The 144,179-nt window shown below is 45.1% G+C and overlaps 3 protein-coding genes and 1 long non-coding RNA gene across 9 annotated transcripts; 1 reads left to right on the plus strand and 3 right to left on the minus strand.

The window, feature by feature from the left end:
* Positions 1 to 2,902: 2,902 nt before the first annotated feature.
* Positions 2,903 to 35,714, minus strand: SPAG9 (sperm associated antigen 9). 6 transcript variants are annotated; one of them, XM_040434842.1, is made up of 30 exons: positions 35,201 to 35,714; positions 23,053 to 23,173; positions 19,546 to 19,616; positions 19,241 to 19,335; positions 12,920 to 13,067; positions 12,170 to 12,362; positions 11,013 to 11,109; positions 10,808 to 10,929; positions 10,505 to 10,562; positions 10,275 to 10,427; positions 10,096 to 10,147; positions 9,871 to 10,001; positions 9,316 to 9,372; positions 9,055 to 9,228; positions 8,727 to 8,868; positions 8,552 to 8,644; positions 8,284 to 8,451; positions 7,888 to 8,059; positions 7,548 to 7,769; positions 7,197 to 7,377; positions 6,992 to 7,114; positions 6,508 to 6,588; positions 6,353 to 6,420; positions 6,042 to 6,190; positions 5,772 to 5,943; positions 5,486 to 5,599; positions 4,974 to 5,012; positions 3,734 to 3,910; positions 3,507 to 3,653; positions 2,903 to 3,384 (listed from the first exon to the last, which is right to left on the minus strand). In XM_040434842.1, the coding sequence occupies exons 1-30, from the start codon at positions 35,507 to 35,509 to the stop codon at positions 3,269 to 3,271; spliced, it is 3,945 nt and encodes a 1,314-aa protein (XP_040290776.1). In that variant the 5' UTR covers positions 35,510 to 35,714; the 3' UTR covers positions 2,903 to 3,268. The 6 variants fall into 6 exon arrangements, with proteins under 6 accessions (XP_040290776.1, XP_040290775.1, XP_040290777.1 ...); XM_040434841.1 differs by having other exon boundaries at positions 6,992 to 7,117; positions 35,201 to 35,713; XM_040434843.1 differs by lacking the exon at positions 4,974 to 5,012 and having other exon boundaries at positions 6,992 to 7,117; positions 35,201 to 35,713.
* A 2,309-nt stretch (positions 35,715 to 38,023) lies between these two features.
* LOC121005825 (E3 ubiquitin/ISG15 ligase TRIM25-like) lies at positions 38,024 to 73,194 on the minus strand. The gene is made up of 3 exons (XM_040438587.1): positions 71,634 to 73,194; positions 38,258 to 44,082; positions 38,024 to 38,189 (listed from the first exon to the last, which is right to left on the minus strand). The coding sequence occupies exons 1-2, from the start codon at positions 73,190 to 73,192 to the stop codon at positions 42,468 to 42,470; spliced, it is 3,174 nt and encodes a 1,057-aa protein (XP_040294521.1). The 5' UTR covers positions 73,193 to 73,194; the 3' UTR covers positions 38,024 to 38,189; positions 38,258 to 42,467.
* Positions 73,195 to 93,491: 20,297 nt separating this feature from the next.
* Positions 93,492 to 102,045, plus strand: LOC121006127. Its single transcript, XR_005780024.1, has 3 exons — positions 93,492 to 94,145; positions 101,039 to 101,041; positions 102,035 to 102,045. It is a non-coding gene; the product is annotated as an uncharacterized LOC121006127 (long non-coding RNA).
* On the minus strand, positions 94,306 to 96,290 carry LOC121006126 (E3 ubiquitin/ISG15 ligase TRIM25-like). The gene has a single exon (XM_040439067.1). The coding sequence runs from the start codon at positions 96,206 to 96,208 to the stop codon at positions 94,757 to 94,759; it is 1,452 nt and encodes a 483-aa protein (XP_040295001.1). The 5' UTR covers positions 96,209 to 96,290; the 3' UTR covers positions 94,306 to 94,756.
* Positions 102,046 to 144,179: the final 42,134 nt, after the last annotated feature.

Here is a 144,179-nt window from a genome sequence, read left to right on the forward strand (position 1 = left end):
CCAACGAGGAGGAAACGCAATATAAAAGTTAGAAAACACGTAAATGATCTGCTTGCGTCGATACGTAATAATACATTACAATGTAAAGTGCTAGATACAGTCATACGAGACGTCTGATCGGAGCGTCCGAGGATTTTCTATCATGCACAAGACTGTCCACAATCTGCGGATATCAGCCATCTGCATGCCGCCATCTTATTTCTCCCTTCTGCAAAAACAGACAAGAATAGGACACGAATAGACCACGTGCCACCGAAATGAATAGGCCAGAAAATAAGAATTTTTAAAAAAAAAAGTCATGTGCATGAGGCCTTATTGTGCAGTTTTCATTATAAGGCTACATGCACACGAACATTGTTTATTTGCGTTTTTTTTGGCGGATAGGATGCGGACCCATTCATTTCCGCATCAGTATGTCCGCTCCGTAGCCCCGCAAAAAAAAATAGAACATGTCCTATTCTTGTCTGTTTTAGGCATTGTTACAATGGATCTGAAAAAAAAAAAAAAAAAACGGATGGCATATTCAAAACACATACGGTCGTGTGCGTGTAGCCTAAGAATGATGAGTGTGAGCTTATATGCCTCCTGGCGTTCAGACCTGCGATACAGTCTCCCACGTGCCACAGGTGATCGGGGAAGCTTGGTCCATTTTTTTTTTTTTAATGATCCAGTCAAGGTAAGGCAGCCCCTTCCGGTTCAAGAAACTTCCAGAACGCTTACCTGGTGCCCTCCTCCGTCAATGTCCGGGCTCCTCTTCTGCCGTTTCTCAAGACTGCCTGGTGCATATGGTGCCTTCGGTAGGCCGAGGCCCTTCCTGCTGCCCTTGGATTGGCCAGCATAGCTCACATGAGCAGTCTTGGCCAATCCAAGAGCAGGCCGCAACTAAAACCGGAAAAAGGAGGTCACCAGGAAAGCGTTCTGTTTATTTGCCAGTTAGGCTACATGCACGTGACCGTGTGCCCCACGTGGCCATACAGCGGGTCCGCAATACACTTTGGGTCCACGATGCGGAATGCACTTCACTTCAATGGGTCCGCAATCACGGAGATACGGAACGAAAGCTTCTGTGGTGTTTCTGGCCGTGCCATTGCACTACTTTTTTGCGGTGTGGACAGTCTGATGCAGATCGCGGACTGCAATTTGCAGCATGGAGCCCGAATGTTCCTGTGCATGTAGCCTTAATGTGATTTATTTTTTCTTTTACCGGAGGGTCGCTTTAAAACCTTGGCATGAGCGGTGCATTGTGGGATAAAGGATATGCAGATTCTCTCTCTACTGCCATCTAGAGGAGGCAGGGCACTACAGCTTTCCTCCACTTAGACGGGAGCTAATCTGCAGCTCTCCGCTGATTCACTTAAAACTTTAAAAAAAACTTAATAAAATAATGAATTTTAGGTGTAAAAATAAAATTTAAAAAATCAGCGGAAGGGACTATCGAACAGAAAATAAAACTAATGGTCAGGGAAGACATAATGAGAAGATGCGACTAAATTTCTCGGTTCCGCTAACAGGAATAATAATGGCGCTATCAGATACATGGCAAGAACAAGAAAAGGCAAACTCGTCCATGAGCCTCGCCGGGAAGAAGATGGAGGGAGCAGCCCACTGAGAACTGTGTAACACCAAGCCTCTCCTGTGGGGGCACTGCAGGCTTGTCACCTTACTCCACAGATTACAGCAGGACCCACCCCATGATCACTTTATTAAAGGGGGTTTTCCAAGTGTTTAACATTGATGGCCTGTGACGTCATGTTCATCGGTCACATGGTCTTGGCACGCCTCAGTTCCATTCAAGTGAATGAGCCAGGGCTGCTGTGCTCGGCAGTCGGACCCCCACCCCTCAGATACTGAAGACCTATCCTCAATATTAAACACCCAGAAAACCCCTTCAGGGGAAAGGTCTAACAACCAACTTAACGGCAAAGAAATAAGCCTTAAAGGGGGTTTCTGGTATTTCGATATGGGTGGGGGTCTCACACCGGCACTCCCACGGAGCAGCTATTTCAGGCTGGTGCTGAAATCCCTACAGCGGATGTAAGGCTCCGTCCAGCGCAGGCGTACTGTAGCTTAGCTCCCTTTCACTTGAATGAGAGCAGAGCTTCAGTATCCTGACATGGTCGCCTCCTCCATCCACTGTATAGCCTAGCCGACCCTAGGCTATCAATATCTAACTACCAGAAAACACATTTAAAGTCAATCTCCAGCTTTTATCATCAGGTCATTTTAGGTCCAGATTATTTTTACACTATATCGTTACAGTTGTGGAGCTCCCTTTTATTCTGATCCAAATCCCCGGCACAGACGCAGTAGATGATGATGATAATAAAACTCCACTGTCACCACTAGAGGGAGCTCTTGAGTTCAATGTCTAATCAGTGTGCAGTGAGCTCCCTCTAGTGGTGACTGTAGGCAGCTGGATTTTATCATCTACTATGTTTAAGTAGGAACCTGGAGCACTGCATCAGAAAAATGGAACTCTGGGCAATGTAAAGATATAGGACAGAGACCTCGCTGACGATCGTCCCCCTTGGAGTCTACACGCCCTTGGCCCCCCCCTTTTTTCCCCCCATTACATGAATGGTTAACCACAGGGAAATCCTTCAGTAATTTAGTTTTTTTCTGATCCATAATTCCCAAAATTATCACAAACACCTTGGATCCTGGTTGTCAGCTTAAAAATCACAAAAAAAGCTGATTCTTGATCTCCAGGCAAACTGGTAAATTTGGGAGTGGAACTGACATCAGTGCGTCAATTTGACTGGTACCAGTAAGGTCCCTGTGGCAGTGCCACAAGAACGGGTCCGGTTCTTCTGGATCTCCATGACGAGTAGATCAAGTCCAGCCAAAGGAATGGCAGACGTGGGTTAAAAAAAAAATAATAATAATGTTTTTAAAAAAAAAATATGAAAAATTGATTTCACAGTCCATCACTAAAATTGAAGCCACTGTGTACGAGTTGAGGCAGCGTTTCCGTATTTCACCACGGAGGATGTTCAGAACATGGAGAGTGGCTTTAATGGATGCGGGCCGTACGTGTAGAAGTTACACTGCAGTGCAAACTGAAAGCAGACCACGTAGTGTTTGGAGAGAACCGCGTAGTGTCTGGCTCGATGCGTTTCGTTACGCAGCGAGGATTGCGGTTTTTATGCAGTGGTTGAAGTGTTAAAATGTCAGATAAAAGTATACGAAGTGGAAAAAATATATATATAGATATATATAACAGTGGCGGTAAATATCTACACCATGCACACGGTTGGCGGCCTCGGCTTCAGTCGCTGCTGTTACACATCACTTGCCAGACTATGAGGTGACTCCTCTCCACCTTGGCCATGGAGGGATCGAACTGTAACTCGTCTACACCTTCAGATTCGCAGCAGTCGTCACCTGCAAAGAGCAAACGGAGGTGTTGAAGTCCGAGGAAGCTCACTCTGGATCTGAGGTCGATGAGGCGCTCACCCCACGGGCAGTTAGATTACCACCCGTTCTGCGGCACTTCCTCCCCTTACCCATTCGGAAGTCGATGTAACCCTCTCCACCGCTCATCACCAGCATGAACTTCTGGTTCGGACCACTGTCTGCTTCCTGCTGAGAGACTGCACCTTTGTCTCCGGCCACATCCGGAGCGCTCCCTGCCGAAGGGGGGATCACCTGACCTGGAAGATGAGACGTCACCATCGTCAGCCAAGATCTACGTCATTAACCCCCTGCGCCCCCATCTACAAAGATTAAGTACCTGGCACCGCCACAAAGAATTTCACTGCATCCCGATGGCCGTGGAAACACAGCTGAGCGTGAGCCATAGAGCAGTACGGTATGAAGGTTCCTGGCGTGACTTTGTCGCTGTTCTCGTCGCCGTAGACTCGGATGACGCTTCCTGGGCGATTGCCGGGACCGGACAGAGCTTTATTGGCTTAAGGATTAACAAAAATAATCAAAGGCTAATGTTACCCTTGGTGGTGGGTGGGAGGAGGTCACTTATTTACGACTACTCATGACACCGTCCTCTAAAAGCACAGCTAGAAGGGAAAGAGTCAGCGTTTAGTATTTCAAGGCGCGGCTTGAAATCGTGAGAAAAGCATGCTCAGATCTGGAGACAGAGGTCATGGAATGTGTTTGTTATTCATCTAGCACTAGTCTAGAACCCTTCAGGTTACCTAGAACACATCAACTCATGTGATGGCCTTATGGACGGTCCAGCAGACAGACACCTGAGCTCGGGATCCCATTTTTCTGTGTTCAGAGAGGAGCACCAGTCTGAGATGGGATGTGAGGGTGGGAATGTTAAAAGGGACATTACTTGAGGAACCCCTCAATCTCCCTATTAGTCTAAGCTTAAAATTCCACCACCGTGATCATCAGATATTCAGTAATTCTTGGCTGAAACTACTAGCTCTATCTCCCTCCGTCAACCACCTGCCAACAATTTGTAGAAAACCCGTCATACCATATCTGGCCTACTTGGACATTATGGTCTAGTGGTTTATATGGCTCGATTAGTATCACAGGCAAGGCTGTCTCAGGAGGTCCCTCAAGTTTTCAGTCAGACCCTGGTGGATAAACGAGCCAACCAGGTCCTTGTCGTCCACCTGTAATCCACCCACTAGTGACCTGCACCGTGAATGACTTTACTGACTGAAGACATGCTAGATTGACAAGACACATCCATCAGAATGAGGAAACCATGAGAGGTGAGAAGATTGTAGAGGAGAGCAATGTGAAGAAGGGATGAGAAGCTCCAGAGCAGATGACTATGATGTGACCGGTGCACAGACAGCGACTACGAGATTAGCTGCGACACGAGGACGCCCAGCCATTTAGTAAAACGAAAGACTGCTGCCAATTAAAGGGAAGGGGGGGGGGGGGGGAGGTAGACTTCCAGGAGAAGATGCGCAGGAACATACAAGGAGAGCGAATCTACACAGCCAGTGGCTACTCGTGAAGCCTGAGGGAAGGGTCTTGGTGCGATCACTTACCCCTTAACCCAAGTAACCGTCCCTGGTGCAGTATTACGGCTATAGTGAGACAGTAAGGGGAGGGGGTAATGGACGGGAGAATCGTGAGAACCTGACTGTCTAGATTCACATGTAAGACTCTGCTGGGGGCTCTGACCTCTACGTGGGGCACCTCATGTATAGGGAAGGGGGGCTAGCGTTCTCAGTGCCTTCATACACCTGACGTGCAGCAAAAAGAGCACCCACCACCGAGCTAGAACATGAGGAAGAGCAAAGCCGGGCGTCTCACCTGCCCCTCACCCAATCTTCTGCCATGTTCCTCTACCGGCTGCATAAAGCTCAACCCCCATATGATGAAGACGTCTCCAACTTCTAACAGACATTGTTTACCACTTTCAAAATCTCTGCTTGCAGTCAGTGAATGGAACCGCTCACAGTTCCCATCCAGAGGCCGACAGCCTGCAGGGACCTAATACTACAAGGGTGTGTGATGTGCATGAGAGCCGTGAACACGCCCGCGGGGGGGCACTTACTTTCAGTCAGGGGTATGGAAATAATGACGCCGTTGCCGGTGCCTACCCAGAGGCGGTTACTGGACACCATCAAGGCGGTTATTCTGACGAAAGAGAAGCCGAGTTTTCCGGTGCCTGGGGACAGAGAAAATACTCAGCATAAGCTAATGGTCGCCGCTGCAGGGGGTTCATGCCCAGCGTTCTCTGGTCAGTACAGAGAGAAAACTCCCATATCTGCCACCGTACCAGTCTTCACTGCATATCTGGCATTCTATTCCCCAGCCTAGGAAAAACAGTGACAACTTACCGAGCATTTTGCTAACATACGGCTCGATGTCCACGTCCTGTAGGTGCTGATAGGTGTGTGCGTGGTAAAGCCGTAATGTGGAGTCAAGCCGGATGGAGACCCAGACGCCATCGCCGACCCAGGCCAGCTGTCTGACTTGGCTCTCCTTCCTTGGATGAGCGTCAAAAGATTTCTGTGAAGAAAAAAATAAATAAAAATCATTAAAACATTGGCCACCCAGTGAGCGATAATCAGTCACCCCTCCCCCGCAGGTGTGGGGGCGCCTCGCACCTCTATTTTCATGGTCTTGGGGTGCACAATGTAGATCTTGTTGCGGTATCCGCACCAGACCTTCTCATGTACCACCGTCATACAGCGGATGGAATGGTGCGGGCGGCCGAAGTCGAGGAGGTGGTAGTTTGACAAATCCCACTGACCATCTGCAGGTCAAAATAATAAAAAAGTCAGTAAAACATACAAAAAGTGACCCCATGTTCTTCTCATCAGCTCCTGGGGGGGGCGCTGTTACAGGGAGATAATACAGCAATCTTCACATACATGCGGCCTGGTCACATACATGCCACCAAGCAGATCATACCCACCGACGCCTCGATGGAATATTGCCAGTGTCCCATCCGCTAAGGCGACCAGCACAATGCCCTTCACGTGTCTGGAAAACGGAAGAACAGGTAGAAGGCGTGAGCACGACGTGCGTGTATAGACCGCGTGCCATGGGCATACACTGCCCTGTACTCACACAATGCTCAGGATGGAGTCCTTCAGCTTGATCTGCAGGAGACACTTCTTCCATTGGGTGACAGAGGAATGTACATAGAGGCTGCAGACGAGAGGACAGTGTAAACGACCACGTACCATGGACCATACCCGCTCCTCAGAAAGCCATTCACTCGTCCTCCGTAAATTAACTGGAGCAGCTAAAAAGAGCTTCCGGAGGACCCGGCGACAGATGAGAGGTGTAATGCCTCATCTGTCCTGTGGTGGCACTGCAGGGAGATTGTACACCAGTGATCGCCGGGCAATGATCAGCTGATCTCTGACGGACCCTTACGCCAATAACAAGATTGCACAAACCCATTTAAACCATGGAGGACTGGGCCAATATGAAAAAAAAATTCCCTACTTTAATTTCAGGGATCATCACTTTTTACATTTTTTGTGACCGAGGCTGAACTCCCCCCCAATAGTCATACAGGTAAGTGACTGGCTGCAGTGGTACTTACTGTCCGTTCTGTGCCCCCAGCCACATGGTGGGTAAGAGGCTGTTCATCTTCTGCGCCTCCTCTCTCATCAGGTCCTGCTCGGTGGGCAGCGTGGCCACGCCATCTTTGTACAGGTCAGACTCGCTGCTGGGAAGGACACATGAACCACAGGTCATTATCCCACGCTCATCGTCCTACCAGAATACTGGACTTGTCTAACCCTAACCTGGCGTCGTCGGCCGTGCTCTGGACACCCAGCGGGTCAGTGAACACGTGTTCCGTGTAGATTCCCGCCTGCGTGATGTCGGCAACATCGTCTGTAGGACTGTCGCCTGCTTCAGTGGCCTCGGTGGCCTCCTCCGCTGTGGGGACGTTGTCATCCGGGTCAGGACTGGTGGAGTCTGGATCTGTCAACGCAAACATGGAGGATAATGGAGAAGCCAATGGAGGAGACACGTCTACCCTGAGGATTCCTCCAAGGAGAGTGGACCACCATCCCTGGATTATATGGCAGTCCACGTCCCACACTGCGCACCACCTCCTCCCTTACCGCCATATTGAATTCCCCATCCCCTACCTGGATTACTGTCTCCCTCTGGAGAGATAACACTTGGGGTATGGCATACAACAGGCTCCACATCTTCAGCGGAGGCGGCGGTGACTCTGACGCCAGCGGTGCCCTGGTCGCCCGAGGAGCTGCTGCTCACCAGGCTCTCCGATAAAGACAACTTGTCCGCCTGAACCGAGTCCAAGTCCAGCTTCGAGGAATCTCCTGTCGGGTAGTCCGTTTCCATTACTCCTATTTAAAAAAAAAAGGAAGCCGTTAATTCCTGTTCGTGAACATAGTCCTGCTTGCGCAGCTGAGGGTTTGTTACAATTCAGTGTTCTTGCAGGAGCTGCCCGTGTGCCCTGCTCACCTGGCACGCTGGCGATGCACAGCACGTGGGAGTTGCAGACAATGAAGCTGTCCAGCATGTTCCCGGGGTTGTTGGCATCCACAATAATGACCTTGGTGGAGGAGTGGGTACTGGTGCAGATCCACACCAGGCTGGACAACTCGTCTTGATGTCTGAGCTCCTTCTGCTGCACCTGCACAATTACAAAGAATGTTCCTTTAAGACAGGCACCCTCAAACTGCGGTCCTCCAGCTGCCCGAACAGCCTACAGCAGGGCATTGTGGGAGTTGTAGTTTTAGCGCAGTTTGAGGATGCCTGCTTTAAGATGTCTCCCCCTCATCAATGCATTAAAAGTACGGCGCCTCCGGTGGTTGGTCAGAGAACTGTCCCTCGTCTCACATAGGAGATGCTCTGTACCTTTAACTCTTGCTCCAGTTTCTCGAGGCTGCTCTGGGATTCGCTCCTGGGCTTCTGCTCCTCTAGCTCGGAGCCTTGGACATCGCTGTAGAAGACGCTTGCTCCGATAATGGAGCCTCCATCCCTGGTCTTTCCTCCAGAGAGATTCACGCCGACGGCGCACCAGAGCTGTGAATAATAAGGTCAATATAAACGCAGCTTTGGATGTGACATGAGTAGAAAACACAGATCGGGATCCATCAAGAACTGAAGCGCGGGGCGTAGTCACCTTCATAGAAGAGTCCTTCTCATCCAGGGGACGCAGGTACACGGGGACCGGTAAATTCTTCATTTTGCCGTCACTCTGGCTGCCGTTTGTTGCCTGCCAGTGAACATGAAACCCACATGAGGAGGACGCATGCGCAGGATTGCAGTCTATAATTAACATATGGGTCAGCCATTACCGGTTTATATTTCTGAGGAAGACTCCAGCCGAAGGCCTGCACGCGGCCGTCGTCCTTCTGGACGTGTGCCTTCATCTGCCTGTACTGCTCTCGCTTCTGCTCCCGTCTGGAGGTCAGAGAGGCTTCACTGCCACCGGACAGACTGACGAAGAGGAGGCAAAATGCAGATGTTATGTGAGATCTGCTGGTTGTTACTGGAAACCGTCAGCAAGCTTGTGCTCCGGCAGCTTAGAACGCTGGACGGTCCGGGGCCCGATGTAAAGACAACACTGAACCAGCAGGGAATGCTGGGAGATTAGATAGAAGGCTACACATTAGGGTTACTCACTCGTCGCTGAGGAAGTCGAAGGCTTTGGATTTGTCGCTGGGTAGTTTGGCCAGGGCGCTGCTCTTCTTTTTGATGGAGGGGGTGATGTGCGAGGTTGGCGCGTTGTACTTGACATTCACGGGAAGCTCTGGTTTCCTGGAAGCCGTGCCGGAGGAGCTGAAGAGGCGGCTGAAGCTGAGAAGAGACCGTGAAGCGCGTCAGCGGACAAAACGCTACTACAGGTGGGCCCTGTATGTGGTACGGCCGTCACCCAATACTCACAACTGCCAGATGCTCGACCGTTTCTTCTCCTGCATGGCAGGATTTTCTCTCGAAGCCCTAGAAAAAGAAGATCCCAGTTATGTGCCTTGTGCTGCTGGTTTTCAGTAAGGGCGTGTTCACACAGCGTTGACAGAGCGGCAGGGAAATCGGTCATTCAATCCGCCTCCAGAATTGGCGCTTTTTCCACGTCGATTCTGGACGCGGACTGCGGTTTGACATATGCGCAGCGCATGCTTCCCATTCATTTTCAATGAGAGCAGAGTCCGCCCCAAGAGGGGGCATGAAAGGACTCCGTGTGAACATACCCCAAGGGGTGAAAATAATCTGCCATGGAAGCCCCAGCAGCTATTAAAAGGGGATGATCTGCGTGCGGACCGCCTTCAAATCCGTGACCGCAACACGGGTTCCCATTAACAACAACGAGACCAGGATCTTTATTGGTTTTCAAGTGGATTTAGTCACAAAATATGCGCCAAAATTAATGTGAAATTTAAGCCATATGAACGTAACTGAAAACCTACCCCCCCCCGGGGGTCACTAGAGGGTATTCTGTACCTGATCATTTCCGTCCACCTCACCGCCTCCTGCAGCTCCATCAGCCGCTCCTTGTACTGGTTCCGCTCCATCAGCACCCGTGCCATCTCCACCCGCGTGAACCGCTTTCTCTGAGCCGTGGGAACGTCGCTCTGTAACCAGGGATAAAGCAGCGACCAGGAATTACAAAAATGAACTCCGCTTCTTCCAACCACAATTACGAGGCCGGGAACGGCGCGCGCTTACATCTTCGTCGTCTTTGGATTTCTGTCTCGCTTCCTCGGTTTCTGCTCGAGCCCTGAAGGATGAAGCAAGATGGAGAATTAAATCCTGGTAATGCAGAGATCATTGCTTCCACGGCCCCACTGTCAGCCATATTGGATCCTTCTAGACTGATAGTCATGTAATGAGGGGGGGGCACATACTTCTTCAGCTCCTCCTCCAGCTCCTTGTTCTTCTCCTCCAGCTTCTGCTTGGCTTGTTTGATGGCGTCCAGCTCGCCCTGCAGCACGTCCTTCTCACACATCAGCTCGTCCACCTTGGCGATCAGGTCGTTCTTCACCACGTTCAGGGCGTTCCTACGTTTGCCACAAGAAAAGCGGGTCACATGGGGGTCAAAAGGAGTAAATACGTCCTCGTCATAAGTGGCACGTACTTGGTTTCCAGGAGCTGCGTGTTCTCCAGGATAAGGTTTTCCACCTCACGCCCCATCCCTACAACAGACAAGAATTGAAGGTCTAGAACCTGAAATGAAAGGGTTAAGCGGTTGTCGTACCACCAGCCGGCCGGACGACCGCCCACATGCAGAGTGCAGTATGTCCCTAAGACAACACTTCCTGCCCCTGCGCTGTATCCTACAGAATCGATCATTCTTCTGGCAAGGGTAAGAAAATAGTAGAGGTCTACAACTAGCCCAGTGCAAAAGTTTAAGCGCCCTCTGACTGTGCGCGCTCATTACCCAGGAGGTCGGCCCCTTCATCGACGTCTCCAATGAGGTCCGTTCCAGCGGAGGACAGCTCCTCGAATAACGACTCCGTGTTGCGGTCAAACGCTTTGTTCTCGATGCCCTTGGATGGCGTGCTGCGGGGGAGACGGAAGACATTGTAGCACGTTGCGGCAGCTCCCCCTAGTGTCACCTAGCGGGTGGTGCACCAGCGTCTCACCTGGTCATCTGATACGCCCGCTCCTTGTCCATGTCCAGCTCCGGGGTGGACTCGATGATGGACTGGACCTCAGATTTCTCCTCGTTATCATTGGTATCTAGAGGAAGGAACATGATAAAGGAGAGACCCTTTAAGGGGGGGGGTTAACATTTTTGGTAAAGCCCCTATCAGGCCATTTAGAGATAAAATAAAAGGGCATGGAAGGGGGTGTGGCCTCTCAAAGGGGGCGGGATTTATGTAAAGTGGACAGGTCTAGCAGCTACAACTCCCAATATCCCAATCGGCGCCACTCTCGTCTTGCAGGACCGGAGCTTGCGCCCCCTCCCCCGTCCTCGCTGCTGCGGTGGCGTCTCTCCTGCAGACGCAATCGATACTGTACGATCCATTAAAAGCACAGGGCATGAATAAATGATATGGTGGATGCATTAAGGACGACACGGAAGTGCGCGACCTTTATAACGGGACCGTGACCTTGAGCCAGTCAATAGGCACGCCTTTCGAATAATATGGGGGGGACCCTCAATCATATTTATTCTTCAGATTAAAAGAGGGGTCTGCCACCAAGACTGGTATCCTTTAAATCACAGGAGGGAGTCCCCTTCACATTTCCTTAAAAATCTGTTTGCTGTCAGTGAATGGACACGTTTGTATCATGTAGTCAAGAGCCATCCGCCTAGAGCGGCCTGTGCCGACACACTGGCTCGCTGCACCCTCCTGACACTGGGTAGCTGCGGTCACCCGATGCGTCTCCCTCACCTCCGGGGGGCGGCACTAATCCGGCAGATGGGACTGATCAGAATACCGATGAGGGTTCACAAAGGACAGCGACAACATTGTACCAGTGACCTCAGAGGCCCCAGTACATTCCAGAGATTTATACTGGGAGAGCCGAACGCTGCACTGAAGTCAGGAACGGCACTCTCCTGCTCACATCTGATGGGCTGCTACAATGTATCACAAGAGCGATCAGCTGGGAGACAGACAGGGATTTGTGGGTGTGCGACGTCTGCACCGATACACTGTCACAAACCACAGCCATGAGAAATGCAGGGTAGGTCAGGATGGATTTTCAGCCTCTGGATGCAAATAATGAATGCCCTTCTATTCACTGACAGTAAGCAGATACTAAAGGTCTCCGTGAAGTGATCAGGACCTACCTGTGGAGGCTGTGGGGGTCTCCTGGTTGACCTGGACGTCTTCATTTTTCTTGTTCTTCTGGACGTTGTTGTTCTTTAGATTCGCCTTCATGATGACCTCGTCTTTCTGCTCCTTGGAAGAAGCGTGCACCATGTTGTCAGTGTCAGCGCTGGCGGTCCTGACCCCCGAATGGCTGAGACTGAACAACTCGTCCTGTGAGACAAAGCAAAAGGAAACATCACTGGCGCTGCACCGAGGGCGACTGGCCCTTTAAGAATTACATCTGAGGGCACATTGTGAGTAATTACTTAAAGAATCATGATACAACAGGCAGGGTTCTAAATAATCACCTTTAGACTGGTGTTGCAGCGGGAAGGGTTCTAGGTAATCACCTTTAGACTGATGTTGCAGCGGGCAGGGTTCTAGATAATCACCTTTAGACTGCTGTTGCAGCGGGCAGGGTTCTAGGTAATTACCTTTAGACTGCTGTTGCAGCGGGCAGGGATCTAGGTAATCACATTTAGACTGCTGTTGCAGCGGGCAGGGTTCTAGGTAATTACCTTTAGACTGCTGTTGCAGCGGGCAGGGTTCTAGGTAATTACCTTTAGACTGCTGTTGCAGCGGGCAGGGTTCTAGGTAATTACCTTTAGACTGCTGTTGCAGCGGGCAGGGTTCTAGGTAATTACCTTTAGACTGGTGTTGCAGCGGGCAGGGTTCTAGGTTATTTCCTTAATACTGGTGTTGCAGCGGGCAGGGTTCTAGGTAATTACCTTTAGACTGCTGTTGCAGCGGGCAGGGTTTTGCTCTTGCAGTTTCCAGGGTCCATTTCCAGGCGTCTCTGCCCCGCGAGTCTCTGGCAGGACCAGGGAGTCTCCAGGAGACAGCGGGAAGATCCCCAGAGAGATGGGCCGCTCCTTCCTGTACAGGACAAACACAGGAAACGTGTAACCAATAAATGTGGACAATGTGGGGGGGTTTGTTACAATGTATCAGTGCAGTCAACCTCTGCAGGGCGAGATCTCGGCTGTAGTGCGAGCATGAACTGATAAACTGTAACAAACCCTCAGGCAAACAATGAATATTTCACTTTACTGACAGCAAGCAGAGATAAGGAAGGGATTTCTGCAAGAATTAATTTTTTTCAAAGATCTTGCTATTCTCTTACTGTTCAAAATCTAAGCTTGCTGTCATTGAATGGGAACATTTTGCTTACATTCAGAGGCTGCAAACCTGAGCAGAGGGGTTGGTACAGCTGCATCCATGCTCACCGCATCAGCAGCAGGAACCCTAGCTGCACTGACACATTGTAACAAACCGTCAGGACAGGGGAAAGTGGTGTACTTCTGATGTGTTCAGCTTGGAAGAAACTGTAACAAATCCTCAGCTGTATGAGCAGGATTAGGTCAGGACACTTATCCAGGCTCTAAAGCTACAATGTTGCCATTCACTGACAGTAAGCAGAGAGCTTGAAAACACTGCAGAATTTGCAGAGCTTTTCCTACGGGGAGTGAATGGCTCCTGTGTACTTGGAGGAGACGCCAGACGCCTCCAGTGCTGATCCGTCGGGAGGTGTTCGCACAGTCACAGAACGTCTGCCATGTCTGAACTGTCAGTGTATGAAAGCATCTATGCGCCGGACAGCGCGGCGTCTCCAGCTTAATGACCGTTTATCCTACTTGTGCCTCCTCTGCTCCACGTGGATCCAGAAGAAGACAAGACCAAAGCAAGGCGCAGTGTCGGCCCACTCTGTCAGGTCCATAAAAATTCCCCTACGCATTTCAGTTCAGATAAGATCAAACCTGGAACAGCTGGATGACAACACGGCAACCACACTCCCTCCAGAGCTGCATTCTTAATTCTGCCAGTCGTTACTTGGGATCTGTCAGCAGCGTACAGACAGACACACCTCCAGAGCTGGATTCTTAATTCTGCCAGTCGTTACTTGGGATCTGTCAGCAGCGTACAGACAGACACACCTCCAGAGCTGGATTCTTAATTCTGCCAGTCGTTACTTGGAATCTGTCAGCAGCGTGCAGACACACACACACCTCCAGAGCTGCATTCTTAATTCTGCCAGTCATTACTTGGAATCTGTCAGCAGCGTGCAGACACACACACCTCCAGAGCTGGATTCTTAATTCTGCCAGTCATTACTTGGGATCTGTCAGCAGCGTGCAGACAGACACACCTCCAGAGCTGCATTCTTAATTCTGCCAGTCGTTACTTAGAATCTGTCAGCAGCGTGCAGACAGACACACCTCCAGAGCTGGATTCTTAATTCTGCCAGCCATTACTTGGGATCTGTCAGCAGCGTGCAGACAGATACACCTCCAGAGCTGGATTCTTAATTCTGTCAGTCATTACTTGGGATCTGTCAGCAGCGTGCAGACAGATACACCTCCAGAGCTGGATTCTTAATTCTGTCAGTCATTACTTGGGATCTGTCAGCAGCGTGCAGACACACACACCTCCAGAGCTGGATTCTTAATTCTGCCAGCCATTACTTGGGATCTGTCAGCAGCGTGCAGACAGACACACCTCCCCCCACCCCCCACCACACAGGGGTCATCGCACAATAATCACAAGTTCTACGGTTGTCACTGCAAAGGACCCTTGGATAATAAATGGACGCCCCAAATCAGGATACCAACCACAAGACCCTCCTCCTACCGCCACATGAAGCAGACTGGCCCTTTAAGACATAAGGACTCAGAACTAATGAGTGATTGCCCACATGACACAAACTATTAAAACCATATCTAAAAAGTTAGTGCCCCCCCGGCGTCCCAACACCTGTGTCCCCGGATACACTGCGTACAGACCACGGCAGACAAACAGCCACAGATCCCGAGCGTCACCTCAACCCACCCAAATCTGAGGAGCTAAAACACTACAAAAGAAACAACTGCCCAAAAACATCACAAAAACAAAATGAAAACCCCAGACGACAGCACAAGGCCGGCTTCCAGAATACACCGGGGGCGCGCGGCGGTGGGGGAGCGCGGCGGTGAGGGCTAAATATGAAAGGAGCCGGGTGTAAAACACACAAAACCTGAAAGAATCAATGGCAGGAATACAGCGACCGGCATAACAACAACGTGACAAAAGTATAAAATCCCGTTCCACACAACAGAAATGTCCTCCCGTCATCACAGCACCAGTCCAGGCTGGGAGTCGCAGGGTTAAGAGCAGGCGCAGCGAGGCCGAGTACCTGAGGATCCTTGGCAGGGTCTCCGTCACGGAGAAGGAGAAGTGCACCAGCAGCAGCACGGACAGGGACACCAGGATGGCCGAATTAATGACCACCGCCCCGCCAACAAAGCCAAACACAAAGAGAAGCATGCATCTGGGGCTCATGGTGCTGCCCTGGCATGGTGGCACGTCGGGATCAAGGGAGCTGCCCGGCAGACGAGGGTGGTCGTGGGCTCTGCCGAGGCGCTGTCATTCAGCTGATACCACAATAGCAATGCCATGGACAGCGCGGTGCGTGCGCCTCTGCAGCAGCCCCACACCGATGACATCATCCCTCAATAATAAGGGGAGGGGGGAGGGGGAGCCCAGGCTGCAGCCAATCAGTGAACACCTGCTGCCAGGGGACATCACAGGGGGAGGGAAAGCCAAAGACACTGCATACACCGACGAGATACACACTGCATACACCGACGAGATACACACTGCATACACCGACGAGATACACACTGCATACACCGACGAGATACACACTGCATACACCGACGAGATACACACTGCATACACCGACGAGATACACACTGCATACACCGACGAGATACACACTGCATACACCGACGAGATACACACTGCATACACCGACGAGATACACACTGCATACACCGACGAGATACACACTGCATACACCGACGAGATACACACTGCATACACCGACGAGATACACACTGCATACACCGACGAGATACACACTGCATACACCGACGAGATACACTGCATACACCGACGAGATACACTGCATACACCGACGAGATACACACTGTATACACCAGCCAGATACACTGCATACACCGACGAGATACACACTCTATACACCGACGAGATACACACTCTATACACCGACGAGATACACACTGTATACACCGACGAGATACACACTGTATACACCGACGAGATACACACTCTATACACCAGCCAGATACACTGCATACACCGACGAGATACACACTGTATACACCAGCCAGATACACACTCTATACACCGACGAGATACACTGCATACACCGACGAGATACACTGCATACACCGACGAGATACACACTGTATACACCGACCAAATACACTGCATACACCGACGAGATACACACTGTACACACCAGCCAGATACACTGCATACACCGACGAGATACACACTGTATACACCGACGAGATACACTGCATACACCGACGAGATACACACTGTATACACCGACGAGATACACACTGTATACACCGACGAGATACACTGCATACACCGACGAGATACACTGCATACACCGACGAGATACACTGCATACACCGACGAGATACACTGCATACACCGACGAGATACACTGCATACACCGACGAGATACACTGCATACACCGACGAGATACACTGCATACACCGACGAGATACACTGCATACACCGACGAGATACACACTGTATACACCAGCCAGATACACTGCATACACCAGCCAGATACACTGCATACACCGACGAGATACACACTGTATACACCGACGAGATACACACTGTATACACCGACGAGATACACTGCATACACCGACGAGATACACTGCATACACCGACGAGATACACTGCATACACCGACGAGATACACTGCATACACCGACGAGATACACTGCATACACCGACGAGATACACACTGTATACACCAGCCAGATACACTGCATACACCGACGAGATACACACTGTATACACCGATGAGATACACACTGTATACACCGATGAGATACACACTGTATACACCCTCTATACACCAACCAGATACACACTGCATACACCGACGAGATACACACTGTATACACCCTCTATACACCAACCAGATACACACTGCATACACCGACGAGATACACACTGCATACACCAACCAGATACACTGCATACACCGACGAGATACACACTGTATACACCAACCAGATACACTGCATACACCGACGAGATACACACTGTATACACCGACGAGATACACACTGTATACACCGACGAGATACACACTGTATACACCAGCCAGATACACTGCATACACCGACGAGATACACACTGTATACACCAGCCAGATACACTGCATACACCGACGAGATACACACTGTATACACCAGCCAGATACACTGACGAGATACACACTGTATACACCAGCCAGATACACTGTATACACCGACGAGATACACTGCATACACCAACCAGATACACACTGCATACACCGACGAGATACACACTGTATACACCGACGAGATACACACTGTATACACCGACGAGATACACACTGTATACACCAACCCCACAGGCTGCATACACCGACGAGATACACACTGTATACACCAACCCCACAGGCTGCATACACCGACGAGATACACACTGTATACACCAACCAGATACACACTGCATACACCGACGAGATACACACTGTATACACCGACGAGATACACTGCACACACCAACCCCACAGGCTGCATACACCGACCAGATACACACATACGGACCCCACAGGCTATATACATGAGCACATACATAGCATATACACACGGACCAGACAAACACACCGCACACACTGACCCCACAGGCTGTATACACCAATGAGATGCACACTGTATACACCAACCCCACAGGCTGTATACACCGACGAGATACACACTATATACACACACACACCCCGACTGGATAGACGCCGTATACACCGACCGGATACATGCTGTATACACCGACCGGATACATGCTGTATACACCGACCGGATACATGCTGTATACACCGACCGGATACAGTGGCTTGGGTATTCACACCCCTTGAGCTTTTCCACATTTTTTTCACGCTGCACCAAACCCGAACAGCTGGAGTTGTATTGAGAATAAACCACACACAGGTGGGCTCTATGTACTAATTAGGTGACGTCTGGAGGCAATTGGTCGGACTGGATTTTATTTAGGGGTATCAGAGTACAGGGGGCTGGATACAAATGCAGATTTTTATTTATTAAAAATGTTGAAAACCAAGTATCGCTTTCTTTTCACGTCACACATACTCGCTACTTTGCGTTGATCTGTCACATAAAATCCCAATAAAGTTTGTGGGCGTAACGTGAAATAATGTGGAAAAGTTCAAGGCACTGTACACCCCGACCACACCCTGTATACATAGATATACTCCCGTATCACGCAGATTCAATATACACAAACTCGCCACTCCCACTGGTACGGAATACAGTTTACAGTCCGCGCTGCACCCCCACCCGCGGCCTCCATGCTGTAAGGGTTAAAGCTGCCCGTACACCTTCAATCGCTCTCTCCCGACTTTCCGACACACATGCATGCTCGGTCGGGGCCCCTGTACATGTTCACAGTGAGGAGGCCCAAGCCCATTTGACGTCTATGGCGGCACACCTTCCTGCGGATCTACATAAAAGATGGCTGGTGCACTGTACAGAACCGGCTCCTCCGCCTCCCGTGTCCCCCGAGGCACAGAGTAACAAAAAACATACAAAACACACCCAAACAGAGAAATGCAGGAAAACAGCAATATTTTATATCAATATTAAACTCCTCACAAAAGATCCCATGAGGGGCAGAAGTGGAGGGGGGCGGAGCATGACACAGATTCACCCTCCACCAGAGAGACTTCCTGTGTCATGCTCCGCCCCCTCAGTGACTACATTTATAACACACCAGCAGGGAGTCAGGGCGCCCGGCCGGCCATTCTGCACACTTCAGCCCATCCTCCGCTGCTGCATTCCGATCGATCATCCGGCTTTTCTGCATCAGCCCGAGCATTGTTCCAGGATTTAAAAAGACAATGGCGCCATTCTCTCCGAAAGACAAAAGCAGCTCCGGGGGCCCGGCCTCCCCACCCCCGACACACAGATCTTACCGAATTTTACTGTGAATAGTAGATTCCAGCTGCTCGGACCCTATCAGCTGCTGCAGCTTGGTACGTTCCAAGTGTTCCATATAATTGTGAATGATCTGTGGGAAGATTGGGAATAATCCCCTGAGATTTAGGATAATCTGCAAAAAACACGACTTTCATAAAAATCAGTCACTGCGCTAAACGGACAGAATAAAAATAAGTGACGTGCCCCCACCCACCCCCCACCCCCCACGTCGTGTACAAAGCAAATGTAGACCGCAGCCCCGGAGAAGTCCAGGCCCCGGCAGCGTCCCCCGGCTCCGTACCTCGGAATGTCGCTGGTGAAGCGCGTTGTATTCCTTTTTCAGCTCCGCTTCTCTCTCCTCCAAGCGACTGACTGAAAGAGGGAAATGCACAGGATTGGGGACTCCAGTAATATCAGCCACATAGAAGAAACACGTAAACGCGCTATTCCCGTGTACGGCCCTGTACAGTATGAGCAGGTCCTGGGGTTGGAGCTGTGGGACCTCTGTATAGGGATCGATGCTGAGGGGTAGGACGGCCGTGACTATAACCAGAAGGCACGGAGCTCTGCTCTGCGGGGGCGATATTACATTGTACAATAACCGCGACAGGTCCCAACATAGCGCCAATGTATGCAGACATCTATACGCCATTTGTACTGAGGCGGTGGCGATACGTGGACGACGTCCTCCTCGTCTGGTGGGGAGCTGTGGACGCTTGTCACCAATTCCATCCTCTTTAAAGGGGTTTTTCTGAGATTTTGATACTGATGACCGATCCTCAGCATCTGATCGGCGGGGGCCGACATCCGGAACCCCCGCCGATCAGCCGTTTGAGAATGCACTGGAGCTCATTGAAGTGAATGGGGCTGAGCTGCAATACCAAGCGCAGCCACTATACAATGTGCAGCGCTGTGCTCGGTGAGCTGAAAGTAATCATGGGCGCTCACAGGAGGGCCCCGACCCCCACCAATCAGATACTGAGGACCTATCCCTGTGATGGCTAACCTCCAGCTGTGGTAAAACTACAACTCCCAAGATGCACACTTGCTTGGCTGTTTTCAGAACTCCATAGAAATTAATGAAGCATGCTGGGAGTCGTAGTTTCACCACAGCTGGAGAGCCAGTATCAGAATCTCAGAAAACCACTCTAATGCGTTATATGGCTCTTCCTCTAGGGGGCGTCTACGGCGTAACCCTTGGCCCGCATGGCGCCTGATGTCCAGCCTTCTGGATCCCTACTGGTGATTCATTCTATGTTCACCCTCCAGCTATTGGAGACCACTTTCTTGTGTCTGAGCCCATTTCTGGTGGACGGTTCCTTCCATTGCATTGGTGGTAACGGCTGTTCTGGCGCAGTATGTCTGGAGAGGCGCGGAGCTACAGGTGGACCCCCGCCCCCCACAGAGACCGCTCTAAATATGCTTCAGTATTGTTCAGAGATGTAATAACTGATCTATTAAAGGTGAGGAGCAGATTCTGCACGTAGAAGCCTGAAGAAAAGGTGCAACACACTGTGGTTGGGGGGGGGGGGATTCTGACTTCTGGGACCCCCACTTATCTCCCACCTGGGATGGGGGGGGGGGGGTCTGACTTCTGGGACCCCCACTTACTTATCTCCCACCTGGGATGGGGGGGGGGGGGGTCTGACTTCTGGGACCCCCACTTATCTCCCACCTGGGATGGGGGGGGGGGGGTCTGACTTCTGGGACCCCCACTTATCTCCCACCTGGGGGGGGGGGTCTGACTTCTGGGACCTCCACTTACTTATCTCCCACCTGGGGGAAGGTCTGAATTCTGGGACCCCCACTTATCTCCCACCTGGGGGGGGGGGGGGGGGGGTCTGACTTCTGGGACCCCCACTTACTTATCTCCCACCTGGGGGGGGGGGGGGAAGGCATGTCTGAATTCTGGGACCTCCACTTACTTATCTCCCACCTGGGGGGGGGAAGGGATGTCTGAATTCTGGGACCTCCACTTACTTATCTCCCACCTGGGGGGGGGGGGGGGGGGGGGGGGGGGTCTGAATTCTGGGACCTCCACTTATCTCCCACCTGGGGGGGGGGGGGTCTGACTTCTGGGACCCCCACTTACTTATCTCCCACCTGGGGGGGGAAGGGATGTCTGAATTCTGGGACCTCCACTTATCTCCCACCTGGGGGAAGGTCTGAATTCTGGTACCTCCACTTACTTATCTCCCACCTGGGGGGGGGGGGGGGGGGGGGGGGTCTGAATTCTGGTACCTCCACTTACTTATCTCCCACCTGGGGGGGGGGGGGGGGGGGGGTCTGAATTCTGGGACCTCCACTTATCTCCCACCTGGGGGGGGGGGGGTCTGACTTCTGGGACCCCCACTTACTTATCTCCCACCTGGGGGGGGAAGGGATGTCTGAATTCTGGGACCTCCACTTATCTCCCACCTGGGGGGGGGGGGGGTCTGACTTCTGGGACCCCCACTTACTTATCTCCCACCTGGGGGAAGGTCTGAATTCTGGGACCTCCACTTACTTATCTCCCACCTGGGGGGGGGGGACGGTCTGACTTCTGGGACCTCCACTTACTTATCTCCCACCTGGGATGGGGGGGGGGGGTCTGACTTCTGGGACCCCCACTTACTTATCTCCCACCTGGGGGGGGGGGGTCTGACTTCTGGGACCCCCACTTATCTCCCACCTGGGGGAAGGTCTGAATTCTGGGACCCCCACTTACTTATCTCCCACCTGGGGGGGGGGGGGGTGGGGTCTGACTTCTGGGACCCCCACTTACTTATCTCCCACCTGGGGGGGGGAGGGATGTCTGAATTCTGGGACCTCCACTTACTTATCTCCCACCTGGGATGGGGGGGGGGGGGGGGGTCTGACTTCTGGGACCCCCACTTACTTATCTCCCACCTGGGATGGGGGGGGGGGGGGTCTGAATTCTGGGACCCCCACTTATCTCCCACCTGGGGGAAGGTCTGAATTCTGGGACCCCCACTTATCTCCCACCTGGGGGAAGGTCTGAATTCTGGGGCCCCCACTTATCTCCCACCTGGGGGGGGGGGGGGGGGGGTCTGACTTCTGGGACCCCCACTTACTTATCTCCCACCTGGGAGGGGGGGGGTCTGAATTCTGGGACCTCCACTTACTTATCTCCCACCTGGGAGGGGGGGGGGTCTGAATTCTGGGACCCCCACTTATCTCCCACCTGGGGGGGAGGGGGGGTCTGAATTCTGGGACCCCCACTTACTTATCTCCCGCCTGCATGCAGTGCAGGAGGCTGTAACACGGCTTCATTCACGAGAATGTGGAACCTGCGGAGCGGATGTAGAGGAACCTCACTGGTGCTGTGGCTCCTCCAGGTCAGGAGGCAAGGATTTCCTACATCCCCAGGATCAGTGGGGGTCCCAGCAGTCCCCCGGTCAGGAGGCAATGACTTCCGATAGCCCAGGATCAGTGGGGGTCCCTGCAGTCCCCAGGTCAGGAGGCAAGGATTTCCTATATCCCCAGGATCAGTGGGGGTCCCTGCAGTCCCCCGGTCAGGAGGCAATGATTTCCTATATCCCCAGGATCAGTGGGGGTCCCTGCAGTCCCCCGGTCAGGAGGCAATGATTTCCTATATCCCCAGGATCAGTGGGGGTCCCTGCAGTCCCCCGGTCAGGAGGCAATGATTTCCTATATCCCCAGGATCAGTGGGGGTCCCTGCAGTCCCCCGGTCAGGAGGCAATGACTCCCGATAGCCCAGGATTAGTGGGGGTCCCGGCAGTCCCCCGGTCAGGAGGCAGTAATGTCCTACACATCCCCAGGATCAGCATTGAGGCAGGACCCTTACTCTGATCGGCGTAGTTCTTCGCCTTCAGCTCGAGCTGTCTGGTTTGCGATTCCAGAAATTCCACCCGAACCTGCAAATCCTTCTTGTCCTGCTCCTGTAAGTCTTCAAATTCAATGAATTTCTGAAAAAAAAAAAAAAAGAAGAGAGATATATATAATCACATATGCAGTGATAATAACTCCTTCCAGACATGGCGGTCCGCCGCCCCCCCCCCCCCCCCCCTCCCAGTCTGATTGGGTCGTGTGCCGTTCTGCACATGTACACCAGGGGGCGCACTGCTCCTTATATACCATCCTGGTGGAGACTCACGGCACAAACCCTTCTTGGTTAACCCCTTCATCCCAACAGGGTCATTACTGGTCACTGTCAGCTTCCATCAAATGGTTAAACAATCTCAGCCGGCGATTAGACACACCACTGCAGGAAAGCCACCCGACAACCTCCCCGGCCACCATTACAGCTCCCTTAGGAGTTTTTCAGCCATGTTTCCCTGACAAGTCCAGCCTAGCAGCGATGGAGGGAGGCAGTGGGGGAATGGATAATGGCCGCCATACTGGTTGTCACCCAGCTTTCCCATCTCTACGGGGCAGATCAGATGACATCGTCTCTCCTGATCGTCTCTCCTCGTGTCGGGACTAGACCATCACAAGACGCAGACCTCCTGACCATCACATCGTACCGCGGTCACATGACCCATCAGATGAATTTTATGTAACACACAAAGAAAAAAGAAAAAAAAAACATGCAAAAAAATAAAATACGTAAAAATGTCTGTGATCAGGCAGGAAGTTCAGGCGGACGCCCTGCAATGTGATGCAATATTAATACCGGAGAATCGCCATCAGACCCTACACGCCCCCTACAGCCGGCTCCAGGCTACCAGACTGGTGAATGCAGCTCTGGAGGTGAATGGAGCTATGCCGCAATGTGTTATGTAAAATGCGATGGTCCCAGAAAATTCCCTGAATGCCGCGGGGTCACTGCTGACAATAAACCTGCGATGACCCCTCTAGAAAGCGCCAGACCAGCAATCCCGGGGCCCGAGCTGATCCATCCCCTTTGTGACATGAACTGACTGAGCCGTCCGCGCCCCATACCCTCGCTGTCACTTTAAGGGCTCGTCCCTCTGTTTTCTCTGCGGCCGCCGCCATTAACCCCCTGCGCGGTCATTACAAGAAAAGAAGCCATTGTGACCGTCTGACTAAACCGCGAGGACCTGGCGGCGAGGAAGCGAGGCCGACGGAGCTCAGACAGGTGCAGGTGAGGGGTTGGGGGGGGGGGGGGGGGGAGAAGATTACTGCACGCCCGTAGAGCCGTTATAGTTGTCAAGGGGAAGAAAAAGCCGAAAAAATAATTAAACAAAAACAAAGTAACAAAAAACTGAGAAATGTTGCAAATAGTGTAAAAAATAAAATAAAAAAGTTACTTTTTTTAATGGTATTTTTTTAAGCTCTCTGCCGATGATGTCACTTTAAAGTGGGGGGGGGGGGAATTTCATAATAATAAATCTCAGCCGGGGAAGAGGAAGCGACTCACACGTCACCGCTTCACAGTCTGCAAAACGGGACAAGAACCCGCAGGACTGATAGGGGCTCGTTCACACAGCTGGATTTTGGCTTTTTTTCCGGCGTCCTATAGCGACGCCTACTCCCCGGATCGCGCTGTAATAGCACAAAGCGCGTCGCACACAATGTTTTAGATTCCGCTGCAGACTTTATAGTTATTGTACTATTAGTCACTCAGCCGGGGGAGGGGCCTGGATTTTACCGGTACGCATCTGACTGTGTTCACACTTGGCAGATTACCCATTGCGGTTTTGGTGCAGGGTCCGGGGCTTGTGTTACATGTGGATTTTGTTATGGATTTGATCACGGCAAAAAAAGAGAATCCACAGACTTTCCCCGTTCCGATTATCGGATCAGATCCGCCACGTGGAAGCAGTCTAAGGGCATGTTCACACCTCAGCAGATCTCCATCGCCTGCGAGTAGAGAACGCGAGACCCGCGGCCAGAGCGACAATGGGACGTCCTGGTGCGGATTCGTGGCATCAGCAGCAATCGCAACGTCTGCACACAAGATCGAAACCCATCAAGTGAACGCAGCCTTAGGGAGCGGAAGCCGAGCATCAACACCGCGATTCCTTTTCTTCCGAGACGCAAAGTCCACGTGCAAAGAAAATGCGCGGTGTGAACGGCGCCTGTGGTGAGTCTGTGGGGTTTACGTGGATTTCAGCTCAGACCAACGTTAAAAAAGAAAAGGAGTGTGAACATGCCCTCAGCCCGGGAACACACAAAGTTTTTCGAGCCGAAACCTCCAGTGAATTCATTGTGTGCTCCAGAGCATCCATCCCATAAACTGACTGGGAGACGAGACACTGTGGAGGCACCAAGGGCCACATGCCTCACCGCCGCAGGGGCCGCAGTTTCCGGGGGGGAGTTGAGGATCTCCATGGTGGGAAATGGAGGGGATTCTGAAATATTCAGCTGCTGGGCCCCACGAGGAAGACCCTGCTGATAGCACTCGCGGACCCTGCTGATAGCACTCGCGGCGCCCCACCCAGGACTACTACCCCAGCCGGACACAGAACGTGTCTGCCATCATGGTTCTATCACAGACATTTTGTTATTTCCAATGCATCGGACATAAAAGAAATGAAACAACTTTGCAAATAACCTTGGACACAGGCGCACCCACCGTTTGAGGTTCACAGCTCCTCTGCAATCCTATGCCTGCTCTTCTACTGTCTGTAGTTCAATGAGAAGACTAAAGATCGGAGTCACATGTGGCTGCTGCAGCGGTCTGTAACCACGGAGACATCGCTCTGCAGAGGAGCTGCATACAGAAAGCAGCAGGAGCTTTTTATTTAGGATCCTTTGCAAAGCTGAACATGAAGCTTGGAGGAGCGGGTGGACAGATCCCACCACCCAGGGGAGGTCCAACCGTAGAAGATCTGGAGAAGCAGAAAGTCGTGGAGAGATCCTACCACACAGGGGAGGTCCAGACGTAGAAGATCTGGAGAAGCGGAAAGTCGTGGAGAGATCCCACCACACAGGGGAGGTCAACCCATAGAAGATCTGGAGAAGCGGAGCGTCATGGAGAGATCCCACCACACAGGGGAGGTCCAACCGTAGAAGATCTGGAGAAGCAGAGCATCGTGGAGAGATCCTACCACACAGGGGAGGTCCACTCGTAGAAGATCTTGAGAAGCGGAAAGTCGTGGAGAGATCCCACCACACAGGGGAGGTCCACCCGTAAAACATCTGGAGAAGTGTCGTGAAGAGATCCTACCACACAGGGGAGGTCCACCCTTAGAAGATCTGGAGAAGCAGAGCGTCATGGAGAGATCTCACCACACAGGGGAGGTCCACCCGTAGAAGATCTGGAGAAGCAGAGCGTCGTGGAGAGATCCCACCACACAGGGGAGGTCCACCCGTAGAAGATCTGGAGAAGCAGAGCGTCGTGGAGAGATCCCACCACACAGGGGAGGTCCACCCGTAGAAGCGGAGAGCCTTCAGCAGGTGACAGATTATATGTGGAGAGATCCAACCACACAAGGGGGAACGTATTTAGACAAGCACACGACCAAGGCCATAATGATCAGTCCAAGTGACCAGAGGGACAACCAATGTCCCCCATGCCCTGGGATGAGCGGCCAGAGGATCTGCTGAGCTCTCCAAGACGCCTGGAGCGACTTACCTACAACAGGGAAGGCCGACTGTACGGAACGCAGGCAGCCAGGAATGCAAAGCATCAGCGAGGAAAGGGTTAACTCCAGGACCTCCCGGAGGAGCAATGCTGAGAAGTCATGAGACAGATGGTTGTCAGGCTGACACTTGGGACAGATGTTGTGTCAGAGCGTAACAGGCCACATTATTACACATCACAGCAACACCCGAGGCGACCCTGCACTTCCATGACTCCAGAGATCATGTGTAAGGGGCCGACACACCACAGGGGGGCGCTCACCTCCACGTTACATAGAGAATTAATGTACAGACAGGATAAGGCCTCTTTCACACTTGCGTTGTCCGGATCCGGCGTGTACTCCATTTGCCGGAGGTGCCCGCCGGATCCGTAACACCGCAAGTGAACTGAAAGCATTTGAAGACGGATCCGTCTTCAAAATGCGTTCAGTGTTACTATGGCAGCCAGGACGCTATTAAAGTCCTGGTTGCCATAGTAGGAGCGGGGAGCGGGGGAGCGGTATACTTACAGTCCGTGCGGCTCCCGGGGCGCTCCAGAATGACGTCAGAGCGCCCCATGCGCATGGATGACGTGATCCATGCGATCACGTCATCCATGCGCTTGGGGCGCCCTGACGTCACTCTGAAGCGCCCCGGGAGCCGCACGGACGGTAAGTATACTGCTCCCCCGCTCCCCGCTACACTTTACCATGGCAAACAGGACTTTAGCGTCCCGGGAGCCATGGTAACCATTCAGAAAAAGCTAAACGTCGGATCCGGTAATGCGCCGAAACGACGTTTAGCTTAAGCCTTTCAATGGGCATTAATTCCGGATCCGGCCTTGCGGCAAGTGTTCAGGATTTTTGGCCGGAGCAAAAAGCGCAGCATGCTGCGGTATGTTCTCCGGCCAAAAAACGTTCCGGTCCGGAACTGAAGACATCCTGATGCATCCTGAACGGATTTCTCTCCATTCAGAATGCATTAGGATAAAACTGATCAGGATTCTTCCGGCATAGAGCCCTGACGAAGGAACTCTATGCCGGAAGAAAAGAACGCAAGTGTGAAAGAGCCCTAAGTAATGTATGTACACAGTGACTGCACCAACAGAATAGAGAGTGCAGCTCTGGAGTATAATACAGGATGTAACCCAGGATCAGTACAGGATAAGTAATGTATGTACACAGTGACTGCACCAACAGAATAGAGAGTGCAGCTCTGGAGTATAATACAGGATGTAACCCAGGATCAGTACAGGATAAGTAATGTATGTACACAGTGACTGCACCAACAGAATAGAGAGTGCAGCTCTGGAGTATAATACAGGATGTAACCCAGGATCAGTACAGGATAAGTAATGTATGTACACAGTGACTGCACCAACAGAATAGAGAGTGCAGCTCTGGAGTATAATACAGGATGTAGCTCAGGATCAGTACAGGATAAGTAATGTATGTACACAGTGACTGCACCAACAGAATAGAGAGTGCAGCTCTGGAGTATAATGCAGGATGTAACCCAGGATCAGTACAGGATAAGTAATGTATGTACACAGTGACTGCACCAACAGAATAGAGAGTGCAGCTCTGGAGTATAATACAGGATGTAACTCAGGATCAGTACAGGATAAGTAATGTATGTGCACAGTGACTGCACCAGCAGAATAGTGAGTGCAGCTCTGGAGTATAATGCAGGATGTAACCCAGGATCAGTACAGGATAAGTAATGTATGTACACAGTGACCGCACCAGCAGAATAGTGAGTGCAGCTCTGCAGTATAATACAGGATGTAACTCAGGATCAGTACAGGATAAGTAATGTAATGTACACAGTGACTGCACCAGCAGAATAGTGAGTGCAGCTCTAGAGTATAATACAGGATGTAACTCAGGATCAGTACAGGATAAGTAATGTATGTACACAGTGACTGCACCAACAGAATAGAGAGTGCAGCTCTGGAGTATAATGCAGGATGTAACCCAGGATCAGTACAGGATAAGTAATGTATGTACACAGTGACTGCACCAACAGAATAGAGAGTGCAGCTCTGGAGTATAATACAGGATGTAACCCAGGATCAGTACAGGATAAGTAATGTATGTACACAGTGACTGCACCAACAGAATAGAGAGTGCAGCTCTGGAGTATAATACAGGATGTAACCCAGGATCAGTACAGGATAAGTAATGTATGTACACAGTGACTGCACCAACAGAATAGAGAGTGCAGCTCTGGAGTATAATACAGGATGTAACCCAGGATCAGTACAGGATAAGTAATGTATGTACACAGTGACTGCACCAACAGAATAGAGAGTGCAGCTCTGGAGTATAATACAGGATGTAACCCAGGATCAGTACAGGATAAGTAATGTATGTACACAGTGACTGCACCAACAGAATAGAGAGTGCAGCTCTGGAGTATAATACAGGATGTAGCTCAGGATCAGTACAGGATAAGTAATGTATGTACACAGTGACTGCACCAACAGAATAGAGAGTGCAGCTCTGGAGTATAATGCAGGATGTAACCCAGGATCAGTACAGGATAAGTAATGTATGTACACAGTGACTGCACCAACAGAATAGTGAGTGCAGCTCTGGAGTATAATACAGGATGTAACTCAGGATCAGTACAGGATAAAAGTAATGTATGTACACAGTGACTGCACCAACAGAATAGAGAGTGCAGCTCTGGAATATAATACAGGATGTAACTCAGGATCAGTACAGGATAAGTAATGTATGTACACAGTGACTGCACCAGCAGAATAGTGAGTGCAGCTCTGGAGAATAATACAGGATGTAACTCAGGATCAGTACAGGGAGTGCAGAATTATTAGGCAAATGAGTATTTTGACCACATCATCCTCTTTATGCATGTTGTCTTACTCCAAGCTGTATAGGCTCGAAAGCCTACTACCAATTAAGCATATTAGGTGATGTGCATCTCTGTAATGAGAAGGGGTGTGGTCTAATGACATCAACACCCTATATCAGGTGTGCATAATTATTAGGCAACTTCCTTTCCTTTGGCAAAAAGGGGTCAAAAGAAGGACTTGACAGGCTCAGAAAAGTCAAAAATAGTGAGATATCTTGCAGAGGGATGCAGCACTCTTAAAATTGCAAAGCTTCTGAAGCGTGATCATCGAACAATCAAGCGTTTCATTCAAAATAGTCAACAGGGTCGCAAGAAGCGTGTGGAAAAACCAAGGCGCAAAATAACTGCCCATGAACTGAGAAAAGTCAAGCGTGCAGCTGCCAAGATGCCACTTGCCACCAGTTTGGCCATATTTCAGAGCTGCAACATCACTGGAGTGCCCAAAAGCACAAGGTGTGCAATACTCAGAGACATGGCCAAGGTAAGAAAGGCTGAAAGACGACCACCACTGAACAAGACACACAAGCTGAAACGTCAAGACTGGGCCAAGAAATATCTCAAGACTGATTTTTCTAAGGTTTTATGGACTGATGAAATGAGAGTGAGTCTTGATGGGCCAGATGGATGGGCCCGTGGCTGGATTGGTAAAGGGCAGAGAGCTCCAGTCCGACTCAGACGCCAGCAAGGTGGAGGTGGAGTACTGGTTTGGGCTGGTATCATCAAAGATGAGCTTGTGGGGCCTTTTCGGGTTGAGGATGGAGTCAAGCTCAACTCCCAGTCCTACTGCCAGTTTCTGGAAGACACCTTCTTCAAGCAGTGGTACAGGAAGAAGTCTGCATCCTTCAAGAAAAACATGATTTTCATGCAGGACAATGCTCCATCACACGCGTCCAAGTACTCCACAGCGTGGCTGGCAAGAAAGGGTATAAAAGAAGAAAATCTAATGACATGGCCTCCTTGTTCACCTGATCTGAACCCCATTGAGAACCTGTGGTCCATCATCAAATGTGAGATTTACAAGGAGGGAAAACAGTACACCTCTCTGAACAGTGTCTGGGAGGCTGTGGTTGCTGCTGCACGCAATGTTGATGGTGAACAGATCAAAACACTGACAGAATCCATGGATGGCAGGCTTTTGAGTGTCCTTGCAAAGAAAGGTGGCTATATTGGTCACTGATTTGTTTTTGTTTTGTTTTTGAATGTCAGAAATGTATATTTGTGAATGTTGAGATGTTATATTGGTTTCACTGGTAAAAATAAATAATTGAAATGGGTATATATTTGTTTTTTGTTAAGTTGCCTAATAATTATGCACAGTAATAGTCACCTGCACACACAGATATCCCCCTAAAATAGCTAAAACTAAAAACAAACTAAAAACTACTTCCAAAAATATTCAGCTTTGATATTAATGAGTTTTTTGGGTTCATTGAGAACATGGTTGTTGTTCAAAAATAAAATTAATCCTCAAAAATACAACTTGCCTAATAATTCTGCACTCCCTGTATGTACACAGTGACTGCACCAGCAGAATAGTGAGTGCAGCTCTGGAGTATAATACAGGATGTAACTCAGGATCAGTACAGGATAAGTAATGTATGTACACAGTGACTGCACCAGCAGAATAGTGAGTGCAGCTCTGGGGTATAATACAGGATGTAACTCAGGATCAGTACAGGATATGTAATGTATGTACACAGTGACTGCACCAGCAGAATAGTGAGTGCAGCTCTGGGGTATAATACAGGATGTAACTCAGGATCAGTACAGGATAAGTAATGTATGTACACAGTGACTGCACCAGCAGAATAGTGAGTGCAGCTCTGGGGTATAATACAGGATGTAACTCAGGATCAGTACAGGATAAGTAATGTATGTACACAGTGACTGCACCAGCAGAATAGTGAGTGCAGCTCTGGAGTATAATACAGGATAAGTAATGTATGTACACAGTGACTGCACCAGCAGAATAGTGAGTGCAGCTCTGGAGTATAATACAGGATGTAACTCAGGATCAGTACAGGATAAGTAATGTAATGTACACAGTGACTGCACCAGCAGAATAGTGAGTGCAGCTCTGGAGTATAATACAGGATGTAACTCAGGATCAGTACAGGATAAGTAATGTATATGCACAGTGACTGCACCAGCAGAATAGTGAGTGCAGCTCTGGAGTATAATACAGGATGTACAGAGAACATGGCCACAGGCTGGTTCTGTGACCTAAACAGAATGCAGCAACTTGAGCAGAACTCTGACAGACGTGAATGTGCAGAGCTGTACATCTTCTGTGGTTGTTTTTGTACAATATATTGACATAAAGGGGAATTCCGGAGAACATTATCCTAGAAATCATAGTGGGGACGTTGTTTTTGAGCTTCTCTCCCTTTATAACTGCCTGATAATCTGGCATCAAGTGCTCACTGGTACGGAAATGTCCCATGTTGTCATCTTCCCTTCATACCAGTTCCTATTTACATGGGACTTCTCCCCCCTCCACTACATGCGGCTCTCCCAGTCCTGAGCCACATGAGGGCAGACAGATCACGTGCGGGGCCCATACACGGCCAGGAGCCGGAGAAGTAGGGTGAGGCGTCTGGGTGGGGTCAGGGTGACGGCCACCGCTCTATAAATACGCGTCTGGTCAGCGGCGGTCACATGACTCACACAACAACGGCGAGGAGCGTAATAACCCTGGGATATAATCGCACAGTAAGAGGAAATTACAGCTCACTTAAAGGGCCGGCGTCCTGACTAATGCAAAGTTCTCAGACACTTCGAGTAGCTGCTTGCTGTCATTGAGTGGGAACACTCTTGTTTACATCCATCAGCTGAATGTCCTCACAGACCTAATTCTTCTCACAGCTGAGGGTTTGTTACAACAGTATCCAGTCCAGACAATCCCCAGGGTTGTGCTGCCGATGCATGTACCACACAGAGCATTGTCTACACTGGACATGACTGTACCGAACCCTCAGCTGTGAGACAGCAGGCAGACATCTTCTAAATGGTGAGGCGCTGGCGGACACTGAGGTCTATCGCTCTCCGTTATCAGCCCCGGCTCTGAGGCACGCGAGGTGCGGACCCTGGAATGTGGAGAGCTTTGGGATTTCCTTAGGAAGTCCTTCGGTGGGATGGTGGGGGTTGTGTTTCCTGCAGAGACTCTTCAATATCAAGCCTGCTCCAGTAAATCCCCCCATACAGCCCGATACCTGCAGAGCGCCCCCATGTGACACCAAAAAGAAAAAAAAATTCTGACATTCCAGTGACTAACAGCCATTGTTCTGCCCCACAGCAGCACAGAGGACATTGCTCACTGAGGGGGAGTCACCAAGAGAGAAACATCCACACACCCAGGACAAGCGTGTGACATCCTGACCCTGGAAAGAAGTACTGAGGACCACCCAAACGTCCCCGGAGGGACCACTACAATTCAAGGTTCAGCACCGGACCTCAGCCGCCATCTGAGCAACAGGGAGGAGCTACAGAGTAGTCACCGACCAACTGCACCTGCTGTTGCTAAGCAACATACTGTATATCACCTGTGCTAGAAACGCATGTGTCAGGCCCCCCCCCGCTCAAACATTGGTTATTTGGGGGTACACACAGTAATGACCAATGGTGGAGAATTGGGGGACAAGCTATAAGGGTGAAGTGTGGGGGCGTCAGGTCTTGGGAACATTGACAAGTTGTGGGATGCAAAATGGGTGCGACGGGCTGACATAGGGTGGAGGGTGACAGAGGGTGACAGGCAGACATAGGGTGGAGGGTGACGGGCTCTGGACATGCGCCATGGAGTAACAGTCTTGGGGTGATGGGCTCTGCAGATAGATGGTGACAGACTTGGGTGCAGTGTGGAAGCTCTTGAGGAGCAGCAGGTGACTGACTGGAGGGGTGCAGCAGTATCAGGGGTGACAGGTTCTGGGGACATTTGGGGTGACAGTCTTGAGGTGCCGCAGTACTGGGGGAGACAGGCTCTTTTTGGGGGTGAGTCTGGGGGGTTACAGACTTGGGGTGTCGCAGTTGAGGGTGAGTCTAGAAGGGGGTGACAGTCTCAGGGTGCATCAGTACTGGGGGGGGTGGTTACAGACTAGGAGTGCAGCAGGTTTGAGGGTGCCTTTCTCTCTGGGGGCAACAGGTTGGGGAAGGTCCGGGGGATGACGACGAAGGTCTGGGGGGGGGGGGGGGTGCAGCAGTCGGGGGACGAAGGTCTGGGGGGGGTGCAGCAGTCGGGGGACGAAGGTCGGGGTGGGTGCAGCAGTCGGGGGACGAAGGTCTGGGGGGGGGTGCAGCAGTCGGGGGACGAAGGTCTGGGGGGGGGTGCAGCAGTCGGGGGACGAAGGTCTGGGGGGGGGTGCAGCAGTCGGGGGACGAAGGTCTGGGGGGGGGTGCAGCAGTCGGGGGACGAAGGTCTGGGGGGGGGTGCAGCAGTCGGGGGACGAAGGTCTGGGGGGGGTGCAGCAGTCGGGGGACGAAGGTCTGGGGGGGGGTGCAGCAGTCGGGGGGCGGAGGTCTGGGGGGGGTGCAGCAGTCGGGGGACGAAGGTCTGGGGGGGTGCAGCAGTCGGGGGACGAAGGTCTGGGGGGGTGCAGCAGTCGGGGGACGAAGGTCTGGGGGGGGTGCAGCAGTCGGGGGACGAAGGTCTGGGGGGGGTGCAGCAGTCGGGGGACGAAGGTCTGGGGGGGTGCAGCAGTCGGGGGACGAAGGTCTGGGGGGGTGCAGCAGTCGGGGGACGAAGGGCTGGGGGGGGGCAGCAGTCGGGGGACGAAGGTCTGGGGTGGGTGCAGCAGTCGGGGGACAAAGGTCTGGGGGGGGTGCAGCAGTCGGGGGACGAAGGTCTGGGGGGGGTGCAGCAGTCGGGGGACGAAGGTCTGGGGGGATGCAGCAGTCGGGGGACGAAGGTCTGGGGGGATGCAGCAGTCGGGGGACGAAGGTCTGGGGGGATGCAGCAGTCGGGGGACGAAGGTCTGGGGGGGTGCAGCAGTCGGGGGACGAAGGTCTGGGGGGGTGCAGCAGTCGGGGGACGAAGGCCTGGGGGGGTGCAGCAGTCGGGGGACGGAGGTCTGGGGGGGTGCAGCAGTCGGGGGACGAAGGTCTGGGGGGGTGCAGCAGTCGGGGGACGAAGGTCTGGGGGGATGCAGCAGTCGGGGGACGAAGGTCTGGGGGGGGGGTGCAGCAGTCGGGGGACGAAGGTCTGGGGGGGTGCAGCAGTCGGGGGACGAAGGGCTGGGGGGGTGCAGCAGTCGGGGGACGAAGGTCTGGGGGGGTGCAGCAGTCGGGGGACGAAGGTCTGGGGGGGTGCAGCAGTCGGGGGACGAAGGTCTGGGGGGGTGCAGCAGTCGGGGGACGAAGGTCTGGGGGGGGGGGGGTGCAGCAGTTGGGGGACGAAGATCTGGGGGGGGGGTGCAGCAGTTGGGGGACGAAGGTCTGGAGGGGGGGTGCAGCAGTTGGGGGACGAAGGTCGGAGGGGGGTGCAGCAGTTGGGGGACGAAGGTCTGGGGGGGTGCAGCAGTTGGGGGGTAGGTCAGTCGGGGGGTGGGAGGAGGTCAGTCTGGGGGCCAGTCTGGGGACAGCCCGGGGCCCCTCACCTCCTCGGCGTGCTTCCTCAGCGCCTTCTCCCGCTCGTACTGGGTGAGCAGCTGCTCGTTGTCCTCCCGCAGCAGCTCCAGCTCCACCTCATGCTCCTGGTTCTCGGCGCACACGGCTTCCAGGTTCTCCAGCACGGCCACCACCAGCGGCATCAGCTGCTTCACCGCGTCCTCCTCATAGCGGCCGATCAGCCGCTCCAGCTCCCGGTAGATAGAGGCGGCCAGGCCGGACACCCGATCCGACATGACGGCCCCGGCCGTGCCGCCCGCCTCCTCCTGGTACACCAGGCCGCCCTCCTCCAGCTCCATGGCCGCGGCCTGACTGCTGCCCGGGCCCCGGAGCCGACACCGCCGCTACTGGGACACAGACCTGACGTAAGCGCTGGGCGGAGCCCGTAGTGGGACCGCCCCTTCTCCAGCGGCACCTCACATGGCCACGCCCCCTTCTAATCCTTCCCAGAGTCGTAATATATTTCCTTCCTCACACATGGACATCTGCATCTCCTTCCTGCGCTGTCCTCCCACGTAACCATCTCCACCCTGGACTGGGCCTTCCCTCTCCTGGACTGGTCCTTCCCCCCTCTTGGACAGGTCCTTCCCTCTCCTCGACAGGTCCTTCCCTCTCCTGGACTGGTCCTCCCCCTTCTGGGCTGGTCCTTCCCCTCTCCTGGACTGGTCCTTCCCCTCTCCTGGACTGGTCCTTCCTCCTCTTGGACTGGTCCTTCCCCTCTCCTGGACTGGTCCTTCCCCTCTCCTGGACAGGTCCTTCCTCCTCTTGGACTGGTCCTTCCCCCTCTTGGACTGGTCCTTCCTCTCCTGGACTGGTCCTTCCTCCTCTTGGACTGGTCCTTCCCCCTCTCCTGGACTGGTCCTTCCTCCTCTTGGACTGGTCCTTCCTCCTCTTGGACTGGTCCTTCCTCTCCTGGACTGGTCCTTCCCCTCTCCTGGACTGGTCCTTCCTCCTCTTGGACTGGTCCTTCCCCTCTCCTGGACTGGTCCTTCCCCCCTCCTGGACTGGTCCCTCCTCCTCTTGGACTGGTCCTTCCCCCTCCTCATTCATGGACATCTCCATCTCCTAATTGTCTTCTCGTCCATAGATGACTGTTTCTGCATTTCCCTGTCACCCCTCCTTCTGAAGTTGTTCTCCTCCAGAACATATCCTGCTTCCATAGTAGGCAGATTGCCGCCTTCCTCCTGGTCTTCTCCGTCTCTCCCATGGTCCTCCCTTCCCCTCCCTACCTACATGTTTATCTCCTGCTCTCCGCTGCCTCTTTTCTTATAGCCACCACCCCTTTCTCCTCCCCATTCCTTATACATCCAGGTCTTCTCCTCCTTCCTCCCTCCTTCCACTTACCCAGTGACCACCTCCAGAACCTCCTCCGTCATAGAGGCTCTTCCTTCTGCCAGATCTTAGGAGAATCTTTATAAAGCCTGCTGACTCTCCCCGCTCCCCACCCGCCAGCGTCTGCTGTTATAGGGAAAGCTAGAACCAACTCCTGAGAAGTTTACCCTGAAGGCCATGTTATCTCCATTGACGTAACTTGCTGGTCCTTTCAGCTGCTGTTCCATCTCAGTGTCAGGCAGGGGCATGTGACAAAGTCTCGTGGTCCTCATGTCCCACCATCTTCTTTTAAAGACTGTTGGGTTGATTCCTTAGTCTTGGAGACTAGATCCCTGCTCAGGGAGATGAGACCAACATGGGTGGTGTAGTTTGTTGAATAGCATTGAGTTGCTTTATGGGATGCTGCATCATTGATCCAGGCCAACTTCACCATAATGTCCTATGTAGGACAACCTAGAAGAGGAGACCAGTTATCTCAGACAGATTACAGCATGGCAGAGGCTGCAGCGGGAAATTACTATGCTGCCCAGCATGACTAATCAAAACAAGGATACCAATAAAGTTGCATGAAGGTGGCAGCTCCTGACTAATAGAAACGAGCACACAAATAAAGTTTCATGAAGGTGTCAGTTTCAGATTAATGCAATCAAGGAAATGAATAAGGTTGCATAAAGGTCTCAGCTCCAGACTAATAGTGACCAGGACTCTAATAATGATGGCATCTCCTGAGTAATGAAAAAAGGAAACAAATAAAGTTGCATGAAGGTGGCAGAAACAAGGAACCTTAATAAGTTGATGATGACAGCTCCTGGCTAATAGAAACAAGGACATTAATAATGTTGCATGAAGGTGGCAGTTCCTGACTAATGGAAACAAGGATATTAATAATGTTGCATGATGGTGGCAAGTTCATGACTAATGAAAGAAAAGAAACTAATAAAGTTGCATGAAGGCGGCAGGTCATTTTAAAGAGAGGAATGTGGACCTCAGACACAGCCTGGTAAACTATCCCTTAAAGGGCTCCCCTACAGCAAAAAGGGGACCGAAAATTCCCATGATGAGCCCAGGGCGGGTGGCTGTATTTCATGTGTCTGGAGCCACCTGCTCAGGGTACACATTAAAACAATATGTTATGACGCTACAGAACGTTATCACGTGTAGCCCACAGAGAAGAGAGGTGAAATCGTCCTGGAAGATTTAGGGATTTCTCCATGATTCCAGGGACTACGGCTGGACAACCTTCTCTGCTTGTTCCTTCCATGGATCAGAAGAGCTCCCTGATGCCATAGCCGAGCGATTTCCATCACTTATAACAGTCCAAAAGACCCCTTTTAAAAATGGTCAGAGCAATGTATGCTGTGACCAGCGTCTGCCAGCAGCACAGAGTGTTTCAGGAGATGTTTTTACAGCAATGCTTTGGTGTCATATTTAGTGTCAACTTTTCACAAATAAAATGCAGGAAAAGACGAGACAGGGTACAATTTATATCATGAGTTTAATCACACGATCATTTCTACGAGACTTCACCATATACAAAAAGCTCAGCAGCAAAATTTGACAAACAAGCTGGTGACCAGGAGACCATGTTCTCTCAGAAGGTGCACAGATGACTGGGAGACCATGTTCTCTCAGAAAGTGCACAGATGACTGGGAGACCATGTTCTCTCAGAAAGTGCACAGATGACTGGGAGACCATGTTCTCTCAGAAAGTGCACAGATGACCGGGAGACCACGTTATCTCAGAAAGTGCACAAGCTAAATACCAGGAGACCATGTTATCTCAGAAAGAGCACAAGGTGATTACCAGGAGACCATGTTCTCTCAGAAAGTGCACAGATGACCGGGAGACCATGTTCTCTCAGAAAGTGCACAGATGACCAGGAGACCATGTTCTCTCAGAAAGTGCACAGATGACCGGGAGACCACGTTATCTCAGAAAGTGCACAAGATAATGACCAGGAGACCATGTTCTCTCAGAACGTGCACAGATGACCGGGAGACCATGTTCTCTCAGAAAGTGCACAGATGACCGGGAGACCATGTTCTCTCAGAAAGTGCACAGATGACTGGGAGACCACGTTATCTCAGAAAGTGCACAAGCTAAATACCAGGAGACCATGTTATCTCAGAAAGAGCACAAAGTGATTACCAGGAGACCATGTTCTCTCATAAAGTGCACAAGATGATGACCAGGAGACCATGTTCTCTCAGAAAGTGCACAAGCTAAATACCAGGAGACCATGTTCTCTCAGAAAGTGCACAAGGTGATTACCAGGAGACCATGTTCTCTCAGAAAGTGCACAGATGACCGGGAGATAACGTTTTCTCAGAAAGTGCACACGATGAGGACCAGGAGACCATGTTATCTCAGGAAGTGCACAAAGTGATTACCAGGAGACCATGTTCTCTCAGAAAGTGCACAAGATGATGACCAGGAGACCATGTTCTCTCAGAAAGTGCACAAGCTAAATACCAGGAGACCATGTTCTCTCAGAAAGTGCACAAGGTGATTACCAGGAGACCATGTTCTCTCAGAAAGTGCACAGATGACCGGGAGATAACGTTTTCTCAGAAAGTGCACACGATGAGGACCAGGAGACCATGTTATCTCAGAAAGAGCACAAAGTGATTACCAGGAGACCATGTTCTCTCAGAAAGTGCACAAGATGATGACCAGGAGACCATGTTCTCTCAGAAAGTGCACAAGCTAAATACCAGGAGACCATGTTCTCTCAGAAAGTGCACAAGGTAATTACCAGGAGACCATGGTCTCTCAGAAAGTGCACAGATGACCGGGAGATAACGTTTTCTCAGAAAGTGCACACAATGAGGACCAGGAGACCATGTTATCTCAGAAAGTGCACAAGATGATGACCAGGAGACCATGTTCTCTCAGAAAGTTCACAAAATGATGACCAGGAGACCATGTTCTCTCAGAAAGTGCACAAGCTGATTACCAGGAGACCATGTTCTCTCAGAAAGTGCACAGAAGACCGGGAGACCATGTTCTCTCAGAAAGTGCACAGATGACCGGGAGACCACATTTTCTCAGAAAGTGCTCAAGATGATGACCAGGAGACCATGTGTTATTTCAGAAAGTGCATAAGCTAAATACCAGGAGACCATGTTATCTCAGAAAGTGCACAAGGTGATTACCAGGAGACCATGTTCTCTCAGAAAGTGCACAGATGACCAGGAGACCACATTTTCTCAGAAAGTGCAAAAGATGATGACCAGGAGACCATGTTATTTCAGAAAGTGCACAAGCTAAATACCAGGAGACCATGTTATCTCAGAAAGAGCACAAGGTGATTACCAGGAGACCATGTTCTCTCGGAAAGTGCACAAGTTGATGACCAGGAGACCATGTTCTCTCAGAAAGTGCACAAGATGATGACCAGGAGACCATGTTCTCTCAGAAAGTGCACAAGATGATGACCAGGAGACCATGTTCTCTCAGAAAGTGCACAAGATGATGACCAGGAGACCATGTTCTCTCAGAAAGTGCACAAGCTGATTACCACCGGAGCATGTTCTCTCACAAAGTTCACAAGATGATGACTGGGAGACCATGTTTTCTCAGGAAGTACAGAAACTGATGACTGGGAGACAATGTTCTAAGAAAGTACTCAAGCTGATGACCGGGAGACCATGGTCCCTCAGAAGGTGGAAGTCTCCCCTTACACTAAAACCTGCCTGGTTCTTATAATTCAGTAGTCCCATTGGGTGTAATGTCTAAAATTGGTGACCATGGCTGATTTCTTATACAAACAGCAGCTCCTCCAGTTCAACAGAGCAGAGCTGCAATTCCAGACACAACCCATGGACAGGCGTGGCGCTGTTTGTTCCAGAATTTTATTTTTTTCAGTCCTGGAAATCCTTATAACACGGCACAGTGAAGGTATAGTTAACGTCCACTAGACTGAAGTGAATGGTGATAAATAAAATATATAAAGATGAAGGCGTAGAAGCCAGATGTGCAGCCAAAATGTTATTAAAAGTCAGTGATATCCCCAGTCTATGCAATATACAGGAGGGGGGGGGGTTGAGAGCTGAAGAGCACAACGCACAATACAGCGGGAGGAACTGGAATTATACAGAAGTGTGTCTAATATGTCTACTGGAGGCGCAAGCAGAAATCATGGAGGACTGGAGGGTGGATACAGCTGAAGATCCCTATACACATTAGATTATCGTCATCAGAAGGTATCAATTTTGTTGGGGCCCACCCGCTATCTTATGTGTATGGGGATCTCCATGCAGATCGAGTGTATTGCATTTTAGTGCTTTTTGTTCTACTGGGACAGGGATGGCCAACCTGATGCTCTCCAGCTGTTGCAAAACTACAACTCCCAGCATGCCCAGACTGCCTACAGCAGGGCATGGTGGGAGTTGAAGTTTTACAACAGCTGGAGAGCTGCAGGTTGGCCATGCCTGTCCTGGGAGATAAAGCCGCCCCAGGAGAGTCGGACAGCGACTTTCTGCTCTCTTGCCATTGAAAACACGTATGTGCATCAGCCAAGCATGCATATGTATGAGGGGGGTCAGACAATATAGCTTTCGGCTAATAGTATGGGCAACTTAAAGCGGTGATCCATTCGAATTTTTTAAAACTCACCTATCCGCTGCCATTACTATTGTTAACAGTGCCCGATCGACACTGTGCTCCACTTCCTGAATGGCATTGGCTGAATGGCATTCACATCCATTTCCTGCCATATCGGGACCAGAGCAGAAAGTGGAGCACTGCAGGGACCATGTCAGAACAACAGTAGTGGAAGATGGAAAAGGTGAGCATAACCATCTGCAGCTGAATGAATGAGAATGATCGACTGGTAAGTCAATTAGAATATTCTGCACCAGCAACCAAGCTCAGTCACTGGTGTCTTCAAAGCCTCACAACTGACCCTCAGCTATCTGGTGGTGGCTCCAAGTGATGGAACCGATCCATACTTCCCCTCCTATATCAATGTAGAAGGTCACATTGGCCAGCTGCTATTCTATCTGGTGGCAGCATCAGATTATGAAACCAATCCATCTTTCACCTCCTATACCGATGTAGAAGGCCACATTGGCCAGTTGCTACTCTATCTAGTGATGGCTTCAATCCATCTTCTCCTATATTGATGCAGGTGGCCATATTGGCTTGTGCTAGGCTATCTGGTGGTGGCTCCAAGTGATGAAACTAATCCATCCTTCCTCTCCTATGACAGTGTAGGAGGCCATATTGGCCAGCTGCTATTCTACCTAGTGGTGACTCCAAATAATGGAACCAATCCATCCTCTCCTTAATTGATGTAGGAGGCCATATTAGCCAGGCGATATGCTATCTGGTGGTGGTTCCAAATTATGGAACTAATCCATCCTTCCTCTCCTATAGCATTCTAGGAGGCCATATTTGCTAGACGCAAGGCTATCTGGTGGTGGCTCCAAGTGATGGAAACAATCCATCCTTCTTTCCTATATTGATGTAGGAGGCCATACTGGCAAGGTGCTTTGCTATCTGGTGGTGGCTCCAAGTAATTGACCTAATCAATCCTTCATCTCCTATATGAAAGCAGGAGGTCATATTGGTCGGGTACTATTCTATCTGGTGGTGGCTCTGAGTGATGGAACCAATCCATCCTCTCCTATATCGATGTAAGGAGGCCATATTAACCAGGCACTATGCTCCAAATAATGAAACCAATCCATCCTTCCTCTCCTATATCAATGTAGGAGGCCATATTGGCCAGGAGCTATGATATCTGTTGATAAAACTAATCTACCGTCTTCTAGGTCAACACAAGAGGCCTTATTTGGCAAATATTCAACTTCTCTTATGTTTTGCCTTAGTTTTCATAAATAACTATACATAATTTTCAGAAATCTCACACTTGACATATATAGGATATACAGGACCATATGGAGCCACCAGTAAATACTCTAGCTCTTAACTCTTACCCAGTCACCCCAAACATAAAACACAGCATGGAGGGGTTCAGTGAAGATAGCAGAGAAGGTGTGCAGGTGTCGAATGGGTCCTTGTAACTCGTAAAAGGATAACTGTCCAGCCTCATAATCCAGATATATCCTGAAACTCTGGGAGGAGACGTAGTGAGATATCTGGCTGACGTCGCTGGAATGTATGGCCGAATACTCATTATTAAATTTACATAAACCCCAGGACTTGTTGTTGTTTCCAATATAGGACTGGACGCCTTTCCTGTCTATACTGGGGTAACACACCCCGATCATCCAGTCTCCTGACTCGCTGGTCTCCACCTCCCAGTAATGTCGCCCTGAGGAAAAGTTCCGGGTGCTTAATACCTGACAATACTGAAATCTCTCTGGGGTTTCGAGACGACATTGATTTAGATCTGACCAGGACACACTTTTCAGATCTCCTGACACCATGACATAATTACCAGCCGTGTTTAGATCTAGTAAAATATCCAGAGACTCGGACACATAAATCCCTCTCTTCACACCCGTCATAATGTCAGCCAATCCAGCATGTAAGGCCGCTGAAATTAGACATTCATCTAGATCTCCTGCCTCGTGGACCTTCTTATCTTCTCTCTCTCTGTCTTCATCATCTCCTTCCTGACGGTCATAAAAGTCATCTCTTAAGGACCCTTTTCCTTGTAATACAGTGACGGGATCGCTCATGTGACACAGCTCTTCAACGTCAAACATCTTTCTGGACAGCTCGTCCTTCTTTACCTCCAGCTGCAGGATCAGGTTAGAGACTGTGTGTGACACCTGTTCTTCCCAGTTGGAGATTTCACTGAGGACTCTTTTCTCCAGAAGATCCAGCTGTTCTCGAATTTCCCTAAACAGGACATTGACCTGCTTTGTCACCCCAGCTGCTTTTTCTTGCACATCTGTCCTTCGTTTTTGCAAGTTCTTGACTCGTTTCTCTGTTTTCTTCTTCTTTGTGGTCAGCTTTTCCAAAACATGTATTAGTTTGTCTCTCTTCTTTTCAAAAGCGGCATTGATGGGCTCCACATAGTGTCCTTTATGTTCTCCAAAAGCAATGCAGGATACGCAGATGCAAACAGCGTCCTTGGAACAGTAGTATTCAAGGATCTTCTTGTGTGTGGAACATTTCCTCTTTCCAAAAGAAGTGGTGGGTTCCGATAAGAGGTGTTCAGGGGATTTGCTGTGGACCTTCAGATGACTGTCACATAGAGAAGCTTCACACAGTAGGCAGGATTTAATAGCAGGTACTGGAGAATGAATGCAATAAGTGCAGAATATCCCTGATGCCTCATGGTCTTCATGGCACGTGGATGAACATTCTGCTGTGTGGCACAGAGTCATGTTCTTCTGCAACACTGGCCTCTGGTGAAACCTCTTCCTGCATTCAGGACAGGTGTAAACTCCAGATTCCTGCTGAGTGTCCAGCTCACGATCAATGCACCCCTGGCAGAAGCTGTGCCCACACCTCAGGATGACGGGATCCGTGTAGATGTTCAGGCAGATGGAGCAGTTCTGGCCGTACTTGAAGTCAGCAGATGCCATAATCACAATCAGGAAGTGACTCTTGATCTGGTAAATTCAGTTTCTGTAGCTGGAATTGCTGCGCTCACCGGGGAAAGTCGTAATTCTTCTTCTGCTGGAACTTTTTGCGGTGAATCAGATGTTTTTGGAGTGACACAGCATGTTTTTCCCCGCGGTTATGCCCTCGATGATTCGACGTACCTTTTTTTTTTCCTGTGTCTCTTTCTCTGTGAGAACGGAACACCAGACCGTCAGCTGTGTTGAAAATTACGCTGTTGCCAGCAGAGTTCGCCATCTTGTGGAAAAAAAGCAGAAGACACCGAAATTTGTTCGATTTTAGGCTACATGACCGTATGTGTTTTGCGGTCCGCCATACGCCGTATGCCATCCGTTGTTTTTTTTTGCGGATCCATTGTCCTAAAACGTACAAGAATAGGACAAGTTCTGTTTTTTTTTGCGGGGCTACGGAACGGATATACTGATGCTGACCCATTGAAATGAATGGGTCCGCATTCTATCCGCAAAAAAACGGAACGGACACGGAAACAAACAACGTTCGTGTGCATGTAGCCTAATGAATACATGGTAGCTAGAACCAAGGAAGTCCACCGCTATAAGGGACCGCACGTGGCGTGGGTTCAGTGCAGAATCAAATCACAATATTCAACAGAGAACACGTTATTTTTACATCTTGGTAGATGCCCCTTACCTGGAGTGTGAATTACGTTCAGCTCATTGGCTTTAGCAGCCACCTACTGACTCTTCCCATACTATAATATACATGCATGTGTAAGAGGGTCGAATGCAGCCTTGCTTCTGACTGACCTATTCCGTTACACAGGACTTGTCAATGGATCATACCATTCTGCTGTGCAGACAGGGGCCACTGCCCTAGTGTAAGAAAGGTTAAGTGTGCCATATAAGAAAGCCCATGTAAGAAAAGCCATGTTGTGATGCTATGTCCAGCGAGGTAACCAATTATATGTGCATTTGCAGTACCCCAGTACAGGGGGTATCTGCAAATGTTATGTATGGTAATGTAATGTTATGTACACCCAGCATGTCCTGGTATGGTTGGCAGGGACAGGGTTAATCACCCTGTTACTCCCCTCTTAGAAGGATTGGGCTGGTCCTACCTGCTGTCTAGAGGGGGAGGGGAGTTTTAGTCTAGAGAGAGAGGAGGGAGGAAGCCAGTCCATGTTGCTCCTTCTCCCAAGGCCTCAGGATCCAGAGACTAACCGATCTCTGTGAAAGTGACTGCTTCTGCTACAGCAATAAAGAAGAACTTAGAATCTGCAAGGTAACCTGCAACTACAGCTATACAGACTTTGCTGCGCGTGATAAAGACGTTTCAGCCATTCTAGAGACCCTGGTTCAAAACTGTATTTTGTGCCCAACGAGAAGATGGCGACTGGCCGCCTGCCAAGTTGCATGACTTGCTCAAAGTGTAGAAGTTAGTGGTCTTATGTTAGAATAAGCTGTGCTCGTGTTGGCAGTTGACCAATTAGCCATAATGAATTATGTCAAGTACGGCTTCAGTATTAACCCTTAGGATACCGGAGGTTTTTTCTTTTTTTTGCGTTTTCATTTTTCTTCCCTATCTTCCTTGAGCCATAACTTTTTTATATTTCCGTTCACATAGCTGTGTGAGGGCTTCTTTTTTGCGGGACAAGTTGTACTTTCTAATTGCACCATTAATTATGGCATACAATGTAGTGAAAAGCGGTGAAAAAATTCCAAATGGGGTGGAAAAAAAAGCAATTCCTCCACTGTTTTATGGGTTTTGTTCCTACAGCGTTCCATGTGTGGGAAAACTGACTCATGTCCTTCATTCTTTGGGTCAGTACAATTACAATGATATCCCATATGTATCTATGTCTATGTATTATGTCTAAATAGTGTAAAAATAAATGTAAACTTTGAAAAAATTAAAAAAATTTACATCACCATATTCTTTGTGGGACAATCTGTAGTTTTTATTGGAGTGTGTGACTTTTTGATCACATTTTATTACATTTGTTTGGGTAAGAGAGGCTGTGAAAAAATGGCATATTGGCCATTTTTGCCCTTTTTTCATTACGCCATTCGCCGTATTTGAAAAATATTTTTATATTTTAATATTATTATGTTTTCAGTCATGGTGATACCCATGATGTTTATTTTTTTTATTATTTAGGTATTTATTTTTTTATTATACGGAATGGGGGATGAATTAAACTTTTATATTTTTAAAAAAATTTATATATTTTTTTACAGGTTTTATTTTTTTACTTTTTTGTAATTATTTTGAAGCTCGTATTTGAGTGTACAAAATCCATTTTTTTTATTTTGAACAATCATGGACTTTTAACCCCTTAGGGACCCATGACGTATCGGTACGGCATGGTTCCCGAGTCCTTAAGGACCCATGACATACCGGTACGTCATGTGTTGTTCCGAACACCGCCGCCCGTTTCATGTAAAAATAAACAAAAACGTCATTTTCCCCAAATAAAGTTAAAAAAAAATTGGTAAAAAATAGGGGGGAAAAAAAAGTATACATATTAGGTATCGCCGCGTCCGTATAAACCGGCTCTATAAACATATCACATGACCTAACCCCTCAGATGAACACCGTAAAAAATAAAAACTGTGCTAAATAAACAATTTTTTTGTCACCTTACATCACAAAAAGTACAACAGCAAGCGATCAAAAAGGCATTTACCCACCAAAATAGTACCAATCTAACCGTCACCTCATCCCGCAAAAAATGAGCCCCTACCTGAGACAATCGCCCAAAAAATAAAAAAACTATGGCTCAGAATATGGAGACACTAAAACATCATTTTTTTTGTTTTAAAAAAGCTGTTATTGTGTAAAACTTACATAAATAAAAAAAAAGTATACATATTTGGTATCGCCGCGTTCGTATCGACCGGCTCTATAAAATATCACATGACCTAACCCCTCAGATGAACACCGTAAAAAATAAAAAATAAAAACTGTGCTAAATAAACAATTTTTTGTCACCTTACATCACAAAAAGTGTAATAGCAAGCGATCAAAAAGTCACACGCACCCCAAAATAGTGGCAATAAAACCGTCATCTCATCCCGCAAAAATCATACCCTACTCAAGGTAATCACCCAAAAACTGAAAAAATTATGGCTCTCAGACTATGGAAACACTAAAACATGATTTTTGTTGCTTCAAAAAAGAAATCATTGTGTAAAACTTACATAAATAAAAAAAAAGTATACATATTAGGTATCGCCGCATCCGTGACAACCTGGTCTATAAAAATATCACATGATCTAACCTGTCAGATGAATGTTGTAAATAAAAAATAAAAACGGTGCCAAAACAGCTATTTCTTGTTACCTTGCCTCACAAAAAGTGTAATATAGAGCAACCAAAAATCATATGTACCCTAAACTAGTACCAACAATACTGCCACCCTATCCCGCAGTTTCTAAAATGGGGTCACTTTTTTGGAGTTTCTACTCTAGGGGTGCATCAGGGGGGCTTCAAATTGGACATGGTGTAAAAAAAAACAGTCCAGCAAAATCTGCCTTCCAAAACCATATGGCATTCCTTTCCTTCTGCGCCCTGCCGTGTGCCCGTACAGCGGTTTACGACCACATATGGGGTGTTTCTGTAAACTACAGAATCAGGGCCATAAATATTGAGTTTGGTTTGGCTGTTAACCCTTGCTTTGTAACTGGAAAAAAAATATTAAATGGAAAATCTGCCCAAAAAGTGAAATTTTGAAATTGTATCTCTATTTTCCATTAATTCTTGTGGAACACCTAAAGGGTTAACGACGTTTGTAAAATCTGTTTTGAATACCTTGAGGGGTGTAGTTTCTATTATGTAAGCCTCGCAAAGTGACTTCAGACCTGAACTGGTCCCTAAAAATTGGTTTTTTGAAAATTTCTGAAAAATTTCAAGATTTGCTTCTAAACTTCTAAGCCTTGTAACATCCCCAAAAAATAAAATGTCATTCCCAAAATGATCCAAACATGAAGTAGACATATGGGGAATGTAAAGTAATAACTATTTTTGGAGGTATTACTATGTATTATAGAAGTAGAGAAATTGAAACTTGGAAATTTGAATTTTTTTTACAAATTTTGGGTAAATTTGGTATTTTTTTTATAAATAAAAATGATTTTTTTTTTACTTCATTTTACCAGTGTCATGAAGTACAATATGTGACGAAAAAACATTCTCAGAATGGCCTGGATAAGTCAAAGCGTTTTAAAGTTATCAGCACTCAAAGTGACACTGGTCAGATTTGCAAAAAATGGCCAAGTCCTAAGGTGAAATAGGGCCGAGTCCTTAAGGGGTTAAAATGCAGTTATTACTGATAGGGATGGGCGAATCGACTTTGGATGAAACATCCGAAGTTGAGTTGCTCATCCCTAATTACTGACAATTGCTCATTTCTTATGTTGGCCTGCCACCTGGTGGCCAAAATAAAAATTGAGTTAAAGCTGAGTGCATTTAAATCAATAACCGGCATCCTCATTGGCCACAGAGGATGCCGGTAACAAGCCCGGAAGCGCGAGCTTCTGGGTTTTTGACAGTTTAGTGACATCACGGCATCTAAAGGCTTTAATTACCACGATCGTCATTTTTGACGGTCGCGGTAATTAGACGTGGGTCTCTGCTGTTTGAAACAGCAGAGACCTGCCGGCCATGACGCGGCCTGCACATGCGAGCGGGCGCCATGTTTGCCTATTGCTCCTATTGCTCTATTGCTACGGCACGGGTAGCAAAAGAGTTAATCAATTATGAGTGTTATTTGGATGTGTGTTAACCAATTCTGATGATACTTTGATAAGTTACACCCGTCACACCCCGAGTTCTACACCTGTCTGCTGAACTCCGTTATTCCACCGCCGCGTCATTCACCTGTAACACGTGGCTCGATCCCCTATGTGACGGACCATTGTGTTAGACACAACATTTTCAGGTGGAGAATGCGGGTACCTCAACAGCCGCCCTAGCCGCAGACCCTGATACGGAGACCAGGAAGACCGCGGTAAGGAACCCATTGTGTCTCTTGAGCTCTGGTCGCTGTGGTGTGTGATGTGGTGCCTGACCCGTGTTCTGGTGTGTTAATGCATGAATGTGTGAGTGGCTGACATAGGCTAAACCTAGGAGGGGTCTGACCCTGCCCCTGAGCCAAGCAGAAAGTCCGGAGCTTATGGACCGCCTTGTCCGATCCCTGTCTCTGGAGGCCTCTAGCTCTGGTGGAGAAAGGTTGATGGACCTATTCTGAGGGAGGATGTGAGAAGTGGCAGTGTATAAAGCTGTCCTGTAAGATTGGATAGGGACCCTGCAGTTACTCGTTGGTACCTGAAAAAGCCTCCAGAGGTCAGGGATTGTTCGATGCTGATATTAGAAAATATGCAGAGGTTTTGTGTCTAGTCACAAAACGGAACGCTGCCGGAACAGAAGACGTCCTGATGCATCCTGAATGGATCTCTTTCCATTCTGAATGGACGAGGACTAAACGGAAGCATTTTTTTTCCGGGATTGAGATTCTCATCTAAGTCCGACCAAAGGGGGTGGACTTAGATGACAATGAGGGGAGGGAGCAGCTAGCCTTCTGCTCCCTGTTCTATTGCAGAGTGTGGATGATTGTTTATGTTGTGTCATGTTAAGTCGAGGACACACTATGTGCCTTTTTAGGTCTTATGTAGTATTGTCACCTCTGGATCCATTATGCTTCCAGCCCGTTGTTTGCATATTTCAGGTGGGACCATTTAAATATTATTCCAGAGGCAATAGATGCCCTTTTATACTTTTTATACTTGCACTAGCACTAGTTAGAATCCTCATCCAAGGCCATGGAGGCAGGCAGAGACTGTTGAGGTATTACTCAGTAGGTCTGAACCCTGTAATCATGAGATCCCCCTTATGTGTGTGTCACGGCCTAGGTGCGTGCCGCGACATTTTCGCCGCACATGCTGGTTGCCGGTGGCAACTTGTTTTTATGCATGTGTGTGCGCTTTCCCTTTTAGGATGTTTCCTTTCCCTGCTTTGGTGTGCACGGGGTTAAGGTGTGCTTGGTAGGTGTGGTGGGTGTGACCTCAGGCCTCCTATATGTTGGTGTGGTGGAGCCTGAGTGTCAGTTTGGTTGTTTGTCAGCTTGGTGTGGAGCTCTGCTCCTGGGCTGAATGATACTGTCTGTGTGAGCTATCCTTATTTGTTATTTTGTATATCTTGCTTTGTCTGTTGTCCCCTCCGGTGTGTTTTTGTCATTCCTCCCCCCACCTGGTGTATGTAGTTATGGTTCGGGTTTTGCTTGGAGGTTTGATTGTTGTATGAGGCTTGAGGTTTGATTGTTGTATGAGGCTCCGAAAGGGGCGTGCTTTCCCAGAGGGGTTAAGCGAAGACTCGCCTGTGGGCTTTTCCAGCTTGGAGCCACCTTTCATCATGGCTACGGCAGGTAAGTGAGGATTGCATAGTTATGTTACTGTGTAACTTACCTGCCGTACTGTTTAGCCCATGGCCTTCTATCTTGCTTGCCACTGGGCCGTTTGAGACACCATTCATCCATGGTGTTGGATGAATGGGTCGTCTCTGCCCTGTCATTAGGCCTAGGGCTTTGTAGGGATAGTAGGGTCAAAGGTTGGTGAGCATGGGCCCCCTTACCTTCTGAGGCGGCTCATGCGGTAGGAGTCTAAGGTGAGTTCAGGGTTGCACTAGGTGGTGACCTGCTCCCTAGCAGTCTCTGCCTTTGCACGGTGGGGGGTTTTCCCCACTCCCCGCCGTGACAGTGTGTGAGCGACTACAGCTGAACCTGTTAAAAAGACTAAAGATATAGTTCTTGGCGACCTTCTGGTGCTGACAAGTGCCCCACGCTTATAGCAAGCCCAAACCAGCCACCTGACCATGGCTCACCTAATATGAGGTTTCACCTCTCCCTCCCAGTCTAGTTATGAAGTGTTGCAATGTTCTTAGTCCAGCCACCTTGCCGGTGGTGGATTCAGAAAACGGTGGAGGGCCTGGAGAAAGAGCGGGGAACAAGCTGTAATCCAGCCTCACTGCAGCGTCTGATCTGGGTAAGGAAGAAAAGGTGAACATCCATGCGGACTCGAGGTATGCGTTTGGTGTAGCACATACGGTAACTTTGGAGCCGCAGTTTCTTGAGCTCTGCAGGTAGGCCTATAAAGTATGCTGAGGCTATACAACCTAAAAGGACAGCCGGGGTGAAGGTGTCAGCACACACCAAAGAGCAGACCCCTCAAGCTCTGGGGAATACAGTGTCAGATCAGGCGGACAGAAAGGCAGCATTACTCCCCTTGATGGCAGCCATGCCTGCAGTAGACATAGAACTACTACGGACCCTCCAGGAACCAGACATCCACTCACAAGTAAAATGTATGGATGGAGAGAGGTGCCATACAGGGAGAAGGAGGGTCTTGGCATATACACACTCGGGTCTGCCTGCCCCGTTACTTGTTTTCCATGAAGGCTGCCCTTTCCTAGTCAGTGGTCCATAACTTAAATGGCCATAGGTTTACTGAACTGGTTTGCTCCAGGGTTTCAGAATGACGTTGTGAAATTTGTGCAAGGCATAACCCTGGTAAGCCTACCCGAGTACCCAGGAAGTGCACCCCGGGACCAGAGAGTATAGGTGGAATACATACACCTACCCAAGGTGGGCACTAGGAGTATGTCTTTGTAGCCAATTAATGTATTCCCAGGTTGGCCGAAAGCCTGGTTAGTGACTACCAAGCTAAGAAAATATTATCAGAAATAATCTGTAGATATATCAGAAGTGATAGAATCAGATAAGAGGTACCCATTTTCCGGGGGGAAGGGGGGGGGGGGAATAATGGGACCTTAGGGATCACACAAGAAGTACCTGGACAGACATACTTCTATGAAGTGGGTAGAAGCCTTTCCCGATAGTACTATATGCCATCTGTACTACATCTACTAGATGAGAAAAGCTTAGTCTGTTTGAAATTTTATTTTGCTCTGCACCAAGGACAGGGTTACATTTCCCACAACAGCTACAAGGAGATTACTCCATCTTGACCTCCTATCTGGTAGAGTTACATGAACACCTGTCAAAAGTGTATTCACATGTTTTCTCTTCTATACCAGATCCTAATTCTCTTGAAGGTACATACTCTCTTGTTCCTGGAGATTGGGCAGTTCTGAAGAGACATGTGAGGAAGACCTTGGAACCAAGATTCAATGGTCCATATCAGGTGTAACTGACAACACCCACCGTTGTCAAGTTGGAAGGAAAACCAGTCTGAGTTCACGCCAATTACTGTAAGATTGTCAATCACCTCCACTGCTAGCTGACTATACACAGGAATCTGCAGTGCCTTTCAGCTCAAACTGCAATTCCACAAGGCTCTACCCGCACTTCTATACAGTATATCCCCTTCAGGGAACAAGCTAGCTTGGACAGGGATGTCAGTGTCATCACCCTACCACTGACTGCTGATTCAGCCCATACAGTGTGTTTCTTACTGTAAACCTAGAGGTTCACTAGTAATCAGTCCTTCTTCATGGGATCCTCAACACCCTGCCCAAGGTACAAGACCCCACCGAGGTGTCAGGGCACTTTCACAGCCTGCCTGTAAGGTCACCACTATATATTCCTTGGCCCCAATACATACAGAGTGCTACATCCACAGTAATGTGCAGAGAGGCCGTGAGGAACCGGAGCAGGGGATGGGAGTGGTAGTGGCTCTGACCATAGGATGTGCCACAGTGGTTTGCCTCAGGCCATTGCTTACTATGGCCGGTGCAGTGAGCGGAAGACGCACTCTGTCTTCACTAAGGGCACTACCTGTAGTTGATGCTCCTGCCTGAGTGCAAATCCTTTTCCCAGATGAGAAGTATGGAGGCTGGCACAGTGGTAAATAACTGCACTTGTGGTATGCTAGCTTGTTAAAGTCCCTCTCTCTTGACCCGAAATTGACGCCGAACAAGAACCCCATTGAAGTCAATGGGGACCCGAACTTTGGGGCACTAAAATGGCTGTAAAAAAGTCATAGAAAGGGCTAGAGGATAGGGAAATGACATAAAATACATAAAAATAAAAATAACAATCTTGAACCAAGAGGCGGAGGTCCAAGTGGAGTAGGAAGTTGAGGAGGCTGTGGACGTGGCGGTGGAAGAGGCAGAGATGCTGGAGGAAGAAGCCAACACTCTTTTTTTTATTTTTTTTTTGTGTGTCTGTCAATCTCTTGTGTGACCTTTAGCCATTTTTGGGGGTTTGGCCAGTATATTTCTCTCCTCTGCCAATATAAGACATAATAATCTTGAGCCAGGAGGTGGAGGTCCAAGTAGAGGAGGAGGCAGACATGGAGGTGTAGGTGGAAGAGGCGGCGGGGGAGGAAACCAACACTATTTTATTTTTACTTTTTTACATGTGTCCGTCACTCCAGTGTCAGGTTGCTAAGGGCCACAGGGTGAGTTTGGTGCTTGTGTGTCCTGGGTTAAAACTGGGTAAAAAAAATTCACCTCAGTTATAGATCTCACACATCCCCTGGGGACTATATATTAAAATAATTTTTCTCCTACTATAGTAAGACAGATGCCAAAGGGGTGTTCTAAATTTTTTTAAAAATTGCCAGGGTGTCACAGACACACTCCACAGAAGAATTTACTCTCCCACATTATTTCGATGGATGCAAAATGGGTCGTCTTATTACAATTCTTCAATTTTTTTTGCGGGGGGTTGGTAACTGTCGACCACCAAACATTGGGAGATGGCAAAGAGAACGCACAAACTGCGCTGGAGTACAACAATGGATGGGTGTGCCTGATAAACTTCTCTACTCTGGCCATGGTACGGACAAGTCCTGTGGGGTTCATGCCTGGTTCCTTTTAATGAATGTGAGCTTACCCACGTTGGCTGTCCATGGGACAGTGTGGAGATGCTTGGTGACGATGGTGGACGTGATGGTTGTTGCTGCCACATCCTATGTTTGTGGGGTGGCAGGTGCCACTGTCGCTCCAGAGGGGGAGGAAGAGGCCGAGACCGCAGCAGAAGAGGGAGCAGGAGGAGCCTCTGATGTTTTGTGGTTCTACTCCACTGCAGCTCGAGCTTTACGGTTAGATGCCGGATCATGTAGGTGGTGCTCAGGTTGAGAACATTTACACCGCGCTTCAGGCTCCGACTGCACAGCGTGCAAGCCACCCATGTCCTGTCATCAGCACACTGCCTGAAGAACTGCCACGCCAGGGAACTCCTTTGTGCCAGCTTTGGTGTGCTATGCGCGTTGGGCAGTAGTAGGCGTACTGGCTGGGGGCCAACCGCTATGCTTTTGCACCCTGCTCCACCTTTTGCTGCGCAGCTGGCGCTGTGTGACCCCCACCTCTTCCCCCGAACTGCACACGTCACTCTGATGACCTGGATGCCATGTGAGGTCTACGACCTCATCATCCTCCATATCATGTTCCACCCACTCCTCACCCCTGCCCTCCTGGCCGGCCTGCACACTGCAGAAAGTCCCAGCAGTTGGCACCTGTGTTTTGTCATCAGAGACGTGCTGCGGTGGTCCTCCCATGTCCTGATCCTGAAACATAAGTGGTTGGGCATCGGTGCACTCAATCTCTGTCACTTCTGGGGCAGGGCTAGGTGGATGGTCCACGAAAACACTGCCAGCAGACTCACCAAAAAGCATAAGTGACTGCTGCTGATGTTCAAGGGGTTGAGTTGGAAGACGGATGCCAGTGGACCGCCAGTGCCAACTCTGTGCTTTCAGCAGTGGACCGGGTGGAAGACAATGTGAAGGAACTGGAGGTGCTCTCAGCCATCCAATCTACTAACGCCTCTACTTATTCTAGCCTCACCATTCGTAGAGCGGTATTCGGGCCAACAAAATGTCGCAGACCGTCCTGTTACCTGCGTGCACCAGAGGAAGGTGTTTAATTTGGGCGCGTAGCTGGCTCATCCTCTTCCTGCAGCAGGAGCTCCACCACAACCAACACCAGCAGCATCACGACCATGGCCACATCCCTTAGTTGATGCTCTCTTCATTTTCTTACGGTAACCCACAAAATTGGCAGACAGACAAATAATTGTACATCTGTGTCACGGATGTAAAAGAGGTGTGTAGGACAAAAAAGAAATAGGTCACACCGGCCCAATAACAGAGTGATTAACTATTATATATCCCTGTCACTGGTGCAAAGGAGTAGGATTGCACTGAACAAAAATGCCAACAGGTCCCCCTCCAACTGAACAGCACGATTAAGTATGGTATTTCTGTGTCACTGGTGCCAAGGAGTAGGATTGCACCATCAATAATGCCTACAGGTCACCAGCACACTTTTTCCAAATAATAAAAGCCTAACACTGTCCCTGCCTGCAGCAGCGTCCTGTCCCCACACTAGTCAGAGCAGAATGGCAGCACACCATGTCAACCAGCATTTATTCCTCCATGGTCACATGGTGCACCGGCCAATCCCAGCCATGCTAATACTAGGCATTACAGTGAAGACTTCCAAGTGCCCACAGCTTAAAGGGGTTATCCAGTATCTACAACTTCCCCCAAGTGCCGGGCGTCACCTGCGATGCTAAGGAGGCTCGTCCCCGTCCCCGCCTGCTATTGGCTGTCCCCCCCCCCCCCCGACACCGGCAGTGCGGGGACCATGAGCGGCACAGGGAGCGGCGACCCTGGTAAGTATATTCCCATGGAGGGGCCTGGCTGTTGTAGATACTGGATAACCCATTCAAACTCTTGTTGATTGACTGCACTGCAGCCTTTCAGCAACCTTTATTTAAACTACGAACAACAAACTCGAATATGGACTTTGGTGCCAAAATCCATGTTCGGGTTCCGTACCCGGACACCAAAATGTCCGGTATGATCCCACACGTGGCGGTCCGGGTTCACTAGATAACACACAACCGAATAACAGTCATAATTGGTTAATACTGAAGCCGTACTTGACATAATTCATTATGGCTAAATGGTCTATTCTAACATAAGACCACTTTGAGCAAGTCATTCAACTTGGAAGGCGGCCAGTCGCCATCTTCTCTTTGCGCACAAAATACAGTTTCGAACCAGGGTCTCTAGAATGGCTGCCAGAGGAAAGCTGAAAACATCATTTTCCCTCCTCTTGTGTCAATGTCTGAGGAGCTATCCCGCATTCTAAGAACATGAGGGAGACTTGGTTTCATTCCGCCTGATTCCATGTTCTTATGGTGAAACTTTCTGCATCTCCTTCCCCTCAGTTTGCTCCTTCAATCCTTCGGCAGTAGTCAAGTTCAAATGTCTCTGCTCATGATTGGTTGTCTTCAGAACCTTTTTACCAGGGGCGGACACAGACAGCAGAGGGCCCCTGTGCAAAGAATGTGACCAGACCCCCATGACGATTTCTTCCAGCCATCTCTTCTCTCTGCAGGGTTTGACAGACAGGTATCTTAGTTTCCTACTTTTCCATCATCCTCCCACCTTCTGAACATCCCATCCTGCCACCTCTAATATTGTGCCCGCTGTGCTCCCTATACAGGTTACACACGGATAGTTCCCCTTAAATAATTACTGGCACACAGTGTCCTAAAAAATAACTGCGCCCAGGAAACAGTGTCCCTGACACTAATAGTGTAAACATGATGTTCCCCAAAAATAATTGTGCTAAGCTGATACCGTGCCAGGGTGCCCCCCACAGTAACAGTGCTCCCTAAAATCCCACCAATAGAAATAATTATCTACCAGACAACACGTAGTAGTAATAGTGCCCCTACAGTAATAATGTCCCCACTGTGTCCCAGAAGTAATAATGCTCCCATAGTGCTCATACTACATTCAAGTTCCTAATAAAGCCCACCATAATGCCCCCAGTAGTAATAATTCTCTTTAAAATGTGTAACAGTAGAAAAATTCCCCCTTATAATGTGCGCCAGTACATAAAAGTGCCCTGTTGTGTGTCAGTATAAAAAATACCTCCTCTTAGTGCCCCCTGTAGGGTCAATGTCCCCATAGTACCCTCATAATGTGTGCCAATACCCCTTACTGTTTGCCCAAAAAACCCTCTTAGTGCCTCCAGTTGAGCCAAGGTCTCCATAGTGCCCTATAATTTGTGCCAGTATAAAATACTCCTATATCGTGCGCCTCCCCTTGTCCCCATGGTGCCTGACAATGTGCCAGTATAAAATGCCCCCATAATGTGTGCCAGTATATAAGATAGGGTCACCAGTAGATGCCCCCATAGTGCTCCCCTTTCTCCATAGTGCCCATGTGTGCTAGCATACAAGATAGGGACCCCATAGTGCTCCTCCCCTTCCATAGTGCCCCCATGTCTGCCAATATATAAGATAGAGAGCCCCAGAAGATGCCTCCATAGTGCTCCTCTCCCCCCTTCTCCATAGTGCTCCCCATGTGTGCCAGTATATGATAGGGTCCCAATAGGGCTCCTCCCCCTCCATAGTACCCCCCATGTGCGCCAGTAACTAAGATAGGGCCCCCATAGTGGTCCTCCCCCTCCATAGTACCCCCCATGTGTGCCAGTAACTAAGATAGGGCCCCCTCCATAGTGCTTCCCATGTGTGCCACTATATAAAATAGGGCCCCAATAGTACTCCCCCCCCCCCCACAATGGAAGCGCTCATCTCCCCCTGCTGCCAGGAAGAAGGGGCCCCCTCCTGCCCTGGGCCCCTGTGCAGCCGCACCGGCTGCACATGTGGTATGTCCCCCCCTGCTAGGTATAAAGATGCATCACCCCAGGGCCTAGACAGGGCAAAGACTCAGGTTGGACAGCTAGGGGTAGTCAGAAGCCATCTAGCCCTCGCATCCTGAGAGCAGCCGAAACCTGTATAACAATAGGCCTGTGATCTTGACCAGAAAGCCTGCAATCAGTGCTGCGTCAGAGACTCTATGTGCGTGTCACCAAGAACAAAACGTTGTAAGGGACAGTATATATTTTGTGTGGTGTTTGTGAGGCAGGAGATACCGCAACCAGGGAGCATTTGCTGGATACTGTCCACGTGGAGGCAATATTGGGATGCCAACTACAGCTTAGCCATATTCACCACTCCCAGAGTGTTAACTCTCAGGAGAGTTGGGTATACAAAAAAACAAGGGAAAGGGTAGAAACTGTTGTCATTTAAAGAGACAGTACAACAATTACATCTGATGCCACTGTTATAGAGTGTGCCCACACAGAAAGACTGTAACCATCAAGCTTGTTGCCCAGTCCAGTATTCTTGTTACAAGTTCCATCTGTGTCCACCCGATTCCTTCCACCATTCTACAGTGGGGAGCCACACACACCTCTCTAGAACCAAAATAAGATCCTCAGTAGGGAGGACTCCTTACATATTTGTAGACTTGGTCCTGGCTGTCAATAGTGTTGAGGAGGAGTGATTACCGGTTCTTCAGTATGGCCTATATATAAATGTATGGTCTATATATAACTTTAAGCCTCCTCATGTCGATTAAGGTTCTGGTTCTTCAGTAAGGTTTCTTTCAGAAGAGTGATGTAAAACTCATCTGTGTGATGTCCGCTAAAAACTGACGAATTTCTGTAGTGTCCCACTAGGTAGGCGTGGGCACTACACAAGGGTCAATTGGTTCACGTGTTACTTCTACTCCTAAGAGACAGTAATATTATATTTGACCATGTATGTTAATGTATTTTCTATGTGTTTTTACACGCAATGTTTCCCCTGTGACATGTACAGCAGGCCTATTAGGGTGTAGTTAGGCATCCTAGACACTAGAGGGAGATAGGGAGCCCCTAGTATAAATGTCCAGGCCCAGACAGGGAGGAGTCAGTCTGTAGTCAGGAGTCTGTGGAGACAGAAGTGAGAAGGCACCAGCCCGAGATATGCTGAGGGCCTCCTCCTGACATACAGATGGATAGTCCAGGCTGCTAGCTACTACCAGGAGGCTAGTGAAGGACTCTAGCCTGCCTGTAGATAAAGTGAGCCTCAGTTAGCTCAGAAGACACCCCAGTAGTAGGAGATGAACCTCCTGGGAGCAACCTGCAGCTTCCCTCACAACAGGAACAGTACAACCAGCTCAGATAAGTAACCTGATGGGCAGAGGTACTATAAGATAAAAGCAAGGGTCAATACGGGAGGAAGATTTATTACCAAGGATTAAAGCCAGCATTTAGGCATCCGGGCCTTGGGATCCAGCCAGCCAGAATAGCTGTAGGGATAGAGCAGCCTGGTCTGTGAAGCATTAACTGTTTACCCTCCAAGTATCTTGCATGATTAATACCTGCCATTATTGAAAGTAAACCTGCTGTTGACATCTGTGATATAAGGGACTGCATAATCATCATCTCTGTACAAAGTTGGACTGTTCAAAGTAAAGCAACGTTTGGTTCACTATACCCCCTGTGTACCTCACTTATTGCTCCTACAAACCGGTGTGTCACCGTTACAGGCACTGGCGTCACGATCCTTAAAGGCACTCAAAACACCTGCAACATCCAGGGCACCTCATCCACCATCAGGTCTGGTCCCTACATCCAGAGTGTGCCCCAGATGAACTTGTGTCTACCTCTCCTTCACTGCCGCATGCCTGCCCAGGGTTCTCCTCCAAAAAGTGAGTAACCCTCGATTGCCCATAACCGTGACCTCACTATTGCTATACCCTGCAGGTCTGGCGTGCTGCATAAATTGGCGTCACGAACAGGATACAATCATATCCGCGCCATTGTTGGATTACAAAACTGTGTGCCATTATCCACCTAAAAAGTGACTAAGCCCTATTGTTTATTGAAAAATTGCTGGGCCAAAGAACTGTACTAATTTGCGGTGTGAAACTGTGCTTTTTATGGACTGTTTTGCTGTTGTAAAGCCACCGCTTGCTGTCAGTGAATAGACAGCGTTTTGCTCAAAGATGGCCGCTTAGCTTGACTGGATTTATTGCTGCGTCATCTTCATACTTTGCTGGTGGGAAAAATTGGCGCCTTCTGCTGAAAGTGCGGGAAAGGCTGTATGTCCGCGCCACCGCCCTGTCTACAAATTAGCATGTCTGCTATAATGGACCCGCCTCCCCTATGCTGGAGTACCTGGGGGGCGGCCTCCCAGAGGAATGGGAGGATCTGTCTGCAATTATTGGCGCCACCCTGTCGCTCTCCAGAGAAGGATCGAGCATGTTGACCAGTGAAGACTGCTCTGCAGGGATGTCGGCGCCTGACATTGTGAAAATGGACTTTACTGGTGTAGAGCAAGAGGACGCTCCACCGGCCTACTCTCCGGGACCGGAGAGACCCACCTGCCCGCCACCGAGGACGCAACCGGAGACCTATTATGGCTCCTGGAGAGACTTTTTCCAAACCTCATTTAAATGGTCGGCGCTGATGGCGGAGATACGGGAGGCCACAATAAAGAAAACAACCAAGACTAAAATCTACTACAAGGAACTGGCAAAGACCGTTCATGAGCGCCACAATGACACCCAACCCTGCCTGGAAAGGAGAATGGGGTTGGTTGTGGCATTCGACAAGTACCGAGGCTTCGGTTTTATTCAAGACTACACTACCGGCAGAGACTTGTATGTCAATCGGAGGTCGGTCAAGCAGAGCTACCTCCCGGAGCACCTGCATAACCTCCGCCAGGGAGAGGAAGTGGAGTTCACCCCTGCCGAGGGGCTGCGAGGCCCCTACGCCACTGCTGTGACCCGTCCAAGAAAGAAAGCGGAGGACTGGGAAACTGATGAGGACTACACTGGCTGCGAGCGTGAACCAGCGCGCTCTCCAGAACCGGCCCATCATACCTTTCAAGAGCGGGGCTCCTTCATTGGCCCGAACTTCTTTTGGCAACCAACAGTGGTGGAAAAGTGGGTGAGCCCGTATCCGTCCCCTGAGCTGCCCCGCCGGGAAAAGACCATAAAATAATTAGAAAACTTGGAGCGATTCCATGCTACCCTGGATAACATCCGAAAAGGTAAAAGACCGGACGTGCCACCTGAACCGGCAGTGGCTGCGCAGGATGCAACTTCCCTACCTGTACCAGCGGTGACTCAAGAAGACAGTGACACAGAACCCGAGAGCCTGGATGACCAAATCGTCCGCCTGGAGGAACAGCTGCGTGGACTGCGCCAGATTGCTGCCGCTAGGATGCGGACTCCACCTAGAGAAGAAGAGGTTCGACTCCAATACTCGGACATCGCTGGGTCAGAGGTAAGGGTACCTGTCCCTGCCGTTCGGCCACCTATAGTGTCTGCAGCTGCATTAAGGCCCCCAAGGAGGCCCTCTTATACCGTATTCCGCCGCGTAGAGTCGGTCATCCCCGAACCTACAGAACCGCTTGCAGCGGCGGTGCCCAGACCAGTGCAGCAGCCCACAATTGTGATGCCAGGACCAGTGCGGTCAGCCACCGTGATTACCCCTAGGCCTATGGGGCCAATACCAATTAGGGGTCCTTTTATGCTTCAGTTGCCCCCCAATACTGTGTTGTGGGCACATCCGCCTGTTGACGCTCACTACAGGCCCAATCTACAAATGGAGCCAGGGAGCACCACTGTGATGCCAAGTGGATTTGACATGCCCCTGTGAATTGGCCTGCTAGGCATTTGATTACCTTTTTTTTGCTAAGGGACCCCATTAAAGAGGATTAACCCTTTCCAGGACAGGAGTCCTTTGTTTTGGTCCTCTGTTGCTGCTGCCAGTTACTCACGGCTCAGTGGAGGCGGCAAACCACTGAAAATACCACATGCATCAAGGCCATATTGTTTACAGGACCTCCTGCCTGCTTTTTCTCAGAGCTAAAAAATCCAGTTGTGCCTATTTTTGTTGTTTGCACCTTAAACCCTTTAACCCCCTTTTCAGGTTGATTAAAGGATATTGCAGCACTTATTTTATATGCCATTTTAAATAATGTGGATTACTTTTATGTGCTGTGACTTTTATTATGCAACTTAAATTCCAAGGAAATGCACCCAGGGATAGACTCTAATGCACATGAGCCTCTGAGATTTTTGCTATTTTAAAGAAATGTGCCCAGAGATGGACTCCATTGTATGTAAGCCTCTGTGATCTTATTTCTCCGCCCTTGCTTCATATGCGGCTATACTTAACACTTGCAGTGAACAAATTACAAGAAGGAAACTACTATTGTTTTATTATTGACAATTTGCACTTAAAATATTATTATGGACTATCCTGGTATCACTGATACACTGCACCAGGTCAGCGCCCCTGTTCCCTTACAATTATCCTGAGAGAAGAGAAAGACGCCCCTTTTCACCGAACTTGCTCCTTAGCCAGTGGAACTGCCTGATATGTATATGTACTTGCAAATGTAGATGTATTTTCCTGCTTTGCACTATTTTTCTCTTTCAGTTGCAGTATCCAGCTGGGCAGGACCCCTTCATGTTGCGCCGAGGACGGGCAACATTGTAGCATGGGGGTATGTAGTGTCCCACTAGGTAGGCGTGGGCACTACACAAGGGTCAATTGGTTCACGTGTTACTTCTACTCCTAAGGGACAGTAATATTATATTTAACTATGTACTTTAATGTATTTTCTATGTGTTTTTATATGCAATGTTTCCCCCTGTGTCATGCATAGCAGGGCTATGAGGGTGTAGTTAGGCATCCTAGACACTAGAGGGAGATAGGGAGCCCCTAGTATAAATGTTCAGGCCCAGACGGGGAGGAGTCAGTCTGTAGTCAGGAGTCTGTGGACACAGAAGTGAGAAGGCATCTTAGCCAGAGATATGCTGAGGGCCTCCTGACATGCAGCTGGATAGTCCAGGCTGCTAGATGCTTCCAGGAGGCTAGTGAAGAACTCTAGCCTGCCTGTAGATAAAGTGAGCCTCAGTTAGCTCAGAAGATTACCCCAAGAGAAGAGATGTGCCTCCTGGGAGAAACCTGCAGCTTCCCTCACAACAGGAACAATACAACCAGCTCAGATAAGTAACCTGATGGGCAGAGGTATCATAACATAAAAGCAAGGGTCAATACGGAAGGAAGATTTATTACCAAGGATTAAAGCCAGCATTTAGGCATCCGGGCCTTGGGATCCAGCCAGCCAGAATAGCTGTAGGCAGGGCCGGCCTTAGGTGTCCAGGCGCCCTGTGCGAGCTAACCTTGTGGCGCCCCCCCCCCCCAAAAAAAAAAAAAACACTGCTTGTTGCTGGCATCATGGCATAGGCTGGCTGACTATCCAACCAAGTAGTTACCAGCCCACACACCCCAAAGGCCGGTGTAATGTTATACTTCCCTACTTCGTGAGATTTCCCTACCTTCGTCACTTCCAGTCGCACCGGACATGACGTGAGGAGGTGTGCAGCGCCGCGCAGGCGCACAACGACAGGTTAGGGAAGTTTCACAGCAGAGTGCGCATGCGCCAGGAGCCTCACCAGCGGTTAGGGAAGGGAAAAATTACGTACGGGCCAGTGCTTTTTCCCTACCCTAACCGCTGGTGAGGCTCCCAGCGCATGCGCAGTGTCGGCCGGTGTCCAGCTGAGAACATCCATCCGATCACCGCACCTGTGCACTGGCCCATAATTTTTCCCTACCCTAACCGCCGGTGAGGCTCCCAGCGCATGCGCACTCTGCTGTGAAATTTCCCTAGCCCATCGTTGTGCGCAGTGCGCCCCCCCAATATAATAAACATTGGTGGCGCAGTGCGCCCCCCCAATATAATAAACATTGGTGGCGCAGTGCGCCCCCCAATATAATAAACATTGGTGGCGCAGTGCGCCCCCCCAATATAATAAACATTGGTGGCGCAGTGCGCCCCCCCAACACCCCAGTATAATAAACATTGGTGGCGCAGTGCGCCCCCCCCCCCAATATAATAAACATTGGTGGCGCAGTGTGCCCCCCCAATATAATAAACATTGGTGGCGCAGTGCGCCCCCCCAACACCCCAGTATAATAAACATTGGTGGCGCAGTGCGCCCCCCCCCAATATAATAAACATTGGTGGCGCAGTGCGCCCCCCCTCAATATAATAAACATTGGTGGCGCAGTGCGCCCCCCCAACACCCCAGTATAATAAACATTGGTGGCGCAGTGCGCCCCCCCCCCCAATATAATAAACATTGGTGGCGCAGTGCGCCCCCCCTCAATATAATAAACATTGGTGGCGCAGTGGGCAGTGCCAATGAGGGTTAAAAAATAATTAGCTCACCTCCTCCAATTGATCGTCTTCTGTTCTTTCTTCATGACCTGTCAAAGGACCTGTGGTGACATCACTGTGCTCATCACATGATCCATCACCATGGTAATGGGTCATGTGATGAGCTCAGTGACGTCACCACAGGTCCTGAAGAAAACAGGAGACCGGCAGCTATGCGATCAACTGGAGGAGGTGAGTTAATTTTTTTTTATTATTTTTTAACCCTCACTGGCACTTCCCACTGTGCCACCAATGTTTCTTATACTGGGGTGTTGGGGGGGGGGGCCGCACTGTGCCGTTTCTTATACTGGGGTGTTGGGGGGCCGCACTGTGCCACCGTTTCTTATACTGGGGTGTTGGGGGGGGGGGGGGGGCCCGCACTGTGCCACCGTTTCTTATACTGGGGTGTTGGGGGGGGGGGGGGGGCGCACTGTGCCACCGTTTCTTATACTGGGGTGATGGGGGGGGGGGGCGCACTGTGCCACCGTTTCTTATACTGGGGTGTTGGGGGGGGGGGCGCACTGTGCCACCAACGTTTCTTATACAAATACAGGAGGCGGGTGCCGGAATCAAATAGCCGGCACCCGACCTTTGTGACAGGGAGCTGCGATCAGCGGCAGTTAACCCCTCAGGTACCGCACCTGAAGGGTTAACTCAACTGCAGCTGATCGCAGCTCCCTGTCACAGAGGTCGGGTGCCGGCTATTTGATTCCGGCACCCGCCTCCTGTATTTGTATTTCAGGTCAGTTTTCTTCATTGGTGGCGCAGTGGCCACAGCCCCTCCCCTCCTCCTCCTGCCTCTCTTCTTATTGGCAGCGGCGGGGGCAGCAGGCAGGTCAGACAGGGGAGAGGGAGATGGAGGGGGCGCCCCGAGGGAGAACACAAGTGCAGCCTCGCCTGCCGCAGATTACATTGCGAGCTGTCGGCCGCCCAGCGCCCCTGTTACTATGGCGCCCTGTGCGGCCGCACAGCCCGCACACCCCAAAGGCCGGCCCTGGCTGTAGGGATAGAGCAGCCTGGTCTGTGAAGCATTAACTGTTTACCCTCCAAGTATCTTGCATGATTAATACCTGCCATTATTGAAAGTAAACCTGCTGTTGACATCTGTGATATAAGGGACTGCATAATCATCATCTCTGTACAAAGTTGGACTGTTCAAAGTAAAGCAACGTTTGGTTCACTATACCACCTGTGTACCTCACTTATTGCTCCTACAAACCGGTGTGCCACCGTTACAGGCACTGGCGTCATGATCCTTAAAGGGACCATGCCCCAGGCACTCAAAATACCTGCAACATCCAGGGCACCTCATCCACCATCAGGTCTGGTCCCTACATACAGAGTGTGCCCCAGAGGAACTTGTGTCTACCTCTCCTTCACTGCCGCATGCCTGCCCAGGGTTCTCCTGCAAACAGTGAGTAACCCTCGATTGCCCATAACCGTGACCTCACTATCGCAATACCCTGCAGGTCTGGCGTGCTGCATTTCCATCCATGTTGAATCAGTATTGTCTCTGACTGTGTTCTGTTTGTCCGTTTTTCTTTCTGAGTGCCATAGGTATGCCCGCTCTGCCTCTCCTAGCAACCCTCAGTGAAAAACTGACTGGGCACAGATGGCGTCCTTGTCACGGATGGTGTACAGGAAACAAGACAATGCAATATAATCAATGACTCACTGGATCCACAACTAAGGAACAAAAGGGAGACCCCTGCATGAGACCTGCCACTCTCCCTGACTGCTCAGCCTATGCGAACACCCCAAAGGTGGATGGGCGCATATCCACGTACCTTGGCTATCTAATACCTGAAGACCCTACAATAGTGAGGGGACACGACCACCGGCTCCCTACACTAGACACGGAGGGAGTCAGGGTCTCCTGAAATCCAGCAGACAGAAAATCACAAATAAAGGAACAGCACTTATCTTGCAGAGGACTGGGAAATAGGAACAGCATGCACACACACTCCAGGAAGTTGTATAAGCCGCACACTACTGCATTATGGGGAGGAACTTAAAGGGAAGCAATCAGTCCAACTGCATGACAGCTGAGATAGACTAACGAGATGAGGAACTGAAACCAAAACAAAGAAACTCAAGGAGGAGGATCTGGAAGGCTCCTGTCAGAGCTTCTCAGCTGTCTGGTTGTGACAGTCCTCTGTTTTTTGCACTGACCCATTGACTTAATTGGGTGAATCTAGTATAAAAATCGGGCCAGAACACAACATGCTGCAATTCTTTCTGCAAGGAAGGATGGTCCAAGAAGAAAATCAGGCATGTGTGAGTTGGCTCGTTGACTATAACATGTGTTCTAGACACGGACAGCAAACAGACGTGATCATCGCTCCTCTGAATGAGCCCTAAGGGCTGAATGGCTAAGGTGAACCCCCCTGGTAAGGTTTTGGAGCCACATTGCCCGTATGTACTTTCCACTCAATCTGGAAAGTAAGTATGACACTCTGCAGTGGACTCATCTGGGTAGTCACCTCCGACTCTACGCATTTCTCATTACTCGCTGTGGGTTTCCTGGAAGTTCTCATCAGAGGACTTTCCATGAGTTGTCGACCTTTAAAGGGACACTGACAGGCCCAATAAGCATATTTAGGTATATATATGACAGTACAGGTCTTATAAAGTGTATTAGAATCATCTAAGTATCCCCCCTGTCCACCTTATAAATACAGTAAACTGAAGGATGGGGCTTTAAGGCAGAGCTCCCAAGTGTCCCTCTTTTGGACCCAAGTCCCTCTGTCCCTCTTTGCAACTTAAATGTCCCTCTTTTTGATCTGAGGTATAGATTTGGATTATTACATTTACAATATTGATCCAGAAAGTATTTGTATGGTTCCTATCTTTATATTAGACCTAACCTTGCATATTATTTCATTATTTGATGCAATTTGGATTTTACTAATTTCTAGATTCAGATCATTTTTGCGTTTTTCTGCTATAAGAAAACTATTAAATTGTATAAATGGACTTTCACACAATAACCATAGGTGTCCTTTTTTGACCGTCCAAAAAGTTGGGAGGTATGCTTTAGGGTCCAGGAGGCACTCATTTTATTTACAGCAAGCAGAGATCTTGAAAACAGTGCACTTAAAGGGCTTCTGTCACCCCACTAAACTGTTTTTTTTTTTTTTTGTGTACTTATAATCCCTATACTGCGATTTATCCATACATAATGTGATTAATCATTTTGGTTCAGTAGATTCTGCTAAAAACGTACTTTTTAAAATATGTAAATTACCTGTCTACCAGCAAGTAGGGTGGCTACTCGCTGGTAGCAGCCGCATCCTCCTCTCATAAAGACGCCCCCTCCGCATGTTGATTGACAGGGCCAGCGAACGGGATCTTTCTCTGCTGGCCCTGTCTGCATTCCAAATCTGACTGAAGACAGGTACGGCGCTGTGTTGTGCATTTTCATACGTATACAATATTATCTAATGACATTATAATCAAAATTAATGCTCATCTCATTGCCTTTAAGAATAAAATCAGCCTGAACCAAAGTTATATTATGTGGCTGAGGAAGCCAAGATGAGTTCATGGCAAGTTCAGTCTATAAAAAATAATAATTGTGAACATAAACGGACATTGTATTTAAAAGTTATTACTAAAGATATGAGACCATCTGGTAAGGAGTAAGTCAACTCCCTAAAACATGTCTGTCTGGAGGGAACAAGGTTACTTGATAAGGACTCATGTCCTTATCACACACCTGCTGTATGAGGTTCAATTTATATATTCATAATTATATTATATATATATCTCTGCATGGTATATTTAGTTTATAACATATGTTAATCAATAATTCATATAATGTGTTATCTATGTGTAACAATGTATCGATTTATATATGTTATACCATGTATTTACCATTTAGAAGGTACAGAAACAAGTAAGTTTAAGTTAATTGGATTTCAAAACAATAGTTATTCATGGATGTAGATAAATGAAATGTACAAGTTCCGATGCCCAGCATCAAAGCCGCTATATAAAATTTTAATCATATATTTCAAAAAGATAGGAGAAGACTCCAACAAGTCCAGGATATAGGTAATTAAAAGTGTCAGGAAAAGACCTTCCTCAATGATTTATGGTAAGAAAGGTCAACAAAGTCATGAAAACATATTATTAGATATTTAATTTTAATGCTTAAAAGTTGGGATGTTCATCTACAATACCGCAGTGCCATCTGGAGGCAGATGGACAACATTATATTATTTCATTATTTGTTCTAATACCATATTAGGAGTTGATACAACGTCATGATGTTATTAGCATGCGAATACACCCACCTTACTTGATTGGGAATCCCTAATCTAAAGGGGATGATTCTTAAATAAGGGGGGGGAATAATTACTTGTGGGCGAAATAGCAGAGGGAGTTAGCAAGAAAAAAAAAAAGAGCTAGAGAAAAAGATCCATATATCCATTGATCCATCCATTCATTCAATCAAAGAGAAAAACTTTACCAGAAGAAACTTGGATTATTCCTTTTGGATTACTAGGAAAGTTCTTCAGAACTGGTCCCATCTGAACTCTGTCTACCTTTGACCCGGTAACGTATATTTTGTTTACTACTCGTGATATTAGTAAGATATTTCTCTCGGTATATAGCCAAGAGTTCCCATATTGTGGGAATATATAGTGTTAGGTGCCTCCATAATGCTGATTATTCTCTTAGCAAAGATGCATATTGTTAATGGAAGATCTGACATTATTTGAAAAGAGGACTAAACCCCTGGAAAGTTATTTTCCTTTGTCTGATTGCCGAGTTGAATATTTTATCATATTAATATCATATATTTTTGATTGGTCATAGGAAAACAGAGTCAAGGGATAACAGTTATTTTCCTGTAAATCCGTGTTTTATTGTTATAACCTGTTTGATAACAGAAGATCCTAAGTTTCTCTTGGTATATGAGTCCGTTTGTTAAAAGTATGACACTGGTTGTCATGAATCAATAAATCATACTGTGCTGATCAGATAGGGGTGTGTGAACACCACCGTGTGGTACATTTTGGATGTTACTTTGTAACTTCATCATTTGTTTTGCAGTTGTATTGTTTTTATATTCTTTGTTTTTATAATAAACGATTATATATTTTGCATATACAATTGTCCCTTTGTTTCACTGCTTGCTCGGCCGCTCCTTCCTCAATGCGCCGGCGCCGGGTGTAGATGTGACGTCATCGGCGCAGGCGCATTGAGGATGGAGCGGCCGAGCGAGCGTCCGCTTCTCAGTGCGCCGACTGAATACCGTTACGGCGCAGGCGCGAGATCTTGATAGCAGACAGGACCAGCCAGAGGACGATCCCGTTCACTGGCCCTGTCAATCAGCATGCGGAGGGGGCGTCTTTATGAGAGGAGGATGCGGCTGCTACCAGCGAGTAGCCGCCCTACTTGCTGGTAGCAAGGTAATTTACATATTATAAAAGTACGTTTTTAACAGAATCTGCAGAACCAAAATGATTAATTACAGTATGTATGGATAAATTGCAGTATAAGGATTATAAGTACACAAAAAAAAAAAAACAGTTTAGTGGGGTGACAGAAGCCCTTTAATTCAATCTATATTAGATAGCTGCGGACTTTTCATTTTACAGTTAATCAAAGCTTACAAAGTTTAAAAGCCACAGTGATCATCACGTCACACGCGTCATAACAGCCAGCATGATGTACAGGACGATGCTAATACATTATAAACCCAAAGACGTCCTATACCAATTATAAATAGAAAAGATTCTAATCTTTATTAATCAATTGGTGGAGTTCTGCTTTCTTTTCTATAAGGCTGTACATGGAGGCTTTGTGCATTATTGAGTTCATGTTAGGCTCCATTCACACGTCTGTAGAATGTGTCTGCACCCGTTCTGCAATTATCCGGAAAGGGTGCGGACCCATTCATTCTCTATGGGGCAGAAATGGATGCGGACAGCACACAGTGTGCTGTCCGCATCCACATTTCGGAGCACGGCCCCGAACTTCCGGTCCGCTGCTCCGGAAAAATATGGAACATGTCCTATTCTTGTCCACAAGAATAGGCAGTTCTATGGGGGTGCCGGCCTGGTGTATTGCGGATCCACAATACACTACGGACGTGTGAATGGACCCTTACTTGCATGATTTTTTTTTACCTTGAGGCGGGCGCTGTTACATTTCTTCTCCACCAGATGTCCCCGCTGATCCAAATTTCCATCTTTTGGTGCGGAGTTTTTATAGCAAATGATTAATAAAGATTTTGTGCATTTTGTATTAATAATTCACCCACGTGATTTCTTTGGATTTTTAAACAGCATTTTCATGCTCAGGCATGAAGCCAACTATTCTAGGCCTAGGACCGTGTTTTTTTTAAATACCCGTAGGTTTGAAATAAGGTCACAAATAGCAATCCCATTATAGGATTAAAAAAAATATATTATAAATAATGTAATAAAATTTTTTTTTGCAAACATCCCCCCCCCCAAATGAAAATACATTTCCTATGAAACATGAACGGCATAATTACATTTAAAAATCAACAGCAAGAACATTTCCATATGAAAAAACATATATATATATAAATTACACCACCAAAAAAATTATACCAATTCTTCTGAAGAAAAGCCACTTCTGGTTGGCTGTGAGACTGACAGCAAGGTATTATGAGAAAGCCCGCCAGCCGGGGCCCCGTCTCCTGCTCGTACACATGCATGCTTGGCTCAGAGCGCTGAGCTCTCTGTTCAGTCAATAAAAGTTTGATTTGATTTGTACACTTAAGTTGTGCCCATATAATCACCAATTGCGGGTCAATAAAGGGTGCAGCAGCTATTTGGGGGCCCAGCAGCCAGGAGGGGCTGAAAACTTGATTTAAAGTAGAACTGGCTTAGTTGCCCATAGCAACCAATCAGATTCCACCTTTTATTTTTCACAGCTCCTTTGGAAAATGAAAGCTGGAACCTGATTGGTTGCTATGGGCAACTCAGTCAGTTTTCCTCTACACCAGTTTTGATAAATCTCCCCCACAGTCCCTACATAAGGGCTCATTCAGATCACCGTATGCGGATCCATTTTTTTGCAGTCACTTCAGCACGTCCACATTTTTGCGGACAGATAGACTTCAATGGGGACACGTCCTGATTTTCACTGACAAGTATAGGACATGTTTTATTTGCTTTGTGGGGCCGTGGAACGGAAGAAAATATGCGGACAGCACACGGAGTGCTGTTCGCAGCTTCTGGGGCCCCGTAGAAGTGAATGGGTCCGCATCTAATCCACAATGAAAGCAACATACGGCCATCTGAATGAGCCCTAAGAGTGCCACACAATGCCCAGCACTATATAATACCCAATTATTACCATCAGACAGAGCCTAACCACGAGGTACACGTCAGAGACATGTGCACACCTCCGTCAGGCGCCTCCGACACAGATTGCAGACATAATAGAGCAGAATGCAGCAGACACCATGACTGAAACCCGATGGACCACTTTACTCATTGGGCGCCACTGGTGTCCATCATGTGACATAATTTTTGAGCCGAACAATGGAAACGATTATTGCAGATGTGAACAAGTCTTTAGCTCCCGACTCCCGATTCTCAACCAATTGTTTTTAACCATGAAAACCGCGTGGAGGGGCTCGGTGAAGGAGGCCGAGGCCGTGTACAGGTGTCTCACAGGGTCACTCAGTTGATAAAAGGACAAGCGGCCGCCATTGTAGTCCAGGTAGACTCTCACACTATTACAAGGAGTCCTGCAGGGTAATGAGATACAATGACCATCATGCTCTGCCACGAGCCTACCACCATGCCTCCAAAGGCACCACAACTTATTATTACAACCCAGGCTTGACAGGTCCGTTCTCCAGTCCATACTGGGACAACACACCCCTACTCCCCAGTGACCAGAGTCACTGGTCTGCACCTCCCAGTAATGTCTTCCTGAAGAAAAGCTCATGGTGCTTAAGACCTGGTTGCCCTCAAATCTTTCCTCTGTTTCTGGGAGATTCTGGTTTGTTTGTGAATGGGTCACAGTCTTCAGGTCATCTGATACCTGGAGGTTAGGAGACGTGCTGCTCACATCCAGAACTAATTCTGCAGGTTTCTGTATATAGAACCATATGTTCAGGCCTAACATTATGTCATATAGTCCCATTTTTAATGTCTTTGAGATCAGGTGCACGTCCAGACCACCAGCATTGTGTACCTCTTGACGTCTTTTTTCCCCATCCATGGTGCCACCAGACTGCTTTTCTTGTAGGACACTGAATGGATCTGTCATGTTACACAGCTCCTCCATGTGACGTCTACTCTTTAGCAGCTCCTCCTTGTATTTCTCTAGCTCCTGGATGTGATCAGTGTAAGAACGTAAAGACTCTTCTTTCCTTGATAAGATGTCACTGATGAGAGTTTCCTCGAGAATTTCAAGTTGTCTCCTGATTGCTCGAAACCGATCATGGACTCTCCGAGTGACAACATCAGCTTTTTCTCGGATTTTTCTCATGTCCTCCTGCAAGTTTTGGACTTTTTTCTCAGTCTCCTCCATCTTAGAGTTCATTGTCTCCAGAAACTTTCTCAGTCTCTCCTTCTTATTCTCGGAGGCCTCATTCACTGATTGAACCTGGTGTTTCCGGTGTTCTTTGGCCAAGGAGCAAGACAAACAGATACAGGAATTGTCCACTGTGCAGTAGTACTCCAGGATCTTCATATGTATGGGACATTTTCTGTTCTCCAGGGTCGTCGGGTCAATTAACGTATGTTGCACCGACCTGTTATGGTTTCGGAGATGTCTCTCACACATGGAGGTTTCGCATTGCAAACAAGTCTTAATGGCAGGAAATGTAAAGTCACAGTAATTGCACAGGACTGTGGAGTCACCATTTCCTGGGTGAGCAGAACAGAATTGCTCGGCGATGTTGTTCAGGTTCGTGTTCTTGTTCAGGACCGGTCTTGATCTGAATCTCTTCCTGCACTGAGGACACATATAAGACATTGACAGTTGAGTGTCCAGTGCACGACCAATACAACCCCTGCAGAAGTTGTGTCCACACCTCAGGGTCACAGGATCCTTGAATATATCTAAGCAAATAGGACATGTCAGTTCAGCTTTTAGATCCGCCATAGTTGAAAGTCAAAGAAAAATGAAAATGAAAGTGGCAATTGCCACTCCTCAATATTTGGTATCTCCCCAGGCTTCCTGTGGTGCGACGTCTGCCAGCACAGAGGAGGCGTCCAGGGTGTTGTAAAATTCTTGCAGATGACATTCCAAGCAATATCTGCATAGTCACATCAAACATTTCCTGATTGCTTGCATCGCAGCAGGAATGCACATTTATGGATAGAAAACGTCTGTACATGTCCATAGCAGTGTAGGATGGCTTCCTGAACCTCATTCATATTTCAGCCATGAGTTTCTTATACAAGTCTCCTGGAAAATATAGTAGAGAGCACCTAAGGGTGCCATGTAACCTGCACCCAGGTATGATATGCCATGTTGCGGCACTATTTGATATGCCATCTTGTGCCACTGGGAGACGCCAGTGAGGTTACCAGATAGGATGTGCACTTACTGTGGGTGAAAGGCTCTGTATGTATTGTGGCCATGGTGGAAATGTATATTAATAATGTCACAGGGAGCCTGTGACACCATATCAACAGCTTTGGGAAATCACATACCTTGGTCAGGGCATTGAGGGCATTACCAATGTTTCCCACTGTTTACTGATGAACCACACTTTGTATAGTATGTAAAAGTAAGGAGGCCACTTCCTGACTGCTATACAGGCCATCTATTCTAATCCGGAGGCCTACCTTAAGCTTCCCTCCACTAAGTCTTTTCCCATACGCATTAACAGAGGTACGAGACAGGGATGCCCTCTTTCCCCAGCTTTATTCGCCCTAGCCATAGAACCCCTGGCCATTCATATTAGATCACATCCTGACATAAAGGGTTACTCAACAGGGGGGTCAGAATATAAACTTAGTCTGTTTGCAGACGACCTACTACTAACTATTACTAACCCCATAGTTACTTTCCCCTCCCTCTTAAAATTACTGGAATCCTTTACTAAGGCATCAGGCCTGACTATTAATCACTATTAATCAATACCCCTGACTCTACTAGGGTAGCGTTGATCCATAATTTTCCCTTTCAATACAGACCCCAGCACCTTACTTACCTAGGGACCCAGATGCCAAGTAGTCTGGACTCTGTCTATAAAATTAATTACCTGCCTATCTACCGCAAGATACGACAAGACTTGCTGGCATGGCAAACCATGCAAATATCTTGGATAGGTAGAATAAATATAATCAAAATGGTGATCCTACCTAGGCTGCTATATCTATTTAGGACCTTATGATCTTTGAAACTAAAAGTAAGGAGGCATTATTGTGAGCTGAAAATACTGCAGATTCCTGTGTGTAGTCAGCTAGCAGTGGAGGTGAGTGACACTAGCCATAAAGGTGCATCACCTTCGGGCATAGATAAGGGAAAGATGCATCTGAGCACCACAGAAGATTTGAGAAAATTAGTGCCTAGCCCCCACATCCTGACAGCAGTTGTGGTCTATAGAGAAAACAGGTCTTTGATCATGACCAGCCAGCCTGAAAACAAGTACACGATGGAGAGGTGATGAATTGTGAGAGATACCTCTACTGTGGATGGACGGTGCAATGTGTTGCATGGGGATTACCAGGATAGATAAACCGCAACCTGTGAACACTTGTTGGAAACTGTCTATAGTGCGCAGGACCATGCCATGTGGACGAGACACCCACTGTAGTTAGCTGTCTTTACTGCTGCCACCTTGCAGAGACTCCAGCCAGAGAGTTGATGCCCAAGGAAGTGTCACATTCGGGTGTGGGAGGGAAACACCACACCGAACATAGGAGGGAAAGGGGTGAGGGAATAAGACCTGGAAACTAGGGAAAGGAGATGGATACCTCCTAGTAAAACCCTAATCAAAGTCCTGACTAACTACCAGTATGAACAGACCCCAGAGGTAGGCGAGTTCATACACAGGAATACCTAGCGTCCTAACTCACCCTATAGGACCCCGGTACTAATGTCAGCACTGAGACAACCTGTTCCTCCAAAATGAAGGACGAACAGGAGTCTCCCTCAGGCCTTAATACAAATGACAGGGAAATGCAACACACAAAATAACCCAAACAAAATACAAAAGAGAAAGAAAACACTTAACCTCAAGTGGCTATGGCAGCACCAGGAACTCAGCTGAGATCACACACCAGCAATCCACAACTCAAACAGAAGCCATATAGAATAGTGGGAAAAACAACAATAAATAGAGATGGTTAACTGACCATAATAGCCACACCTGGGGAAAGAAGGCGCGGCAAGCACCAGAAACAACACAGACGTCATTTGATCCAAACGGAAAACATGTCAGATCAAACCACGTGTCTCACCGATCTCCTGCCACCTGTGGCGGGAATGTCCATGACAGGAAGTTGGGTGCACCACTAGTCAAGGGACAGAGTAAGCTCCTGCCTCAGTACTACTGTAATGCTTTTGACTGTGTCCTCAATGAGGAAGTCAGTAACCATACACTTGTTGCCTATGTGAGATGGTAGCCACTAAGCTTCTTGCCCCATGGCCCCATGTAAGACCAGTAAATATTCTTGTTGGGAGTTCCATCTGGGTTCGACTGCCTTCTTTGCACAATCTATAGTGGGGAGCCAGGCATACCGCTACCGTTCTGTAAGGTCTGACTCCCTTACAGGAGAACATGCTAACTAAGAGGCAGTGGTCTCCATACACTTCCACTGACTACTCCGAGCAGCCATCGCAAAATTGCCGACCGAGTCTGAACTGAGGACCTGTCACACAGCCTGAGTCCTTCTCCTTCTACTGACAAAAAGCCCTGCCGTAAAGCCTATGGCTAGCTCACCGTGGGCCTGAGTTATCAACACCAAACGTGTGAAGTTCCAAAATCCTGCTCCACAACAGAAAACATAATAGCAAAGACTGTAAAGATGGCTCTTGCCTCAACCTGTAAAAAGAATCAAACTGCTACCTGTGAAAATTCCCCTACTCTGGCCTCGGCCGAGTGTGCATGTATTCTCAATAGGGAGAGATAAGTAAACTGCTACTAGACTCCTCTGGCAGTGGCTTATCTACTTCAGGAACAAAGGATCAGGCATGTTAAAGTCCAACAGCCCAATCCTTCCTTCAGGTCTACCTTTAGGGGAGGGTCAGGACACCCCCATACACATCATTATGTTCAGCTGACTTTGTATGCATGTGAACTCACCCCCATCTGTTGTGCAGCTGCACATACACCAGTGAAGTAAACTGGATCAATGCTGTAAATGTCTTTATTTTAGTGTTGCTGTGCCTTTAAGATGTCAGTGTTGTGTTTTGCACTATATGCAGTGGGCACGGTGGATGGCATGGTCTCTGGTCATGTGTGTGGACGTAGAAGTCTGACGCCACATGGGCTCTCTGAGATTGGCTGGTCACAGAGTATATTATTGGGGTGTTTTACAGGCCTCATGGTCTGAGAGCCCAGAGGGCCTTCAGGAGTGAGAGCATAGAGAAGTGGGTGTGAGACATGGAGCCCTGGCAGAGTATGCCATAGAAGAAGAGGAGGCCCTGATCTCCTGCTGGGCAGTTTGGGCCCACTGTCAGTACCTTGACCCTGAGATGGGCTGCTGTGTTGCCTGACCAGAAGAGAAGTCCCTGTCTGTCTTGTAAGTGGTTTCAGATCACTTCCAGTGTGTTCTTGTAACAAGGAAGGTGGTAATCAGATTTGTCCAGCTTATGACCAAAGACTGAGACAGCGCCAGGTGCAGAGACCATGCATGGACTTGTACCAGGAGCTGCTCTGTGAGGGTGACAAACACTGTACAGCTAAATCGGATACCCATCAAAGGCTTTGCTGTGTGCCATCAAGTGTAACCCCCAAGCTGCATGCCCGGTAAAGACTGCAACCACCAAGTTGTGTTCCAATCCTTGTAACCAAGTTCAGAACCATTGGGTGGAACAGGGCGGCATGACGTAGGTATGCGTGCCGCGCTCCTCCCCTTGCCGTTCTTCCCCCCTCCCTCCCTACCTCCTGCTCTGATGAGGAACGCCGAGTTTAGCCGGTGAAAAGTTGATCGGATAGCCGGTGCAGTTGATCGGATAGCCAGAGCAGTTGTGGCGTCTTGAGAAGATGCCCTTTTCATTTTGCATCTCGCCTGGCTGGATCGCGACAGGGGGGAGTCGGCTGGCTGATTGAGACTGGGACTTTGATTGAGACGGACTCCCTCACGCTTCAGGGTTCGTGGCTCCTGGTGGTAACTTACCTGCGGCCGGTGGTGGAGGGCGGTGGAAGTCTCGTGGATCGGACGAGCGGGTGCTGTGGTGCCTTCACCCCTGGGATTGTGTTGTGTAGCTGTGGTCATCGGCGGATGAGGTCTCTGGTGCCCTGGGAGTCTTCGGTGGGGGCCCGTGGAGCATCAGGTGGCCTGCTCTTGCTGCCCTGTGTGCTGCCCTGTGTTCCGTGCTTGGGAGAAGACGAGGTCGTTGATGGACGCCCGTTGAAGTCTCCATGGACGCCCGCTGATTGTCAGGTGCCTTGTTTTACCTGCCCTGTGTGGCCTAGATAAGGTCGCTCTTTGAGCTGAATGGTTATTTTGGGCTTCTCCCTTTCATGGTAAGACCGTGAGGGCTCACTGAGATTTTCGCCTCATCCGTTGTACTTGAAATCCATAACAATTTGCTATCCGGCAAGCCTTTAGGTTATACAGCTGTCTCAGCGCATATGAATTGTTTCAAGTTGAACCTTATTGCCATTTGGGGTAAAGGGGCAAGCGCTCCTTTGGATTATGTCCCCTGATAAAATTAGGTCACCTTGCCTTTAAAGCTGTGGTCCCGGTGTGAACCCTGTTCCAGGGGGGTAGAAACTGAGATGTGCCCCAGAGGAATTAACTATCTCAAAGTTTTACATATTTGCCTCCCTGATATGCTTCCAGAGTTGTTTCCAGTCTATATGCTTTTTCCCTAACTTTTACAGCTGCCGGAGGGTATATGTATGCATGCTAATCCTTTTCCTTCACTTTCTGCTTGTATCTGCCCTATATATATCTAGCCTATATGTACTCAGCCTATATGTATCTGCCCTATAGGTATCTAGCCTATATGTACTCAGCTTATATGTACTTTTCTTCCATGTACTCAGCTTTTGTATGTGCCGACCTTTATATGCACTCAGTTTATGCTATTCCTGTGGGTGGAACATGTATGCAACCCTGAGTTCGAAATAGGTTGGTTGGGTATTTACAGTGAATGTTGGGCTTCTTTCATACCGGTCCATTCTATCAGTGGGTCTGGTATTGGAAACTCCTTTACAGTTTATATAGTCTTGTACTAATATTAGCTTTTTGTAAGGGTGTATTACACGTCTAGAGCAGACCTTGAAGGTCCCCTAAAATGCCGCCTAAGTACCGTAAATCTCGAGGGGTACCCTCGCCGAAAGGAGGGTTAGGGGGTAGCCCCCAGGGTCGACTAGACAGATTTTTGAAGTCACCACCACCTAAAACTAGGGGAGGCGTGCAGAGATCTGTTCCACAGGCTGAGTTGGGAGAGGCCAATACGGACCGGCTAGAACCAGGTACTTCAAAATCTATTATCCCCCAGAGTGAAGGTTTGGATACTATTAATAAAAAACTGGGATATACTGGGAGTAGTCAATTCCACCAGTACCTCAGTTGCAGAGCTGGCCTCCTCCCTTTCAGTAGTACAAGGAGATGTTACGATAATTAGAGATGAAATGACAAAATTGAGACTGAAGGTGAAGGAGTTGGAATCAGCAGTTATATCTGTTACCTCAGAGAACAGTTCATTAAAAAAGAGACTAGAAGAGGTAGATCAAGACCGCTTTTGGCTCAGAAGGAAAGTGATAGATCTGGAGGATAGGTCCCGTAGATATAACTTGAGATTGGTGGGTTTCCCAGAAGGGGTAGAACAGGATAATCCTGCAAATTTTATCCAAAAATGGCTGATTGAAAATCTAGGTCCAGATCATGATGCATCTACTTTTTGTGTGGAAAGGGCCCACAGAATCCCCTTCAAAAAACCTCCTCCAGGGGCTCCACCTAGGTCAATTTTGGCGAAACTGGTCTGTTCAAAGGACCGGGATTGGGTTCTTAGACGTAAAAGAGAAGTATTGGATACCCATTTTGATGGTAATTTAATATCAATATATCCAGATTTTTCGCGAGAGACCCAAACTAAAAGAAGATCTTTTCTAGATGTTAAAAAAAGATTGGATGCGGCCAATATTATGTATTCGTTGTTATTCCCGGCAAAACTGAGGGTTGTTCATAATGACTCTGTTCGGTTTCTTTCTGCACAGGTGGATGTTGTTCAATGGCTGGACTCGATGGGGCTATAATACAGAATGTAAACGTGGGGAGGAGGGAGGCTAAGGGGGGGGGGGGGGTTTGGTGGTTTGAAAGAGGTTGATGGGTAATGTGCTATACCTTATTAACCATGTAGTGGGGTTTTTGGGGGTGGGTATTAGGGAGGGATTGGCTGTCGTCACTGGTGCTATGTGTCCACGTGTCTCGCTCCTAGATGGGAGAGTGGGATTCTTTTTTATATATAGTTTATGTCACGTAATATTATATTTTGGAATGTGAGAGGGTTGGGAGACAGAGTTAAGAGAACGGTGGTCTTTGACCTTGTGGCTCATCATTTGCCAGCAATTGTGGTATTATTAGAAACCCATGCATCAATAGATAGGCTGTATATACTGAAAAGAAAATGGTCTGCTCCCGAATATCACGCTTACTTTTCCTCCTATGGAAGAGGGGTCACCGTATATATTTTCACCGTGGGATCGAGTTTCAACCGGTTGATAATATGATTGATAAAGAAGGGAGATTAGTTTTTTTGCATGGCTTTTGGAACGAAAATAATAGTGAAAATGAAGTATGAACCTCATGGAATTTCAGATCATTCCCTAGTCCTGCTATCAATCAGGGAGGTGGATCTTTCAGCTCCAGGTAGAATTTTTAAATTGAATTTGCACTGGTTCGATGTGATAGCGGAGCAACATCTAATTGATCTGGATATACAGGAATTCTGGCACATCAATATAGGCTCAACGCATATACACTATGTGTGGGATGCATTGAAGGCGCATATAAGGGGCCTATATTTTATAAAAATGAATAGGTATAGATTCAAACTTCGCCGAAAGGAGCAACAACTAACAGAGACAATTAGGAACTTGCAGGGTGCGCTAGCTGTTCACCATAATGAAGAATATCTAACCCAGTTAAAGGAGGCCAATTTTATAACAAGACACGGAGGCTTCGTATTGCTATCACTTTCTTTACTGAATCTACCATAGCAGCAAAGAAAAACAACATAATCCAGTGGAAACCATAGTAACAGCTCCTCCCCTATCCCAGTATATTAGTCCTCCACTGTCTGGGATCTTCCTCTTTCTTTGCTGCTACCAGGCAGATAAGTACTCTCCAGTTCTTTTGCTTGGAACTGATATAATCTGTGTTTTACTTTTTTCCTTCCCTTTGCGATTAGATTGTATTTTCATTATACCTTATTGTCAAACCGTATGGTTTTCCCTGTATATTTTCTTTTCAGATTATATGCCCCTTTTCCCTTTTAGGTATCTAATTATATATATTTGGGTTCTCTTTTTCCCCTTTTGTATATTCCGATCATCTACTATCTGTTTCTGCTCCCCTATCGGGTTTGCGCTTTTCTCTAGGTCTCCAACACTTACCTACCGGTCTCCTGATATTGCCGTTTGTGTCCGCCATTAAAGTTTTTTCCCGCTCGCTCCTTCTTCCCCGCGCCCGAAGTCTCGCGATCTCCGAGACTTAGGGCGTCCGCGTCACTCTGGGCCGGCCGAATTCTCGCGAGACGTGAGTTCGGTCGTCTTCTCTCCGCTGTTACTTACTTCTGGCGCCGAATTCTCGCGAGACTTCGGTCGCCTCTGGCTGTTTGTTCCGACACCATCTCGGTCCCACCGCTCCTTCTCTGTCGGACGATTTCTGCTACATACCGCTCTTGTAAGTTCCATTCTACAGATATTATGCATGCCGCTTTTGCTTCTCACCATCCTACTGTTACATGGCGTTTTTTCTTCTCTTTTTCTTTCCAGTGATCTCCTACTGCATATTTCTAGGCTGGGGTGACTAACTCCTGCCTATCCACCTACCATTATGTCTGTTAGGAGTAGCACTGCCGTTCCTATGGCCCCTATTGACCCTTCCCCTTCTGATCAGGGCTCACCCACTCTAGATAGGCGTCCTGAAAAATCCATAACTGATACAAATACTTTGGCGCTACAACAGTCCATATCCAACACGATTGTAGCGGCCATGGGTTCCATGTCGCAGGCATTAACCCACTCTATTTCTCAGGCCCTCATGGTTAACCCTAGCACATCTAACCAGGGTCTTAATTTGCCGCCAGTAGCTGTACCAATTGCCTCCAGAACACTTCAGACTGATGGGCCTACCCCATCCCAGGTTAACGCGCTTTGTCCGCGTAAAAGAGCTTGTACCCGCCAGGCGGAAAAAACGCGGGCATGGAAAACTGCCAGGTCTTTACCTGAGCCGGTGTCAGACTCTGATAGAGAATCAGAGAAGGAGGCACATGACGATCTGATTTTTGATCTAGATGAGGAATTGGCGGATATAGCTGTGGACCCAGCACTTAATATTGACCCAAAGCCCCCTTTAGAATATGGAGAGTCATCGGGGGATATCCTCGCAGATCCATCCGGGGTTCCGCTATTTAATCCAGATGAACTCCACCATCCCCGCTCTGCGGAATGGATGCCCGCCACTCATGTGGCGCAGTATTTAGAAGCCCGTATTCGCAATCCCTTAAGTAAAGAGGCGCGAAATAAGCTGCGGGCGGAATGTCCTCGACCCTTGATTCCACACAAAGTGTGTGAAACACCCACTGTGGACCCGAAAATGGTCCAATTTTTGGCTAAGACGGGTTTCAACCCCCGCAAAGGGCTGGACTCAGCTTTAAAGGCTGTCCAGGATAAACTATTAGACATCACGGGCCCATTGGCAAAGATTTTTGACATGGCTGAGTCCGCCAAGACGGCAGGTAGCCAAGTAGACCCGGAGCAGCTTAGAGGTTGGGCCCAAAGGGCCATTTGTGTGGCTGGTAATGTGAACGCCTCACTCGCCATAGAAAGGCGAAAAGCTATTTTAATGAAAATAGAACCAAAGTTGTCAAACTTAGCTTTATCTGAAGCGGGCAAGGATGCCCAAGGCTTACTTTTTGGCGACTCTTTTATAAAAGAGTTGGGCAAATATGTAGGTGCCTTTACGGCGCTCGATAAGGCCCAAACATCGATGAAACGGGTCTTTCAAGGTCGTTTCTCTGGCCGGGCCGGCAGTTTTAGGGGTCGACTGTCCGGCCGTTCCAACTTTCATGCCCGGGGCTCCGGCAAAGGCTCCTTTACATATAGAGCATCACTCCAGGATCAGAAGCATCAGCCGTCCTTCTTCCCATCGCGAGGAGCACCTTACCGATCACGTGGTTTCCGAGGAAATCCAAATTCTCGACGCCCGTTCGGTAAGTCCTGTTTTTCCTCCTCTACCTTTTTTGGACCAATGTGTCGGAGGCAGACTCCGTTTCTTTTCTCATGTGTGGTCAGGCATAACCTCCGACCAGTGGGTTCTTTCGACTATTCAGGGGTTCACAATAGACTTAATTGCCGATCCGAGCTCCATTCCAGTTCCCCCGCCATTTCATCTGTCCGTTTCGGTACGTTCCCTCTTCCAGAAAGAACTGTCGGATCTGTGGCTCAAAGGCGCGATCGAGCGCGCCCCCGGAAATCAAAAAGGGGTGATCAGCAGGATATTCCTGGTGCAAAAGAAAGGGGGACAAATGCGTCCCGTCATCAACCTGAAAGCGTTGAACACTTTTGTGCAGTATCGCCATTTCAAGATGGAGGGCATCCATCTCTTGAGAGATCTCCTCCTTCCTGGCGACTGGATGGCCAAAATAGATCTCAAGGACGCTTACCTCACGGTTCCGGTGTCCCCCTCTTCAAGGGATTTACTTCAATTCCTATGGCACGGCCAGACTTGGAGATTCACTTGCCTGCCGTTTGGCCTATCCTCCGCCCCCTGGTGCTTTACCAAGATCATGCGTCCAGTGGTGGCATGGCTCCGCGGCAGGGGGGTTCGTTTGATCGTCTATTTGGACGATATTTTGATCATGGCACACTCCCATTCTCTTCTATTGAAGCATCTCCACATGTCAGTGTCTCTCATTTCCGACCTGGGATTCATCATCAACCAGGAGAAATCCTGTCTGACTCCTTCCAGGTCGATGGAATTCCTGGGGTTCCAAGTGGATTCATTGGAATTGTCCCTCAGTCTGCCTCTTTCGAAGGTCAGATCCATTCGCAAGGAATTGCGACATGCCCTGCTAATGCCACAAATGTCGTTGCAACATTTGGCACGGTTGATTGGACTTCTGGCCTCGTCAATCCAAGCCATTTTTCCGGCTCCCCTCCATTATCGGGCATTGCAACGCCTCAAAATTGCCCATCTTCAGGCAGGGGCTTCCTACGCCGATGTCATCTCTTTGGATGCAGACACGAAAGACGAACTGAGATGGTGGATCCACAACCTGTCGGTATGGAACGGCAGGGCAATCGTGGGTCCCCAACCGGATCTTGTTATAGAGTCAGATGCGAGCCTGCAGGGCTGGGGGGCTCATTGCGACGGAATCTCCACCGGGGGTCCGTGGTCGCAAGAAGAAGCACATCTCCATATCAACGCCCTGGAACTTCTTGCAGGGTCGTTTGCCATTCGCAGCTTTGCCAATGGTGTTGTCAGTACGGCCATCAGACTCCGCATGGACAACGTATCGGCTGTCCGATATGTCAATTGCATGGGGGGTACACGTTCGGTCGTTTTAACACATCTGGCGAAGGATTTTTGGGATTTTTGTCTCGACAGGAATATCTCTGTGGTGGCGGAGTACCTTCCGGGTCTCCTCAATACGAGGGCGGATTGGAGCTCACGTTATATCTCGGACTCCAGCGATTGGAGGTTAGACGAGAAGGTGTTCTCTACCATCTCCTCGCTTTGGGGTCCTTGTTGTATCGATCTGTTCGCCTCTCGGCTGAACACCCAGCTTCCCAGGTTCTTCAGCTGGAGACCAGACCCTCAGGCGGAAGCGGTGGATGCTCTGCTCCAGTATTGGGGTGGCGCACTGATGTACGCGTTCCCCCCATTCGCGCTCATTCCGAGGGCGCTCCTTCAAGTTCGTCAGCAGTTGGCGAACCTGGTTCTGATTGTGCCTTTTTGGAGGACACAGTCGTGGTTCCCTCAGATCCTGGAACTGTTAGTGGATTTTCCCTTTCTCCTTCCCGAACAGCTGTCTCTTCTGCGAGGCCCTTCAGGGGAGTTTCATCCACTTGTACAAGACGGATCGTTACGGCTCCTTGCCTGCAGAATCTCGGGAATCCAGGAGGAGACGCTGGTCTTTCAGGAACGACTAGGTTCTTACTGGACAGCGCTTGGGCACCCGGGACTAGACGAGCTTATGGAGCCGCCTGGGACTCTTGGTCTCGTTGGTGCGTCGAGCGGTCTCTGGATCCCTTTCAAGCACCTGTAAATTCCATCTTATCCTTTTTGTCATCTCTTTATGAGGCCGGGAAGGCTTACCGAACCATTAATGTCTTCAGGTCAGCAATGTCTTCCAGGCATTCGGGCTTTGAGGGTCGTCCGGCTGGACAGCATCCTCTGGTCTGTCGTTTACTTAAAGGTTCCCGTCTAACCCGGCCGCCGCGGCCGCGTTTTTCATCTACGTGGGATGTTTCTTGTGTTTTAACGTTCCTGACCAACTGGCCCTCTAATGCGCAATTGTCATTGCGTCAATTATCGGCCAAACTAGTTACTCTACTTTGCTTGATCTCTTGCAAGAGAGTATCGGATGTGCGTGCATTGGATTTTGATTCTAGATCTTTCACACCAGAGGGAGTTAAATTTAATATCTCCAGACGCACTAAAACTGGTATCCATTCGGTCTCTTACCCCCGTTTTACGCAGTCCCCACAACTATGTCCTGTGGCTTGTTTGCGGGAATACGAGGATCGATCTCGTCCCTTACGATCTCCTTCTTTTCCACATTTATTCATATCTTTCCGCAGTCCTTTTGCTCCGGTCACCAGCGTTACTTTATCTCGCTGGGTTAAATGGATTCTCTGCCAGGCGGGGATTGATACGACAGTTTTCACTGCACACTCAGTTCGCAGTGCGGCAGCTACGTCTATGACAACTTCGGGGGCACGCTTAGAAGACGTGATGAGATTGGCGGATTGGTCCAGGGCCTCCACCTTCCGCGAGTTCTACTTTAGACCAGCACCGCACGTATTTGATTCTTTAGTATCTCAACTTTAAACTACCAATACGAAGCCTCCGTGTCTTGTTATAAAATTGCATGATTTTCCTATTATATGACGTAAAGTCATGATTTTATTAAAGACACGGAGGCGAGTATTGCCCTCCCTGGGCCCTCCCTGAGTTGATGTCTTGAGTGAGTATATAATATCTAGGTTCATGCCTTTGGGTAAAACGAATGTGTTATTTTGCGGTTGTTACTCTTCTATAGGTTAACCCTTGGATATGTCATTTTATGTTGACTATAGAATGTTTTATTTTCTATCCTTCTTCCTAGGCTGAGTGGATGACGCTTCAATCACTTGTGTTCTGCAGTTCTTAAGGTTCCGGTATTGGATTGTTCTCCGCGGGCTAGTCCAACAGTTCAGAAGGTTTTCGTTACTCGTGGAGGTTCAACGTCAGAAGTTCCATTTGTTGATCTGCGCTGGTTGAGTCGCAAGAAAGAGGAAGATCCCAGACAGTGGAGGACTAATATACTGATATAGGGGAGGAGCTGTTGCTATGGTTTCCACTGGATTATGTTGTTTTTCTTTGCTGCTATGGTAGATTCAGTAAAGAAAGTGATAGCAATACTCGCCTCCGTGTCTTTAATAAAATCATGACTTTACGTCATATAATAGGAAAATCATGCAATTTACAGCTTAAGACACTTATGTATAGTAAAGCACAACATAAGCTTCTTTTCCAAGGTCAGAACGGGTAAGTTTTTGGCTCGGTTAGTTGCCAACCAGAGAGAGGCTACTAGTATAAGGGAGATTAGGAATTTAAGAGGGAATGGGGTGAGGTCCCCAGAGTTGATTAGGGAGGAGTTTGTGAAATACTATTCCGCTCTCTATCAGTCCGACCCTACTCCTAGACGGGATGATGTGGATCAATACCTACAACAATTGGGGTTCCCCCAGTTAGACCCTCAAGATAGGGAAATGCTGGATCGCCCCATTCTTTTGGATGAGTTGCGATCGACACTCCCGTTGTTGAAATATAATTTATCCCCAGGTCCGGATGGTTTACCTTTTGAACTCCATAGGTATCACGCCAATTCGCTTCTCCCCATCTATTTGCAGGTCTTGAATGATTCCAGTTTATCTGGTTCGTTACCTCCGTCATTTAGAGAGGCAGTGATCCCTCTGGTTCTGAAAAAGGATAAAGATAAGTGCGATATGGGGTCATATAGACCAATATCGCTCCTAAATACAGATTATAAAATCTTTGCAAAAATTCTTGCTAATCGTCTGAAGAGGGTCATTGCCTCTCTGGTTCATCCTAACCAGACGGGGTTCATTCCGGGGCGGCAAATACAGATGAGTCTTTACAGGGTGTATTTGAATCTCTCTGTTGGGGGTGGTCTGGACCGCTCCATCCTGTCGTTAGATGCTGCAAAGGCGTTCGACAGGATGGAGTGGTCTTTTCTGTGGTCTACAATGTCTCACTTTGGTTTGGGGAGTGTATTTATAGCAATGACCCAAATGCTATATGAACAGCCGACAGCTCACATTAATATTAATGGTATTAATTCTTCTCCTGTGATGATGCGGCGAGGGATGAGACAGGGCAGCCCCCTTTCCCCCGTCCTTTTTGCCTTATTTATTGAACCGTTAGCCTGTAAGATTCGCTCAGATAACCGCAGAGACGGCTTTGGGGTGGTGGGAGTGAGCGATAAAATAAGCCTCTATGCCAGGGGTCTCCAAACCCCGGCCCGCGGGCCACATCCGGCCCGATTGTGCGTTCGATCCGGCCCGCCCGCAGCTGGCAGGTTGCAGGAACCAAATCCGCACAACCGCCCAGGGGCGTAACGATCGCGGTCGCAGAGGATGCGACCGCGACCGGGCCCGGCGGTGGGGGGGGCCCGCAGCTCCGTCGCCCCATCGCAAGTAATTTTAACATTTTTATGTAAATGGCTGGTCGCTTGGGCCCCCGGCCTCTGTGAGTAGTTGCGCCGCCCCACCAACCCCAGCCCTGCCTCCATCCATTCGGGCTCCGCCTCCACCCATTCAGGCCTGGTGGCGCTGTGATATCGCGCCAGCCAGGTCTCGCGGGATCACACAACGCACGCTGGAAGACAGGATTGTGGGCTGCAAGCAAGAGCAAGAAGGCGGGAGCGGAGCAGTCTGACGAGGTAAGTATTTTTTTTTTAAATGTGCACACCACCACTGCCTGGCTATAACTCACAGGGGGGCACCTGGCATGGAACTAAATGTCAGGCAAGAAATCCTCCACAGGGGACCAATGGGGAACAAAAATATATTTCAATAAGAAAAAAAGGCAAAAAAAATGGAAAAAAAATTAAACAGATAACAGAGGGGGCAAAAATGCAATATATACACACAGGGGATAAATGATTATGGAATATATACAGAGGGGGCAAAATGGATATATACAGGGCCCCTCTATTTATATCCATTTTGCCCCCTCTGTATATACTCCATTTTCCCCTCTTTATCGATATTCCACTTTCCCCACCTGTGGAGCAAAATTGTATATATCTTATTTTGCCCCCTCTCACATTGTATATATTCTGAGTGAGAGGGGGCAAAATAAAAATATATTCTGAGTGAGAGGGGGCAAAATAAAATGTATTCTGAGTGAGAGGGGGCAAAATAAAATGTATTCTGAGTGAGAGGGGGCAAAATAAAATGTATTCTGAGTGAGAGGGGGCAAAATAAAATGTATTCTGAGTGAGAGGGGGCAAAATAAAATGTATTCTGAGTTTGCTGACATTGCTGTTCTGATGGGGACATTGCTGTGCTGATGGGGACACCGCTGATGGGGACATTGCTGTGCTGATGGGGACACCGCTGATGGGGACATTGCTGTGCTGATGGGGACAACGCTGATAGGGACACGGGTGTCCCCATCAATGGTGTCCCCATCAGTGGTGTCCCCATCAGCACAGCAATGTCCCCAACAGCAGCGTCCCCATCAGTGGTGTCCCCATCAGCACAGCAATGTCCCCAACAGCAGCGTCCCCATCAGTGGGTGTCCCCATGATGGGAATATTGTTTTTCTGATGGGAATATTGTTTTTTTGATGGGAATATTTTTTTTTTTATGGTAATATATTGCTTTTCTGATGGGGACATTGCTGTTCTGATTTGGCCATTGCTGTTCTGATGGGGACACCGCTGATAGGGACACGGGTGTCCCCATCAATGGTGTCCCCATCAGCACAGCAATGTCCCCAACAGCAGCGTCCCCATCAGTGGTGTCCCCATCAGCACAGCAATGTCCCCAACAGCAGCGTCCCCATCAGTGGGTGTCCCCATGATGGGAATATTGTTTTTCTGATGGGAATATTGTTTTTTTGATGGGAATATTTTTTTTTTTATGGTAATATATTGCTTTTCTGATGGGGACATTGCTGTTCTGATTTGGCCATTGCTGTTCTGATGGGGACACCGCTGATAGGGACACGGGTGTCCCCATCAATGGTGTCCCCATCAGCCGCGTCCCCAACAGCAGTGTCCCCATCAGTGGTGGCCCCTATCAGCTGCTAATGGGGACTCCGCTGATGGGGACATTGCTGTTCTGATGGGGACATCGTTGATGGGGACATTGCTGTGCTTAAGGGTGACACGGCTGATGGGGACATTGTTGTGCTGATGCTGACATTGCTGTGCTGATGGGGACATTGCTGTGCTGATGCTGACATTGCTGTGCTGATGCTGACATTGCTGTGCTGATGGGGACATTGCTGTGCTGATGCTGACATTGCTGTGCTGATGGGGACATTGCTGTGCTGATGGGGACATTGTTGTGCTGATGGGGACATTGCTGTGCTGATGCTGACATTGCTGTGCTGATGCTGACATTGCTGTGCTGATGGGGACATTGCTGTGCTGATGGGGACATTGTTGTGCTGATGGGGACATTGCTGTGCTGATGCTGACATTGCTGTGCTGATGCTGACATTGCTGTGCTGATGGGGACATTGCTGTGCTGATGGGGACATTGCTGTGCTGATGGGGACATTGCTGTGCTGATGGGGACATTGTTGTGCTGATGGGGACATTGCTGTGCTGATGGGGACATTGTTGTGCTGATGCTGACATTGCTGTGCTGATGGGGACATTGCTGTGCTGATGGGGACATTGCTGTGCTGATGGGGACATTGCTGTGCTGATGGGGACATTGCTGTGCTGATGCTGACATTGTTGTGCTGATGGGGACATTGCTGTGCTGATGCTGACATTGCTGTGCTGATGGGGACATTGCTGTGCTGATGGGGACATTGCTGTGCTGATGGGGACATTGTTGTGCTGATGGGGACATTGCTGTGCTGATGGGGACATTGCTGTGCTGATGGGGACATTGCTGTGCTGATGGGGACATTGCTGTGCTGATGCTGACATTGTTGTGCTGATGGGGACATTGCTGTGCTGATGCTGACATTGCTGTGCTGATGGGGACATTGCTGTGCTGATGGGGACATTGCTGTGCTGATGGGGACATTGTTGTGCTGATGCTGACATTGCTGTGCTGATGCTGACATTGCTGTGCTGATGCTGACATTGCTGTGCTGATGCTGACATTGCTGTGCTGATGGGGACATTGCTGTGCTGATGGGGACATTGCTGTGCTGATGCTGACATTGCTGTGCTGATGCTGACATTGCTGTGCTGATGGGGACATTGCTGTGCTGATGGGGACATTGCTGTGCTGATGGGGACATTGTTGTGCTGATGGGGACATTGCTGTGCTGATGGGGACATTGTTGTGCTGATGCTGACATTGCTGTGCTGATGGGGACATTGCTGTGCTGATGGGGACATTGCTGTGCTGATGGGGACATTGCTGTGCTGATGCTGACATTGCTGTGCTGATGCTGACATTGCTGTGCTGATGCTGACATTGCTGTGCTGATGCTGACATTGCTGTGCTGATGCTGACATTGCTGTGCTGATGCGGACATTGCTGTGCTGATGGGGACATTGTTGTGCTGATGGGGACATTGCTGTGCTGATGGGGACATTGCTGTGCTGATGGGGACATTGCTGTGCTGATGGGGACATTGCTGTGCTGATGGGGACATTGCTGTGCTGATGGGGACATTGCTGTGCTGATGGGGACATTGCTGTGCTGATGGGGACATTGCTGTGCTGATGGGTACATTGCTGTGCTGATGCTGACATTGCTGTGCTGATGGGGACATTGTTGTGCTGATGCTGACATTGCTGTGCTGATGGGGACATTGCTGTGCTGATGGGGACATTGCTGTGCTGATGGGGACATTGTTGTGCTGATGGGGACATTGCTGTGCTGATGGGGACATTGTTGTGCTGATGGGGACATTGCTGTGCTGATGGGGACATTGCTGTGCTGATGGGGACATTGCTGTGCTGATGGGGACATTGCTGTGCTGATGGGGACATTGCTGTGCTGATGGGGACATTGCTGTGCTGATGGGGACATTGCTGTGCTGATGGGGACATTTTTGTGCTGATGGGGACACCGCTGATAGGGACACGGGTGTCTTTGCGTTGTTTTGCTAAAGTTTTTTCTCTTTTGTTCTCAGTCATATCATGCTGATTACAAAAACGATCCATGTAAAATATATACATTTAATTTAATACATAACTGATTTTTTTTTCCGGCCCCCGAATACTTGTAAAATCTTCAATGTGGCCCTCCTGTTGAAAAGTTTGGAGACCCCTGCTCTATGCCGATGACGTTATTTTGTTTCTGGATCAGGGATGGAAAATCCTCCCTTATGTGATGGAAGTAATAGAGGAATTCGGCCGATTTTCGGGTTATTTGATTAACTGGATGAAGTCATCGCTCCTCCCGCTGAACCGCAAGGCCGTAGATGAGGGCAGTGGAGTTCGGGTTCTCTCTCCCAATGAAACCTTGGACTATCTGGGGGTCAGGATCGGCGTCCCTATAGATAGGTTTTATGAGCTTAATTTGGCCCCGGTTTTTATCAAAGTTAAGTCTAAAATTAGTGCCTGGCAGAAATTGATATTGGCACAGACTGATCGAATAGCTGGTTAAGATGATTATTTTGCCTATTGTGATGTACCCGATGTGTGCCTCCCCTGTTTGGATCGATGATATCTTTTTCCATAGATTGGAGACCCTTATTAACGATCTAATATGGGGAAGGAAGAGGGTGCGTATAAAACAACGATATCTATGGCTGTCGGAATCAGACGGTGGGCTATCATTCCCTTTCTTTCAAGGATATTATTTATGTGCACAAATTCAGCGATGATCCAGGTTATGGATAAACCAATAGAGAATATTTTCACATGTTTGGAATCTGGTTATTTGGGTTTGAGGAAGTCCGTATTGATACCTTGGACCCTACAGAGAGCCTGGAATAAGCTTAAGATGATACTCAAAGTCTGTGGGAGAACAGGAACCTGGTGGAGTTCCTCAAAATCACAGACTTTACTTATTGGCTCTGTAAGGGGGTTGTTAATGTAGGCCACCTTCTTTCTTTGAGACACTTTAAATCCTATCAGGAATGCTGCTGTCCGAAATGTGGATGTTTGAACGCAGATTTCGCCCATTTACTTTGGGACTGTAGCAAATTAAAATGGTATTGGGAACAGGTCATTGTATTCCTACAAAGGGAGACTTCTTCTTCTTATAACCCTGGGGGCTAACGGTGATGCTGGGATATTATGCCCCGGACACGGTTAGTCCGGTTCAGGTCAGACAGATTTGGATGAGGGGTCTGATGGTGGCAAAAGTTATTTTAATTAAATATTGGGGGTCTGTCTCCCTACCCTCAATAAATGAATGGATACAGTATTTTCGAAAAACTCTAATTTATGAGGATATGGAAAGGAAACGGAGAGCGGCACGTGTGACTCTTTAGACATAATTTATAGTGTACTTATAACTGTGTTCGATAGAGCTGTAGTGACGACAGCCAATTGGGGAGGAGGGGGGGGGGGCAGAGTCTTATTTTGTGGATATAAACCCGGAATCTAATGTGATATGCATAAAATACATAGGATATTGTTTTTTCTTATAGGGTTGTTGATTGTTGTCTACAATGGCTGTCCTGTATGTAGCTGTTCTTTTTGTTTTGATGCATATTCCCCATACGGCAAAACGGAAAAATGAGTCCAAATGGCCGATTCGCCGTTTTTGGTCGCTTCATTTACTAAATTTTTTTTAAAAAGTGATGAAAAAGTCATACACACCCCTGAATGGTATCAATGAAAAGTTAATATCGCCCCGCAAAAAATGAGCCCCCATACAGCTCTGTACACATAATTACAATAAGGTTATAGGGGTCACAATATGCAACAAAAAAATAAAACTGATTTTTTTCCCACTTTTTAATTTTTTTATCACTATCAAAACGCAAGAAAAACTATACATATAAGGTATCGCCAGATTAGTACTGACCTGTAGAATAAAAGTAACTGGTCAGTTTTATCGCACATTTAACGTTGTAAATAAAATAAAAAAACTTAAAACTGTGGTGGAATTGCTTTTTATTTTTATTTTATTTCACACCATTTGAATTTTTTTTTCCCGCTTCCCACTACATCATATGCAATATTAAATGGTGGAGTTGGAAAGTACAACTTGTCCCACAAAAAACAAGCCCTCATATGGCTATGTGAACAGACAAATAAAAAAGTTATGGCTCTGGGAAGGCAGGGAGCGCAAAACAAAAACGCAAAAAAAAAAAAACTGGGCCTGAAACGGTTAAAAGATGCGATCACTCAAAAAAACAAGCACTTGGTTGTTTGTTGGGTGATCAGCGGCATGTTTAACCAGGCGTTTTTCACTCCAGATCTTCAACTTTTATAAAAGGGTCCTTTAGATCAGTTGATATTGCTTGTGCAACGGGCGCCCTCCCCCCAGGGCCCTCTATATAAGGCGTCCCAGGTGTAGGAAATGCCGAGTGGTGTGACCCAAATGTCTCTTTATGTGTGTCACGGTGCTCCTACCTGGATACGACTAAACCCCAGGCTTTGGCTCCGAAGCAATAAATAGGGGGAATAATTGAGGGATAAAAGAATAACTTGAGTCAAGACCTTGAGATGGAGTTCAATGGCAGCTTTACTTGAATAAACGTTTCTCCAAACAGTTTCAGGCTTTGTCTTGGTTCCAGCAGTCTTTAGCATTAAAATGGCAGGCAAACTCAACTCTGCTATATCTGACTCTGCTGTCCTGACAAGCTTAATTAGTGTCTTTGCTTTCTCCGTGATGCTGTGCTTCACTCTTTGGTCGGGCTTATGCTCAGCCAAGGGATGTGGTAGAATCCGGTGAGTTCTAACTGGTCCCCACCCTTCCTGCAGGAAATAGGACTCGCCCACTTCACTCCAGAGGGGGGTTAGAATGTAATGGTTAGCTCCATTCTACACAATTACAGCTCTGTTGGGTTTGCTGCCACCTGCCGGTGAACCAGGCATATTACATGTTATAAACAGTTGCAAACATTATTATAGATTCACATTATGGAGAGGACCTGGAACATAATGCATAGATAACTTTATGTTAGACCATTAAGGACAGTAGAAGGGTGTTACACTTGTTGGCATGGTCTTCTTGCAATAACCCTATAAGCAATAATCACAATAATCACATTCAGTCCATGAACATAACATACAAACAGTCATATACAGTGAATTACACTACTATGAGCATTAAAGGGCACCTGTCATCAACTTTATGCTGCTCATACTAACGGTGAGACAGGTGAGTTGATTTCAGCGGTCTGTCATTTATAAGTTAAAAGTAAGTGGTTGCCAAGAACCAACATCACACTCATTGCAGACTGGGTCTGGAAAAGAGTCACGGCCACCTGAGAAGAGTCCTGGTTATTCATGAATTCCTGCTCTCCCTGACCGGCTTCTACCTAGTTTTCTCCCTTTCTCTCTAGGAGAGAACTGCCAATTATCAGCAGACGGGTGAGAGAGCAGAAGATTAGGAATAACCATGACTCTTCTCAGGTAGATTTGACTCTTTTCAAGGCCTGGGCTGCCATGATTATGATGTTGGTTCTCGGCAACCACTTACTATTAGCTCATAAGTGACACACCGCTGAAATCAGCATTTCTGTCACAAATTTATGCTGCCCTCAGTGAGGTCAGCATAACGTTGATGACAGGTTCCCTTTAAATAAGTATCCAATGAGCAATCATCGCAAACATTCGGTGATAGGAAGAACGAGCAGCAAGCTTAGACTGTGAAGGACTGTGGCAAAAAAGCAGCCCTAGGTACCCAGCAGAACCTCCCCCTTCATAATGAGCAGATCATGGGTTCAACCACTGAAGGCTCTGTTGACCTAATCGGGTTGATCAGAAACTTGGCAATGTGTCTTCTGAATTCCTGATCTGGAGCCAACCATAGAATAAGGTAAAAGCAGCGTGTACGGGCTCGATGAAGATGATTCTGTACGTGTGGAGGTGTCTGATAGGACAACTAAGATCATAAAAGGACAACTGTCCGGCATTGTAATCCAAAGAGACCCTGATATTATTACATGAAGTCATGTGAGGTATGTAGAGACACTGATTATTATGCTGCAGCCAGAACTCATTACCACGTCTCCGCAGGCACCACGACTTGGTGTTACAGCCTAGAAATGATTTTTTTCCCCTCTTGACCATGCTGGGGTAACACACTCCTATCATCCAATCTCCAGTCTGGCTGCACTCCACATCCCAGTAATGTCGTCCTGAGGAGAACTTATCAAGGCTTAAAACCTGATTATTTTTAAACCTGTCTGATGTTTTGGGGTGAGCCTGGTATATTTCTGAGTAGATAACAGCTCTCCAGTTACCTGAGACATGAAGATCATTAGCAGCCGTGTGCACATTGAGTAGTAAGTCTGTAGGCTTCTGGGTAGACCACCATTTTTTGGCTTTTGATGTTACGTCAGGTAGACATTTGTCTGCAGCCTCCATGGTCACACCTGCATATAATATATGTCTCTCGGTGTAGGTACAGTCATCTGTATCTATGACAATGGCCTCTAGGACAGCTATTGGGTCGATTTGCGTACACAGCATCTTAATATGACTTTTCTTCAATTCCAGCTCCTTGGTTTCTTCTTCCAGCTCTTGGATTTGGTCAGTAGCATAGAGTAATATCTGTGTTTTCATTGGAGTATTTTCTTGGATGTTAATTTTTTGTATTGTCTTCATAAGATGCAATCTTTTTTCTTTCAGCCTTTTCTTTTTTACATTCATTGCCTCCAAAACCTTGTGCAGTCTTTTCTTCTTCTTCTCACAGGCCTCATTAAGTGGCTCCACCTGAAGTCCCCGATATTCCTGGGACAAGCAGCAGGACACACAGATACAAGCGGCATCCACTGTGCAGTAATAACTCCGGATCTTATTATGGATGGGGCATTTCCTCTCCTCCAGGCCAATAATGGTGTCCATCAAGTTATGTTGCACTGACCTGTTGTGATACTGAAGATGTCTCTCACACATGGAGGTTTCACACTGCAGACAGGTCTTGGTAGCTGGGATGAGAAGGTCACAGTAGGTGCAGGTGACTGCATTCTGGTTCGTACAGCGGAAATGCTCTGCAATGTTGCTCAGGTTTGTATTCTTCTTCAGGACCGGTCGTGATTGGAATCGCTTCCTGCACTGAGGACACATATAGCGTCCCAATACCCTCCTCCTCAGGGCTTGATTGATACATTTCCTGCAGAAGTTATGTCCACATACCAGGGTTACAGGGTAAGTAAAAATATCCAGACAGATGGGGCACTCCAGATCCTCTCTGAGGTCTGCCATCATCAAAGTGTAAGTAAAAGTCCACACAAAGTCCACACAATGCAGCACAGAGGCGTCAGGAAAGGCTGAGTCACAGTCTGTGCTGAAACACGTCAGTACTGGGGCAGGGCCACCGCCTACTAGAGACAGGAACAGCACTGGGACGGTCACAACACACAGCTGTGATACAGGGATTCTTGGTCGGCACCTCAGTATTTTTATGGGGCTCGGTGGTAGGAACATATACTCTACACCACAGCACAATATAAGGCAAACGTGTCCATTCTTTATTAGTGTGACAGTATTCAGGACATTTAACATACCTCCCAACCGTCCCAGATCTGGCAGGACAGTTGCGGTATGCTAGACCGACAGGGGAAATTATACGTGGGGTCACGGTTACGTCGTCCCTGGGCAGGCTCGCATAAGTGAAGAGGAGAACGGCACAGGAATTCTCTGGGGCACACTCTGGTGTAAGGGACACCGGCCAGATGGTGGTTCGAGGTGCCCTTGATGGTCTGTATTAATGTGCCTATGGCAAGGTCCCTTGTAGTCGTGACGCCAGTACCTTTTGTGGTGGTACAACCATTTACTGTAGTGTTAATTGAGGAGATGGAGACTGAGACAAGGATGGTGCAATCCAAATTATAACTTTTACCGAGCGTGGCCCCTAGTAACAATTCCATCCAATTTATAAAAAACAGTCTTTGGTACATCCCAGTGTAAAATACAGTCTCATGCATACAGGGGTAGGGAGATGTAAGTCCTCAGAAGAAACAGGCTCTTAGTCCTAAATAGATATGTAAGAAAGCTACTGCTTCAGACTAGGCTTTGAAGAAAAGTCTTTGGCTGGTAAAAGCTCTCGCCTGATCCTAACCTGACTTGAAGGTGGTTTGCAGAGTCCTTGAACTTCTATTTTCAGGCCTATCTGTCCTCAGGGTTCAAACTGGAGGTGTGGATGCCGGAAGCTGTGTCCTACACCTGCCTGCAAAGGTGCCCGGGAAGCCCTTAAGTATGGCCGTCTGCTATCCTTTGACTTTAAGACAATATCAAAAATCCCTTTAAATACTTGCTTTAGTAGCTGGACACTGGTCACCCCGGAGGAGCGAGCTGTAGAAGAGGACTTCTCACCTCTGGGTGGAATCTTGTGGCTTTACCCTGGACTGTGGAGCCAACAGGGAGAGAGCAGAGAGGCAGGAGGCCTCCCTCCAGCAGGCAGCTACATCATGGCTGCTCTCTGTCTAGAAACTAACTCTACTCTGCCTAACTTGTGTCTGAGGTAAGCTATATATACACTGTGACACTGCCCCATCTAGTGGAGAAACTAGTGTAGTGCACTCTAACTAGGCCTGTGTAAAGGATCTTACGTGACCAATCACATAGTGACATGGGAGAATATGACATGAGATGAAATACAGCATACAGGCATAATACAAGACATTAAGACACAATAAAATCAAGTTTGCGGTGCCCACAGCCACGTAGTGGGACACTGCACAGTCCTGGATTTCAGTGGCTGTCCCACGGTCCAGCTCTCAGGCAGCTGCCTCTGCATCCATTGGACGCAGAGACAGTTGCCTGTAATGATGAAGCAGAGCTGTCCGCTCCCTGCTTCATCATTCCTCCCACACTGCAGGTCTGTGCACGGAGCGGGGCCGGCCGGGAGTCAGCTGTGCTCCGCCTTCTTCTACACAGACCAGCATTACAGTGTATCCTGCTGCTGGGGAGATCATCGAAGAAACCAGGTGAGTATGTCGTTGTTTTTTTTACTTCCTGTGAAGGGAGGACATATCGGGGTATATTACTGTGAGAGGGCACATAACTGGGCATATTACTGTGAGGGGGCACATAACTGGGCATATTACTGTGAGGGGGCACATAACTGGGCATATTACTGTGAGGGGGCACATAACTGGGTATATTACTGTGAGAGGGGCACATAACTGGGCATATTACTCTGAGGGGGTCACATAACTGGGCATATTAATGTGAGGGGACACATAACTGGGCATATTACTGTGAGAGGGCACATAACTGGGTATATTACTGTGAGGGGGCACATAACTGGGTATATTACTGTGAGAGGGGCACATAACTGGGCATATTACTGTGAGGGGGGCACATAACTGGGTATATTACCGTGAGACCTGTGAGAGGGCACATAACTGGGCATATTACTCTGAGGGGGTCACATAACTGGGCATATTACTCTGAGGGGGTCACATAACTGGGCATATTAATGTGAGGGGACACATAACTGGGCATATTACTGTGAGGGGGCACATAACTGGGCATATTACTGTGAGAGGGCACATAACTGGGTATATTACTGTGAGACCTGTGAGAGGGCACATAACTGGGCATATTACTGTGAGGGGGTCACATAACTGGGCATATTACTGTGAGAGGGCACATAACTGGGTATATTACTGTGAGAGGGCACATAACTGGGTATATTACTGTGAGGGGGCACATAACTGGGTATATTACTGTGAGGGGACACATAACTGGGTATATTACTGTGAGAGGGCACATAACTGGGTATATTACTGTGAGGGGGTCACATAACTGGGCATATTAATGTGAGGGGACACATAACTGGGCATATTACTGTGAGGGGGCACATAACTGGGTATATTACTGTGAGGGGGCACATAACTGGGTATATTACTGTGAGGGGGCACATAACTGGGCATATTACTGTGAGAGGGCACATAACTGGGTATATTACTGTGAGACCTGTGAGAGGGCACATAACTGGGCATATTACTGTGAGGGGGTCACATAACTGGGCATATTACTGTGAGAGGGCACATAACTGGGTATATTACTGTGAGAGGGCACATAACTGGGTATATTACTGTGAGAGGGCACATAACTGGGTATATTACTGTGAGGGGGCACATAACTGGGTATATTACTGTGAGGGGGTCACATAACTGGGCATATTACTGTGAGGGGGCACATAACTGGGCATATTACTGTGAGGGGGCATATATTTGGGCATAACTACTGTGAGGGGGCACATATCTGGGCATCGCTACTGTGGGGGGCACATATCAGGGCATAACTACTGTGAGGGGGCACATATCTGGGCATATTACTGTGAGAGGGCACATAACTGGGTATATTACTGTGAGACCTGTGAGAGGGCACATAACTGGGCATATTACTGTGAGGGGGTCACATAACTGGGCATATTACTGTGAGAGGGCACATAACTGGGTATATTACTGTGAGAGGGCACATAACTGGGTATATTACTGTGAGAGGGCACATAACTGGGTATATTACTGTGAGGGGGCACATAACTGGGTATATTACTGTGAGGGGGTCACATAACTGGGCATATTAATGTGAGGGGACACATAACTGGGCATATTACTGTGAGGGGGCACATAACTGGGCATATTACTGTGAGGGGGCATATATTTGGGCATAACTACTGTGAGGGGGCACATATCTGGGCATCGCTACTGTGGGGGGCACATATCAGGGCATAACTACTGTGAGGGGGCACATATCTGGGCATCACTACTGTGAGGAGGCACATATCAGGGCATAACTACTGTGAGGGGGCACATATCTGGGCATCACTACTGTGAGGAGGCACATATCAGGGCATAACTACTGTGAGGGGGCACATATCTGGTATAACTACTGTGAGGGGGCACATATCTGTCATAACTACTGTGAGGGGGGCACAATGTGGGTATAACTACTGTGTGGTTACATAAAGGGGGAATAATGACTATGTGGGGGCATTTAGGGGACTGAGTGGGATTAGATGTTTAGTTATGTTTTGGGCGGTGTTAGTGCGGAAAATTTTTGCGTGCCGCACATAGTATCCCTCTTCCTTCTTTTCAGAAGTTTGGAGGTATGCCGTGTTTCGGTTTGGCCCTGGACCTTGGTCAAGGCCTGCAATATACTGTATTTGTTACCCTATAAAATGCACTTAGGTTTTAGAGGAGGAAAATAAGAAGAAAATAATTTTAATCAGACCTCAGATCCAACCCCAATGTTAATGAGACCTCAGATCAGACCCCCACTGTTAATAAAACCTCAGATCAGCCCCCAATCAGACCTCCAGTGTGTCTCAGACCTTAGATCAGCCAAAAAAAAAATGAAATAAATCAACTCACCTCTCCTGCTACGTATGCCACCACTGCCACCCAGGACATCCTCTTCCTGCCACGCTGTGCTATGACCTGACGTCACACAGAGTAAGGTCACTGAATGCACCTACATCCTCACGCTGTGCACAGGTCACAGCACAGTGTTTGGCAGAAGAAGACCAGGGAGTGGCGAGTACAGAGCTAGCACAGGAAGCCCTGTATTTAACGCTCCCGGGTCCTGAGCCTAGCGGCGTAACTAGAACAGACTGGGTCCCCACCCTCGGTCCCCTTAATGCAGACCTCAGACCAAAAGAAAAGATACTCCCCTCTCTTCTCCTCCTGCAAGTGCCCCGCTCTTCGTGCAGCACAGCCTCAGGTCATAGTGTGCTCCTATGCAAGCTACGTCCCGTTCTGAAGCAGTGCGCTGCAAGGACTTATTACAGGACAGGTGCCTGGAGAAGAAGAACTGGGGGTGGTGAGTAACACCAATGATGGGACTAGGAGCACTATACTCACCTCCATTGGCATACATAGAGAACTAAGGGTCCCATAGCAAGGATCAAATCACACCGGACAGAAGGGTTTCTGCCTAAACACGTTTCAATGACCCTTGGGCCATTTCTCCACTGCTTCATTTGCTAAAAGTTGTTCCTTTAGACAGGCATGCTCAACCTGCGGCCCTCCAGCTGTTGTAAAACTACAACTCCCACAATGCCCTGCTGTAGGTTAATAGCTGTAGGCTGTCCGAGAATGCTGGGAGTTGTAGTTTTGTAACAGCTGGAGGGCCGCAGGTTGAGCATGCTTGCTTTAGAGGGTAGAGTCCTGTCCAAGTTTTTACCTCCAGTAGAAGAGGAGATGATCCCAACTTAGACTGGGCCCCCTCTTGCCCTGGGCCCTATAGCAGTCGCATGGTCTGTCACTATGGCAGTTACGTCGGTGCTCACCTTTACCTGGGCCCCGAAAATAAATCCATTTGTCTTCCTCACGGGCCCCTTCCTGAGTTTGGCCCCAATAGCAGCCACTTCCCCTGTTTCTATGGTAGCTTCGCCCCTAAATGAGCACTTAGGTAATGGAGGGCCGCAGGTCATTAGTATTCACCCCATAAGATGCACTGACATTTCCTGACTTTTGGGGGAGAAAAAGTGTGTGTTATAGGGCAAAAGATATGGGTATATAAAAATATATACATATACTGTATTTACATATCAAAGGCAACAATAATGACTTTCTCTAAGGCTACATTCACATGTCCGCAAATGGGTCCGCATCCCTTCCGCAATTTTGCGGACCCATTCTTTCTCTATGGGGACAGAAAACATTTGGACAGCACACAGTGTGCTGTCCGCGTCTGCATTTCCGTGCCGCGGCCTCGAACTTCCGTGCTTCCGAATCCAGAAAGGATAGGTATACTATGTATCTTTGTTCCTCGAAGATCAAAGGCTGCAGACAATTGGGTTATGTTGTTCTGTGGCTCTTTGATTAGGGTGTATTAGTGTCTTCTCCTCACTGTATTGCGGTAGTTTGCTTATTTCTGTGTGTATTAAGGTGGTAGCTTTTGTAACAAGTGATTTTCTCATTATATAAATATTCATCATTAAACACAATTTGTTGGTCTGTTATTTCTTTGCCACATCATCCCAGAAATTCTACCAAATATTCATAGTAGCTGATTTCCTACACCATGAGTGGTCCAAGGGATAGCGACTACAACATATCATCATAGGTCGTATTGTAGAAACAAAGAAGCAGAGATAGCGCCTACATGTAACACACTATAGAACCATGTCCGTGATACTGCACCTGTATAATGGCAAACTAGGTAATGTAGTAACATATGTAACAGCACAGTTACATAGTTAATATGGTTGAAAAAAGACAAACGTCCATCAAGTTCAACCAAGGGATCGGTGAGGATGCGAATCCCAGAAGGAAGTGAGACTCTGATTTCTACACGTTTTCATAAGCATTAATGTTTTTTACTTTTAAGAATTTGTCTAAACCCTTTTTGAAACCGTCCACTGTTTCTGCTGTGACCACGTCCTGAGGACGTCTATTCCACAGATTCACAGTTCTTACAGTAAAGAAGCTTTGACGCTTCCGGAGACTGAACTTTTCCCCCCCTTGTCTTTTGAGGGCATTTTTTATGGAACAGTTTTTCTCCGTATTTTTTGTATGGCCCATTTATATACTTGTACAGGTTAATCATGTCCCCCCTTAGACGTCTCTTCTCACGATTAAATAAATGTTATTCTTTTAATCTTTCTTCATAACTATGTCAGGAAGTAATAATTCAATCAAGAATTATTCATTATGGTCATAAAAATAATTAACCATAAAAAAATAAAATTGATAAAATTTGTCATAAATTCTTAAAATCATGGTGAATTGTAGACAAACTAATCGATACAATTCACATCTGAATCCGACTATTTCCTCAGATAAATAAATTCTTTTTGACGTGAGATGACGTTAATGATAAAATGTAGTTCTGCATTATACAATGATACACAGGTATTATAAAAATCTGCAGATTTATTGGTTACAAAGTTATATACATATATAAGTAAATAAACACAATGATACATGCAAATGAATATATATGGCATTAATATAAAGCATTACAAGCTTAACAATACATGTGAGTGGAAATAACTTTTCACATTATAACCAAGCTATTATTAGGTTAGGATATCAAAGTATGAACATAAGTTCTATACATTACTTCTGTTCAGAGAAAACCTCATGATATCAGGACGGGCATGTCTAATCCTAGACATCAATATAGAATGCTAAATACATTCTGCCCCCCTCTAACCAACTACACATCACATGGCTTCAAGATGGGCAAATCCATCCAAGGATATAACTTAGAAGAGGTAACTGTATCCTTCCGCCCCATCCTGGACTATTTTCACATATATAACTTTGGTAAGACTATTAAGACAAATAACAGGGATCTAGGATCTTTGCTAGACCATATCTTAAATGGGAAGGACTTGAAACAAGTCTTTCCTGTGGGAATCCATCACTTAGCTTGGCGAAGAATGTTCTATCTATATATATATATACAGTCAGGTCCATAAATATTGGGACATCAACACAATTATAGCATTTTTGGCTCTATACACCACCACAATGGATTTGAAATGAAACAAACAAGATGTGCTTTACCTGCAGACTGTCAGCTGTAATTTGAGGGGATTTACATCCAAATCAGGTGAACGGTGCAGGAATTACAGCAGTTTCCATATGTGCCTCCCACTTGTTAAGGGACCAAAAGTAATGGGACAGAATAATAATCCTAAATCAAACTTTTACTTTTTAATACTTGGTTGCAAATCCTTTGCAGTCAATTACAGCCTGAAGTCTGGAACGCATAGACATCACCAGACGCTGGGTTTCATCCCTAGTGATGCTCTGCCAGGCCTCTACTGCAACTGTCTTCAGTTCTGCTTGTTCTCGGGGCATTTTCCCTTCAGTTTTGTCTTCAGCAAGTGAAATGCTCAATCGGATTCAGGTCCGGTGATTGACTTGGCCATTGCAGAACATTTCACTTCTTTCCCTTAATAAACTCTTTGGTTGCTTTTGCAGTATGCTTTGGGTCATTGTCCATCCGCACTGTGAAGCGCCGTCCAATGAGTTCTGAAGCATTTGGCTGAATATGAGCAGATAATATTGCCCGAAACACTTCAGAATTCATCCTGCTGCTTTTGTCAGCAGTCACATCATCAATAAATACAAGAGAAGCAGTTCTATTGGCAGCCATACATGCCCACGCCATGACACTACCACCACCATGCTTCACTGATGAGGTGGTATGCTTAGGATCATAAGCAGTTCCTTTCCTTCTCCATACTCTTCTCTTCCCATTACTCTGGTACAAGTTGATCTTGGTCTCATCTGTCCATAGGATGTTGTTTCAGAACTGTGAAGGCTTTTTTAGATGTCGTTTGGCAAACTCTAATCTGGCCTTCCTGTTTTTGAGGCTCACCAATGGTTTACATCTTGTGGTGAACCCTCTGTATTCACTCTGGTGAAGTCTTCTCTTGATTGTTGACTTTGACACACATACACCTACTTCCTGGAGAGTGTTCTTGATCTGGCCAACTGTTGTGAAGAGTGTTTTCTTCACCAGGGAAAGAATTCTTCGGTCATCCACCACAGTTGTTTTCCGTGGTCTTCCGGGTCTTTTGGTGTTGCTGAGCTCACCGGTACGTTCCTTCTTTTTAAGAATGTTCCAAACAGTTGTTTTGGCCGCGCCTAATGTTTTTGCTATCTCTCTGATGGGTTTGTTTTGTTTTTTCAGCCTAATGACGGCTTCACTGATAGTGACAGCTCTTTGGATCTCATCTTGAGAGTTGACAGCAACAGATTCCAAATGCAAATAGCACACTTGAAATGAACTCTGGACCTTTTATCTGCTCATTGTAATTGGGATAATGAGGGAATAACACACACCTGGCCATGGAACAGCCGAGAAGACAATTGTCCCATTACTTTTGGTCCCTTCACAAGTGGGAGGCACATATGCAAACTGTTGTTATTCCTACACCGTTCACCTGATTTGGATGTAAATACCCTCAAATTAAAGCTGTCAGTCTGCAGGTAAAGTGCATCTTGTTTGTTTCATTTCAAATCCATTGTGGTGGTGTATAGAGCCAAAAATGTTAAAATTGTGACAATGTCCCAATATTTATAGACCTGACTGTATATAAGCAATTATTTAATGCTTTGCTAGATTATGAGTCTTGATTCTTCTGCAGGTAGAATGAAGCCTCACAATATCCTAAGACTACATCTCAATATGGAGATGATCAATTAATTAATTTATTTATTTGCCAATCTAGATGGTATAATTTCACCCACACTATGAAATTAGTCTTAAAAAAATGAAATATCATTTTCTGTGTCTCTTACCAAGTCCTAGTAAGAATCTCACTTCTGCTCCTAGGAAAGCTGGGTGGTCCATCATAGAGCATCTCACCATGGCTTTCATCTTGATAGATCCCTCTAGAGAGCTCAACTTCTCCTTTCTCCTTTTTTTCCTCTCTCTGTGTATGGTTTATGATCCAAACTTATCAGTTAGACACACCTTCCTAGTTTGGAACTTTCCAATCATTGACGGATGGGCGTGACCATTGATAAAAAATGTGACATCATAACCTTACCCAGAATGCACCTTTGCTACTGTTGTAATGTCACCTATTCATACCTAGGTGGTATACACTGCTGTATAAGCTATTTGCATCATAGTATAAAGGGTTAACTTATGTAAGTCTGAATAAAACGTATTCTATACATTTGACCTTAGAAGCTTTAATTCAAAGTTATAGGGATTAATTCTGACACTTGTAGCAATTAGAGACAGACCTCTAGGCGTCTCTCTGAATGTTTCTCACACTGTTGATTTATGGACCATAATGATATGAATGGCCTTGTTTTCTCACAGAGATATCAGTACCTCCTGTCATACCAAAGATGTGATTAATTGTTACAAAACACACATCTTTACAGACACTCTTTTAGAGATGAATATTCTCCTAATGAGAAATATATATAATATACTGGATACATGTTGTCTTCATAACATACAACCATAAAATATAAAGTAATATATATACACTCACCTAAAGAATTATTAGGAACACCTGTTCTATTTCTCATTAATGCAATTATCTAGTCAACCACATGGCAGTTGCTTCAATGCATTTAGGGGGGTGCTCCTGGTCAAGACAATCTCCTGAACTCCAAACTGAATATCAGAATGGGAAAGAAAGGTGATTTAAGCAATTTTGAGCGTGGCATGGTTGTTGGTGCCAGACGGGGCGGTCTCAGTATTTCACAATCTGCTCAGTTACTGGGATTTTCACGCACAACCATTTCTAGGGTTTACAAAGAATGGTGTGAAAAGGGAAAAACATCAAGTATGCGGCAGTCCTGTGGGCAAAAATGCCTTGTGGATGCTAGAGGTCAGAGGAGAATGGGCCGACTGATTCAAGCTGATAGAAGAGCAACGTTGACTGAAATAACCACTCGTTACAACCGAGGTATGCAGCAAAGCATTTGTGAAGCCACAACACGCACAACCTTGAGGCGGATGGGCTACAACAGCAGAAGACCCCACCGGGTACCACTCATCTCCACTACAAATAGGAAAAAGAGGCTACAATTTGCACGAGCTCACCAAAATTGGACTGTTGAAGACTGGAAAAATGTTGCCTGGTCTGATGAGTCTTGATTTCTGTTGAGACATTTAAATGGTAGAGTCCGAATTTGGCGTAAACAGAATGAGAACATGTATCCATCCTCTGATGGCTACTTCCAGCAGGATAATGCACCATGTCACAAAGCTCCAATCATTTCACATTGGTTTCTTGAACATGACAATGAGTTCACTGTACTAAAATGGCCCAACAGTCACCAGATCTCAACCCAATAGAGCATCTTTGGGATGTGGTGGAACGGGAGCTTCGTGCCCTGGATGTGCATCCCTCAAATCTCCATCAACTGCAAGATGCTATCCTATCAATATGGGCCAACATTTCTAAAGAATGCTATCAGCACCTTGTTGAATCAATGCCACGTAGAATTAAGGCAGTTCTGAAGGCAAAAGGGGGTCCAACACCGTATTAGTATGGTGGCACTAATAATTCTTTAGGTGAGTGTATATGTGTCCTACTGATTGTTTTATGCTAAGGACTAAGGCTCATTAAATGAATACATGAATATTATATATTTTGCTTCATTAATAAATGCCTAATTGTATAGGTAATTATCACCAGCTGCATAGAGCTTATCTTTATCTCCCGTCATAAATGTATAAGTAGACAAGGAGGCCTCTTCTCAGACAGGTACATTAATGAGAAGAATAACACTGAAGAGTAGAAACCTAGGGATGAGCGAACCCGAACTGTATAGTTCGGGTTCGTACCGAATTTTGGGGTGTCCGTGACACGGACCCGAACCCAAACATTTTTGTAAAAGTCCGGGTTCGGGTTCGGTGTTCGGCGCTTTCTTGGCGCTTTTTGAAAGGCTGCAAAGCAGCCAATCAACAAGCGTCATACTACTTGGCCCAAAAGGCCATCACAGCCATGCCTACTATTGGCATGGCTGTGATTGGCCAGTGCACCATGTGACCCAGCCTCTATTTAAGCTGGAGTCACGTAGCGCCGCACGTCACTCTGCTATGATCAGTATAGGGAGAGGTTGCAGCTGCGACGTTAGGGCGAGATTAGGCAGATTAACTCCTCCAAAAGACTTCATTCTGTGATCGATCTGCAGCTGTGGATCATTGAAGTGCTATTATTGACTTGCTCACTTTTTTGAGGCTGCCCAGAGCGTTTTTAGATCACTTTTTTTCTGGGGTGATCGGCGGCCATTTTGTGACTTGTGGTGCGCCAGCACGAGCTATCACCAAGTGTATTTAACCATCGATAGTGTGGTTATTTTGTGCTATATCCTACATCAGCTGCAGGCTGAGCCTGTGTCACCGAAGTGCATTTAACCATCAACAGTCTAGTTATTTTTTGGCCATATACTACATCAGCTGCAGGCTGAGCCTGTGTCACCCAAGTGCATTTAACCATCAACAGTCTGATTATTTTTTGGCCATATACTACATCAGCTGCAGGCTGAGCCTGTGTCACCCAAGTGTATTTAACCATCGATAGTGTGGTTATTTTGTGCTATATCCTACATCAGCTGCAGGCTGAGCCTGTGTCACCCAAGTGCATTTAACCATCAACAGTCTGATTATTTTTTGGCCATATACTACATCTGGTGCAGGCTGAGCCTGTGTCACCCAAGTGCATTTAACCATCAACAGTGTGGTTATTTTTTGGCCATATATTACATCAGGGGCAAGTTGAGCCTGTCACCCAGCGCCTAAAAAATAGACCTGACATTTCTATTCAACCAAATCTGCACAGTTTTAGCTGGTCAAGTTATTTGTAGTGACTGTAAAAGCAGACTTTTTGTTCTGGGTTGAAAAAGCATTCCCAAATTTGCCATTCTGAAAATAACTAGTTTGTGGTATTTGAGGCCTACTTGAAATCTATCCCAAAAAGAAAATCTTACATTGAAGGTATTGATAGTGTCATTCAGAAAAACCTAAGACACACGCTAGCGTGCTGATAGAAGTGTCATTCTGTGATTAAACCTATAACTGTCACACAGCGCAAAAAAAAAACAGGTCTCACATCTCTATTCAACCAAATCTGCACAGTTTTAGCTGGTCAAGTTATTTGTAGTGACCGTAAAAGCAGACTTTTTGTTCTGGGTTGAAAAAGCATTCCCAAATTTGCCATTCTCAAAATAACTAGTTTGTGGTATTTCAGGCCTACTTGAAATCTATCCCAAAAAGAAAATCTTACATTGAAGGTATTGATAGTGTCATTCAGAAAAACCTAAGACACACGCTAGCGTGCTGATAGAAGTGTCATTCTGTGATTAAACCTATAACTGTCACACAGCGCAAAAAAAAACAGGTCTCACATCTCTATTCAACCAAATCTGCACAGTTTTAGCTGGTCAAGTTATTTGTAGTGACCATAAAAGCAGACTTTTTGTTCTGGGTTGAAAAAGCATTCCCAAATTTGCCATTTTCAAAATTGTGGTGAACGGGAACAATGAGGAAAACATCTAATAAGGGACGCGGACGCGGACATGGTCGTGGTGGTGTTAGTGGACCCTCTGGTGCTGGGAGAGGATGTGGCCGTTCTGCCACAGCCACACGTCCTAGTGAACCAACTACCTCAGGTCCCAGTAGCCAGCAGGATTTACAGGGGTATTTGGTGGGGCCCAATGCCGTTCTAAGGATGGTAAGGCCTGAGCAGGTACAGGCATTAGTCAATTGGGTGGCCGATAGTGGATCCAGCACGTTCACATTATCTCCCACCCAGTCTTCTGCAGAAAGCGCACAGATGGCGCATGAAAACCAAGCCCATCGGTCTGTCACATCACCCCCATGCATATCAGGGAAACTGTCTGAGCCTCAAGTTATGCAGCAGTCTCTTATGCTGTTTGAAGACTCTGCTGCCAGGGTTTTCCAAGGGCATCCACCTAGCCCTTCCCCATCGGTGGAAGAGATAGAATGCACTAACGCACAACCACTTATGTTTCCTGATGATGAGGACATGGGAATACCACCTCAGCACGTCTCTGATGATGACGAAACACAGGTGCCAACTGCTGCGTCTTTCTGCAGTGTGCAGACTGAACAGGAGGTCAGGGATCAAGACTGGGTGGAAGACGATGCAGGGGACGATGAGGTCCTAGACCCCACATGGAATGAAGGTCGCGCCACTGACTTTCACAGTTCGGAGGAAGAGGCAGTGGTGAGACCGAGCCAACAGCGTAGCAAAAGAGGGAGCAGTGGGCAAAATCAGAACACCCGCCGCCAAGAGACTCCGCCTGCTACTGACCGCCGCCATCTGGGACCGAGCACCCCAAAGGCAGCTTCAAGGAGTTCCCTGGCATGGCACTTCTTCAAACAATGTGCTGACGACAAGACCCGAGTGGTTTGCACGCTGTGCCATCAGAGCCTGAAGCGAGGCATTAACGTTCTGAACCTTAGCACAACCTGCATGACCAGGCACCTGCATGCAAAGCATGAACTGCAGTGGAGTAAACACCTTAAAAACAAGGAAGTCACTCAGGCTCCCCCTGCTGCCTCTTCTGCTGCTGCCGCCGCCTCGGCCTCTTCTGCTGCTGCCGCCTCGGCCTCTTCTGCTGCTGCTGCCGCCGCCTCGGCCTCTTCCTCCGCCTCTGGAGGAACGTTGGCACCTGCCGCCCAGCAAACATGGGATGTATCACCAACACCACCACCTGCGTCACCAAGCATCTCAACCATGTCACACGGCAGCGTTCAGCTCTCCATCTCACAAACATTTGAGAGAAAGCGTAAATTCCCACCTAGCCACCCTCGATCCCTGGCCCTGAATGCCAGCATTTCTAAACTACTGGCCTATGAAATGCTGTCATTTAGGCTGGTGGACACAGACAGCTTCAAACAGTAATGTCACTTGCTGTCCCACAGTATGTTGTTCCCAGCCGCCACTACTTCTCCAAGAGAGCCGTGCCTTCCCTGCACAAACAAGTGTCCGATAAAATCAAGTGTGCACTGCGCAACGCCATCTGTGGCAAGGTCCACCTAACCACAGATACTTGGACCAGTAAGCACGGCCAGGGACGCTATATCTCCCTAACTGCACACTGGGTAAATGTAGTGGCGGCTGGGCCCCAGGCGGAGAGCTATTTGGCGCACGTCCTTCCGCCGCCAAGGATCGCAGGGCAACATTCTTTGCCTCCTGTCTCCTCCTCCTCCTACTCAGCTTCCTCCTCCTCTTCTTCCACCTGCTCATCCAGTCAGCCACACACCTTCACCACCAACTTCAGCACAGCACGGGGTAAACGTCAGCAGGCCATTCTGAAACTCATATGTTTGGGGGACAGGCCCCACACCGCACAGGAGTTGTGGCGGGATATAGAACAACAGACCGACGAGTGGTTGCTGCCGGTGAGCCTCAAGCCCGGCCTGGTGGTGTGCGATAATGGGCGAAATCTCGTTGCAGCTCTGGGACTAGCCGGTTTGACGCACATCCCTTGCCTGGCGCATGTGCTAAATTTGGTGATGCAGAAGTTCATTCACAACTACCCCGACATGTCAGAGCTGCTGCATAAAGTGCGGGCCGTCTGTTCGCGCTTCCGGCGTTCACACCCTGCCGCTGCTCGCCTGTCAGCGCTACAGCGTAACTTCGGCCTTCCTGCTCACCGCCTCATATGCGACGTGCCCACCAGGTGGAACTCCACCTTGCACATGCTGGACAGACTGTGCGAGCAGCAGCAGGCCATAGTGGAGTTTCAGCTGCAGCACGCACGGGTGAGTCGCACTGCGGATCAGACCCACTTCACCACCAATGACTGGGCCTCCATGCGAGACCTGTGTGCCCTGTTGCGCTGTTTCGAGTACTCCACCAACATGGCCAGTGGCGATGACGCCGTTATCAGCATTACAATACCACTTCTATGTCTCCTTGAGAAAACACTTAGGGCGATGATGGAAGAGGAGGTGGCCCAGGAGGAAGAGGAGGAAGAGGGGTCATTTTTAGCACTTTCAGGCCAGTCTCTTCGAAGTGACTCAGAGGGAGGTTTTTTGCAACACCAGAGGCCAGGTACAAATGTGGCCAGACAGGGCCCACTACTGGAGGACGAGGAGGACGAGGATGAGGAGGAGGTGGAGGAGGATGAGGATGAAGCATGTTCACAGCGGGGTGGCACCCAAAGCAGCTCGGGCCCATCACTGGTGCGTGGCTGGGGGGAAACACAGGACGATGACGATACGCCTCCCACAGAGGACAGCTTGTCCTTACCTCTGGGCAGCCTGGCACACATGAGCGACTACATGCTGCAGTGCCTGCGCAACGACAGCAGAGTTGCCCACATTTTAACGTGTGCGGACTACTGGGTTGCCACCCTGCTGGATCCACGGTACAAAGACAATGTGCCCACCTTACTTCCTACACTGGAGCGTGATAGGAAGATGCGCGAGTACAAGCGCACGTTGGTAGACGCGCTACTGAGAGCATTCCCAAATGTCACAGGGGAACCAGTGGAAGCCCAAGGCGAAGGCAGAGGAGGAGCAAGAGGTCGCCAACGCAGCTGTGTCACGCCCAGCTCCTCTGAGGGCAGGGTTAGCATGGCAGAGATGTGGAAAAGTTTTGTCACCACGCCACAGCTAACTGCACCACCACCTGATACGGAACGTGTTAGCAGGAGGCAACATTTCACTAACATGGTGGAACAGTACGTGTGCACACCCCTCCACGTACTGACTGATGGTTCGGCCCCATTCAACTTCTGGGTCTCCAAATTGTCCACGTGGCCAGAGCTAGCCTTTTATGCCTTGGAGGTGCTGGCCTGCCCGGCGGCCAGCGTTTTGTCTGAACGTGTATTCAGCACGGCAGGGGGCGTCATTACAGACAAACGCAGCCGCCTGTCTACAGCCAATGTGGACAAGCTGACGTTCATAAAAATGAACCAGGCATGGATCCCACAGGACCTGTCCATCCCTTGTGCAGATTAGATATTAACTACCTCCCCTTAACAATATATTATTCTACTCCAGGGCACTTCCTCATTCAATACTATTTTTTATTTCATTTTACCATTATATTGTGGGGCAACCCAAAGTTGAATGAACCTCTCCTCTGTCTGGGTGCCGGGGCCTAAATGTGTGACAGTGGCCTGTTCCAGTGGTGGGTGACGTGAAGCCTGATTCTCTGCTATGACATGAAGACAGATTCTGCGCTGACATAAGGCCAGATTCTCTGTTACGGGACCTCTCTCCTCTGCCTGGGTGCCTGGGCCTAAATATGTGACAGTGGCCTGTTCCAGTGGTGGGTGACGTGAAGCCTGATTCTCTGCTATGACATGAATACAGATTCTGCGCTGACATAAGGCCAGATTCTCTGTTACGGGACCGCTCTCCTCTGCCTGGGTGCCTGGGCCTAAATGTGTGACAGTGGCCTGTTCCAGTGGTGGCTGACGTGAAGCCTGATTCTCTGCTATGACATGAAGACAGATTCTGCGCTGACATAAGGCCAGATTCTCTGTTACGGGACCTCTCTCCTCTGCCTGGGTGCCTGGGCCTAAATGTGTGACAGTGGCCTGTTCCAGTGGTGGGTGACGTGAAGCCTGATTCTCTGCTATGACATGAAGACAGATTCTGCGCTGACATAAGGCCAGATTCTCTGTTACGGGACCGCTCTCCTCTGTCTGGGTGCCGGGGCCTAAATGTGTGACAGTGGCCTGTTCCAGTGGTGGGTGACGTGAAGCCTGATTCTCTGCTATGACATGAATACAGATTCTGTGCTGACATAAGGCCAGATTCTCTGTTACGGGACCTCTCTCCTCTGCCTGGGTGCCTGGGCCTAAATGTGTGACAGTGGCCTGTTCCAGTGGTGGCTGACGTGAAGCCTGATTCTCTGCTATGACATGAAGACAGATTCTGCGCTGACATAAGGCCAGATTCTCTGTTACGGGACCGCTCTCCTCTGTCTGGGTGCCGGGGCCTAAATGTGTGACAGTGGCTGTTCCAGTGGTGGGTGACGTGAAGCCTGATTCTCTGCTATGACATGAATACAGATTCTGCGCTGACATAAGGCCAGATTCTCTGTTACGGGACCTCTCTCCTCTGCCTGGGTGCCTGGGCCTAAATGTGTGACAGTGGCCTGTTCCAGTGGTGGGTGACGTGAAGCCTGATTCTCTGCTATGATATGAATACAGATTCTGTGCTGACATAAGGCCAGATTCTCTGTTACGGGACCTCTCTCCTCTGCCTGGGTGCCTGGGCCTAAATGTGTGACAGTGGCCTGTTCCAGTGGTGGGTGACGTGAAGCCTGATTCTCTGCTATGACATGAATACAGATTCTGCGCTGACATAAGGCCAGACTCTCTGTTGCGGGACCGCTCTCCTCTGTCTGGGTGCCGGGGCCTAAATGTGTGACAGTGGCCTGTTCCAGTGGTGGGTGACGTGAAGCCTGATTCTCTGCTATGACATGAATACAGATTCTGCGCTAAACATAAGGCCAGATTCTCTGTTACGGGACCTCTCTCCTCTGCCTGGGTGCCTGGGCCTAAATGTGTGACAGTGGCCTGTTCCAGTGGTGGGTGACGTGAAGCCTGATTCTCTGCTATGACATGAATACAGATTCTGCGCTGACATAAGGCCAGATTCTCTGTTACGGGACCTCTCTCCTCTGCCTGGGTGCCTGGGCCTAAATGTGTGACAGTGGCCTGTTCCAGTGGTGGGTGACGTGAAGCCTGATTCTCTGCTATGACATGAAGACAGATTCTGCGCTGACATAAGGCCAGATTCTCTGTTACGGGACCTCTCTCCTCTGCCTGGGCCTAAATGTGTGACAGTGGCCTGTTCCAGTGGTGGGTGACGTGAAGCCTGATTCTCTGCTATGACATGAAGACAGATTCTGCGCTGACATAAGGACAGATTTTCTGTTACGGGACCGCTCTCCTCTGTCTGGGTGCCGGGGCCTAAATGTGTGACAGTGGCCTGTTCCAGTGGTGGGTGACGTGAAGCCTGATTCTCTGCTATGACATGAAGACTGATTCTGCGCTGACATAAGGCCAGATTTTCTGTTACGGGACCGCTCTCCTCTGTCTGGGTGCCGGGGCCTAAATGTGTGACAGTGGCCTGTTCCAGTGGTGGGTGACGTGAAGCCTGATTCTCTGCTATGACATGAAGACAGATTCTGTGCTGACATAAGGCCAGATTCTCTGTTACGGGACCGCTCTCCTGTGTCTGGGTGCCTGGGCCTAAATATGTGACAGTGGCCTGTTCCAGTGGTGGGTGACGTGAAGCCTGATTCTCTGCTATGACATGAAGACAGATTCTGCGCTGACATAAGGCCAGATTCTCTGCTATGGCATGAAGACTGATTCTCTGCTGACATGAAGCCAGATTCTTTGCTATGGCATGAAGAGACTGATTCTCTGCTGACGTGAAGCCAGATTCTCTGCTATGGGACCTCTGTCCAATTGATATTGGTTAATTTTAATTTTTTTAATTTTAATTTTAATTCATTTCCCTATCCACATTTGTTTGCAGGGGATTTACCTACATGTTGCTGCCTTTTGCAGCCCTCTAGCTCTTTCATGGGCTGTTTTACAGCCTTTTTAGTGCCCAAAAGTTCGGGTCCCCATTGACTTCAATGGGGTTCGGGTTCGGGACGAAGTTCGGTTCGGGTTCGAATCCCGAACCCGAACATTTACGGGAAGTTCGGCCGAACTTCTCGAACCCGAACATCCAGGTGTTCGCTCAACTCTACTCGAGACCTTTAACAACCGTGAACACGACCCTTAGAAACATAGCGGCGTGTTTCCATTCATCACAGTCAGATGCAGCCAACATTGAAGTCTTCTGCACTTTCTGTGATCTACCCTCTCAAGCTGTAAAAACTTGTCTGCAATGTGAGACCTCCATGTGTGAGAGACATCTCCAAAACCATAACAGGTCAGTGCAACATATGTTAATTGATCCCACCACTTCCCTGGAGAACAGAAAATGTTCCACTCATAAGAAGATCCTGGAGTACTACTGCACTGAGGACTCTGCATTCTTGTGTGCCATTTGTGAGTTTAAAAAAGACCATCAAGGCCACCAGGTGGAGACACTGGATAAAGCCCTCGAGAAGACGAAAGATAGACTGAAAAAAGATCTGGAGAAAGTAAATTCAAAGACAGAAGAGAAAGAGAAACTAATTCAGAGTCTGAAGGATGATGTGCAAAAAGTCCAAGGCAAAGCAGATGTTATCACAAACGGAATCAACAAGCAGTTTAGGGAGATCAGGAGACAACTCAAAGTTCTCGAGAAAACTCTTATTAGCAGCATGTTGTTAAAGAAAGAAGAGACTCTCCGTCCTAAAAGTGCTCTCATCCACAATCTGGAGAAAGACAAGGAGGAGCTTCTGAGGAGTCGACATCGCATTCCATTAGCTGTGTGCCATGACTGATCCATTCCTGGTCCTACAAGAAGAGCAGTCCAGACCGTTTCAATATGTAGGAAGCCTTGTACAGCCACACAGATCAGGGGAGGTGATGGATGAGGGTCTGATCTCAAGAACATTGCAGAATAAGTTAATGGATATAACATTAGGAGTAAATTTATGCTTCTATATGCAGGAACCTGCAAACTTACTTATGGACGTAACCACTGCTTCTAAAAATGTGAAGTTATCAGCTGACTTGAGATCTGCCACCTACACAGAAGTGAACCAGACCCTACAAGAAACACCACAAAGATTTCAATATTGTCAGGTCTTGAGCTCCAGGAATTTTTCTTCAGGAAGACATTACTGGGATGTGGACACCAGCGACGTTGGGAACTGGCGAATAGGAGTGTGTTATCCCAGTATGGCCAGAAGTGGGGATGAGTCAAACATTGGACATAACAGCAAATCCTGGTGTCTTCAAAGGTGTAATAGCGAGCTTTTAGCACGACATAATGGTTCGGGCCTCGAATTGCCCCATGTTTCTTCCTGCAATAATGTGAGAGTCTACCTGGATTATGAAGCAGGGCAGTTGTCCTTCTACGAGCCCCTCCATGCTGCATTTACGGTATATGGAAGTTGGGTGAGAATCAAAACAGATCAGACTGGACAGGCAAGTTGTAGCTCCTAACAGCGGTGTACAGGATCACCTGGCCAAACCTGACACCTTTCTTTACTAATGATGGCCACTTGGACCTTGAGCCGCAGATTCCAGACTCTGCAACCCAGTTAGGAGGACTGATAAAAATCCATTGCGTGTTAAAGGGGTTCTCTGAAAATGATTAAAAAACTCCGGAAGCAAATTGTCCTAGAATGTGATCAGGACTGGTTGCCTCCACTTGAAGAGCTGCCTACACTGCTCTACAATAGATTGTAATGATGTGATCCTGCCTGTGATATGCATCATGGCTGAGCAGCCTGACAGGAAGACTCATGAACATATAGTATATGCAAGAGTCAGACCGTAGTGTGTAGTGAAACCCTCCCCCACCAACATGGCAGGTTGCTGGCAGTCAATTTAAACCATTCCTGGAGAACCCCTTTAAGTTACTATATGTACTCTGCTTGTATTTATCTGTGTGTAACTGGGAGTGTATTAGGGCCACGTGGCCTGGGAGAAAAAACAACCGGCTTCCATAGTGTTAATGTGGAGCAGACTATGGGTGGCTTAAGTCAATTAAGCTTTGCTGCGGATTTTCTATCTGTGGCATTATGTTTTTTACTTCCGATTTCACTCTTTGCATCATCCGTTCCATGTGGATTTTGATACAGATTTGCGGCAGAATTTCTCTATTCACTTTATGCTACGTGTGGACTTACCCTTAGGTAATTCATGATTTTAAGTCAACTGCAAATTTCAAAAGCAGATTTATGTATTGGCTTTCCACCATGGATGGCAACCTCTGCAAAACATGGGGTGAAATCTGCAGCAAATCCACAGGTACCACTTGCAGATTTTGCCAGGGATTCATTGTAGATTTTATCCTGTGGCAATGAACCTTACAGTTCACAACTTTCCATCTCCTCACATGTATTGGTGGGATATGGCCCTAAGTGTATGTCAATGTATGATAATGAACACAGGATCATATTGTTACCTTTATATTCTATGTATAAGAATATAACTGCTATAATACTGCACCTATGTACAAGAATATAACTACTATAATACTGCCTCCTATGTACAAGAATATAACTACTATAATACTGCTCCTATGTACAAGAATATAACTACTATAATACTGCTCCTGTGTACAAGAATATAACTACTATGATACTGCTCCTATGTACAAGAATATAACTACTATAATACTGCCTCCTATGTACAAGAATATAACTACTATAATACTGCTCCTATGCGCAAGAATATAACTACTATAATACTGCCTCCTATATACAAGAATATAACTACTATAATACTGCTCCTATGTACAAGAATATAACTACTATAATACTGCTCCTATGTACAAGAATATAACTACTATAATACTGCTCCTATGTACAAGAATATAACTACTATAATACTGCTCCTATGTACAAGAATATAACTACTATAATACTGCTCCTATGTACAAGAATATAACTACTATAATACTGCTCCTATGTACAAGAATATAACTACTATAATACTGCCCTATGTACAAGAATATAACTGCTATAATACTGCCCCTATGTACAAGAATATAACTACTATAATACTGCCCCTATGTACAAGAATATAACTACTATAATACTGCCTTCTATGTACAAGAATATAACTACTATAATACTGCTCCTATGTACAATAATATAACTACTATAATACTGCCCTATGTACAAGAATATAACTACTATAATACTGCTCCTATGTACAAGAATATAACTACTATAATACTGCTCCTATGTACAAGGATATAACTACTATAATACTGCTCCTATGTACAAGAATATAACTACTATAATACTGCTCCTATGTACAAGAATATAACTACTATAATACTGCTCCTATGTACAAGAATATAACTACTATAATACTGCTCCTATGTACAAGAATATAACTACTATAATACTGCCTCCTATGTACAAGAATATAACTACTATAATACTGCTCCTATGTACAAGAATATAACTACTATAATACTGCTCCTATGTACAAGAATATAACTACTATAATACTGCTCCTATGTACAAGAATATAACTACTATAATACTGCCTCCTATGTACAAGAATATAACTACTATAATACTGCTCCTATGTACAAGAATATAACTACTATAATACTGCTCCTATGTACAAGAATATAACTACTATAATACTGCATCCTATGTACAAGAATATAACTACTATAATACTGCTCCTATGTACAAGAATATAACTACTATAATACTGCTCATATGTACAAGAATATAACTACTATAATACTGCCTCCTGTGTACAAGAATATAACTACTATAATACTGCTCCTATGTACAAGAATATAACTACTATAATACTACTCCTCCTATGTACAAGAATATAACTACTATAATACTGCCCCCTATGTACAAGAATATAACTACTATAATACTGCACCTATGTACAAGAATATAACTACTATAATACTGCTCCTATGTACAAGAATATAACTACTATAATACTGCCTCCTATGTACAAGAATATAACTACTATAATACTGCTCCTATGTACAAGAATATAACTACTATAATACTACTCCTATGTACAAGAATATAACTACTATAATACTGCCCCCTATGTACAAGAATATAACTACTATAATACTGCTCCTATGTACAAGAATATAACTACTATAATACTGCTCCTATGTACAAGAATATAACTACTATAATACTGCTCCTATGTACAAGAATATAACTACTATAATATTGCTCCTATGTACAAGAATATAACTACTATAATACTGCTCCTATGTACAAGAATATAACTACTATAATACTGCTCCTATGTACAGGAATATAACTACTATAATACTGCTTCTATGTACAGTAATATAACTACTATAATACTGCTCCTATGTACAAGAATATAACTACTATAATACTGCTCCTATGTACAAGAATATAACTACTATAATACTGCTCCCTATGTACAAGAATATAACTACTATAATACTGATCCTATGTACAAGAATATAACTACTATAATACTGCTCCTATGTACAAGAATATAACTACTATAATACTGATCCTATGTACAAGAATATAACTACTATAATACTGCTCCTATGTACAAGGATATAACTACTATAATACTGCCTCCTATGTACAAGAATATAACTACTATAATACTGATCCTATGTACAAGAATATAACTACTATAATACTGCTCCTATGTACAAGAATATAACTACTATAATACTGATCCTATGTACAAGAATATAACTACTATAATACTGCTCCTATGTACAAGGATATAACTACTATAATACTGCCTCCTATGTACAAGAATATAACTACTATAATACTGCTCCTATGTACAAGACTATAACTACTATAATACTGCTCCTATGTACAAGAATATAACTACTATAATACTGCCTCCTATGTATAAGAATATAACTACTATAATACTGCTTCTATGTACAAGAATATAACTACTATAATACTGCTTCTATGTACAAGAATATAACTACTATAATACTGCCTCCTATGTACAAGAATATAACTACTATAATTCTGCCTCCTATGTACAAGAATATTAATACTATAATACTGCTCCTATGTACAAGAATATAACTACTATAATACTGCTCCTATGTACAAGAATATAACTACTATAATACTGCTCCTATGTACAAGAATATAACTACTATAATACTGCTCCTATGTACAAGAATATAACTACTATAATACTGATCCTATGTACAAGAATATAACTACTATAATACTGCTCCTATGTACAAGGATATAACTACTATAATACTGCCTCCTATGTACAAGAATATAACTACTATAATACTGCCTCCTATGTACAAGAATATAACTACTATAATACTGCTCCTATGTACAAGACTATAACTACTATAATACTGCTCCTATGTACAAGAATATAACTACTATAATACTGCTCCTATGTATAAGAATATAACTACTATAATACTGCTTCTATGTACAAGAATATAACTACTATAATACTGCTCCTATGTACAAGAATATAACTACTATAATACTGCTCCTATGTACAAGAATATAACTACTATAATACTGCTCCTATGTACAAGAATATAACTACTATAATACTGCCTCCTATGTACAAGAATATAACTACTATAATACTGCTCCTATGTACAAGAATATAACTACTATAATACTGCTCCTATGTACAAGAATATAACTACTATAATACTGCATCCTATGTACAAGAATATAACTACTATAATACTGCTCCTATGTACAAGAATATAACTACTATAATACTGCTCATATGTACAAGAATATAACTACTATAATACTGCCTCCTGTGTACAAGAATATAACTACTATAATACTGCTCCTATGTACAAGAATATAACTACTATAATACTACTCCTCCTATGTACAAGAATATAACTACTATAATACTGCCCCCTATGTACAAGAATATAACTACTATAATACTGCTCCTATGTACAAGAATATAACTACTATAATACTGCTCCTATGTACAAGAATATAACTACTATAATACTGCCTCCTATGTACAAGAATATAACTACTATAATACTGCTCCTATGTACAAGAATATAACTACTATAATACTGCCCCCTATGTACAAGAATATAACTACTATAATACTGCTCCTATGTACAAGAATATAACTACTATAATACTGCTCCTATGTACAAGAATATAACTACTATAATACTGCTCCTATGTACAAGAATATAACTACTATAATATTGCTCCTATGTACAAGAATATAACTACTATAATACTGCTCCTATGTACAAGAATATAACTACTATAATACTGCTCCTATGTACAGGAATATAACTACTATAATACTGCTTCTATGTACAGTAATATAACTACTATAATACTGCTCCTATGTACAAGAATATAATTACTATAATACTGCTCCTATGTACAAGAATATAACTACTATAATACTGCTCCTATGTACAAGAATATAACTACTATAATACTGATCCTATGTACAAGAATATAACTACTATAATACTGCTCCTATGTACAAGGATATAACTACTATAATACTGCCTCCTATGTACAAGAATATAACTACTATAATACTGATCCTATGTACAAGAATATAACTACTATAATACTGCTCCTATGTACAAGAATATAACTACTATAATACTGATCCTATGTACAAGAATATAACTACTATAATACTGCTCCTATGTACAAGGATATAACTACTATAATACTGCCTCCTATGTACAAGAATATAACTACTATAATACTGCTCCTATGTACAAGACTATAACTACTATAATACTGCTCCTATGTACAAGAATATAACTACTATAATACTGCCTCCTATGTATAAGAATATAACTACTATAATACTGCTTCTATGTACAAGAATATAACTACTATAATACTGCTTCTATGTACAAGAATATAACTACTATAATACTGCCTCCTATGTACAAGAATATAACTACTATAATTCTGCCTCCTATGTACAAGAATATTAATACTATAATACTGCTCCTATGTACAAGAATATAACTACTATAATACTGCTCCTATGTACAAGATTATAACTACTATAATACTGCTCCTATGTACAAGAATATAACTACTATAATACTGATCCTATGTACAAGAATATAACTACTATAATACTGCTCCTATGTACAAGAATATAACTACTATAATACTGCCCCCTATGTACAAGAATATAACTACTATAATACTGCTCCTATGTACAGGAATATAACTACTATAATACTGCCTCCTATGTACAAGAATATAACTACTATAATACTGCCTCCTATGTACAAGAATATAACTACTATAATACTGCTCCTATGTGCAAGAATATAACTACTATAATACTGCTCCTATGTATAAGAATATAACTACTATAATACTGCTCCTATGTACAAGAATATAACTACTATAATACTGCTCCTATGTACAAGGATATAACTACTATAATACTGCCTCCTATGTACAAGAATATAACTACTATAATACTGCCTCCTATGTACAAGAATATAACTACTATAATACTGCTCCTATGTACAAGACTATAACTACTATAATACTGCTCCTATGTACAAGAATATAACTACTATAATACTGCTCCTATGTATAAGAATATAACTACTATAATACTGCTTCTATGTACAAGAATATAACTACTATAATACTGCTCCTATGTACAAGAATATAACTACTATAATACTGATCCTATGTACAAGAATATAACTACTATAATACTGCCTATTATATACAAGAATATAACTACTATAATACTGCTCCTATGTACAAGAATATAACTACTATAATACTGATCCTATGTACAAGAATATAACTACTATAATACTGCCTATTATATACAAGAATATAACTACTATAATACTGCCCCCTATGTACAAGAATATAACTACTATAATACTGCTCCTATGTACAAGAATATAACTACTATAATACTGCCTCCTATGTACAAGAATATAACTACTATAATACTGCCTCCTATGTACAAGAATATAACTACTATAATACTGCTCCTATGTGCAAGAATATAACTACTATAATACTGCTCCTATGTATAAGAATATAACTACTATAATACTGCTCCTATGTACAAGAATATAACTACTATAATACTGCTCCTATGTACAAGGATATAACTACTATAATACTGCCTCCTATGTACAAGAATATAACTACTATAATACTGCCTCCTATGTACAAGAATATAACTACTATAATACTGCTCCTATGTACAAGACTATAACTACTATAATACTGCTCCTATGTACAAGAATATAACTACTATAATACTGCTCCTATGTATAAGAATATAACTACTATAATACTGCTTCTATGTACAAGAATATAACTACTATAATACTGCTCCTATGTACAAGAATATAACTACTATAATACTGATCCTATGTACAAGAATATAACTACTATAATACTGCCTATTATATACAAGAATATAACTACTATAATACTGCTCCTATGTACAAGAATATAACTACTATAATACTGCCTCCTATGTACAAGAATATAACTACTATAATACTGCTCCTATGTACAAGAATATAACTACTATAATACTGCTCCTATGTGCAAGAATATAACTACTATAATACTGCTCCTATGTACAAGAATATAACTACTATAATACTGCTCCTATGTACAAGAATATAACTACTATAATACTGCTCCTATGTACAAGAATATAACTACTATAATACTGCTCCTATGTGCAAGAATATAACTACTATAATACTGCTCCTATGTACAAGAATATAACTACTATAATACTGCTCCTATGTACAAGAATATAACTACTATAATACTGCGCCTATGTACAAGAATATAACTACTATAATACTGCTCCTATATACAAGAATATAACTACTATAATACTGCGCCTATGTACAAGAATATAACTACTATAATACTGCTCCTAAATACAAGAATATAACTACTATAATACTGCTCCTATATACAAGAATATAACTACTATAATACTGCCTCCTATGTACAAGAATATAACTACTATAATACTGCTTCTATGTACAAGAATATATCTACTATAATACTGCTCCTATGTACAAGAATATAACTACTATAACACTGCCTCCTATGTATAAGAATATAACTACTATAATACTGCTCCTATGTACAAGAATATAACCACTATAATACCGCCTCCTATGTATAAGAATATAACTGCTATAATACTGCACCTATGTACAAGAATATAACTACTATAATACTGCTCCTATGTACAAGAATATAACTACTATAATACTGCCTCCTATGTACAAGAATATAACTACTATAATACTGCTCCTATGTACAAGAATATAACCACTATAATACTGCTCCTATGTACAAGAATATAACTACTATAATACTGCCTCCTATGTACAAGAATATAACTACTATAATACTGCTTCTATGTACAAGAATATATCTACTATAATACTGCTCCTATGTACAAGAATATAACTACTATAACACTGCCTCCTATGTATAAGAATATAACTACTATAATACTGCTCCTATGTACAAGAACATAACTACTATAATACTGCCTCCTATGTACAGGAATATAACTACTATAATACTGCTCCTATGTACAAGAATATAGCTACTATAATACTGCTCCTATGTACAAGAATATAACTACTATAATACTGCTCCTATGTACAAGAATATAACTACTATAATACTGCCTCCTATGTACAAGAATATAACTACTATAATACTGCTCCTATGTACAAGAATATAACCACTATAATACTGCTCCTATGTACAAGAATATAGCTACTATAATACTGCTCCTATGTACAAGAATATAACTACTATAATACTGCTCCTATGTACAAGAATATAACTACTATAATACTGCTTCTATGTACAAGAATATATCTACTATAATACTGCTCCTATGTACAAGAATATAACTACTATAACACTGCCTCCTATGTATAAGAATATAACTACTATAATACTGCTCCTATGTACAAGAACATAACTACTATAATACTGCCTCCTATGTACAAGAATATAACTACTATAATACTGCTCCTATGTACAAGAATATAACCACTATAATACCGCCTCCTATGTATAAGAATATAACTGCTATAATACTGCACCTATGTACAAGAATATAACTACTATAATACTGCTCCTATGTACAAGAATATAACTACTATAATACTGCCCCTATGTACAAGAATATAACTACTATAATACTGCTCCTATGTACAAGAATATAACTACTATAATACTGCTCCTATGTATAAGAATATAACCACTATAATACTGCCTCCTATGTAGAAGAATATAACTACTATAATACTACTCCTATGTACAAGAATATAACTACTATAATACTGCTCCTATGTGCAAGAATATAACTACTATAATACCGCCTCCTATGTACAAGAATATAACTACTACAGGGAGTGCAGAATTATTAGGCAAGTTGTATTTTTGAGGATTAATTTTATTATTGAACAACAACCATGTTCTCAATGAACCCAAAAAACTCATTAATATCAAAGCTGAATATTTTTGGAAGTAGTTTTTAGTTTGCTTTTAGTTTTAGCTATTTTAGGGGGATATCTGTGTGTGCAGGTGACTATTACTGTGCATAATTATTAGGCAACTTAACAAAAAACAAATATATACCCATTTAAATTATTTATTTTTACCAGTGAAACCAATATAACATCTCAACATTCACAAATATACATTTCTGACATTCAAAAACAAAACAAAAACAAATCAGTGACCAATATAGCCACCTTTCTTTGCAAGGACACTCAAAAGCCTGCCATCCATGGATTCTGTCAGTGTTTTGATCTGTTCACCATCAACATTGAGTGCAGCAGCAACCACAGCCTCCCAGACACTGTTCAGAGAGGTGTACTGTTTTCCCTCCTTGTAAATCTCACATTTGATGATGGACCACAGGTTCTCAATGGGGTTCAGATCAGGTGAACAAGGAGGCCATGTCATTAGATTTTCTTCTTTTATACCCTTTCTTGCCAGCCACGCTGTGGAGTACTTGGACGCGTGTGATGGAGCATTGTCCTGCATGAAAATCATGTTTTTCTTGAAGGATGCAGACTTCTTCCTGTACCACTGCTTGAAGAAGGTGTCTTCCAGAAACTGGCAGTAGGACTGGGAGTTGAGCTTGACTCCATCCTCAACCCGAAAAGGCCCCACAAGCTCATCTTTGATGATACCAGCCCAAACCAGTACTCCACCTCCACCTTGCTGGCGTCTGAGTCGGACTGGAGCTCTCTGCCCTTTACCAATCCAGCCACGGGCCCATCCATCTGGCCCATCAAGACTCACTCTCATTTCATCAGTCCATAAAACCTTAGAAAAATCAGTCTTGAGATATTTCTTGGCCCAGTCTTGACGTTTCAGCTTGTGTGTCTTGTTCAGTGGTGGTCGTCTTTCAGCCTTTCTTACCTTGGCCATGTCTCTGAGTATTGCACACCTTGTGCTTTTGGGCCCTCCAGTGATGTTGCAGCTCTGAAATATGGCCAAACTGGTGGCAAGTGGCATCTTGGCAGCTGCACGCTTGACTTTTCTCAGTTCATGGGCAGTTATTTTGCTCCTTGGTTTTTCCACACGCTTCTTGCGACCCTGTTGACTATTTTGAATGAAACGCTTGATTGTTCGATGATCACGCTTCAGAAGCTTTGCAATTTTAAGAGTGCTGCATCCCTCTGCAAGATATCTCACTATTTTTGACTTTTCGGAGCCTGTCAAGTCCTTCTTTTGACCCATTTTGCCAAAGGAAAGGAAGTTGCCTAATAATTATGCACACCTGATATAGGGTGTTGATGTCATTAGACCACACCCCTTCTCATTACAGAGATGCACATCACCTAATATGCTTAATTGGTAGTAGGCTTTCGAGCCTATACAGCTTGGAGTAAGACAACATGCATAAAGAGGATGATGTGGTCAAAATACTAATTTGCCTAATAATTCTGCACGCAGTGTATAATACTGCCTCCTATGTACAAGAATATAACTACTATAATACTGCTCCTATGTACAAGAATATAACTACTATAATACTGCTCCTATGTACAAGAATATAACTACTACAATACTGCTCCTATGTACAAGATATAACTACTATAATACTGCCTCCTATGTACAAGAATATAACTGCTATAATACTGCTCCTATGTACAAGAATATAACTACTATTATACTGCCTCCTATGTACAAGAATATAACTACTATAATACTGCTCCTATGTACAAGAATATAACTACTATAATACTGCTCCTATGTACAAGAATATAACTACTATAATACTGCTTCCTATGTACAAGAATATAACTACTATAATACTGCTCCTATGTACAAGAATATAACTACTATAATACTGCTCCAATGTACAAGAATATAACTACTATAATACTGCTCCTATGTACAAGAATATGACTACTATAATACTGCCTCCTATGTACAGGAATATAACTACTATAATACTGCCTCCTATGTACAAGAATATAACTACTATAATACTACCTCCTATGTACAGGAATATAACTACTATAATACTGCATCCTATGTACAAGAATATAACTACTATAATACTGCTCCTATGTACAAGAATATAACTACTATAATACTGCTCCTATGTACAAGAATATAACTACTATAATACTGCTCCTATGTACAAGAATATAACTACTATAATACTGCCTCATATGTACAAGAATATAACTACTATAATACTGCTCCTATGTACAAGACTATAACTACTATAATACTGCCTCCTATGTACAGGAATATAACTACTATAATACTGCTCCTCTGTACAAGAATATAACTACTATAATACTGCTCCTATGTACAAGAATATAACTACTATAATACTGCTCCTATGTACAAGAATATAACTACTATAATACTGCTCCTATGTACAAGAATATAACTACTATAATACTGCTCCTATGTACAAGAATATAACTATTATAATACTGTCTCCTCTGTACAAGAATATAACTACTATAATACTGCTCCTATGTACAAGAATATAACTACTATAATACTGCCTCCTATGTACAAGAATATAACTACTATAATACTGCCTCCTATGTACAAGAATATAACTACTATAATACTGCCTCCTATGTACAAGAATATAACTACTATAATACTGCTCCTATGTACAAGAATATAACTACTATAATACTGCCTCCTATGTATAAGAATATAACTACTATAATACTGCCTCCTATGTACAAGAATATAACTACTATAATACTGCTCCTATGTACAAGAATATAACTACTATAATACTGCTCCTATGTACAGGAATATAACTACTATAATACTGCCTCCTATGTATAAGAATATAACTACTATAATACTGCTCCTATGTACAAGAATATAACTACTATAATACTTCCTCCTATGTACAAGAATATAACTTCTATAATACTACCTCCTATGTACAAGAATATAACTACTATAATACTGCTCCTATATACAAGAATATAACTACTATAATACTGCTCCTATGTACAAGAATATAACTACTATAATACTTCCTCCTATGTACAAGAATATAACTTCTATAATACTACCTCCTATGTACAAGAATATAACTACTATAATACTGCTCCTATGTACAAGAATATAACTACTATAATACTGCTCCTATGTACAAGAATATAACTACTATAATACTGCTCCTATCTACAAGAATATAACTACTATAATACTGCTCCTATGTACAAGAATATAACTACTATAATACTGCTCCTATGTACAAGAATATAACTACTATAATACTGCTCCTATGTACAAGAACATAACTACTATAATACTGCTCCTATCTACAAGAATATAACTACTATAATACTGCTCCTATATACAAGAATATAACTACTATAATACTGCTCCTATGTACAAGAATATAACTACTATAATACTGCTCCTATGTACAAGAATATAACTACTATAATACTGCTCCTATGTACAAGAATATAACTACTATAATACTGCTCCTATGTACAAGAATATAACTACTATAATACTGCTCCTATGTACAAGAATATAACTACTATAATACTGCTCCTATGTACAAGAATATAACTACTATAATACTGCCTCCTATGTATAAGAATATAACTACTATAATACTGCCTCCTATGTACAAGAATATAACTACTATAATACTGCCTCCTATGTACAAGAATATAACTACTATGATACTGCTCCTATGTACAAGAATATCACTACTATAATACTGCTCCTATGTACAAGAATATAACTACTATAATACTGCTCCTATGTACAAGAATATAACTAATATAACACTGCTCCTATGTACAAGAATATAACTACTATAATACTGCTCCTATGTACAAGAATATAACTACTATAATACTGCTCCTATGTACAAGAATATAACTACTATAATACTGCTCCTATGTACAAGAATATAACTACTATAATACTGCTCCTATGTACAAGAATATAACTACTATAATACTGCTCCTATGTACAAGAATATAACTACTATAATACTGCTCCTATATACAAGAATATAACTACTATAATACTGCTCCTATATACAAGAATATAACTACTATAATACTGCTCCTATGTACAAGAATATAACTACTATAATACTGCTCCTATGTACAAGAATATAACTACTATAATACTGCTCCTATGTACAAGAATATAACTACTATAATACTGCTCCTATGTACAAGAATATAACTACTATAATACTGCTCCTATCTACAAGAATATAACTACTATAATACTGCCTCCTATGTACAAGAATATAACTACTATAATACTGCTCCTATATACAAGAATATAACTACCATAATACTGCTCCTATGTACAAGAATATAACTACTATAATACTGCTCCTATCTACAAGAATATAACTACTATAATACTGCTCCTATATACAAGAATATAACTACTATAATACTGCTCCTATGTACAAGAATATAACTACTATAATACTGCTCCTATGTACAAGAATATAACTACTATAATACTGCTCCTATGTACAAGAATATAACTACTATAATACTGCTCCTATGTACAAGAATATAACTAATATAACACTGCTCCTATGTACAAGAATATAACTACTATAATACTGCTCCTATGTACAAGAATATAACTACTATAATACTGCTCCTATGTACAAGAATATAACTACTATAATACTGCTCCTATGTACAAGAATATAACTACTATAATACTGCTCCTATATACAAGAATATAACTACTATAATACTGCTCCTATATACAAGAATATAACTACTATAATACTGCTCCTATGTACAAGAATATAACTACTATAATACTGCTCCTATGTACAAGAATATAACTACTATAATACTGCTCCTATGTACAAGAATATAACTACTATAATACTGCTCCTATGTACAAGAATATAACTACTATAATACTGCTCCTATGTACAAGAATATAACTACTATAATACTGCTCCTATGTACAAGAATATAACTACTATAATACTGCTCCTATGTACAAGAATATAACTACTATAATACTGCTCCTATGTACAGGAATATACCTACTATAATACTGCCTCCTATGTACAAGAATATAACTACTATCATACTGCTCCTATGTACAAGAACATAACTGCTATAATACTGCTCCTATGTACAAGAATATAACTACTATAATACTGCCCCTATGTACAAGAATATATCTACTATAATACTGCCCCTATGTACAAGAATATAACTACTATAATACTGCTCCTATGTACAAGAATATAACTACTATAATACTGCTCCTATGTATAAGAATATAACTACTATAATACTGCCTCCTATGTACAAGAATATAACTACTATAATACTGCTCCTATGTACAAGAATATACCTACTATAATACTGCTCCTATCTACAAGAATATAACTACTATAATACTGCCTCCTATGTACAAGAATATAACTACTATAATACTGCTCCTATATACAAGAATATAACTACTATAATACTGCTCCTATGTACAAGAATATAACTACTATAATACTGCTCCTATCTACAAGAATATAACTACTATAATACTGCTCCTATGTACAAGAATATAACTACTATAATACTGCTCCTATGTACAAGAATATAACTACTATAATACTGCTCCTATGTACAAGAATATAACTACTATAATACTGCTCCTATGTACAAGAATATAACTACTATAATACTGCTCCTATGTACAAGAATATAACTACTATAATACTGCCCCTATGTACAAGAACATTGTTACTATAATACTGCCTCCTATGTACAGGAATATAACTACTATAATACTGCTCCTATGTACAAGAATATAACTACTATAATACTGCTCCTATGTACAAGAATATAACTACTATAATACTGCTCCTATGTACAAGAATATAACTACTATAATACTGCTCCTATGTACAAGAATATAACTACTATAATACTGCTCCTATGTACAAGAATATAACTACTATAATACTGCTCCTATGTACAGGAATATACCTACTATAATACTGCCTCCTATGTACAAGAATATAACTACTATCATACTGCTCCTATGTACAAGAACATAACTGCTATAATACTGCTCCTATGTACAAGAATATAACTACTATAATACTGCCCCTATGTACAAGAATATATCTACTATAATACTGCCCCTATGTACAAGAATATAACTACTATAATACTGCTCCTATGTACAAGAATATAACTACTATAATACTGCTCCTATGTATAAGAATATAACTACTATAATACTGCCTCCTATGTACAAGAATATAACTACTATAATACTGCCTCCTATGTACAAGAATATAACTACTATAATACTGCTCCTATGTACAAGAATATACCTACTATAATACTGCTCCTATCTACAAGAATATAACTACTATAATACTGCCTCCTATGTACAAGAATATAACTACTATAATACTGCTCCTATATACAAGAATATAACTACTATAATACTGCTCCTATGTACAAGAATATAACCACTATAATACTGCTCCTATGTACAAGAATATAACTACTATAATACTGCCTCCTATGTACAAGAATATAACTACTATAATACTGCTTCTATGTACAAGAATATATCTACTATAATACTGCTCCTATGTACAAGAATATAACTACTATAACACTGCCTCCTATGTATAAGAATATAACTACTATAATACTGCTCCTATGTACAAGAACATAACTACTATAATACTGCCTCCTATGTACAGGAATATAACTACTATAATACTGCTCCTATGTACAAGAATATAGCTACTATAATACTGCTCCTATGTACAAGAATATAACTACTATAATACTGCTCCTATGTACAAGAATATAACTACTATAATACTGCCTCCTATGTACAAGAATATAACTACTATAATACTGCTCCTATGTACAAGAATATAACCACTATAATACTGCTCCTATGTACAAGAATATAGCTACTATAATACTGCTCCTATGTACAAGAATATAACTACTATAATACTGCTCCTATGTACAAGAATATAACTACTATAATACTGCTTCTATGTACAAGAATATATCTACTATAATACTGCTCCTATGTACAAGAATATAACTACTATAACACTGCCTCCTATGTATAAGAATATAACTACTATAATACTGCTCCTATGTACAAGAACATAACTACTATAATACTGCCTCCTATGTACAAGAATATAACTACTATAATACTGCTCCTATGTACAAGAATATAACCACTATAATACCGCCTCCTATGTATAAGAATATAACTGCTATAATACTGCACCTATGTACAAGAATATAACTACTATAATACTGCTCCTATGTACAAGAATATAACTACTATAATACTGCCCCTATGTACAAGAATATAACTACTATAATACTGCTCCTATGTACAAGAATATAACTACTATAATACTGCTCCTATGTATAAGAATATAACCACTATAATACTGCCTCCTATGTAGAAGAATATAACTACTATAATACTACTCCTATGTACAAGAATATAACTACTATAATACTGCTCCTATGTGCAAGAATATAACTACTATAATACCGCCTCCTATGTACAAGAATATAACTACTACAGGGAGTGCAGAATTATTAGGCAAGTTGTATTTTTGAGGATTAATTTTATTATTGAACAACAACCATGTTCTCAATGAACCCAAAAAACTCATTAATATCAAAGCTGAATATTTTTGGAAGTAGTTTTTAGTTTGCTTTTAGTTTTAGCTATTTTAGGGGGATATCTGTGTGTGCAGGTGACTATTACTGTGCATAATTATTAGGCAACTTAACAAAAAACAAATATATACCCATTTAAATTATTTATTTTTACCAGTGAAACCAATATAACATCTCAACATTCACAAATATACATTTCTGACATTCAAAAACAAAACAAAAACAAATCAGTGACCAATATAGCCACCTTTCTTTGCAAGGACACTCAAAAGCCTGCCATCCATGGATTCTGTCAGTGTTTTGATCTGTTCACCATCAACATTGAGTGCAGCAGCAACCACAGCCTCCCAGACACTGTTCAGAGAGGTGTACTGTTTTCCCTCCTTGTAAATCTCACATTTGATGATGGACCACAGGTTCTCAATGGGGTTCAGATCAGGTGAACAAGGAGGCCATGTCATTAGATTTTCTTCTTTTATACCCTTTCTTGCCAGCCACGCTGTGGAGTACTTGGACGCGTGTGATGGAGCATTGTCCTGCATGAAAATCATGTTTTTCTTGAAGGATGCAGACTTCTTCCTGTACCACTGCTTGAAGAAGGTGTCTTCCAGAAACTGGCAGTAGGACTGGGAGTTGAGCTTGACTCCATCCTCAACCCGAAAAGGCCCCACAAGCTCATCTTTGATGATACCAGCCCAAACCAGTACTCCACCTCCACCTTGCTGGCGTCTGAGTCGGACTGGAGCTCTCTGCCCTTTACCAATCCAGCCACGGGCCCATCCATCTGGCCCATCAAGACTCACTCTCATTTCATCAGTCCATAAAACCTTAGAAAAATCAGTCTTGAGATATTTCTTGGCCCAGTCTTGACGTTTCAGCTTGTGTGTCTTGTTCAGTGGTGGTCGTCTTTCAGCCTTTCTTACCTTGGCCATGTCTCTGAGTATTGCACACCTTGTGCTTTTGGGCCCTCCAGTGATGTTGCAGCTCTGAAATATGGCCAAACTGGTGGCAAGTGGCATCTTGGCAGCTGCACGCTTGACTTTTCTCAGTTCATGGGCAGTTATTTTGCTCCTTGGTTTTTCCACACGCTTCTTGCGACCCTGTTGACTATTTTGAATGAAACGCTTGATTGTTCGATGATCACGCTTCAGAAGCTTTGCAATTTTAAGAGTGCTGCATCCCTCTGCAAGATATCTCACTATTTTTGACTTTTCGGAGCCTGTCAAGTCCTTCTTTTGACCCATTTTGCCAAAGGAAAGGAAGTTGCCTAATAATTATGCACACCTGATATAGGGTGTTGATGTCATTAGACCACACCCCTTCTCATTACAGAGATGCACATCACCTAATATGCTTAATTGGTAGTAGGCTTTCGAGCCTATACAGCTTGGAGTAAGACAACATGCATAAAGAGGATGATGTGGTCAAAATACTAATTTGCCTAATAATTCTGCACGCAGTGTATAATACTGCCTCCTATGTACAAGAATATAACTACTATAATACTGCTCCTATGTACAAGAATATAACTACTATAATACTGCTCCTATGTACAAGAATATAACTACTACAATACTGCTCCTATGTACAAGATATAACTACTATAATACTGCCTCCTATGTACAAGAATATAACTGCTATAATACTGCTCCTATGTACAAGAATATAACTACTATTATACTGCCTCCTATGTACAAGAATATAACTACTATAATACTGCTCCTATGTACAAGAATATAACTACTATAATACTGCTCCTATGTACAAGAATATAACTACTATAATACTGCTTCCTATGTACAAGAATATAACTACTATAATACTGCTCCTATGTACAAGAATATAACTACTATAATACTGCTCCAATGTACAAGAATATAACTACTATAATACTGCTCCTATGTACAAGAATATGACTACTATAATACTGCCTCCTATGTACAGGAATATAACTACTATAATACTGCCTCCTATGTACAAGAATATAACTACTATAATACTACCTCCTATGTACAGGAATATAACTACTATAATACTGCATCCTATGTACAAGAATATAACTACTATAATACTGCTCCTATGTACAAGAATATAACTACTATAATACTGCTCCTATGTACAAGAATATAACTACTATAATACTGCTCCTATGTACAAGAATATAACTACTATAATACTGCCTCATATGTACAAGAATATAACTACTATAATACTGCTCCTATGTACAAGACTATAACTACTATAATACTGCCTCCTATGTACAGGAATATAACTACTATAATACTGCTCCTCTGTACAAGAATATAACTACTATAATACTGCTCCTATGTACAAGAATATAACTACTATAATACTGCTCCTATGTACAAGAATATAACTACTATAATACTGCTCCTATGTACAAGAATATAACTACTATAATACTGCTCCTATGTACAAGAATATAACTATTATAATACTGTCTCCTCTGTACAAGAATATAACTACTATAATACTGCTCCTATGTACAAGAATATAACTACTATAATACTGCCTCCTATGTACAAGAATATAACTACTATAATACTGCCTCCTATGTACAAGAATATAACTACTATAATACTGCCTCCTATGTACAAGAATATAACTACTATAATACTGCTCCTATGTACAAGAATATAACTACTATAATACTGCCTCCTATGTATAAGAATATAACTACTATAATACTGCCTCCTATGTACAAGAATATAACTACTATAATACTGCTCCTATGTACAAGAATATAACTACTATAATACTGCTCCTATGTACAGGAATATAACTACTATAATACTGCCTCCTATGTATAAGAATATAACTACTATAATACTGCTCCTATGTACAAGAATATAACTACTATAATACTTCCTCCTATGTACAAGAATATAACTTCTATAATACTACCTCCTATGTACAAGAATATAACTACTATAATACTGCTCCTATATACAAGAATATAACTACTATAATACTGCTCCTATGTACAAGAATATAACTACTATAATACTTCCTCCTATGTACAAGAATATAACTTCTATAATACTACCTCCTATGTACAAGAATATAACTACTATAATACTGCTCCTATGTACAAGAATATAACTACTATAATACTGCTCCTATGTACAAGAATATAACTACTATAATACTGCTCCTATCTACAAGAATATAACTACTATAATACTGCTCCTATGTACAAGAATATAACTACTATAATACTGCTCCTATGTACAAGAATATAACTACTATAATACTGCTCCTATGTACAAGAACATAACTACTATAATACTGCTCCTATCTACAAGAATATAACTACTATAATACTGCTCCTATATACAAGAATATAACTACTATAATACTGCTCCTATGTACAAGAATATAACTACTATAATACTGCTCCTATGTACAAGAATATAACTACTATAATACTGCTCCTATGTACAAGAATATAACTACTATAATACTGCTCCTATGTACAAGAATATAACTACTATAATACTGCTCCTATGTACAAGAATATAACTACTATAATACTGCTCCTATGTACAAGAATATAACTACTATAATACTGCCTCCTATGTATAAGAATATAACTACTATAATACTGCCTCCTATGTACAAGAATATAACTACTATAATACTGCCTCCTATGTACAAGAATATAACTACTATGATACTGCTCCTATGTACAAGAATATCACTACTATAATACTGCTCCTATGTACAAGAATATAACTACTATAATACTGCTCCTATGTACAAGAATATAACTAATATAACACTGCTCCTATGTACAAGAATATAACTACTATAATACTGCTCCTATGTACAAGAATATAACTACTATAATACTGCTCCTATGTACAAGAATATAACTACTATAATACTGCTCCTATGTACAAGAATATAACTACTATAATACTGCTCCTATGTACAAGAATATAACTACTATAATACTGCTCCTATATACAAGAATATAACTACTATAATACTGCTCCTATATACAAGAATATAACTACTATAATACTGCTCCTATGTACAAGAATATAACTACTATAATACTGCTCCTATGTACAAGAATATAACTACTATAATACTGCTCCTATGTACAAGAATATAACTACTATAATACTGCTCCTATGTACAAGAATATAACTACTATAATACTGCTCCTATCTACAAGAATATAACTACTATAATACTGCCTCCTATGTACAAGAATATAACTACTATAATACTGCTCCTATATACAAGAATATAACTACCATAATACTGCTCCTATGTACAAGAATATAACTACTATAATACTGCTCCTATCTACAAGAATATAACTACTATAATACTGCTCCTATATACAAGAATATAACTACTATAATACTGCTCCTATGTACAAGAATATAACTACTATAATACTGCTCCTATGTACAAGAATATAACTACTATAATACTGCTCCTATGTACAAGAATATAACTACTATAATACTGCTCCTATGTACAAGAATATAACTAATATAACACTGCTCCTATGTACAAGAATATAACTACTATAATACTGCTCCTATGTACAAGAATATAACTACTATAATACTGCTCCTATGTACAAGAATATAACTACTATAATACTGCTCCTATGTACAAGAATATAACTACTATAATACTGCTCCTATATACAAGAATATAACTACTATAATACTGCTCCTATATACAAGAATATAACTACTATAATACTGCTCCTATGTACAAGAATATAACTACTATAATACTGCTCCTATGTACAAGAATATAACTACTATAATACTGCTCCTATGTACAAGAATATAACTACTATAATACTGCTCCTATGTACAAGAATATAACTACTATAATACTGCTCCTATGTACAAGAATATAACTACTATAATACTGCTCCTATGTACAAGAATATAACTACTATAATACTGCTCCTATGTACAAGAATATAACTACTATAATACTGCTCCTATGTACAGGAATATACCTACTATAATACTGCCTCCTATGTACAAGAATATAACTACTATCATACTGCTCCTATGTACAAGAACATAACTGCTATAATACTGCTCCTATGTACAAGAATATAACTACTATAATACTGCCCCTATGTACAAGAATATATCTACTATAATACTGCCCCTATGTACAAGAATATAACTACTATAATACTGCTCCTATGTACAAGAATATAACTACTATAATACTGCTCCTATGTATAAGAATATAACTACTATAATACTGCCTCCTATGTACAAGAATATAACTACTATAATACTGCTCCTATGTACAAGAATATACCTACTATAATACTGCTCCTATCTACAAGAATATAACTACTATAATACTGCCTCCTATGTACAAGAATATAACTACTATAATACTGCTCCTATATACAAGAATATAACTACTATAATACTGCTCCTATGTACAAGAATATAACTACTATAATACTGCTCCTATCTACAAGAATATAACTACTATAATACTGCTCCTATGTACAAGAATATAACTACTATAATACTGCTCCTATGTACAAGAATATAACTACTATAATACTGCTCCTATGTACAAGAATATAACTACTATAATACTGCTCCTATGTACAAGAATATAACTACTATAATACTGCTCCTATGTACAAGAATATAACTACTATAATACTGCCCCTATGTACAAGAACATTGTTACTATAATACTGCCTCCTATGTACAGGAATATAACTACTATAATACTGCTCCTATGTACAAGAATATAACTACTATAATACTGCTCCTATGTACAAGAATATAACTACTATAATACTGCTCCTATGTACAAGAATATAACTACTATAATACTGCTCCTATGTACAAGAATATAACTACTATAATACTGCTCCTATGTACAAGAATATAACTACTATAATACTGCTCCTATGTACAAGAATATACCTACTATAATACTGCCTCCTATGTACAAGAATATAACTACTATCATACTGCTCCTATGTACAAGAACATAACTGCTATAATACTGCTCCTATGTACAAGAATATAACTACTATAATACTGCTCCTATGTACAAGAATATATCTACTATAATACTGCCCCTATGTACAAGAATATAACTACTATAATACTGCTCCTATGTACAAGAATATAACTACTATAATACTGCTCCTATGTATAAGAATATAACTACTATAATACTGCCTCCTATGTACAAGAATATAACTACTATAATACTGCCTCCTATGTACAAGAATATAACTACTATAATACTGCTCCTATGTACAAGAATATACCTACTATAATACTGCTCCTATCTACAAGAATATAACTACTATAATACTGCCTCCTATGTACAAGAATATAACTACTATAATACTGCTCCTATATACAAGAATATAACTACTATAATACTGCTCCTATGTACAAGAATATACCTACTATAATACTGCTCCTATGTACAAGAATATAACTACTATAATACTGCCTCCTATGTACAAAAATATAACTACTATAATACTGCTCCTATATACAAGAATATAACTACTATAATACTGCTCCTATGTACAAGAATATACCTACTATAATACTGCTCCTATCTACAAGAATATAACTACTATAATACTGCCTCCTATGTACAAGAATATAACTACTATAATATTGCTCCTATGTACAAGAATATAACTACTATAATACTGCCTCCTATGTACAAGAATATAACTACTATAATACTGCTCCTATGTACAAGAATATAACTACTATAATATTGCTCCTATGTACAAGAATATAACTACTATAATACTGCTCCTATGTACAAGAATATAACTACTATAATATTGCTCCTATGTACAAGAATATAACTACTATAATACTGCTCCTATGTACAAGAATATAACTACTATAATACTGCTCCTATGTACAAGAATATAACTACTATAATACTGCTCCTATGTACAAGAATATAACTACTATAATACTGCTCCTATGTACAAGAATATAACTACTATAATACTGCTCCTATGTACAAGAATATACCTACTATAATACTGCTCCTATCTACAAGAATATAACTACTATAATACTGCCTCCTATGTACAAGAATATAACTACTATAATACTGCTCCTATATACAAGAATATAACTACTATAATACTGCTCCTATGTACAAGAATATAACTACTATAATACTGCTCCTATCTACAAGAATATAACTACTATAATACTGCTCCTATGTACAAGAATATAACTACTATAATACTGCTCCTATGTACAAGAATATAACTACTATAATACTGCTCCTATGTACAAGAATATAACTACTATAATACTGCTCCTATGTACAAGAATATAACTACTATAATACTGCTCCTATGTACAAGAATATAACTACTATAATACTGCCCCTATGTACAAGAACATTGTTACTATAATACTGCCTCCTATGTACAGGAATATAACTACTATAATACTGCTCCTATGTACAAGAATATAACTACTATAATACTGCTCCTATGTACAAGAATATAACTACTATAATACTGCTCCTATGTACAAGAATATAACTACTATAATACTGCTCCTATGTACAAGAATATAACTACTATAATACTGCTCCTATGTACAAGAATATAACTACTATAATACTGCTCCTATGTACAGGAATATACCTACTATAATACTGCCTCCTATGTACAAGAATATAACTACTATCATACTGCTCCTATGTACAAGAACATAACTGCTATAATACTGCTCCTATGTACAAGAATATAACTACTATAATACTGCCCCTATGTACAAGAATATATCTACTATAATACTGCCCCTATGTACAAGAATATAACTACTATAATACTGCTCCTATGTACAAGAATATAACTACTATAATACTGCTCCTATGTATAAGAATATAACTACTATAATACTGCCTCCTATGTACAAGAATATAACTACTATAATACTGCCTCCTATGTACAAGAATATAACTACTATAATACTGCTCCTATGTACAAGAATATACCTACTATAATACTGCTCCTATCTACAAGAATATAACTACTATAATACTGCCTCCTATGTACAAGAATATAACTACTATAATACTGCTCCTATATACAAGAATATAACTACTATAATACTGCTCCTATGTACAAGAATATACCTACTATAATACTGCTCCTATGTACAAGAATATAACTACTATAATACTGCCTCCTATGTACAAAAATATAACTACTATAATACTGCTCCTATATACAAGAATATAACTACTATAATACTGCTCCTATGTACAAGAATATACCTACTATAATACTGCTCCTATCTACAAGAATATAACTACTATAATACTGCCTCCTATGTACAAGAATATAACTACTATAATATTGCTCCTATGTACAAGAATATAACTACTATAATACTGCCTCCTATGTACAAGAATATAACTACTATAATACTGCTCCTATGTACAAGAATATAACTACTATAATATTGCTCCTATGTACAAGAATATAACTACTATAATACTGCTCCTATGTACAAGAATATAACTACTATAATACTGCTCCTATGTACAAGAATATAACTACTATAATACTGCTCCTATGTACAAGAATATAACTACTATAATACTGCCCCTATGTACAAGAACATTGTTACTATAATACTGCCTCCTATGTACAGGAATATAACTACTATAATACTGCCTCCTATGTACAAGAATATAACTACTATAATACTGCCTCCTATGTACAAGAATATAACTACTATAATACTGCTCCTATGTACAAGAATATAACTACTATAATACTGCTCCTATGTACAAGAATATAACTACTATAATACTGCTCCTATGTACAAGAATATAACTACTATAATACTGCTCCTATGTACAAGAATATAACTACTATAATACTGCTCCTATATACAAGAATATAACTACTATAATACTGCCTCCTATGTACAAGAATATAACTACTATAATACTGCTCCTATGTACAAGAATATATCTACTATAATACTGCTCCTATGTACAAGAATATAACTACTATAATACTGCTCCTATGTACAAGAATATAACTACTATAATACTGCCTCCTATGTACAAGAATATAACTACTATAATACTGCTCCTATGTACAAGAATATAACTACTATAATACTGCCTCCTATGTACAAGAATATAACTACTAGAATACTGCCTCCTATGTACAAGAATATAACTACTATAATACTGCCTCCTATGTACAAGAATATAACTACTATAATACTGCCTCCTATGTACAAGAATATAACTACTATAATACTGCTCCTATGTACAAGAATATAACTACTATAATACTGCTCCTATGTACAAGAATATAACTACTATAATACTGCCCCTATGTACAAGAATATAACTACTATAATACTGCCCCCTGTGAACCTGAATTTGTATTTCCTGACAGACAAGGCTTTTAGTAGTTCCGCGTTGTGTGTAGACCCCTAATAATCCCGCTGATGGTTTTCTACGGCTGGTGTGGTTAGGCTATAAGGCGTCTGTATAGAGATTGTCCCCGCCGTGTGTTTGTCTTCGCACCCCCCGCCCTGTGGAATGTCTCAGGTAGACGTTGGAGTCAGGACCCTACATGAAGTGAATACCAGGAGATATAACTACGGTGTGTGGAGGCGGCACTACTGAATACTGTGGGCGAGGTGCGGTGGAAATGAGAGATCACACTGACGAATTTTAGGAAGAAAGAGCTGAATTAGCAGGAGACAGGAGAAGCTGCAGGCGATAAGTCGTCACAGTGTGCCAGGGCACCTGCTGTACACAGTTACATTAATACAGGTTTGTGGGAAAGCTGGGTGACGGTATAGGGGTATACAGAAGGCGTAGTGATGTCACGGCGTCACATGACTTCCATCCGGTCATACATTGTAGTTCTCTGATCTGTTACAATGTGTCTTATTGCTATGATGTTACCTGGTGGCTGCACTGGAGAACTGCTGCTACAATGTGTCAGTGGCAGGAAGGCCTCACATAGGTTTTCAGGTTATGCAGCTTTTCAGGGAGAGGGGTGAAGGATTTTAGGAGAGGAGGGCCCGGACCTTGATTACTGTGCATCATGTGGAGAAGATCAAGAAGAGGTAAGAAAAGGGGAAGACGTCTGAACAGCAGTAGTGTGGGCCCGGCTCCTGCAGCTACATCCCCCTCCCCCGGGGTCACACACCCATACATCACATGGGTGCTCGCAGGACCCCTCGCTGGACTACTTTGCGTAATAATTACAATCTTGGATCTTCGCTCCTATAATCACTGAGCAGCGCCATTCCTCTGTTATCCATCTTAGAACTATATGCAATATATATTGTTCACGAGATTAGAGGCGCTGCCTAAAATGCTTCCGCTGTGATCGGTAATCGGTTTTTTTTGCAGCCCCTATGCGGAAACATTCACTTCAATGGTGCTGCAAAAAAAAAACCCACATAATTGTCGCAGTTCTATTAGGGGCTGGCCATCCCATTAAATGCGGATGGTATCCACGCTTTACGGATCCGCGGTTTGTGGACAGCAGAACACCCAAATGTTGTGTGCGAGCCTTTAGATTGGTGGGGTCCCCACCAATCACTAGGATGGGGGACCCCCTGCAATGAACAGAGTGGTCAGTCACGCATGCGTGCAGCCGCTCTATTAATTTCTATGGGAATTCTAGATAGAGCGCTGTATGGGGGGGGGATTACGGGGCCCCTTTCTTGTGACCGTGGGGGTCCCAGCAGTAGGATCACCACCGATTTAATAGTTGTCCTCTATCCTGTGGATAAAAAATTAAAAAAACTGAATACCCCCTTTAAGCTCCAAAAACCCTCTAAGGGGTCACCCACATTTAATTATTATTATTTTTTTTTTTTAAACG

This window comes from Bufo bufo, chromosome 6, assembly GCF_905171765.1.
Source record: "Bufo bufo chromosome 6, aBufBuf1.1, whole genome shotgun sequence".
In the NCBI taxonomy this organism is placed as follows: Eukaryota; Metazoa; Chordata; class Amphibia; order Anura; family Bufonidae; genus Bufo; species Bufo bufo.

Bases quoted from the DNA above. Each gene is read 5' to 3' on its own strand.
- SPAG9 (XM_040434841.1), bottom strand. From the start codon at position 35,509: ATGGAGCTGGAGGAGGGCGGCCTGGTGTACCAGGAGGAGGCGGGCGGC. The intron at 10,428-10,504 runs GTACGTGCCACT...TGGCAAACGTAG, and splicing joins ACGCAGCTCCTGGAAACCAA to GAACGCCCTGAACGTGGTGA. The intron at 10,148-10,274 runs GTATGTGCCCCC...TTCATCCTTCAG, and splicing joins CTGGAGGAGGAGCTGAAGAA to GGCTCGAGCAGAAACCGAGG.
- LOC121005825 (XM_040438587.1), bottom strand. From the start codon at position 73,192: ATGGCGGATCTAAAAGCTGAACTGACATGTCCTATTTGCTTAGATATA. The intron at 44,083-71,633 runs GCAATAATCGTT...CAGAAACTGAAT, and splicing joins CTAAAGACTTGTTCACATCT to TTACCAGATCAAGAGTCACT.
- LOC121006126 (XM_040439067.1), bottom strand. From the start codon at position 96,208: ATGATGGCAGACCTCAGAGAGGATCTGGAGTGCCCCATCTGTCTGGAT.